The 143,787-nt window shown below is 42.5% G+C and overlaps 2 protein-coding genes and 1 pseudogene across 5 annotated transcripts; 1 reads left to right on the forward strand and 2 right to left on the reverse strand.

The window, feature by feature from the left end:
- Positions 1 to 16,016: 16,016 nt before the first annotated feature.
- Positions 16,017 to 16,782, reverse strand: LOC147612331 (uncharacterized; annotated as a pseudogene).
- A 4,077-nt stretch (positions 16,783 to 20,859) lies between these two features.
- Positions 20,860 to 51,944, forward strand: LOC147612332 (SH3/FCH domain protein). 2 transcript variants are annotated; one of them, XM_086782943.1, is made up of 4 exons: positions 21,070 to 21,186; positions 21,270 to 21,349; positions 51,231 to 51,321; positions 51,505 to 51,944. In XM_086782943.1, exons 1-4 carry the CDS (start codon positions 21,158 to 21,160, stop codon positions 51,533 to 51,535), a joined length of 231 nt encoding a protein of 76 aa, XP_086639069.1. In that variant the 5' UTR covers positions 21,070 to 21,157; the 3' UTR covers positions 51,536 to 51,944. The 2 variants fall into 2 exon arrangements, with proteins under 2 accessions (XP_086639070.1, XP_086639069.1); XM_086782944.1 differs by lacking the exon at positions 51,231 to 51,321 and having other exon boundaries at positions 20,860 to 21,186; positions 51,453 to 51,944.
- A 17,637-nt stretch (positions 51,945 to 69,581) lies between these two features.
- On the reverse strand, positions 69,582 to 112,125 carry LOC147612333 (exocyst complex component EXO70A1-like). Of its 3 annotated transcripts, XM_086782939.1 has the most exons (13): positions 111,939 to 112,125; positions 110,655 to 110,741; positions 108,260 to 108,355; positions 98,348 to 98,553; positions 97,884 to 98,171; positions 79,894 to 80,032; positions 79,552 to 79,764; positions 75,488 to 75,696; positions 75,171 to 75,371; positions 74,906 to 75,005; positions 70,413 to 70,501; positions 70,145 to 70,291; positions 69,582 to 69,946 (listed from the first exon to the last, which is right to left on the reverse strand). In XM_086782939.1, the coding sequence occupies exons 1-13, from the start codon at positions 112,086 to 112,088 to the stop codon at positions 69,841 to 69,843; spliced, it is 2,031 nt and encodes a 676-aa protein (XP_086639065.1). In that variant the 5' UTR covers positions 112,089 to 112,125; the 3' UTR covers positions 69,582 to 69,840. The 3 variants fall into 3 exon arrangements, with proteins under 3 accessions (XP_086639065.1, XP_086639066.1, XP_086639067.1); XM_086782940.1 differs by lacking the exon at positions 108,260 to 108,355; XM_086782941.1 differs by lacking the exon at positions 97,884 to 98,171.
- Between the last annotated feature and the right edge of the window lie 31,662 nt (positions 112,126 to 143,787).

Raw genomic sequence — 143,787 nt, forward strand, 5'->3', positions numbered from 1 at the left:
GAGAGGTAAAGAAGATAATTATCACTTGTGATGTAGTGTTTGAGCTCCACTGAAGGATTAGGAGTAGGACCAGGAACCTCAAGGTTCACTCCCACAAGAAGCAATCAAACCATATGCAGTAAAACCATGTCAGACGCCACAATGTTTCAAATATTTGGTACCGATCCTAAGCTGGGTTTATCCCAAGTCGACCATGACTGCATGTTAATATACACTTAATTCTTGCCTCTTAGCATGCATCTCACATCTATGTTTGGTGCACATTTGTGAAGGCCCCCCATTATGAGGAGAAGCCATTGGTGCACGTGTCTTTGGTGGGAAAACTGGCTTAGACATCAGTGGGGTCATTATTGTGACCATTGATGGTTAGTGCATGGTCAGGATGGATCCCCAGATAGGGACTCCCAAGGGGGCTAGAAGTGCCTTTACCCCACGAAACCAAGTTCCAATTCTTCTCCATTTGGATGAGGAACAAGGGACACATGGAAGGGTAAACATAGGGAGGGGTGAGGAGCCAATGTCTTGGACTACCTTATCACAAAGGGATCCACAAGGGAAATTACACCTATAGCGTCAAGGCGAGGCTAGTGGAGGACAAGTGCCATTAGAAATCATGCGGCCCAATCCCATAAGGCAAGAGATCCTACACCTAAACCAAAGGGTCTGGCACAACCGCCTCCTTATGTTCCACTGCCATGTGAATACGTAGAAGACATGCTAAGGATGGCATTCGAAATGAGAAGGGGGATTGCAACTAACATAGCACCTAGAAACTCAGAGTTGGGAAATAATAAGCCAATCCACACCTCAAGGATGATGACCAAGTTTGATGGAGCTAGAGATCCTATTCACTAGAGAAGTTAGATCAAAGTTGTGAGGTCATGGAACAGATTGATGATTCGATTAAATTTGTGAGGCCATGGAACGAATTGATGATCCCACCAAGATTTGTTCATTTGGACTTTGCCTTAGGGCAAAAGAGGCAAGTGGTTTAGGTTGCTAAACCTACTTGAAAAGGCCAGCTATATGAGGTCTTGAGACACAAATTCATTGTGGTATTCTCACCTAGTGGTGCTAGATGGAGACCTATCGGATAGATCTATAACCTTAAGAAGGAGAAAGGTGAAATAATGTGAGGCTACATTGGTAGAACCAAGTATCTCCATATGAGATGCAACACCCACGAAAGACTGGATGACTTATCACTCATCGAACGATTAATGATTAGTCTTAAGAGTAAGAGATTGAACGACCATCTTTACAGGTCTAGGCACTACATCTTTGTTGATGAGTGTTATCACACGAGCCAATAAACCTAGTAGATACTCTCCAAGGTAAGGATTTTGAAGTCATCCACCCGAACCAAGAGATAGGGGATGCATCATCCAAAGCCTCATCATTTGCCAAGGGTGCCCATCCAGCACTAGCTAGAGTCCTAATTAAGGACATGAGTTAGAAGTAGTCCACTCGAACCAAGAGATAAGGGATGCATCATCCAAAGTCTCATCATTGGCCAAGGGTGCCCATCCAACACTAAAGATAGAGCCTTAATTAAGGGCATGGCCATGGACGAGTTGACAAAAAATCTACTAAACCATTTAGGCCAGCAATGGCCATGGCCACCTTAACCCCCGCTAGCACCTCAAGCAGGATACCCATATCTATTCCCACAAAGAGAGATGGTTTGGTGTCCAATTTTCCACAATAATCATACAAGTACAGAGTGTCCATGCCGAGGCCTACTAGACAACAACAATATGTGCGATTCGAACATGCTTTCAAGGATTGTTACAATAGAGTGATAATTACCCCAATGGTAGCAAAAGCATCAAACGAGCCTTAACTCACTCCCATAGTTGTTGATTAGGAGCACAAGCCACTTAAAAAAATGCCGCCCACTCTTTATTATATATGTGCATAAGGCAAGGCTTTATTTTTAAAAATTACTCCCATCGTTGTTGACTAGGAGAAGGTTAATCATGTATACAGGATTAAGGGAGAGTGGCCCTCCTTCCACGTGGACAAAGGAGGGGGGCCTATTTCAAAATGGCCACTCCTCCTTCAAGCGTGAAGAGGAGCCAAATCTCACATCTTCCAATGCTGCAAGAGTAATACCATCTTATTTTTTGGTTCCTCTATAAAGGCATACATTTTGATTAAAGTGGCAATGGGACTAGCCTAGGGTTTTACCCTAGGAAAGTGTTATAGACCATAGGAAGACCCTTTCTCCTAGGAGTTGATAACCCCAACAAAGTACTTGATGCAAAAGGCAATAAGACCATGTAAAAATATATGTTGAATCTCATCTTTGAAACAAACATGCTTTGTTGATGTTGATTTTATGCCATAAGCCGCACCCTTTGAGGGGGGCCATGTAATACAATGGAAATAATCTACAGCCATACATTTTTACTTCCAATACCCACAAGGAATGTAGGGGACCTCCCCTTGGTGCTTGGGAGGCCTCAAGCTAAACCATGCACAAAAGTAATGGCTAGAGCCCCCCCAGCCAAGATGGCATGACCATGGGTATTTCAGTAGCTATCGAAATACCCATGGTTGCACCGTGTTGGTTAGGGGGGCTTCGGCCATTATTTTGGTGCATAGTTTTTCCGAGGTCTTCCAGGCATCAAAGGGGAGACCCCCCCTTGCATGCCTAGTGGGAATTAGATGTAAAAAAGAGGCCCCCCACCCTTGCATGCATGGTGAGCATTAGATGTAACTCCCCTCCCCCTCCCCCCCAAATTAGATCTAAGTTGGGATGGGGGGGCTTTTTTATATGTAATGCCCACCATGCATGTAAGTGTGGGGACCTTTTTTTCCCCTAATGCCCACTAGGCATGCAGGGGGACTCCCTCAATGCTTGAGAGGCCTTGGGCCAAACCATGCACCAAAAAATAGTTGAAGCACCCTCCCTCCATCACCCCCGAGGCTAACATGACATTAGGGGCATTCTGGCACAACAAATTTATGGATATAAGGGTGAACTTTAGAAAATAAACCTTGCCCCCCCATTGTTTGAAATTAGGTCTTGCCTATGTGTTTATTTGTGTGTGAACATACAAAGGAGTAAACACCCACTTATGTTTGTGTGTATATGTCTGGCTACCATTTGGAGGCTTGGAACTAAGTGTTCTATTGGCATAACTATATCGAGAACACCCAGCCATTTGAAAATACAACCGATCGTGAGTTGTAGTTTTGAGAGACCAAAAAATCCTTTAAAAACAATCCAAATCTAGCACCAAAATTATCTTTGACGTGCCCAATAAAGTAGAACTTTAAAAAGAGACTTTTTTGCTTAACTTAAAACATACTTGCAAGTGATTCATTCGCTAAATTAAAAATTTACCAAATTTTCCACAAGCCTATCAACTACAAAATCTTAGAATATTTCAAACAAAAAAACATGACACAAAAGTTGCATTTGAGACTCACAACAAAATGATTAAATTAATCTTCATTGATTAAAAAAACAAGTCTAATTATGAGACAATTCCTATAAATGCTTCAATAGTGACCAATTTTTGAACCAATCTCAAAATGCAAGCTCCTCAAAAAGATTTGTGATGCTAGTTTTAAATACAAACAAGCGTTCTTCAAAACACTCTCCTCAAAACCTAGGAATCCTTGAACACCCCCAATGAGGATTTAAATACCAAAAATTGTTTGAAACTACAAGTGTCTAAATCTATTCTAGCACAAGAAATTCCTCCTCTTCATGACTAACTTCTTCATCAGTTTGCTCACGTCCTACAATGAGTGGTGTTGACTCCGTAAGAGGAATATCAATATCCACAGTATGTGGATCTTCATAAGGCTCAAGATCTGTAAACTACATTTCATCATCAGGTCAAAAGGGAGGCTGAGGTTCTCAAGAAGCATCCACCGCTCTTGGGTTTGCTACCATGTTTTTCATTCCAACCTCTTGAAACTCGTCCGGCAATTCTTTCATTGTAGTGACTCGTTGTTGAATAAAACGAACTTGAACTGGATCTAGCTCAACAGCAACAACATTCCTTCCTTTTTTAAGAGCACTAATAGTGGTTGTTCCTAAGAAAAAAAGAATCAACATGGTAAAGATCACTTAAATGAGCAATATAAAATATGTAATAAGTTAAGTTGCATGATTACCTGTGCCCGCAAAAAGATCCATGATCCACTCTCCTTTTAAAGATAGAAGCTCAATTAAATCCATCATCAAAAGTTATGGTTTTTGATAAGGATTCATGATCTCATTTGAATCACCAGAAAGATTCCTAAGCTTTTGACACACGCCTGGTCTATCAAAAATATTTGTTCGGTTAGGTTTCGAAGCAAAATTAAAATTTCCTTTACTGTTCAGACCTGCAGGAGACCAGCAACCAATGGTTGCAAACTCAGCAGTAAAAGAAAGTCTATCAAGCTTATAACATTTGATGTTAGGCTTTGTGCTATAAAAGAAAAAGTTAGCCTTTGATGTTAGGCTTTGTCCTACAAAAGAAAAAGTTAGGCTTTAACTTAAGCTTTTATAACTTGCAAAAGAATCCTTGAAATTCAACATACCATATGCATAGCTGATGGACCATTTGATTGTCAACGAATGCTTTCTCTACAGCAGAGATTTGATCATGAGCATGAAAAACTACCAGTGCCCATGATTCAGCCATTGTGACCTTCGATGACTCTCTTATATGCACTTACACCATACTTTACTTCATCGTGTATTGAGTGTGGTGCCTTAAATCCATACGGAGCATCAGCAATGGCTAAAGTAAAATGTTGTGCAATCACAAACGATTCCATGTTCTCTACTTTGCCTTCATGAACAAAATATTGAACTGGTTCTGTAGACACATCATCAAAAATGAAAATATTTGCCTCTTGAATGGTCTCCAAAGTTTGTGCCTCTTCTAATCTCTTCTGCTCTACCCTTGCGCGACTCAAATGTTGCTCAAACTCTTGAGGAATGCTCTTTATGGGAGCACGAGGTGCTCAAGGCTTGTTAAAATGAAAATAAGTAAACATTAAATGTATTCTAGAATACACATTAACTGGATTACAAAAATCAAAATCAAAATTTTAAAATATTTGATCTAAATTTTTACAAAACCTTCAAAAACACTCAAATAAAAAAATCTATTCAAATATGTAGTTTACTTACTACATTTTTGAAAAGATAAATGAAACGCTCTAAGAAGCTTGGTTGACTAGTGATGGGATGAAACATTTGAACCTCGTTCCAATCCTTGCAATTAAGTCATGATTCTTTGCATGAACAAGAAAGTCTTTTGTCTATATAAAAAAAACACAAAATGAAAAAACAACTTTACATGAAATAAAATAAGTAGATTTAAAAAGAAGAATTAGCAATGTACTGTTCTAATTCCTTTGTCATTTCATCGAGTGTCAAAGAACCTCCTTTCACTCGTGCCAAGATGGGTATGATAATATTTTTCTCGCGTATTCCTTGCATTGCTCGCCAATTCGTGATACGCATTTCTTCAGGAATTGGCTTCAAAGTGTCCTCATTCCCTATTCCTTTGACCTTTTGACTTCCAGGTGGGAGCTTTACTTTTTTTCCTTTGATTTTACCTTCCTCCCAAAGCTTGAAAATGTCTTCTTGTAGATCCCATCTCTCTCCATCTCACGAAAGGCCAACTGAAAGAAATTATCATGACTTTGAACATTTGTTTTTCCAGAGCGTCCAGCTTTGCTTGACTTCTTTGTGACAAGGCCAACTTGCTCACAAAGCTTGATTTTGAAAGCTTCATCAACTTTATGACCTTGCTGAATATGATTGATCCACTCGTTGTAAAAAAATCTTATCTTTTGTAAGAAAGACATGGATAGTCGCATCTCGAAATCAATGTTGTGATCAAGGGCAAGTAGCTTTGCATCATCATCACTTAACCCAGCATAGACCCATGCTAGGACTGTCTTATAGCTCTATACATGAGGATACTCAGCACATAACTCTTTTTTAGCAATGAGAGAGTAAGTTCCCCCCAAGACAAAGTATTTGTATTGATTGATTTTTGATCTCTCAAAACTCTCTTTGTTAACACAAGAATACATCCACAAGAACAAGAAGGGGTAAAACATTTGTTGCATCGTTACTTTAAGATTACTCAGGTGTCCAGGGACAATGGTTCGAACTTCTAGTGGTCTCTTATTTGAAACAGGATCCAATGGAGGACGTTCTATGTTAGACACTAGTAAAATTAAGGGTCTCTCATCAACCATATGAAACTTTTTGGCTTTATTTCTTATGGTATTAAAACCAGAAGATTCTGAAGGATCAGACTTTGGAGCTCCAGGTCTAGAAAGCAAAGTATCACTCACATCTTGAGACTTTGACCCAGAAGTCTCTTCAAGAACTTCAACATCTTCTTCTGAGTCATCTATGTCTGTACCTTCATTCTCTTCATATCAGAATCATCAGTGTAGTGGTTGGAATTGTACAAATTATCATGATGCTCTTGAAATGCTTCAGAAAAAGACTACATAAAAAAAAAGAAAAAATCATTCTAAGTAGAAGAGGATTTGAAGACTTGATAGAGTGAACTTAAAAGTAAGAACCAAAGAGTAACTTATGCAAAAGTAAGAACACTATAACCATCTCTTTGTATACTAGAATATATGGTAAACTCATTAAACTAGACATAAAAAGTAAGCCAAACTTCTTTCTTGCTAAAATTCATTCAAACTAAACAAGACAAACTTCTTGTATACTAGAATGCATTCTAGCATATGCTAGAGCAGACAAACTTCTTGTATACTAGAATACATGCAAACTAGACTTGACTAGACCTCTAAGTGTTTCAAGATATGAGCTAGAAAGATAAGAATTAAATAAACTAAAAAACAAAGAATAGTTCTCAATGTATTCTAGAATACACAAAGATAAGAAGTTTTATGAACTACGCATACACTAGAATACATACAAACTAGACTAGACAAACTTCATGTATATTAGAATACATGCAAACTAGAGTTGACTAGACCTCTACGTATTCCAATATATGAGCTGGAAAGACATGACTCAAACAAACTTGAAAAAGAATAACAGTTCTCTATATATTCCAGAATACACAAAGATAAGAAATTTTTTTAACACTAATGAAAAAAATGTCAAGAGAAAGACATCCATACCCATTTACGAGTAATCATTGCATCTTTAAACTCTTGCTGGGTAGAAACAGGATTCATCTCTTCAAGCCAAAAATCTATAAAAAGAAAACTCTAACTGCAAGACACTTCCCTTTATTGTTGTCTACCAGATGATGAATGATCCCACGAGATTTACTTTCTTTGACTTCAACAATGCGACCATAAGTTAAATACTTTGTATTTTCAGAGTCTCCTTTTTCTTCCACAATAGAAAGGAAAGGTGTGTTTGGCTCAACGATTATCTTGTGCTTACCTACTACCATGCCAAATTGAATTGTCTAAGCAAATCCTTCTCGTGCTTTACCTCTTGCACTACTCCAAAGAGTTGTAGCTTCCATGCTTGAAGACTTTTTCTGCTGATGTTGAGTTAAAGGCGTGCTTCCTTGAGATTCCTTGAGATGATGGAGGAAGTCCATGAGTAGCTAAAACCATTCTACTTGATGGTGGTTGATCTTGTAACTCTAGAAACTGGTGAGCGACTAAAAGTTGTCTTCTTGGCTCACTTGGATGCCTATCAGGGTTTGGAAGAGTCAGAGTCACTCGAGGTGCCTGAAAGTGAGGACTAATTGGAGCAGGTTGAGATCGGGAAGGTGTCAAGGCTCCTGAACGTCCTGAGACACCCACAGGGACAGATGCAGTTGCTTGATTACTTTTCTTTTGCTTCTTAGAAGTTCAAGCATCACATATTGGTGAGGCCATCTTAATCCTAAAAAAGATAATAAAAAATCATTATCTCATTGCTAAGATAAACAAATAGAGACAAAATCATATTTCTCATGAAAAAATATGATTTGTTAAATGAAACAACATTTAAGATTAGCAAACGTGTATGTAGGACAAACAAACGAGAAAGAAAAAGTGAAAGAGAACAAATAGACATAGAGAGAAAGAGAGAGAGAGAGAGAGTGTTAACCTCCATGCGATGCGAACTCGAGAGCTTTTACTTTCTTTGCATGTCTTCTAAAATTAGATAAAAAGCAAATCTTTTTTGTATGAAGGTCTATTCTAATGGTTTACATTGAGTTTGGGTTATTGTAGAACACAGCTTGTCGAAGCCGTGTATTCAGGAATACAACTCAAGTGTAGAGAGAAGTTGTATTCCAGAATACAACTTGATGAAGCTGTGTATTCTGAAATACAACTCAAGTGTAAAAAGAAGTTGTATTCCAGAATATAGCTTATTAAAGCTCTGTATTCTAGAATACAACTCAAGTGTAGAGAGAAGTTGTATTCCAGTATACAGCTTGCTGAAGCTGTGTATTCTAGAATACAACTCAAGTGTAGAGAGAAGTTGTATTCTAGTATACAGCTTGCTGAAGCTGTGTATTCTAGAATACAACTCAAGTGCAGAGAGAAGTTGTATTCTAGAATAAAGGTTGTTGAAACTGTGTATTCTGGAATACAATCTCAAGTATAGAGAAAAAATATTTTTTTTTAATACAGCTTGTAAAAGCTTCATATTCTAGAATACAACTCAAGTGTTGAGAGTAGTTGTATTACAAAATACAACTTGTATAAGCAATGGATAAAGGAATATAAACTCAAAGTGCATAAGTGTTAAATTTTTAAAAATGTGACTTCAAGCTTTGTATTCTAGAATACAAACTACTTAATACACAAAAAACATGGCAACTTATCGATTTTTGTGTTGTATTCCAGAATACAACACAAGAATTAGGTTTTTAAAAAATGAAGTCATTATAGTTTTTAAAAATTATTGATTAAATCTTTATTTTATAAAATATTATTTTTTAATCACTTTTCTTCTTAATTTACGTATAAAATCTTCTTTTTGGTATTTTTGTGTATTTAAAAGACAAACAATTCTTTCAAAAAAATATCTTTAAAAAAAAGTCTATTTTTGAAATCACTTACCTCCTTAGATAATGTTTTTGTTTTTCTTCCTAGCCATAATTTCCTCGTAGCAAACTTTGAACCAAATGATAATGAAAGAAAAATTCAAAATTGTAACAAATAACAAAGTAATCAAGAAAATGCATACCTTATAGAATTAAACTAAAAAAAATGCTCCAAATTAAAAAAAACGCTCTTGTGGCTCTCTTAGCGGCAGACCCTTGGAATGTGTGTCTAAAAAGGACTTCCTCTCATCTTTTAAGTCCCATTTTTTACAATAATTGATAATTTTTAATATTTAAATTAATATTATTATTTTTTAATCTAACCATTAAAAGCAAGTTACTTGGATTTGAGATTACACTCCACTTTGTAGCGTAGACCATTGTTTTTTAGAGAAACTTAAAGGTTTGAAGTTCCTAGTCATGGCAGGGCAATAAAATTCTCTCTCAAGCTCGTTTTGCTCTTTTCAAGTGCTTGTATCGGTACTCACTCCTAAAAGTCAAAGCCAATCTATCAGTGATGATGATGATGTTTCAAGCCCACTATTTGCTAATTTATCAAATTCTGATACCGATGTTCCAATTTCTCCATCATTAGTTCAGCCTATTCGTGTGGAGACAACCGCTCCCTTGAGAAGAAAAGATAAGTTTTTGCATCGCAATGCATTGAGAGAGGCATGTAGGGTGTATTGTTGTAAAAAAAACTGCTTGAGGACACTTGGATTCAGAAAAATTAAGCAAGAACGTGAAAACTTCTTTGCTTTAAAACGGGCTCACAACAGAATACAGCATTACATGGTTTTTTATTAAGGTCTGGAGAGAAGATAAAATATACAATTTCCGGCACAATTGTGTGTCGAAAGTGTTTTCTTCAAGTGTTTTGTTTAAGCAATCAGCGGCGGATGCAAAAGATCTTAAAGTGATTGCAACGGGTGGAAGAAGATTCACGGTACTCATTTAGTACATGTGACACTCCTCAGCTGTGTTTTCTCAAGAGCTGGATGGAACGATTTGTCACTTACAATGGTGAGCATATGCCAAATTCAAAATTCACCCATTTGCCTGATAATTTTACAAAGGGAGAAGTTTACAACCTCTACGTGGAAACGTTGAAAGGAAGGAACATGTCATTTCTTTCATTAACTTCATTTCTTAGAGTTTGGAGACAATATTTTGCTGATGTGAAAATTCCCAAGAAAACTAGAATGGAAGCAATTCAAGATCACTGATAAATCTGGAGCCCTTTCTTTGGAGGGTACAAGAACTTGAAGACCGTGATGATAATATTCAAATGCCAAATCAATAAACAAAATTGCTTGAAGAATTGCAAACATTGGTGCATGGGGAGACTCATGAAGCATATGTTGGTGCTAGAAGGACTAGTCAACGACGGCTACAAGAGAAGGAAATGTGGGAAGGAAATATTGAGGAGCTCACTATAGGTGCAATGATTGCAGTGTTAGCAACAGATGATGAAAGCGGATGTCCTTTTTGGTTGGCAAAGGTACTTAAAGTCCTTGAGGAAAATGGAATAGTAAGCTTAATTGAGGTCCACTAGTACAAGGTCAATGGAGATGATACATTATCAGGAAAATATTATCCAGAGATGATTCGAGTAAATAAAAAGGGAAAGAAAGCAAATCGTAGTCAATGTCACGTGGATAGCCTAAGCATGGAGGATGTGGAAGTTCTTGTTTATGGTTTTACCTTGAAAAAGTCAGGTCATCTACGAGAACAAACCAAAAAAATTCTTCTGGAGAAAGTCAAAGATTTAACACGAGGCATAAGACCTCTCATTGTAACCAATTTTGTGGACATTATTATTTTATTGCAAATTGAGTAATTTTTTTATCAAAAAATGTGTGATTTTATGAGCAACTCTATTATCTTTCAAAGTATTGAAGTGTAAAACTTGCACTTTTTAAGAGTTTTTTTTTAGCTTTTTAGGAGCTCGTGCTCTTTTTTGGTTTAAAAAAGAGTGTTTTTTGAGATATTTTAGCATTTTAAAAAATGGGTTATATTTTTGATGGTTTAGTTGTACTTTTAAATGGCTGGATATTCGAGCCTGAATGCAAGATAGGAAGGCATGCTATTGACAGTGACCTTGTATGTCGTGCAGTAGGCCCATAGAGAAAAGTGCAACTTGATTGCTCCTGGGTGGATGCTTTTAGCATCTTGGTGAGAATAGTGCACAACGTCTTGAGAGTTTGTGCTCTCAGCCTAGCCGTTTGCTTGTGGGTAGTAAGGTGTCAACTTTCTCTGCACCACAAGGAACTCCTTGAGTAAGAACTCAAACACTCGATTAATAAAATGTGTATCAAGATTGCTCACTATTTCTAGTGGGCAACCAAAAAGGGTAATCACATTCTCATAGAGGAACTTGGCACTAGCTCTCATGTTCACTTTTTGGGTGGCTTTAGCCTCAGCCATTTCGTGAAATAGTCTCTGGCAAATGATGAAACGCACTTGTGTTCCCTTAGCGGGCTAGGCTAATGGGCGATAAATTCTAAATGCGCTTGGTTTCCCTTAGTGGTTAAGCTAATGGGACCCACAAATTCTAAACCCCAATTTTTAAACGGTTGTTTGGAAACCATTGGGGTTAGGGGTGTTTGGTCTTTCTCATGAACTATGAAGAACCTTTGGCATTCATCATAGTGCTAACAAACTTAGCTACGTTTCCAAAGAGTATAGGCCACCAAGTCCATCCTAGAGAACCTTTCGGCGGCAGGTAGTTATGTCCCCGACAAAGTGTCCTCCACCTATGTCAGAATGGGCTTGCTCAAGAACAGAGATAAAGTTATCTTTATGAATGCACTTCCTTATAATGTCGTCTTGACCCTTCTTATTAAACATATGTGCTATCAATTGTCAGGGGGCCTCCTTCCTAAATGAGGTATCTAGATCTATCCTTCTTGATAGGACAGTCAATGGGAAATCCATTAGGCGATATCTTCACCTACTGCATTCTAGTACCTGGTCAATGTGGAATAGTGGAGCATTAGCAAGATATTTTACTCTCTTAGAGAGGTTTCTCCATTTGGAATATTGGAAACGTGGCCATCATGGACATGCATAGAACCCTTATGCATGTTGATGGTGAAATTGAACTCTAATAGATTGTCGTGATGCACTCTATAGTGTAGGTCTTATTCACCAAATACAACATTGCTTGTTGGGGTCAATAAAGAATAAAAATTTGGTGGGATAAGTAGGTGAGATTAATGAAGTTTGTGTCTCTTCACGACCCTCTCGGATGGGTGATTTGGCTTGTTAGTCTTCATAAATTCCTGGAGTTCTATTATATCCTCGGGAGTTATATCAAGATATTCAATATGTTGTTTATCAAAATTATAGACTACAGTGGTGGTAAGCATAGATTCCAAATGTTTATAGATATTTTGATAAAGCTTAATAATACCAAAAGAATTATATAAAGTAGATTCGAAAAGATTCAAATGTTGATGTGTATTATATACTGTTATCCAAGTTTATCAACACTGTTATCCAAGATGTCTAATTGTTGTAGCACATGGCACCAACTACGAAGGTTGAGCACTATGGGATGTAAGGGATAGAAAAACATGTTAGCAAGGTTAGTTAGTACTACATCCCCCTGAAGAATTCCCATGATAATGGTGGGGTTATCATCTCTTTTTGTATTTTGACGGATGAGTGTAAGATCTCCTAGGCTGAGGTCTTCAGTTAGGTTAATCTCATATTGAAGGAGAGAGAGTGTTAGTGTAGATAAAAACAATGTTAGTGTTTGAGGAGGGGCCCGAGGAGTTACCTGCAAATGAACCTATTTTTGAGGCTTGTTCGATGAGGAACTGTAATTCATCAGGAGCTTCTATCCCTGGAGTCCTTTGTTGCATGGCTAACTGGCACTCCAGTTCTTGGATCCCTTGAGTCTTTTGTGGAAAGGAGGTTGGAGATGGCAACTTCTCAGACTTCTCTAGCAATGGCTAGCTTATTGTATCTTTTTGTGGCTTCTTCTTGGTCCCTTCTCGCCATTGTGATCTCTAGCTGAGCATCTTCAATCTGTTTCAGCCTTTATGCTGCTAAATTTTGGCTGTTGCTTAGCTGCTAATTTACGTGTTCCAGCACTTTTTGGTGGCTAGTTAGCATATGATCAATTTCCTCCTCCTCTTCTTACTTGGGCTTATAGGTTCGTCTACTCGCTTTCTCTTGTTAGTATCATGACCTTCTCCAGTGGTAGTTGGTTCTGCTGATGTAGCTTCTTCATATCTCGTATCCACATCCGTCTTCTCTGGGACACTTGTTGTTATGGGGCTTGTTCTGCACCTATCTCTGTCGAAGGTGGCTGATCAGAAAGGAAAGGATCCCTGAGTGGTGAGAGGTTCGGGAATACCATTGGAACAGGGCTTGAGGGAGGTGGGTGAAGAGGCATTGCAGGAGCTGCGCTTGTTGTCATCCCTTCAGTGCCTTGTGTTTATTTTTATTCCAACACTTGCTTCAATGATGCTATCTCTTCTGACACTTCTGCATCCAAGCATTGGGATTCTGCCTCAACTTGATATAGAGAATACCCCTCATCTTTTTATCTTTTTTGTTCCTCTTTTGTTTCTTTCAAGACTGCTTGTCCTTGTTGTTGCAGCTCGACATGAATCTTTGTAGATGGTTCCAAGGGTGCTGCAACTTGGGGTACTTGTACTTCCTGTGTGCCTTTTAGAACTAGAAGGTTAGCGGCATGGCTAAGCACTCTTGTAAGGAGGTAAGGGTTACACACCTTGTACTGGTGTGACTTCAGATAATTCTCCATCTCTCAATGAATATACCATGCCTAGTCTTCTTCTTTTTCTTCATGAACCTTGGCAAGTCGGTTTAGGGGGACCATGTTGTACTTGTCCACGGGTTTAACCTGCATGACAATGGACATGGCTCTACAAGACTTTTTGTCCACCTCATCCTTTGATGTTATCTTATTCCATCCCATTGGAGTTATAAGAAACTCGCTTCACCATGTCTTCCATGGGGATTTGCTCCAAGCTATGTACATGTTTAAGAATTGGTGGTGGAAACTGCAGAGTATTGCGTAGCAATTGTGATGAGTACCTACTCAGTTGTACCATCTACCTTTGTTACTGTACCCCTCTTGGTGGATTTATCATAAGTCTTCAAGTACTCTACACATAAGCTTGTGTTGATGGTGTGGGGGAGGATCTCCGCCATTTCCACCTTTTCCAGCTTGTCCTTGACTTCACCATCCTGCAATATCTATAAACATTCTAGGTTGTGGTACTAAAGCAAAATATTTCCATGAGTTGTGTGTATATCTATGCTGATTATAGAGCCCTGAAATTGTTGCGCATACGGCCCAAGATAGGTGAGTTTAATGCCACGGGGTGCTCTCTTCCTTTTGTCCACTAGTGACCTTGTTGTACTGGCTTGAGTTATTGTCAGATTTTCTTCTGCCTTAGGGTCTGATGTAGTCGAAAAAGTGTCAGTCGTAAAATGACTAGTAGGAGCTCGTAGTCCTTCTTTTCTTTTCTTTTTTTTTTTCCCCCTTTTTTTGGTGGAGAAGTGGGGTGTGTGTGTGTGTGTGTGTGTTGGATGATGTTGATGTAAAGAGAGTTAGAGGAGTGAGCAATAACAGATGTGTGTGGGTATGAGCCTTAATATGTGAAAGTGCAAGTCGTGAAGTGCTTAGTTTATGAAAGTCTTAGCACGTGAAAAGCTTAGCACGTGAAGTGCTTAAGTCATGAAATAGCAAACTATTAATTTGTGAGGGGCTTAACACGTGAAGTGCTTAAGTCGTGAGAGCTATTAACAAGTGAAAGTCTTAGCACGTGAAGTGTTTAAGCCATGAAATAGCAGATATTAATTCGTGAGGTGCTTCACACATGAAGTGCCTAAGCTATGAGCTGATAACACGTGAAAGGCTTAGCACATGAAGTAGCAAACTGTTAATTCGTGAGAGTGCAGGGTTTGGTGTGTCATGATTGTTAGCAGAGAAGAAGGGTTAGTGATGTATGTGGTATGCACAACTAATTGTTAGGTGTAGTATTTCCTCCCGAGGGTTTAGTGTGAACCTCGTGAAATAGCAAACTGCTATTTCACGAGTTTAGAAGCTGCTTGATTTGGGAAGAGATGAAAAAATATACATGCAATGCATTGTGAAAAACATCAACAAAAGAAAGGGAAGGTCACATAAGCAATCAATTGAGAAGATATAAAGCAAACAAAAGAGAGGGGAGGTCACATAAGCAATCAATTGAGAAGATATAAAGCAAACAAAAGAGAGGGGAGGTAACATATGCAATCGATTGATGTCATCTATATCCACAATGATTTTATTCATACAAATGAAATAAACAAGGGTGGATAACGGGCTCCTACCTGAGAGGGACAGTCTCACAAACAAGGAAGAATGGATGCACACCAACTCGGACGTAATTCAGCAGCAGCAGAGCAGCAGGTGGTGAATGAAGATCGTGCAGTGGTTATCCCTTTGCTTTTATCATCCAGAAGTTTTTGGGCTTCTACTTCTAGTAGTTGTCCAGTTGTCTCGCCTATTTCAATGCCAATCTTTGTAAGTGTCTCCTTTATGGAGTCCTGTAGAACATTGGTAATGTTGCAATTCTTTTGGTCAGTTGGAGAGTTATTAGGTAAGGGGAGGGAAAATTTTGTGTTTATGTACATAGTGGCTCACATGTTGCTACCTTCAAGTTTTTTTACTTGTCACTTAGTTGTTTGCTACAGTTGTTCATGTATGAGCATAGCTTGATGTAGTTCAAAAATCCGTTGATATATGTTATTGGTTGATCTTCAGTCAAGTTTGCCAGTCGCATTTGGTTTGTTGTTAGGTAGCATGATAGGCTTGACTTTAGTTCAGGTTATCGAGTGGTTGTTGCATTTTTCTTGAATAAGTTAAATAGCTACGGTGACTATCATTTTTCAAGTATAAATTTTTGAGCATTACATTGTTCTATTGGCGAACGTCTTCCTTGTGAGTGCAAATGATAGTGGTCTAGTTGTCGATACACTATTCTATATGTCTGCTTGTACTATGCACTCGAAAAGAGTTCTTTGAATCTCTAACTCTATTAGTTGTCTATGGTGTATTGCTTTTAGGAATTTAAGGAAGGGGATATCATTGGCATGGCACACAGAGAACGTCATGTTATGCATTGTTGCATGTGCAATGTGGGCTGATTGGGTAATCTGGCATGCTGTGCATAGGTCAAGTGAATGCTTGCATATTGGTGGGAGCTGTGCTAAATCCCCAAAGAGGAGAAGCAACTTGTCCTTGAAAGGGCTCAGAAGTATACCATCTGTGATGTTAACAATTTAATAGACAACTTGTCCTTGAAAGGGCTCAGAAGTATACCATCTGTGATGTTAACAATTTAACAGACAACCATGTCAAATGTCATTTTAGTTAGCATTGACATCTCGTCGATGATGATTACGTCGGCTTCTATGATCGCTATGAACCTTTCATATGTTTGGTGTATAGACAGCGGGTATTACTGATATCTTATTGGGATTTTAAATTTGTAATGGACGGTTGTAGCAATACTTCTCTAAGACGTGTAGCTGTAGCTCCAATAGATACTGTAAATATGACACTTTTGTTCTCTTTTATAAGTTTACATGTCAAATATTTTATAAGGAAACCCTTTCCACTCCCCAGTGTTCCTATGATGATGTGTAGCCCATTGCGTGCGGTCGCTAGTTGCCTGTAGATTGTTGCTTGCTTTGATGTGAGTGCTACATTTTGGACTTTGAGGAACTCATGGAGCATGAGCAACATTTTGCTCCGATTGTGTTCCTTATTATTTGTAGACTCATCATTTGCTGTTGTTGGAGAGTTTTCACAATTCAAATCGAATTGAGCATATGGCCCATTTGGTCAGAAAGTAGCATGTTCTGGTACGTGTACTCTGTTACGTACATTTCAAGATCTTCCTCTAATAATACAAGATGACGTAGTTGACATTCCACAAAGTATGATGATGGATGTGTTTTTTGGCGCCAATAGCACTGATTCATTCCTAAAAGCCATTGTTTGGAGTAGGATGCTGAAGAAAAAACCTTCTGTTTAGTGGCTTGGATGATATTCTATGAATCTAACAAACCTTTTGCATTCTCTTACAACATTCTTATATGTATCATGCAACTGGTCTTCTGTTGAAACGAACCTTTAACGTAGCTTCACTGGTGACGAGTCTATGTACTGCACACTGTCGTTCTTTGTGATTATTGGTATTTGAAGGAAATTCAAGGCTACTTTTGTAGTTGATGTTGGTCTCAACATGATTGCAGCCGCAATGAGCTTCAACTTAACTTTGTCAAGGCCTTGTAGACCAAGCCTTGTAGCATCCTCTACTAAAATATTCAATGTTCCTAATGGCCAATTTTTCATTGCGTACTTCAACAAATAGTGGGAGACATAAGAGTTTGTCACTCTTTGTATATTCATGTGTGCACCCCATAGCAACAATGTAGTTGGGTGATATGGCACCCAACTAGTGGGAGACATAAGAGTTTGTCACTCTTTGTATATTCATGTGTGCACCCCATAGCAACAATGTAGTTGGGTGATATGGCACCCCATTATGGTGTTCATGGCTTGGGTAAAAATATAACACTTCAAAGTTTGTGGGTGTGATGTAGGCTCTGTTTGTAAATGTGTTTCATATGGGAAACCATATTTGCATGAAGAAGTGTGACCTTTTGCCGCCCTGCAAGATTCCCTGCAAAATGTGTATTTGTTTGGAGATAACGAGTTGGCACGAAGACATTGTGAAGGTGTTGGATGCACCGTCTCTTTGTGCAAGAATATATGCGGCTCTCTCATTTGAGTCTCGTTGCACATCGTTTTTATGAACCCAAAGAATGATATGTGCATGTAGAGAACCCTTGTTTTATATCTCGTACCTAATCAAGTGATGTTCTACACAGCCAAAAAGTTTATTACCTTCAAGTATGCTTGCATTAAAGAAGTTGTGAAGGCGTGTGTGAAATAACAAAGTGCACTTTATTGGGAAATCTTTTCGAGTGAAAACTAGGTTGAATTCATGAACTATGTTCTCGATTGATGTTATCTCTTGCCACTTTGTTTTAGTCACCTCATATGTTGTAAACATCACAAACAAGTATGGGATACCCCACATGTCCACCATGGTAATCAAGTCTTTTAAGTTTTTCTGGTGCCAATATGGTGTGCCTAAAAAAGACATTAGTAAGTTGTAGTGCACAATGTTCCTCTCATAGCATCGTGATCACTTGCTGTCTTATTCAATCTCTTGTATGTATCGATGTCATGATGTAACATCATGTTGTTTAAACTATTTGCATTTAATATTGCTTGCTTCAGGTGGTACATCATTAGCAGGTACGGCTTGTATAATGTGAAGACCGAGAATAGTGTTACAATCCTCATTCTAATATAGTCATTGAAATGGACATCTCCTCAGTAGTTCCCATGTTCAAAGGGGAAAAGAAAAGGAAAAACATTTCAACTGTGATATCAGCAAATTCAAATTGGTTGTAAGGTTAGGCCATTATATTTAAATGTTGTAGTGCACTTTACTAGTGTTGCAGCAGCATCACATAATTGTATCGAAGCAAACTCGTGTTTGTGAGATGTACAGAATGCTCTCCGTTTTGAAGGCTCCACTAAATTTTACAGTAGTGATAGTTCACTATGTGTCTCCTCTTCTGTCATTAGATAAAATGGGTCATCTTGTACGTGGTTCTTGATAATGTTGGTTACAACGTCTAGCAAAAGTATACACAGGCCTAACCTTGTGTGAGGACGTTCTGCGAGTGTCTTGTACTTCTTTGTAATTGGATTATTCACTATATTATATGTAAGTATGCTTGCAACTTATCTGGAGGCTAGGTCTTTTAATATATGAGCCTTGTCAAAATCAATCAACGAATAGATTAGGGGGTTGTCTAGTATAGATCTTCTCTCTAGAATGCCTCTTTCAATGGCATTTGCTATGAAAGTGATGCTCATTGACACATCTATGATGCTAAGAAGTTGGTTATGTAGCTGGTTGCCTATTAGCCAACGAATGTAATATGGAAGTAGGGACACTATACTTTCTTGCCTAGTCGTATTCTTTTTGTTGTTGTAGCAAGCACACCAGTGTGCTTCAACACTGTATTTGTTTATTACATCCAGTAACAATGCACTTACTAGCTTCACATTAGTTGTGCATCTTTCACTTTCAGTATGATGTTGTTGGCTTATCAAAAATGAACACATGTCACATCCAAGTCATAGTGCAATGTTGTCGGCACGACAATATCACACTCAAAACGCCATTGCTCATATAACATCTCCATGTTATACCAGGTGGAAGCATTTGGCATTAGTAGTTGTTTTCTTTTCATTGAAGTCCTAATTTCTGCAACACGTCTTCATTGTAGGCATGTCTTTCCCAACTTTTGGTTTGCCATGTTACCTATAGTAATTTTTTTTGTGGTTTTGATTGACATATCTTGAAGGCATAGTTCAAAATTAAGAAACATACAACCGTGCAGTTTTACTTAAAAATATCTTGAAGTGATCGAACGAACATGAATCTGTAAACATACTTGGAAAGGGTGCTAAAGGCACATCCCCTATGCTTATGGAAATGCTGCGTTATGAATACAACGTCGACATCAACCAACTCTTGGATGTTGACAAAAAAATCGCAAGCCAGATATTGTAGATGATGAAAGAATACGACCACATGACCGACAATACCCAACCGTCAATAAATGATGAGAAAATAACTTGACACTTTGATAGAAAACTCTTCAACCAACAGTTCGGCCAAAAAATAGATCCATACAAGAAGATTGAGAATAAATCTTGAATAGATCATGTAACTAAATAACCAATGTCATAAAATGTAATACGAAAAAATGCATAAACAAGAAGATTGAGAATAAATCTTGAATAGATCATGTAACTAAATAACCAATGTCATAAAATGTAACTAAATAACCAATGTCATAAAATGTAATACGAAAAAATGCATATAAAATATAGTAATAAAAAAATAGTTTTAGTGCAGGTAAAATGTAATACGAAAAATACATATAAAGTATACTAATAAAAAAAACAATTCCAGTGTAGGTAATCCAGATCGAGCAGACGGAGACACGGGACGAGCAACTAACAAAAAAATATCAACAGAAAAAGAGGATGAATACGTAGTCTACTCCATCACGTGCTCTAGAAATGAGAGAAAATACATTGGAGTTACAAAAGACTACAAAAAAGGAAAAGCAATGCATGCTAGAAAATCACCGAGTAAAATGAAGAAAGATGTTGAAGCCTACAAACTCTTCCACTAGAATTTCACATTCTCCATTTTGCATTTAACTACAAGCATAGTTATAGCTAGAACATTAGAGAAACAACAGATAGCATTAGAAGAAACAACAACTAACAAAGGGTATAACAACTTGAAAGAACGTCAGACACATTGTACCGAATACTATTATTTGAAGCATCATAGAAAAATATAGAATTTAAATTTCTGTATGTAATCAGATCTTTCTTGAACACTTAATGGGTAAGTTTGTCTTTGCAACATGATTAATTAACAACAAATGAAAAGTTTGTTTTCATTTTCTATTTTACATGATATCTTGACATCTCAGAAATTGAGAAAAGATTTTCTGATTTTGAACAACGCTTTGAATGTTTTGTGTTAGTATGAATTCAACTTCATGTTTGTTCGAGCACACTTGCGCACTTGTACAAGCAGATAAGGCTACCCAAGCATTCTAGTTCTCTCTCTTAGACGAGCTCTGTAGAAGCCAAGAAGCATGCACACAATCTCTCTCTCTCTCTCTCTCTCTCTCTCTCTCTCTCTCTCTCTCATTTAGCTTTGGGGGAGGGAAGACGAGGGGGCGTCTATCTCCTCTATTGTCTCTCTCTTCTGATGTAGTAAGTGACCCTTCTCTTTAGAGTGCCCTCTCGCTTCAGGTGCAATAGGGGAAGGAGTTGTAGATGAAGGTTTGAACCTTAGGTAATATTCACCCAAGCCTAACTAGATAGCATCAAATTAGGTGAATATATATATATATAGATATAACCAGCAATACTTTGCACATGTATCTTACTAAAAGATTGATAAAGCGTGTTTGTTGCTTTTAGTGTGCTAAGCGTGCCAGCGATGGCTTCTCCTGCAGCGAGTTCTGCAGAGTACGTTCCGCATGCAAGAAATGCACTTTCCATCGTTTTCTTCGCATACAATCACCCTGTACTTAAATTTAAAATTTTATCAGGGAGAGCTACAGGAGAGACCCGAAGAAGCCCCCTTTCAAGTTCTTGGTCCCCCTGGTGTATGCTCCCGTGCTACCACTCAGTAAGACTTCTCCCGCCCTAATGATCCGATTGTGAAGTTCTCTTCTCATTTGACATGATTTTTCTCATGTATGTGTAGAAGAAAAGTTTCTTTTCTCTCATGATTTCTTTTGTGTGTGTAGAAATAAAGAAAGAAATAACGTTTACTGAAGACTCCAAGAGCCTGTGAGACCATGAGTAATACAATGGTACCATAGATATACCGAGCCATGGAAGACTGAAAAGGAAATGAAAAAACACCAGATGATCCTACGATCCCTCCTCAGCTAGTACCAATCTCAGACAGAAAGAGAGTGATGTCATGTCATGTCATGTAGGCGGACAACCTCCCGAATCTGTCTCTGTGTGGTGGAGGGTCCTAACGCTCTGGGTCGGGGACGTTTGGCTTGTGGAATGGATCGAGCTCTCTTGCTAAGAACTCCTCTGAGGCGTGTAGCCAGAGCGCTTTGAAGTAGAGGCACTGATATGGGTGGTCCATTAAGTACATGCCCAAAAGACTCCAAGGTTCTATGAGACCAAAGAAAATATTACATTGGTACCATAAGGTTACATGGTCATGAAATATAAAAAAATATAGATAACTTAGCAAGAACCAAGAAGCAAGTTGAGGAGATATTCATGTTTTTTTGCTTGCGGGAAGACCTCAACTTCGTCCTAGTGGAGCCTTTTATTGCTGCTTTCTGAGAGATAGGAGCATTCGGTGAAACCGGCCGTAAAAGCGGAAGGGCTATCGGCAAGGTGGATCATCCCATAAGCCGGACCACCAATGTCAAGGTGAGCTCACATTGGTCCAGTTCCCGTTGGTGCGGGGCTTTTAGGTGCTTCTCATTGATCAGTTGAGAAAGGCACACTCTTGCATCGACTATGCAACACTCTTGTGCCTAAAGGTGTCTCTATGCGGGGGTTCTTTCCAACACATGAGAGATGTCTAAATAAGGGTTGAAATTTCCTTTATGTAGGGTTCATAGTTGGCTGATTTCTGGTCGTTTTTCAGGTCAACCAGCACTTACAGGTCCAAAAACATCATCATAAACTTCACTAAACATGTTCATATCATGCCCCAGATTTGTCACATCCATGGGTGCATGTCTTGGGCACATCTAGTCTCCATTTGGGTTGCCATTATTGATCCAATCCACCCATATCCGGCTGCCTATCTTGCCAAGATACAGCTTATCCATTAATGTTCCAATCCACCCATATTCGGCTGCTTAACTTGCCAAGATACTAGTGCTGATGTTGACATCCATGTCCATGCGGCACTCAGAGATGTGATGGAAAAAGGCTCCTAAATCCTAGCTAAAATAGAGGGTTAAGTATTTCCACATCTTTACATGTGACACTCCGTTGGGCACTAGGCATAGTTTGTAACCATTTAAGTGCGTGATGATCAATGTCAAGTGAATAAGACTGAACGCCTTAGGGCTGGAGGTATGTTACATCCTCTAAAGATCCCAAGAGGTAATTTCGCAAAATCACTAGCATTCATCTCGACCACAAACGGTCTTCTAGGATCTGGCAAGGCCAACATAGGTGCTTTTCTCACCTTAAGCTTGAGAGCTTGAAAAGCTGCATCAAGCTTCTCGTTTCAAGAGATCGGGTTATTGGACTTAATGTCCTCGATCCTTGAGGAGGTCCATGAAAGATACATTTAACTGCGAACAAACTCTCACCGATTTCTTAAGAAACACCGTGAATCCCAAAAACGCTTGAAGTTGCCTGACAGTTTGAGGAACTGGCCAACCTTCTATATCCACTCAAGATCTATGTTCATCCCATTTCGAGAAATCCGATGTCCTAGATATATGAGCTCTCTTTTGAAGAACTCACACTCATATACTTGGCATACAACTTAGGACTAAAAACTTTCTTATTAAAGCTACAACCCTTGCAAGAACTCTGATCGGAAACTATAGAAAGTAATTTTGCCTTTAGCCTCGGTCGCATGGGCTCCCTTTGACTTTGACTTGCCCTGCACCTGCGGGAAATTTGTCCTCATGTGCCCTTGCTAACCACAAGTGAAGCATCAACCCTCTTTGATGAACTGAAGAGAGTGCTCCACTTTCTTCGATTTCTTCGAATTGGGGTCATCTATAGTATGGGACTAACTTTGGGTCTTTGCAGGAGAAGTCTTCCCATGTTAAACTTTCATTTACGTTGGGATCGTCCTTGGTTTGTTAGTGAGGGTTGTTGGGGTTTCTTTGATTGTTTCTTCGCCATGGTCTCATAAAAAATCTTTGCATATTGGATAGCATCATCCGATGTTTTGCTGCGGGAATTTATGACCTGGAGTTGATATCCATCAGGCAATCCATCCACAAAGAATCCCAAAATAGTGATAGGATCCATTTGAGTTGCCCGTGCCTGCAACTTTCGAAACTTGTGCAAATACGTATCAAAAGGCATATTCTTCACTTCCAAGTTTTAAAACTTGGAGACAATGTCGTGCTTATCCTCGGCCTGCAAGAACTCTTCCCGGAAAACTTGCTCAAAATCTACCCACGTTATGGGCTTCACTTGCAACCAGGTAAGGGCTTTTCTTGTCAGGAATCCCTGTACCATATGTATTTTTTTGTCCTCAGGGAAAGGATGGAACTCAAAGTGCGTACCCTATCGGTGAAGCTAGGAGTCAACTACCTCCTGAATCTTCTGTTTCTGCTCCCCCACATAGGGCACTTGAGTTAAGGAGGGTGCAACTAAAGTTGTCCTAACACCCCCCCCCCGCCCCCCCTAGTCAACCTTAGTGACTAGGTCACCGACCGCCACATCGTCATCCTGATGTGGCCATCTCACGGTCGTTCTACACTTCATCAGCCATGACAAACTCAAGATAATTTGCTGCTGCTCAAGGAAAACTCGCGTGTTGCCATATCCTGCTCGTCCACGATCACAAGTACAAACCCCGCTCTTGGAAGCTGGCCGTGTACTTTCAGCACTCTTAATCAAGGAGATTGTGTTTCGAATGTGGAGAACTCTTAAGCAAACCGTTCCTTTTATACTAAAAAGTGAAGAGGTTAACTTGCTTTCTGTGAGATTTTTCCAAAAAAACAAAGTGCTTTTCAATTTTAATGTACATGTGCTTTTATTGACTTAAGCTTTCCCCACTTTTTTTCAGCAAAAAAGCCATTGCCTATTTTAAATGAAAAAAACCCATCTACTTTTTCCAAAAATGATGTTCTTTTTTCTAAAAAAAGAAGAAGCAAAAACTGTCGACCTATTATTTTTCATGCGGGCCATTTTTTTGAGAGCCTAGTCCGGTACGAGTCAGCCAGGGTTCCACTCCATTCGTCCGAGGTCAGGTGTGCATTGTCCTGCACATGAAATAGTGCTAGTCTGTCGAAATACGCAGCGGAAATGATAACCAAACTTGGGTCCACAAGAGTAAGTAGAGTGCAGAAAATAGACAGCACAAGAAACACTGAGAGATAGGCATGTAAACTCTTCTCTATACACAAGATCTCGTACAAAACTGAATGAGAAAATGGTGAGGAACATGGGGCCTATTTATACGCCCCATGGATGTAGTCGGCCAGCGCTTGAGGGCTCTCCACGATTGCATAAAGCAAGTCGGCCAGCGCTTGAGGGCTCCCCACGATTGCATAAAGCAAGTCGGCTAGTAGAAAATATCTCCACGATTGCACAAAACAGGTCGGCCAGCATCAAAACCTCCACGACTGCATCATAGCCAGTTGGCTAGCCACCAGGAGCACATGAGGTGCAGTCGGCCAGCACCAGGGGCTCCTGTCAACATGTGGCATCCATCCGCACCATGGAAAAATGGGGAAAAAATATGGGGAGTGAGGAAAAATGGTAAAACTTCTATACAGGGCGGGCACACCCACAACAGAAGCCCTGGTGTATAAAAATAGACAGGAGATGACTTCTAACACCCCCTCTCAACTCCTGGTTGTGAAACCTACCACAGGGAGCTAGGGTGCCGCCTGAACAGATCGTGAGATAGTGACTTCGTGAAGACGTCCACCGTACTGTCCTCCGTCCCGAACAGAACTCTAGCAAGATGTCATCAGCAACGATCTGTTCACGAACAAAGTGCCTTTGGATGACCATGGGTTCCTTGAGCTACCCCCTCTGAATCCGGAACCACAAAGCTTGGAGTATGCACCTCCTTCTGCAAGTAATCAACTGCCACCTGCTGCCTGGCTTTCCGAAAGGTCCCCGTGGAAAGAACATCCTCAGGAGTTTCTTTGTCCCGAATACTACGAGACATCAGAGCATAAGTTACCTGTTCAGTTTCCTCTGACTAACGAATACAAGAACTACCAACATTAGTACTGGAGAGTTCCTGCCAACTGCTGCCATCTACTGGCAAGCTATCCACCAGCTGGTCCCGGAAAGCCTGCACACCTGGAGCGTATCCACACTTAAGTGGCCATTACCAGGCTGCCACTCATCACAAACTTGAGGACTTGGGAGAGAGAGTGTTGAAAGCTTGTAAACTCCATTCTCCACTCCGCCTTCCCAAACCACCTGGCCTGTTGCTTTGTCCCGAAGAGCAACAAAATGCTCATCAAACTCCACCCGTACGCCAGTCTTGCAAACCTGATGCATTGACAACAGATGAAAACCAAGTGACGGAACATACAACACCTGGGAGGAATGCTTCCCCCCTCTGCCATCGGGAACTATCTCCATCCTGCCCTCATTGTGAACTGGGATAGTGGACGTATCCCCAGTAAGAATGTGACCAGAATACTTGCAGAGATCCTGTAAATCCGAACGGGAAGGAGTCATGTGCCTGGAAGCACCACTGTCCCCAAGGGGCCCTTGGCCCTTGCCCACCAGCCCAAGGAGGGGCTGGGCAGGCTGTCGGCTAGCCCAAGAGGGCTTGGCCAGGTAGCTGACTATTTTTCAGCATTTAATGCTACTTGAGCAGGTCGTGGGGCTACTTTCAGCAAACCGACCTGGTTTAACCAGCTGACCAGAATCTAGTAGGGGTATAAATACCCAGCGCATAAATCAGTCCTGTCTATCTCATATTTCACCTAGTGCCGAAGCCACTCAAGGGGCCAGGATAGCCAAGGAGAAGCTAACGCAAGGGTGGATTCTGTAGGTCAAGGGCAGAGGATGATCCTCAGCCAAGAAGGTTCAGGTTCAGTCTTTTATTTCAGATTTATGCATCATTTTAATAATAGCAAATACACCATTCGTGGTGGGGGCCCCATAGAGGGTATTCGGGACCCAATACTGCGTCCTCTTCTCCCTTTCTCTCTCTCTATTTTCTGCACATCTATATTCAGTTTTGTGCGTTATTCTCGTCGTGAAAAGTGTGCTGATTTCTGAGCATTGAAGTTACTAATCTCCCCTGAAGCTTCTACATGTTACGGTGGTATCAGAGCCTACTTCAAGTGTAAAGATTCAGCAAGAAACCAATTTTTTTTTCTTGCTCGTGTGGTTGGTGTTCAGACTCCGGTGGACCACCCCTTTCGGAGTGACTCCTGTCCCTCGAAGGACGGTTGGTTTTTAGCCTCCGGAAGCCTCCGGAAGCCTCCCACACATAGTGGATGGTTAGATTGCGCTCTGGAAAGGAGGTGCATTTTCCTGCTATGGCGAGCTTCGACGACGAGAGAGACCAAGAACCTTGGGACCAAAGTGCACCAGGCAGTCTAGCTAGGGCATCAGGCATGAGTGTAAGAGAGATGTTCCAACAGATGATGTCAAAACGGCCTTCAGAAACTTTACGGGCGGTGAGCACACTTAATCAGACTTAAAACTCTTTATGACCTGGAATAATAAACTTGGAAGAAGAAGAAAAAGAATGAGTGGAGCTAGAGTGCTCCTGCACAAAACACCAATCGGCCCCAAAGCGTGGCGTCCCGTAGGTATTTATTTAACACTCGAAGTCGGCGTAGCCCTTGTACAATTCCCAAGAAGATGCCTCCTTGCTTCACGTGGAGGAGATCTCCTCGAAACTTTCACCTAGTTTGTGTTGTTGGATACAAGAGCCTTGGCCCCCTTTTTATACAAGTTTGGAGTGAAAAGCATAGCTTTTTCCCCTAAGAAAAAAAACTACTACAAGTGCTTTTCAACAAAAAGACTCTTCGAATAGATTTCCTCTTTCTTCTTAAAAAAAACAAAAAAAAAACACATGGCGAATAGCGCTTTCGAAAATCCACGCTGCTTTCTCTCTTGCGTTTTTGGCTACCCGTCGCCTCTCACGCGTTCTGATTGGCGCTTTTCCTTGTGCTGAGTGCGCCTGCTCATCTCTCTTGCGCTGAGTCCTACTGGACTGCTAGCCAGGCCTGCCCCTGACACGTGGCAGCGCTTGTGCCATGTCATCACCAGCCAGCCACGTCAGCGCCTGTGCCTGCAGCCAGCCACGTCAGCTGTCTGTGCCATGAGTACCACGTAAGCTGCCTAGATCAGTCACCAGTGCCACGTGGGAGTGCCACATCAGCTGCTGCGTTGGCTGCTGACTGGTTGTGCTTGCAAGGCTGACCCACAGATCGCCTTGAGAAGGAAACTGCTACACCTGCAACAAGGTAAGAGGACCCAAAAATACATGCACATGAACAAACATATGAGCATGCACACACATGTACACACACACCCCAAACATGTATCTACATCCACACACGTGTACAATCTTACACATGCACATACCGAAAGAAACATGATCAGTGAATGCTAAACATGTTTAAACATAATCACAGTGCTTAAGAAAAGAGGTAAAATACTCAGTCCTGTAGCATACCCCCCTCTTAAAACAAAGCAATCGTCCTCGATTGTTCATTCAAAGGATCTACCAAACTGAAATAGAACCTAAGAGACCTGTAATATGCAGAAGCTTCGGAGAAGAATCGGTAACTTCAATACTCAGAATTCAGCACTCTTTTCGCGACGGAAATTAACACACAAACTGAAAGGAGAAGTGCAGAAAATAGAGAGAGAGAGGGAGAGGTGGAGAGGACACAGTATTGGGTCCCAATTACCCTCTGTAGGGCCCCCACCACGGATGGTGTATTTGCTTTATTAGAATGATGAGAAATCTAAAAGAAAATACAGCAATCTTGGACCTTTTCTTGGCTGGGAATACCCTGCCCTTGACTTGAATCCTTCACCCCTTTGCTTAGCACCCTCTTGGCTTTGTCTAGCCTCTTATGCTTGAGCTCTTGGTGGAGAATGAGATGATTGAATGGGATTGTGGGCAATGCTATTTATACTACCCAATCATGAGCAGTTGGCCAGTACTATAGCAGTTGGCCAGCATTAAATGCTCCCACGACCAGAAAATACAGCAATAAATACTATTAAATGCTGCGCATCACTTTGTTGCTTGGCTGGGCACTTGCGCACATGGGAAATAGGGCTGGGCACTTAGGCGCCTGCTGCCTAGGAGGCTGGGCACTGAATGCCCCCTGTTTTGGAGGCTGGGCAGCCTGTATGGGCTGCCCCATACTTGCCTTAAACATTCCAAGAGCTGGATAAGCAGTCGGTTACCCCTGGCCTGCCCCTGGGGCTGTCCTATAGCCCTCCCATGGCCTACCCATGGCTGGTGGGTACAGCGAGGGCCTTCCTGGCCCTCATGGGGGTGGTTTCACACCATCCCCATGCCCACACTACGACTTGGGGTAGCCCTATGGGCTGGCCCCTTGTCCTAAACACTAACTACTCAGTGATCTGGCATCCGGTACCATACCAGATACGTAGAGTCACTGACATCATTAGGGGAATGGTATACCCTCTTCACCAGCATCAATTACATGTTCTCGACCTTTATGCATGAAGGTGATCCTGTTGGTTTTGTAAGCCTTGCACGGATCAATACGTGTATGCCAAGGCTTTCCAAGCAATACATCATAGCCATTCAAAGGCGCCACAAGAAAATCCTCATGATCCACATAGCCTTGAATGTGTATGCGCAACTTGCCAAAAATAGTCATGACCTGCACTTCTCTACCAACAAAGACAGCCCCTGCTTCAATTTGAGGACCCATGTCCTCCACTTCAATACCCAAAGCAGTTGCCATCTGTGTGGATATGTAATTTTCAGATGCACAATCATCAAACATGAACAAAGTGGGCTGATCTTTGAGCTGTCCCCAAGCTTTACATACAACCCTATCTTTGCTATCATGTGAAGTGTTACCTTGCACATCCGGAACCATATGCACATTAGGCTTTGATGTGCTTGCATTATCACGCTTCTTCTTGTTTGGGCATGCCTTTGCAATATGCTCGGTGCTACCACAAGTAAAGTGTTTCCCCTCACATATATTGCTTTTTCAGTTCCGGAGTGAGACCATAGTCTCTCAGTTTGAAGGGACGCTTCTTGGTAGTGTTATTTTGAGCCTTTGGACCATTTTTATCTTGGTTTTGGTCCTTTTTAGGTGGCTGTCCATCATTTTGCAGGTTTTGGACAGCCCTCTCTTTGCCTTGAAATGAGGGTTTAGCCTTACTCGATCGACTCAATTTGAGTTCCAATTGTTCGGTGGCGGTGGCGGCTGCGATTAATTGGTGTAAGGTATGACCAGGATACATTTGTAGTCCCGCTTTGTACACGGGTTGCAATCCCGATTGAAACCTTCTCTTCCTTTCCACCTCGATGACATGCATAAATGGAGACACCTCCAAGAGCACTTTCCAGAACTTTTGTACATATGCATTTACCAATTCCCCCTCATTTTGCTTTACCCAATCCCACTTCATTGTTATCTCATTCAATGCATTGGGAGGCAAGAATTGAGCATAGAACCTCTCCTTGAACTCTTCCCATGATCTAATAGGATTCGGTGAGAGCTTCTCCGTGAGCCACCAATGGGCAGTAGTGCCTTTCATGAACATGCTTACATGCTGGATCATGGATTTCTGAGTGAAATCCTCATCACTGAAAGCAATATCAAACTTGGCAATAAAAGCAAGTGCCTTTGATGCATCATATTCCCCATGATATGTGTCAAACTTCACAGATTTGTCTCCGGCTTTGAAGTCACGAGACTTTGATGCATGTGTGTGCATCTCAATATGTTTTCCCCCATGTTTGTGCATTGGGACAGCTCCTGTGACTCGCATCATTTTTGGACCAAAAGGTGATGTATAAGGCATAGATACATGTGTCCTGTAAGCATGAGGCATGGCTGGCCCCTCAACATGAATTGATACATTTTCAGCCATAACTTCTCCCTCACGAGCACACTCGAAGGCATGAGTGGCATGAGAGATACGCGGAATACCTGCACCAACAGAAAATTGCAGCCCATGTTGCATGTGTTGTGCATGCACATTTTCAGCCGGCAATGGCATTTGACATACATTTTGACCACTGCCATAAACATTGTATCCTTTACGGGCTACATTAGGTCTTCCTGCATGGCGTGAAGTCACTGATTGTTCCTCTCCCATAGCATGGAGATTCATCCTCTTAGACATAAGTTCTTGCTCGGGCACTTGTGGGGATTCCAAGACATGTGGGATGGTTGCCTTTTCTGCATAGGCATCCTCGGTACGAGCCAAGTATGCACGTGCTGCATCCCTCAGTTGCATGTGTAACTCTCGAGCAATCATTGCCATTGCATGATTTATATAAGATTCAGCTTTCTTGGCCTTCAAACGGTCATGTACCAATGGATCCTCGTGGCGGTAGAGATTCAATTCTTCTTGTTGTGCATGGAGAAGAGCCTGCATACGAGTAAGTTCAGCCCTCAAGACTATGGACTCTTCTTCCTGCATCTTCTCTTTGCCACAGGATGGCTGTCCCACATATTCATGTTCCCTATTGTGCACCACATGAGTTTGCTCATCTTGTAAAGCATTGGAGGTATGCATTTCATTGTCCCTGCCTCTTGTATCAGCATCTCCAATATTCATTGTATGGCTGTCCATAATGTTCTACATGTAGAGATAGCTAGTGTTCACGGTGATCCTCTCTCACGATAGTAGTTAAAGAGAACCGTATGCTTTGATACCAATGTAACTTGGTTGAACACAATGCTAATCGATACACTTAAATACACTAAGATTTGTTGGACACTTGCTCAAATACAAGAAGTAAATTGCTGAATTGACAAGAGACACACAATGAGCCGGAACGGCCGACCCCTCCCTCAAATAAAGTATATTGATCTTGGGAGAATCAAGTACATAGTGTCATGGGCATTTCTGACTAGATTTCCATACCAATGCATATGAATACAGTATTGCAAACAAGTGGTTGTCGATGTAGACTTGCAACCCACACTACCCTCTCAAGTGCCCATGTTCCCTACCATCTGCTCTCTATTGTTCCACCAACACATGGTAGCAACAATCTGCAAGAGAGCACGTAGGACAAGAGAACACTACACAGGGTATGTGATCTTGTAATCCGGTTTCTCCCTCCTGCTACTTGCTCCCATATTTAAGCATAAAAGCTTACCAATAGCCAGTAGAGTCGATGATAGTGGAAGTCTTCGCGATGGAAGTCCTTGGAGTGTTGAGATCTTACTTGAAAAAGGAAGGCTGAAATTAGGGTTTTCAGCAAAAAGACCAGAAATTACAGCAAAAATGAGAGCTGTTTTGCTGAATTTCAGTCATTGGGAGTGAGTAGTAGAGTGATTAGCACTTGGAAACACTCTTGGAAGCTTGGAAAATACCCTAGCAAGTTGGGTATGGCTATGGAGAGCTTGGAAATAGAGAGAAATGGTGGAAAAACAGAGTTTTCAGCCTCCAAAAATCTTCTTGAAGAGAAAACATGAATTTTCTCTTAATAAGTAAGTGAATTGGGGTCCAATCACGTGAAGGGACATGGGGAGATGCCCATTTATGAGTAAAAGGGGAGAATCAGGTCGTCCTGGACATTGAGTCTTGTCCGCCTTGGGACTTCAGTGAGTGTGAACTTGGAAGCGGTCATAATTTATAAGTGACTTTTGGGCGCCCAAACTTCAATAAAGTGGGAACGCACTCACTTATAAATATTGGCTAAGTCCTAAGGGCTATTTGAGCCTAGATTGGGTAATACTTACCACCTGTTCACATGCCACACAACCATGTCAGCAGACAGTTTCACACGCACGGTTCACGGGCGGGCGTCTCCCTAGCCCGGAACTACACATAGGTCATGCAGGCATGAAAACAGCATGTAATTTCAATTGCAAGCAAGCACATAAAGATGCTATGCAATGCAGCACTGGTATGGCGTTCACGAGACTATACCAAAATAGACGTGCTCTAGGCAAGTACACAAGGTACCAGACCCAATGGAACACGAATCCACCAAGCATTTCCGGGCATGTACACGGAGGCACAAGTCCCAACGGAAAGCCAAGTCTAGAGTATCACATGAGTGGCATCAATCCCCGGCATAAACAACTGCCATGGACACCAGTCCAATGTACATACATGATAAGAAAGCACGGGTGGACCAATTGGGTGGCCAAATGGTGACACCTAGTACAAAGATAAGTGAGAGTGTCCTAAAGTACAAAAGTCACGTCACACACACACACTCCCAAAAGTGAGAGAGTGGTCACACACCACTATCCATGACATCGATGTCTACAACAACGAAACATTTGTTGGAGTCTCGTCATATGTGATAGCGCCATCCTGGAGCTTCTCTTGCCTTGGAAGCTCTTCCTCACTTGGCTCAAAGCTCTCAGTCTTGGGCTGTTTCACAACCCTAGGCGACTCCACTTTGGTACTTGCCATTGCAAGTACTTGCTTCATCATGCTTTTTGTCACCATCTTGGTGATTTGGGGTCTCCTTTGCTCTTCTTTCTTGCGCTCAACTCTTGTCAATGCGGTGCTTCTTCCTCTCATCGCTAAAGTTATGGTCTACCTGCTTTCATTTGGTCTCCAAGTTCTTCTGTCTGTACTTGGCTTCAACCTCTTCAACTCTTTGCTGAGATTGCCTTTTGTGCTCGGCTTCAATCTCTTCACCTCTTTGTCGATGGCGAGTGTCTCTCTCTTCGCATTTCCATCTGTACCACATCAAAGCTTCATTCCCCTCTGATGGGGTGTGGTTCTTTGAAAGAAGCCATTTCTTACCTAGGTTAGACCTAGGCTACGGCTTTGGTTGGTCCTAGGCTATGGAGGATCAAAAGTAATTAGGCCCATGATTAAGACATGATTAGAAGAGAGCTTAATGCTAATCAAAGAGAGGCTAAACAAACATAATGTGGACTTATCAAAGAGAATCGTGTGTTTCTTCATTAGGAGTGGCCTCTTATATAGGCAAAGAGTACAAGATGTAGTTGACATCATCAATGATGTAAGACAGGCATAAGATGCCATCTCCCCCCCATGTGGGCTTCTCATAAATGAGCTAGATGCCCTCCTAGGCCATTTGAAATAGGCGCCCATTTGAAGATGCTTCTTGAGTAAAGTTGTCAAGGTAATACAGCCTCTTTTAACCTTTGAATGGATTTGGGTGATATTTCCAACAAACCCTCCTTCAACCAAATCCATGACAATGCTACCTTTATGATGGCAATTCTAGGCTCTAGTTACAACTTACAAAAACTAGTTATGATGACCATGCTGGTGCCCGTAGGTCTTATTCCAGTTAGGTTTACAATGCTAGCAATGATGGATGATGCTAGAATACCATAGTAAAGCTTACAATGAGATAGTTATGTTTAGGATGGAGAGGTTTTAAACATGGTACGGGCAATCCCTTGATTTTACTCAAAAGGCCCATTCATCTTGGATAAAATTGGCCTCTTCAGAGGCCTCTTCTTGAAGCTCTTCTTTGTCTTGACTTGCGAGGAATGCCTTTTGTGCCTTTTGTTTGAAGAAACAATTTTCTTCAATGTGATTGTCCTTGCCGCAGAATCCACAAGCCTTCTTCTTTCCTTTTGTGTCGATGAAGTTCTTCTTGAAGTGTGACTTGTTGGAGAAGTATGCCCCTTCAATTATCCCTATCTTCTCTTGCTTCTTCTTGTACTCCTCAAGGAGTGCAGCTTCAATGGCTTCTAAAGTAGGGTCCGGAAGATTCATGAGAGTTGACACTAAATGTCCATACTCATCATAAGGCATGCTTTTCAACAAAACTGCAATGGCATCTTCCTCATCTATTGGTGCTCCTATTGTTGCAAGTTGTGACATTAGGCTTTTCATATAATTAAGATGATATTTCCAACAAACCCTCCTTCAACCAAATCCATGACAATGCTACCTTTATGATGACAATTCTAGGCTCTAGTTACAACTTACAAAAACTAGTTATGATGACCATGTTGGTGCCCATAGGTCTTATTCCAGTTAGGTTTACAATGCTAGCAATGATGGATGATGCTAGAATACCATAGTAAAGCTTACAATGAGATAGTTATGTTTAGGATGGAGAGGTTTTAAACATGGTACGGGCAATCCCTTGATTTTACTCAAAAGGCCCATTCATCTTGGATAAAATTGGCCTGTTCGGAGGCCTCTTCTTGAAGCTCTTCTTTGTCTTGACTTGCGAGGAATGCCTTTTGTGCCTTTTGTTTGAAGAAACAATTTTCTTCAATGTGATTGTCCTTGCCGCAGAATCCACCAGCCTTCTTCTTTCCTTTTGTGTCGATGAAGTTCTTCTTCTTGAAGTGTGACTTGTTGTTGGAGAAGTATGCCCCTTCAATTATCCCTATCTTCTCTTGCTTCTTCTTGTACTCCTCAAGGAGTGCAGCTTCAATGGCTTCTAAAGTAGGGTCCGGAAGATTCATGAGAGTTGACACTAAATGTCCATACTCATCATAAGGCATGCTTTTCAACAAAACTGCAATGGCATCTTCCTCATCTATTGGTGCTCCTATTGTTGCAAGTTGTGACATTAGGCTTTTCATATAATTAAGATGAGAAGGTAAAGACTCAGAAGCTTTCATTTCAAGTTTAAAAAATTGGATTTTCAGCCCTATCTTGGAATGCTTCTCTTTTGCCCCAAATAATTTCTCTAGGATTTTTCATGCTTCAGCGGAGTTATTTGCATTAGAGATATGATGTATGTGGTTGTCACTTAGACCTAATGCAATTATGGCAAAAGCCTTCTCATCCCTAGGTACCCATCCTTGCTCACCATCTCTAGTGGTAGGTTTTTTCTACTTTCCACTAGCAACCCCCCAAAGACCTTTCTTCATGAGAATAAATCTTACTCTAACTTGCCAGGTATGAAAGCCTACCCCATTAAACTTATCAACATGAAATGAGAATGTAGACATGATGATAAAGCAAGGTCTTACCACTTGAGTATCACTCAAGGGCAGTGTCTAATGCTTTTACAAGATTAGATACCTTCACCAAATAGATGAAGATTATTTATGAAAAATTCAGACTAGTCATACCCTCTTGAAACATTGTTTGCTCTTGGGTTGTAGACATTGTTTCTTACCCGTCTCCTCGGCTTTCTGCTTTTCTTCTTAGGCTTCAAATGTTGAATATTTGATGATTCAGCATCAGATGGTTCAGCCATTGTGATTAAACAATGATGTAAATTATAACATCATCAACATAAAGTAATATCACCACATACATGATGCTCCAACAATTTCTGAAAATTGTCACTAGGGCTCTTGAATGAAGTAGAAGCCTTGGTCTAAACACCAAATGCCTTAAGCACCTTCAATAGCAGTGACTTGAGGCCAGATTAAGCACAAAATATCAATGATTAAGTGGGCTAATCATTCATGCTTTTACTGTTATCAAATGAACTTGCAGTAAACCACTGAACCACTGAACCATTCAAAAAATTGACTGCACAGGCGTGTTTGCAGCTTGTGAAAACCCCCAAAGCCGAGAGGAATTAGTAAATCTTGCACAGATGGCGTCGCGGCAGACTGATTTCCCCCAAAATAAGTAGCGCCGTTTTCTTTTGCAATGCCGGCGTCTGCGAGCGTTCTCTGCCTAATTCCGCCGAGCTGCCGCGTCGTTAGTGTGTTGAGAATCTGCAGATTGAAGCTCGTACGATTTCGTGGAGACAATGGTGAGCTGTGGATGCTCCAAGGCCAGCCTATATTTCAGGCTATGAAAGTGGAGGGGATAATATTAGGATTAAGCTAATTAAATAGTAATAGTGGGACTAATGATGGCTTAATGATGGGGAATTAGGCTGTATTAACCTGGCTCTGATACCAATTGATGGTTTTGAAGAGATTGAACAAGGCTATGGAGGATCAAAAGTAATTAGGTCCATGATTAAGACATGATTAGAAGAGAGCTTAATGCTAATCAAAGAGAGACTAAACAAACATAATGTGGACTAATCAAAGAGAATTGTGTGTTTCTTCATTAGGAGTGGCCTCTTATATAGGCAAAGAGTACAAGATGTAGTTGACATCATCAATGATGTAAGACAGGCATAAGATGCCATCTCCCCCCCATGTGGGCTTCTCATAAATGAGCTAGATGCCCTTTGTTGGAAATATCACCCAAATCCATTCAAAGGTTAAAAGGGGTTGTATTACCTTGACAACTTTACTCAAGAAGCATCTTCAAATGGGCGCCTATTTCAAATGGCCTAGGAGGGCATCTAGCTCATTTATGAGAAGCCCACATGGGGGGGAGATGGCATCTTATGCCTGTCTTACATCATTGATGATGTCAACTACATCTTGTACTCTTTGCCTATATAAGAGGTCACTCCTAATGAAGAAACACACAATTCTCTTTGATTAGTCCACATTATGTTTGTTTAGCCTCTCTTTGATTAGCATTAAGCTCTCTTTTAATCATGTCTTAATCATGGGCCTAATTACTTTTGATCCTCCATAGCCTTGTTCAATCTCTTCAAAACCATCAATTGGTATCAGAGCCAGGTTAATACAACCTAATTCCCCATCATTAAGCCATCATTAGTCCCACTATTAATATTTAATTAGCTTAATCCTCATATTATCCCCTCCACTTTCATAGCCTGAAATATAGGCTGGCCTTGGAGCATCCACAGCTCACCATTGTCTCCACGAAATCGTACGAGCTTCAATCTGCAAATTCTCAACACACTGACGACGCGGCAGCTCGGCGGAATTAGGCAGAGAACGCTCGCAGACGCCGGCATTGCAGAAGAAAACGGCGCTACTTATTTTGGGGGAAATCAGTCTGCCGATGCCATCTGTGCAAGATTTACTAATTCCTCTCGGCTTTGGGGGGTTTTCACAAGCTGCAAACACGCCTATGCAGTCAATTTTTTGAATGGTTCAGTGGTTCAGTGGTTTACTGCAAGTTCATTTGATAACAGTAAAAGCATGAATGATTAGCCCACTTAATCATTGATATTTTGTGCTTAATCTGGTCTCAAGTCACTGTTATTGAAGGTGCTTAAGGCATTTGGTGTTTAGACCAAGGCTTCTACTTCATTCAAGGACACCTAGTCACAATTTTCAGAAATTGTTGGAGCATCATGTATGTGGTGATATTACTTTATGTTGATGATGTTATAATTTACATCATTGTTTAATCACAATGGCTGAACCATCTGATGCTGAATCATCAAATATTCGACATTTGAAGCCTAAGAAGAAAAGCAGAAAGCCGAGGAGACGGGTAAGAAACAATGTCTACAACCCAAGAGCAAACAATGTTTCAAGAGGGTATGACTGGTTTGAATTTTTCATAAATAATCTTCATCTATTTGGTGAAGGTATCTAATCTTGTAAAAGCATTAGACACTGCTCTTGAGTGATACTCAAGTGGTAAGACCTTGCGTTATCATCATGTCTACATCCTCATTTCATGTTGATAAGTTTAATGGGGTAGGCTTTCATACCTGGCAAGTTAGAGTAAGATTTATTCTCATGAAGAAAGGTCTTTGGGAGGTTGCTAGTGGAAAGGAGAAAAAACCTACCACTAGAGATGGTGAGCAAGGATGGGTACCTAGGGATGAGAAGGCTTTTGCCATAATTGCATTAGGTCTAAGTGACAACTACATACATCATATCTCTAATGCAAATAACTCCGCTGAAGCATGGGAAATCCTAGAGAAATTATTTGGGGCAAAAGGGAAGCATTCCAAGATAGGGCTGAAAATCCAATTTTTTAAACTTGAAATGAAAGCTTCTGAGTCTTTACCTTCTCATCTTAATTATATGAAAAGCCTAATGTCACAACTTGCAACAATAGGAGCACCAATAGATGAGGAAGATGCCATTGCAGTTTTGTTGAAAAGCATGCCTTATGATGAGTATGGACATTTAGTGTCAACTCTCATGAATCTTCCGGACCCTACTTTAGAAGCCATTGAAGCTGCACTCCTTGAGGAGTACAAGAAGAAGCAAGAGAAGATAGGGATAATTGAAGGGGCATACTTCTCCAACAACAAGTCACACTTCAAGAAGAAGAACTTCATCGACACAAAAGGAAAGAAGAAGGCTTGTGGATTCTGCGGCAAGGACAATCACATTGAAGAAAATTGTTTCTTCAAACAAAAGGCACAAAAGGCATTCCTCGCAAGTCAAGACAAAGAAGAGCTTCAAGAAGAGGCCTCCGAACAGGCCAATTTTATCCAAGATGAATGGGCCTTTTGAGTAAAATCAAGGGATTGCCCGTACCATGTTTAAAACCTCTCCATCCTAAACATAACTATCTCATTGTAAGCTTTACTATGGTATTCTAGCATCATCCATCATTGCTAGCATTGTAAACCTAACTGGAATAAGACCTACGGGCACCAGCATGGTCATCATAACTAGTTTTTGTAAGTTGTAACTAGAGCCTAGAATTGCCATCATAAAGGTAGCATTGTCATGGATTTGGTTGAAGGAGGGTTTGTTGAAAATATCACCCAAATCCATTCAAAGGTTAAAAGAGGCTGTATTACCTTGACAACTTTACTCAAGAAGCATCTTCAAATGGGCGCCTATTTCAAATGGCCTAGGAGGGCATCTAGCTCATTTATGAGAAGCCCACATGGGGGGGAGATGGCATCTTATGCCTGTCTTACATCATTGATGATGTCAACTACATCTTGTACTCTTTGCCTATATAAGAGGCCACTCCTAATGAAGAAACACACGATTCTCTTTGATTAGTCCACATTATGTTTGTTTAGCCTCTCTTTGATTAGCATTAAGCTCTCTTCTAATCATGTCTTAATCATGGGCCTAATTACTTTTGATCCTCCATAGCCTTGTTCGAGATCAGAGCTCAGTTTCACAGAGAGGGTGCGGAGCAACTGGCTCGCTTCAGAGCACACCCAGGCATGTTCTTCAGGGAGCTGTGGACACCCCCTTCACTGATGTATACCATTTTATACCCCCAGTATGGTACAGGATGGAGCTAGCTAGGTTGCATATCATGATTGTATACTCCATGCATATAGCTTTGCATTCTCTTAGTAATAGAGCTTCATCCCCTGCACACCCAGATTCAGCTTTTTTATTCAGTACTTTTTCATTTTGTTGGGATGACAGAGGATACCCCATACAGGTACTCCGATTTGTCTCATAGGCCAAGTTCGGTCTTTTGGAAGACATTAATAAAATCTTTCTTTCTTTCTTTCTTTCTCTCTCTACCCCACATCGACGTCACACACTACCATCTACTTCACACATGACATGGCAGACATATACACTGGCAGAGTAGAGGATGGGCTCCTACTCATCATGGATCCCTTGGCACCTATGGATACCATTACAGCCCAACTGGCATCACTCCTACACACGACTGCATTACAGAGCTTCCCACATCGTGTCCACTCAGGAGAGCTTGCGAGATCTGGGACTATGCCCTAGAACATATGGTATGATGACGAGTGCAGAGCCCTATACTCATGGCTCCGCATACAGAGAGCCTTGGGAGCCATTACAGAACAAGAGTCGAGGAGAGAGATGAGGAGACTTACTCGCCGCAAAAGGCAGGCCTTCGCAGAGCTACAAGAGCTAGAGATCTTCCATTTCTTCATGAGTAGAGATAGCCCTATCTCATGGCGGCACTTCAGAGAGCCTCGGACACCGACACCCATTGTAGACCCACAGACATGGCACACATATGCAGAGGGCCTATACCACGCCCCACATCAGCCACCTATACCTCAGCCCCACAGGAGCCTCGACCTACCACAACTAGCTTCTTTACCCACTCGATGGTAAAGGAAGCTATCCGCCGCCTACAGCATGGATGGGCCGCCGACCATATGGACCTACAGGGTGAGCATCTCATATATGCAGTAGATTCTTTGGCTCCTTTTCTTACACACCTGTTTAACAGGGCACTAGCAGAGGGTTTGCCTACGGAGTGGACGATGCACACCATTGTGCCGATTCACAAAACAGGGGATATGCTCGATCCGAGCAACTACAGGACGGTTATGGTTGGCCACGTGCTGGCCAAACTCTATGGTGCAGTGCTGGAGCAAGAGCTTAGCTTATATGCTGAGCGAGCAGGTTTACGCTCATCAGGGCAGGCAGGCTTCAGGAGAGCTTTCTCTACCACTGACCATGTATTCACTTTGAGATGTATGATTGATCAAGCCAGAGTGAGGAAGAGAAAGCTCTATTGCTGCTTTGTGGATTTCCGCAAGGCATCTGACACAGTACCACGAGAGAGGCTCTTTCAGCGCCTGCAGTCTCTTGGCATACCAGCAGATATGACATGGGGCATCTATGCAGTATATGAGCAGGTTTTTGGGCGAGTCAGATGCCCAGGAGGTATGTCCGAGACTATTGCTAGCACCATTGGTGTGAAGCAAGGATGCCCACTTTCCCCCACGCTATTTGGGTTATACATTGATGAGGTGGCTGACTTCATTACACGGGGAGGCGGAGATGGAGTTGATCTAGCAGGTACCTTAGTACATATTATGCTTTATGCTGATGATATTGTATTAGTGTCTGAGTCTCCAGGAGGTCTACAGCAGCATCTACATGCACTCGATGATTTCTGCACACAGAGGGGTCTTACTGTGAACCTTGGGAAAACCAAGGTTATGGTCTTTCATACATCGAGACAGGGCAGGAGTCAGCTGACATTCACTCTCGTAGGACGCCAAGTGGAGGTGGTGACATCATACGTGTACCTAGGGGTTACCTTCTTTGCAACAGCCACGCACTTCACCATGGGTTCAGCAGCCAGAGCTAGATTGACATGGGGATATGCAGCATTGGCTATGTTAGAGAGACAGTGCCACCAAGTGCATTTTCAGGAGTCCCGGACGAAGGGGTGGCTATTTGATACATTAGTCACACCGGCACTGATGTATGGAGCAACGGTATGGGCACCAGGCCTTGCTACCCATTGGTGGACATAGATAGAGAGACCACAGGCCCTCATGATGGCATGCATGATACGCAGCGAACCGTCAGTACCTCATGACATTATCCGAGCAGAGTTTGCTACGCCTCCTATGATGGTAGAGGCCATATTCCAGACTATATGCCTGCTAGACAGATTCAGAGAGATGCCACAAGACAGATTGTCATACAGAGCTTTTGAGGCATCTAGACAGCTGGCTGAGGCAGGAGACAGAGGATCATGGTATGCACAGGTCACACATTGGTTCTCACAGCATGGCCTAGACATGGATCATCTACCACCATTCCAGTATGATAGGGATGCACCACATATCCGTCTCTCTAGTAAGAGGAACAGAGTATTGAGACAGGACCTATGGCAGCTCTATACACGAGAGACATGGATATCGCCTACACAGCCTCTTCCACCGAAGATGCTGTACTACAGAGATCACTTCATGAGTATCACTGATGAGGCCTAGATACATGGAGGGCTTTTTACCACACGGCTCCCGAGTAGCTATTGGTCAGCTTAGAGTCTCATCACATCGATTGGAGATCGAGATTGGTAGAGCAGCACGGATCCCCCGAGAGGAGAGGGTATGCAGATTGTGCAGAGAGGAGGTGGAGAGTGAGGAGCATTATGTATGCAGATGTAGAGCATATACAGCCATCAGAGAGAGATATCCTGTTTTATTCAGAGAGCCACATTCCCTACGCCAGCTCTTTGAGGCAACAGACCAGCGCATACTGGGGAGATTCATTCTAGACATACAGCGTCACAGAGAGACATCATTACAGACTGAGACAGGTCCAGAGGGGGGACGACAGACACAGATTACTACATTTTTTCAGAGATCCACCCCACTCCCAGCCCCTACACAGTAGGGAATTACTCTCCAGAGAGCAGAGACACTCAGAGCCCGTAGGAGACAGAGGACACCTGGCTTTCGGACACCACGCCTCTACTAGAGAGAGATGACAGAGATCAGAACTCAGTTTCACAGAGAGGGTGCGGAGCGACCGGCTTGCTTCAGAGCAGACCCAGGCATGTTCTTCAGGGAGCTGTGGACACCCCCTTCATTGATGTATACCATTTTATACCCCCAGTATGGTACAGGATGGAGCTAGCTAGGTTGCATATCATGATTGTATACTCCATGCATATAGCTTTGCATTCTCCTAGTAGTAGAGCTCCATCCCCTCCCCCACTCATTGCACTTATTGCACACCCAGATTCAGCTTTTTAGTTCAGTACTTTTTCATTTTGTTGGGATGACAGAGAATACCCCACACGGGTACACTAATTTGTCTCATAGGCTGAGTTTAGTCTTTTGGAAGACGTTAATAAAATCTTTCTTTCTTTCTTTCTTTCTCTCCCTCTCGCAGCTAGCGTTCCTGGCACCATGTCTACCTACATGGTATCGGAGCTAGATTAGGTTAGCTCAGAGCTGACATCCCCACTGCTCCCGCCACTTGCATGGCGAGCTCCATTTTAGGCGCAGAGTTCTCACCAACAGCACTGCTGCCTCTGCAAAAAATTGGGGTTTTCTGACATTTGGTGAAAATCACCAAATTAAAGCCTCTCCAATTGTAGAATTTTGGTGCTTCATCAAAATTCATCATTGTGCATCAAATTAGAGTGCCTGCAACATCAGAAAATTTGGGCCTCCTGCATCAAATTGAAGCCACTCAGTAACCGTCGGTTGAAGTCACTCAGTACCCGTCAGCTGCAAGCAGTTGCCTCAGGCTGCCTTTGTGTGGGGGTTTTCCATCACCTGAGAGATGCCTAAATGAGGGTTGAAACCCACTTTATATAGGGTTCATGGCTGATTGCTGGTCGTTTTCATGTCGGTTAGCACTTTACAGGTCCAAAGACATCATCATAACATGTTCATGCTATGCGCAAAGCTGGGTACCATTTTGGCTGCCAAAACTGATCTAAGAAAAAATATCCAGCCTCTTATCTTGCCAAGATACCAGCCAATACTGATATCCATGCCCATGTGGCACTCATAGATGTGATACACATGACATGCACAATCATGATATCAATATCTCTAGATACATGATCGGAAGCACTAGGGGCGCAATGCATGTGGGGTGTGTGTAGATGGAGGGAGGGGGTGTTACGTCCCAAGTCTAATCAGGATTAAGACTTTCAGGTTAGGTTAACCATAATCTAAGGATTAGCATCAGGCATCTAAAGTGGGGTTTAGTAGCTTTTATGAGACATGTGCTATATTTGGCTCTTCGTTTATAGGAGGCCTTATAAGTGACTTTATGAGTTAGTTTGAGGAAGAGCAGCTTTACGTTCCTATTAGAGACAGACCTGCGGCTATTAAGCTGGGAACACTTGGAAAGGAGAGGAATGTGTGGGCTGAATCCTATGTGCTTTTGGTTATGTGTGGGAGTTTTTAATTTTGGGACTTCAGTGGATGCTTTTTCTGTGCATGGCTGCGAACAGTAGTACCTCAGCCTGAAAGAAATGACTGGAGGAAGGGTAACCCTAGCGCATGGAGAGGGGTGTCCCTTGGGAGAAGGGCGTGTGGAGAGGGTGAGATGAAGGGTAGTGGACTCTAGCGTGCTGGACATACTCTTTACTTGCTGTCAGCACTGTTATACACAAGCGATGGGCAGTTGTTTGTGTAACAGGCTGCACATTTGGCCGTACAAAATCAGACACCCATGTGTGTAAAAGGTGGGCAACAGGATTGATGTGTGGCTGAGAGCATGGGTGCATGGGTGCACTGCAGGGGCACATGGCCTTTCATAAAAAACATGTGCATGGGGTCATTTTAGGCATATATGGTTCTTTATGCCAAAAAAGGGGAAAAGCTGGCCGCTAGTAATTTGGGGATAAGCTTGCTTTTTTGGGATACTTACTTATAAAAGCATGTATGCTTGATGTGTGGGCTGAAAGTTGACCTTTGTCAGTCTTGCTTTTACAAAAATCTGAAGCTTATGCTATTGACCCACTATTAGCAGCTCCTTAATTCCCTATACGTTTGCTGATTTCCTGCATTCTCCATTCCATGGCGGAACAACAATGTGGATGCTTTTGGTGGCCAGCCCACGACCATGTCATCTCTGTATGAGCTTGTGAGTGATACTACCATGTAGTCTGCAGAGGTACCTCTTGACACTCGAGTACACCTGACTTCCATACCTCAGGTACCATCTCAATATATGGGACAGCCCATTCATGGAGCAGTATCGGGTAATGATCCTATCTTTGCTTTTACTAAGCGCAACCTCCTCTACTTTCTGGACAGCCTTCATTTGCTCCTTAACCTCTTGCATCTCTTTTTGTGGATTCTGTATACTCCACTGCTCTTGATTTGCAGAGACAGTTGGCGGAGCTACGCCCCCAAGCTCCCCAAGCTGCAACTAGTAATCCTCCTCCTCTCGGAAGTCTCTTTTCATCTGGAACCTTTTTCGAGTGAGAGAGAGTGTGAGGAACTTTACTTGGATAAGTGGCTTGGGAAGTGGACCGCATTTTTTGATCTGTATAAATACACTGATGCTCATCGTATTAGTCAGATTCAAATTATGCTGGAGTATAAGTCATTCGCTTGGTGGAAGGACCTCCGTGTGAAGGCAACAACGTGGATTGGTTTTCATCTTGTGTTTAAGACACAGTTCGTCTTCATTAACAAGATAGACTTTAAATTGGAGATGGGAAAGAAGAGCCTAGGCAACTATTCCTAGGAGTTCAAAGACCTGGTAAACCGTTGTAAGGCCCTTAAGGAGCCTCATGTGTTGGCTTATATGCTATATTTGTTTGGCCTTCCGTTTGATGATTTGAATGAGGTTCTCCAGAACCACATACACTCACTAAATGCGTTTCGAACATGCTATGGCCACTATGAGTTTTTGGTCTTGCCATATGGGTTGACAAATGCTCGTGCTACTTGCCAACAGATGATGAACGATTTATTTCGTCCATATTTGGGAAAGTGGATTGTTGTCTTCTTGGATGACATATTGATTTATAGTAGATCATTGGAAGAACACATACAGCTTCTTAGAGTCATCTTGGAGATCTCAAATGAGTTGTTGTTGTATGCAAAGGAGACAAAGTGTGACTTCTTCAAGTAGAAACTCTTGTATATGGGTCATGCCATCTTTGTTGATGGTGTGAGGATCGATCTAGATAAGGTTCATAAGGTCGTGGAATGGCCCATTCTTAGTTGATTGTGTGAGGATTGATTGGGATAAGCTTCGTAAGATCCTAGAATGGCCCATTCCACGGATGCTTAGGCAGGTGAAATCATTTCTTGGTTTCACTTGCTTTTCATTGAGGCTTATGCCAAGATTCTTGTTCCCTTGGTTGAGCTTTTAAAGGAGGTGAGAAGCAAGAAAGGCAAGTTAAGTCCCTCGTTGGTTTGGAATGACAAGTTGTTGTAGTGTTAGTCACCTCAACGTCTATGTTGTAGATCATGGATCTAGTGATTATGCAATAGGTGTCGTCCTGTTCTAGGATGGGAGACCACAAGCCTTTGAATGCCAGAAGCTTCAGAGACACATATGAGGTATCCTACCAAGGGAAGGGAGCTTGTGAATATTATCCTTGCGATGAGAGAATTTGGAGACATTATTTGTACAGGTCTCGATTTGTCGTCTGGACAGATCACCACTTGTTGAAGTATATTTGTGATCAGCTTGATCTGGGCGGTCGAAAGGCCAGATGGGTTGACTCATGCAGGAGTCTGACTTTGAGATTGGTTACTTCAAGGGAGAAACCAATTGGGTTGCTAATGCCGTTAGTATAGGATCCCTGAGGTCAATGCTATCTCTTTTGCTGAGATAATGACCGAGTTCTATCTATCTCTCAAAGGGCGTTGCCAACATAATTCCCATTTTGGTCGAATCCTGCAATTGGTCTAGGCACGTTGCAGCCCATGAGACCCGAGTGATTCGGACACTCCGATGAGTTATGTTGAGAGAAAGGTATTGGAAAATTATTCCATTAGAGGTGGATTATTATTCAAGAATGGCAAGGCTTGTGTGGCTGAGTGATTTGGACTGATAAGCTTTGATATTGCACGAGTGCCATGACACACGTAGTGCGGGGCACCTAGGTATAGAACCTTGGCCTTGGTTGGTTGGCATTAATATTGGCTGTGCATAAAAGCCTTTGTTGAATGTGCGGAAGTGTACCTAGTGCTAGCTTAATAAAGCTGAAAGGCTTTGATCTGGAGGGTTGTTGCATCCTTTGCAAATTTCTGAGAACAAATGGTGAAGTGTCTCGATGGATTTCGTAGTTGGATTATCTCGGACTAGTAGAGACCACGACTGAATCTGGGTCGTAGTAGACCGATTCAGAAAGATGGCTAGATTTATCCCTGGTAAGTTGACGGTAAGGAGTCATGAGTTGGCTTAGCTCTTTGTGGAGCACTTGTATGGATGAAGCAAACCATGGAGGAGATGTTGAGGTCGTATGTCTCCAACAGACAGTCTGAGAGTGGGAAAGGTATTTTCCATAGATTGAGTTTGCTTATAATGGTAGTAAGTATGCGGCTACTGGTTTTAGCCCGTTTATGCTTATGTACAGTCATGCGTCGAAGTCACCATTGTCATAGCAGCCAGGTACGGGACAGGACTTATAGTATGGCAAAGTATAATACGTCGTTTTTATCAAGCCAAAATAAAAAATGCCATTTTTTAATAATAAAAAACGTGTGTATATATATATATATATATATATATATATATATATATATATATATATATATATATATATATAATGTATGTACACACACACACACACACACACACACACACATATATATATATACACACACACACATACATACATACATACATACATACATACATACATACATACATATATATATATATATATATATATATATATATATATATATATATATATATGTACGCGCGTGTGTGTGTACATACATATATGTACACACACACACACACACATGTATATATATACACATGTGCATATACAAATATATGTACATATAGACATAGGAGTTAACATGCATACATACATGAAAAACATCAAAAAAGGTTATATATATATATATATATATACACGTGTATATACTCATATATGTACATATACATATAGGTGTTAACATGCATATATACATGAAAAGCATTAAAAAAGGTTTTTATTAATGTATGTATTAGAAAAAGAAACATTCAGCAAGTTTTTTTATTAATGATAAAAAACTCACGTTTTTTATTATAAAAAACGTTTTTTATTATAAAAAACGTTTTTTTACGTTTTAAAATTTTTTTTTTCACGTTTTTTTATTAATTGGACGTTTTTTATTATAAAAAACGTCTCGTCGCGTCCAATATATTAAAAACGCGTTTTATAGCTGCTATGACCATTGTCGTAGGACTGCAGGGATCAAGTTGCAATCAGTAGTGGATTTCTTGCAAGATATGTAGGATATGTTGAATGTTGCAAGGGAAAGTGTAAAAAGTCTCAGGATCATGCTTAGTATTATGCTAATCAAGAATGGACCTCGAGAGTTTTACGAGAGGGCATGTGGGTGTATCTTAAAATCCCAAAGGACTTTAAGACGATTAGGAGTGGTAGGTCCTTACGAGATCACAAAGAAGATTAGTAATGTGGCTTACCGATTAGCACTCTCTTGGAATTCACCCTCTATTTCACATTAGCTGTTTGAAAGAACGTCTAGGTGAAGGTGATGAGATTGTGCTAGTGGAGGAGATTTCTAACCTCGAGGACATGACTAGGTATATTCCTATGGAACCCGAGATGGTTGTGGATCACTGTCCTAGAGGATCTCGGCATACCATGTATAATGAGTACTTGATCAAATGGAAGGGACAGTCTGAGGTCGAGGCTACATGGGAGTCAGTGCGCAGTGTGAAAAGTCGCTTCCCTTATTCAATGTTGAGGACAACAATGGTTCTTATGGGGGGGGGGGGGGGGGGGGGGAGTATGTTGCGTCCCAAAGCTAACCATCAGGGTTAACACCTTCATGTTAGGTTAACCATAGCCTATGGATTAGGCATTTTATGTTACATCCCAAGGCTAATCACTAGGGTCAAGACCTTTAGGTTAGGTTAACCATAGCCTATGGATTAGGCATCTTTAAGTAGGGGGTTAGTAGCTTTTATGAGACATGCGCTATATTTGCCTCCTGGATTATAGTGACTTTATGAGTCAGTTTGAGGAAGAGCTCCTCGGACCTGGACTCCAAGCCTTGAGACTACTCTGTGTTGGGTGTGTACTGGTGGTATGGGATGCCAAGGACTTTGCACCAGAGCCATGTCTCGGCCCTTGTGCTCGAGAGTCGAGGGTGAGCTTAAACGGCTCTGTGGTTGGGTGGTGAGCTAGATGCCAGTGTCTGTGTGTGTTTCCTTTTTATTTATGCTTAATTGCAAGGTCTGTTAACCTGGGGGCTTTACAAGGGGCATCTAAATTGTACTAGAAAGGTGGTAGGTGGTCCATCTAGAGTCCATGTGCAAGGAACAACCGAGAGACTTTGGCTTATCATACCTGTTCATGACACTGATTAGCTAGCTGTCAAGAAGACGGCAAGTCTTGGTAAACTGTGACTATCCAAGGTCTTGGGGAGGTGGTGGATGTATGTGGCTATTGGAAAGAGTGCATCTATTATCATAAGAGCTGCCTAGAACTTTGCCAATTCCATCAGGTTATCACCACACACACAATAGGGCCCGAACGAGTCGAACCCCCCTTAGGATTTGTATTATCCAGAAGAGCGTTAGTGCCTTATGGACACTAGATGCCCTGTAAGGGCTGGTCACCATGCTTAGGGCTTCTTATGGGCCAATGTCAAGGCCCATGGGTTATGCTAGGAGGCCAAGTGTTGGGCACAACCAGACACTTTTGCAAATCCTACATGCTCTTCTTAGGCGCCTGGCATTTGGCTACAAGCCAAATACCCAGAATACTTGTCATCATTCTAGAGAGTGACTCACAGTACGGATTGGGACTGTTCCATGTGTGGGACTTGCACACCTAACCAAGACCATGTACGGGACTTGTACACCTGACCTTGGACGCTTAGAGTAGAGTGGAACCCTGGCTGACTTGTCCCGGACTGGGGCTCACGAGGGACTAGTTTCCACTTGAGGTCCTGCACCTGCTTGTACATATATGTCCACTTGGCATCCAAGTGCGAGATGCACGTGACACCTTTTGTGCAAAGTGATGACCAACTTTACTCTTCCCTTTTTCCAAGCATGTAGCAATCTTCTCCTCTAGATATGTGACATGGTTTCAACTAAATTAGGATTTTTTCAAATTAGGACTTCTGCAGAATTGAGGTTGTTGAAAATTAGGGCTTTTGTAGGATTAGAGTTTCAACTTTTGAAAAAGTTATCGGCAAGAGAATTTCTCAAAACCTTGCCATCATGTAGAAATCCATGAGAGAGAAACAAATTAGGTCAATCCACGTCTAGAAAGCTGTAAATAGACCATGTATAAGCTCCACCATGAAAGAGAACCACCAAGGAGCAAGCATGAGAGAGTATGGACTGATTTTAACAGGAAAAACTCCAATAATGCGTCTTTTGAAGTAGGCGCCTATTTCATGAGGGAGGAGGGAGAGAGGGATAAGCTTTCCATCCAAAGAGAAGGTGGCAATTGGCCACCTCAACAAAGGCCATAAGTGGGGAGGGTGCTTGGTGAACAGCCTGGCCTACCGGAAGAGATAAATGACCCAAATTATGCCTGCCCACTCTTTAACGATGTGTGAATGCCCAACTCACTTATAAGTTGTCCGGCCACACTTTAATAAGGTGTGGACCTACAAAAGAGAAAAATGAGCTATAACTTGTAAATGAATAACAAAGAGTTTAAAGACGGATTGGGGAGTGAGGTGCTTCACGACGACTGTAGCTTTGGGTTCAACCTTCTCTACGACACAACATGTTTGAAATTGTTTCATATGCATGAATGTCTTCGGAAATTTGGGAAGCATTGCCCATGAAGCTTGTATGTAGAGTTCCTTGATAATACAATCAAATTACAATGGGGGTTGGTCGTTTTTGGTCCTATTGCAGTGTCGTTTTGATTTTCAGCATTATTATTGTGTTTTGTGCTGTGCCAATTCACTTCGTTTACGAGCATTAATAGTTCAAGTGTGTGTCACGATTGTGCTCAACCTTGACCGGGGGAATTACAACACCCATGTTAAGTTTGCTTGTTGAAGAGGCCACTTTGTGAAGAGGGCATATTTGACTCTACTTTTTTATTGAATGTTTGGTGTCTTAAAAGATGATTGTCTCTCAGTCATGTATGCTTTGTAAGTTTAGGTTTTCTCTTCTTAATTTATGTTTTGTAAGTCTTGAAAGGTAAGCTAAACTAGTAGAAGAATGGGTCTCAACCATACACCCTTGCCACCTCAACGTACCCAGATCTCCAAATACACCCCTATATTTCCCCACTACACTTGCTTTCATTACCACAAACATACAATTTTCATGGCCTTAGAAGTTAGGACTGACTATGGTCTCTCTTTTACCTTCTCTATGCTATACATGGCCTCAATAGTCATGGCACGTGCCATGCATGAAGCACATGCAACAATTAGTGAACCAAAATGAAAGATGAGACAAAGGGGCATCATGCTCTGAGCGTTACTCCCATGCTGATGATTACAAAAGGTTACACATAAAAGACCCCTTGCTTGGTGGCAAATACAAGCTAGGTTCAGTACCGTGTCTAACATTTTTGGGCTGATGTTTTTTCTTCGCTTGTCATGACAGTCAGAATTGGGTTGAGACACAAACCAGTCCTTAGGGACCGCGTCTTCACAGTTGTGTTGGGTGCAGCTTTGGCTCATGGAATCTACTTGGTGTATCCGCTTCCTTTAGCTGTTATTTTGACTTCTTCCAAGCTTGTTGGTTTGAATGGAATCGTTTATTTTGGTCTTCTTTTAATATAAAATTGGGGAAACAAGGAAACATGACACGGGTTTAGAAATGCAGGTGAAAGCTGGTTTATTCATATAACAATTTTCCTTGACAAGCTGTTCCACAGAACTGATCTTTATGATGCAGAGAGCAAGTAGGCATGCCTCCGTTTTATAGAGTACTAAGGAAGCATGCAAACATATTTCCAGTTAATAGAATTTGGGCAATTTTTTGGAAAGTCAAGAGTTTGCCTTAAGCATACATATATCATGGTCATTTGACTATAGGGTTTGATGTCAAATTTATGCCTAAATTTACAGTTGGATAAGGCGCCTTTGAAGGTTTAGGCAACAATATGCACTTTACTAGTATAACCACAAATATGGAAAGCAGTTACATGGACATCGGCAATCTGTTTGTAACCATCTTGTGTCCTTGCTATGCATACATGCGATCATCATTGGGTGATAAACAAAATAACTTCTTGTACCCTGTTGTCTTTGCTTTATGTGAAGCATTGAATTGTGCGTCACTATTTGGAATGTGCAAAACGAATTTTATGGCTGCTTATTCTTGTGTTTTCATGACATCAATGATGCTTTTGTGACTTCCGTCTTTGTCGTGTTTAGTTCTCTGTATACTGTAACTCGTTGGCAAGCTTCAATAAACCACTTACATAGTATAAATCGAGGGCAAAACAATGACAAGATTATTTGGCCCTCTTTAGTAGATATAATTCACAAAGATTACACTTTTTACTCTTTACTCTGAGTTGTGCGATTACCCTCCAGTCTACAATGCACTCTGGGGTCTTTATTGTTCATTGCTCTTTCCAACAGGGCTTGTACTGCCAAATACACCTGTCCCCCAGTCTATGAAATGCCATTTGAGCAGCATCCAGACATCACACGCTGCATCAGATGCTTTCAATACTCCTGGGTCAGTAGGGTACACCACTGAATCTCATGCATTCAAATTTAAGTGTCCGTGCACAACTATGGCACAAAAGCTTGTGCTTGGGAGCCCAGGGTAAAAATGGATCAGATGAATGACAAGTTCAAGCGGTGGAAGAGGGAAAGCCAAATTTGATTTTTCAGCTTGGAAGGGGCCTCCAGGTAAATGTTGGTGTCGTGGCTAGATTTGAAGTTGGTTCTCTTGCATTGCAGATTCTGAAATGCAATATGCATCTTGTGCATTGTAGATTGTCTACTCCATTGAAATTTTGGGATTATCTAAGCTGTTGTTTGGATGAATTGATTGGATGTAACGATGGTGATATGTTATGTGCAATGGGGTAGGGTCCCTTGACTAGGCACTTGTGAAAGGAAAAGCTTTAAACATGGTGAAGAACTTGTGGTGAGCTTGTAGGTGGATTTACGATACATCTTTACATGATTATCACGTGTGGAGATAGAAATCACTTATCTTGAGAGGGTGGTGCAGTCCACTACTATTCCACTACTATTTGTTCCTTGGATTTCAAGCGTGTATGTTTGCAAATGTTATCTTGCATGCATGAACGCACATCATCATTGACATCAAGAATGATTGACAAGATTATAAAATCAATCAAGATCAAGAGACCACAATTTTACACGCCATACAACCAAAGGGCACACAAGCTTCATAGATATAGTGGATCATTAACTAGTATCGCAAAAGCGTTTCTCTATTCAAGTCTAAGGCACTCTAAAGCCGTGGTAGGCCTCGGCTCTAAAAACAAATACTAACTAGTATTGAATGATTCGTATAGGCAAATGAAGGAATTGCACCAATGTCGATGTAAAACCAACAAGATGACTACACCACAACCACAATTTTGATTGACTACATGATTCAGAGAGTCTCAATATAGTCATGACAAAGGCATATTGGTTGATAAAGAGGTATCTTTCACAAAGAGCACAAATAACACTATAGAACTTCAACAATTTTGAATGCATCACCACCCCAAATAATTGATCTTCAAAACAATAATGCCACACGTACTTGTTACAATTTTACATTCGATTTGAAAACCAAGGAACTCATTGATTCGAAGACCTTATGTGAAGATGATGCTTGTAATTGCAAAAGAATAAACTCCTTATCCATCCACAAGCGCACTATAAACAACATGCTTGGTCTTCAAAAACATTTATATTCATCCAAAGTATAAAAAGTGATGGAAGAGTTCGGCCACAATCTCCAAATTGTTATCAAAATGGTAAAGGATTAGAATCGGGCTCATGCAACATCTTCCAACATGTAGTGGTTTTGGAGAAGCAATTCCCTTGAAGCTTATGAACACCAATTTCCAACAGAATCATCTTGAAGCTCACCTTGTGGTACACTTCTCTTCTATTTGCATAAAGGCACCTCCTTTACCATATCATGTAATGATTGCCACCAGTGTGTGGTGTCATTGTGGGGAATTCTTAGCCGTTTTGGTCAATTCAAGCCTTGCTTTGCATAACTTCTAGGAGGGACACAACATGTGACAATGACATCTTGATGCAAATCTAATTTCTTGTGATTAATGAAGCCATACCTTTGACATGGGTCTCATATAGACCCATTGGGTCTTTTGAAGACGTTTAATATAACTTTTTATTTTTCTCTTCAACCCTAGGGAAAATCCAATTATGGCAAGTCGGAGGAAAACTCTTTAGTATTTGGTGTGTCCTCAAGAGGAAGGAGCTCACCTACTCTTAAAGTAAAGATTTTGCCTTATCAATTGTCATGGTCATAGTTGGCGTAACGGTACCACCTTCATTGAGGGGTTGCCCATGGTTTTTACAAGAATTTTGAAGTTTTCAAGTCAATTCTGCATGGTGGTAATTGTTATGACCCTGTGTTTTTCCCTCTGGACGACGAGCAGGTGGGCACGGACACGGGACACAGTGTGTGGACAAGCATCCAGTTTGGGTATGAAAAGGAAAACCAATATGTGGCCAGCCCAAGTGTGAAAGGGGACAAAAAAAGGATTTTTCAAGGTTTTTAAAACCTTTGAGGATAAAATAATATTTGAAAAGCATGCGTTTTTAATACTTTGCTTTTTGGCGTTTTTATGAAAAACGCATCTTTCTTTATATAAGGGAAGGTGGTGGAGATTCGAAGGGTGGCGAGTTGAAGGGTGTGGCCATGTGGAAGGTGGCTGGATGATTCATTCATGGGCACGTTTGTGCATGGGGCCGCCACTGCTGCCGCTGCTACTGTTGGGTGTTGCCACCACTGCTGCTACTGCCGCCTCCACGAGCCGCAGTCGGGTACCGTGCTACCGCCGCCACTGCCGCCATGTACTACCACCGTCGGGTGCCGCCGTCGTCGCTAGGTACCACAACCGCTGCCGCCAGGTACAACCGCCGCTCCTACCATCATGTACAGTGCCGCGCCGTCACTGTAGGGTACAACCGCCGTCGCTGCCGCAGGGTACCGCCGCCGCTACCGGATACGGCCGCGCCGCCGCCGCGCCGGGTACTGCCGCTGCCGCTGCCGCCGCCGTCGCTGAGTGCTGCTACTTGTTATCACTGCTATGCATGGATTACAGCCGGGCAGCAATGGGCAGTATAGGGCAGCCAAACAAGCAACCAGATGGGCGGCAGCTAGGCAGACGTCGGCAAGAGTTTCTCTGCAGACAATATGGCAGTCAGACGAGGGTCACATGGGAGGCTCTCTACGCCAGGTGGCTGCATGTGTGGAAGCAGTCAGTGTGGATCTCTCTCTCTCTATCTCTCTTGAAAGAAGGTGAGCTGAAGGAGGCACCGAGGGGCTAACAGCCAAGGAGTCTCTCTCTCTTTCTTCGCAAGCAGGTTTTGTTTACAAGATTGGGATACAGAGGATCAAGCTGCATATGCACAGGATGATGTTCTTGGAAGAGATGTGTTGTTGCTCTTCGACTTGGACTTATGTGTATTCCAGGATGGCTTGACACGTCCTCTATCTTTCTCTCTCTAGGTTTTTGGCACCGTGATTGGATGGTGTATCTGTGGGTTTCTTATGGAAACAGGACATGGATCCTTCGAGAGGAGACACGACTTTGGTATCGGGGATACAAGCCTATGGTTTATGGATACATGTCTATGGTCTTTGGTTTCGTGAGGAAAGCATGTCTCTCGATTCATGTGAACAGGTTCTCGTTTTTGTTAGAAATCTAGCATGGTATCATACTAAACAAACTAAAACATGAGGAAGACTGCAAAGGAATGAAGCAAAACTGATAGATATTTCCATTGATGTGACCCCTGAATAAATAGGGCCAAGTACAAGACATTGACAAGAGTGCTTATGGGATAAATGTAGAGGTGCCACATGGCACACACTCAAGACTCAAGACAAAAACTGAGACTAGACAAATGTCGACTAGAGAAATAGTACACCTAGTGTGCGCTTATTTCCAACACCCTCCTTAAGTGGACACTAGGAGGAAGACAGAAAGACAAGACTAGAAGACAGACATAAAGACCGATAGACTGAGAGACAAGACAGAAGACATGACAGACAAAGATCCTGAGACACCCCTCCTCAAGTGATATCCTCATATGGGTCCACAAGGGTAGGGACAAGAGTGGATCATAGACAGACAGAGAGGGAGGCAATCAGCCAGTAGAGTGGTCCCACAGAGATAGAGACTGTCAGATAGACATGAGACAGTCTGACAAATAGAAGATAAATGGGGACATTGACAGAAAATGCCAAGAGAATGTGGGTAGCTAATCCATAAAAGAGAGGCATATAGACTGATAGACAGAGTGTCAGAGACATATGACTGTAAGATCACACAAGATAGACACATAGACAGAGAGACTGACTGATTGGAGATAGACAGAGAGATGGACCTTGACTGATAATCCCTCCTCAAGGGCAATCCTCCTGCTAGAGTGAGTAATGCAGGGGTGCCTCTTGGATAGGGACAAAGATAAGTCCATGTAGACAAATAGTCATGACATTACCCCATGATCTACATCATTGGTGATCAATGGTGGTAGATAGCATGAAAGCATAGACAATTATGAGAGAGATGGGAAGGTCTTACCATATTTGGCAGTGTCTAATCCCGTACAAGATAGAGAAGTAAATGAAATTCAGAACTGAGATTTTTGATTTTTCAATAAATAGAGAGTAGACTGAAAATACTTCTTAGATGGAGAGTGCCTTGAGCTGCTGCTGTAGAGGTTGCTGGAGTAGAAGATGGAGACATGGAAGTTGGAGTGGAGGCCGGAGGAGAAGATGAGGCACAAACTGACTGAACAACAGCACCCGGCCTGGTATAGACAGCAGCTCCACGAACACGCAGCAACGAGAGAATGGCGGGGCAGACACGAGCGGCCAGAGGCTGAGGAGACAAGTGAGCAGTTCCAGGAGGAGATGGCGGGGCAGACAGGCTGGAGCTGAATCGTGGTGACAGAAATATGGCAAGGCAGAGATTGCGCAGGAGCAGGAGCAGCACGAACTGCAGCTGAAGAGGTGCGGCCAGATGAAGAGGCCAACAGGAGCAGCCGGTGGGCAGAAACAGGAAATGGCGCGCAGATTTTTGGGGCAGATGTCGGAGAAGGATAGCGGGGCAGAGGTAGAGGATATCTGGGAGAGGTAAACTGAAAGGAGAAGATGGAGATGACACAGCTATGGTTGCAGCAGACTGAGGGGAGAGAAGAGGGATCTTCATGGCTCTGATACCATGTTAGAAATCTAGCATGGTATCATACTAAACTAAAACATGAGGAAGACTGCAAAGGAATGAAGCAAAAACTGAGAGATATTTCCATTGATGTGACCCCTGAATAAATAGGGCCAAGTACAAGACATTGAGCAAGAGTGCTTATGGGATAAATGTAGAGGTGCCACATGGCACACACTCAAGACTCGAGACAAAAATTGAGACTAGACAAATGTAGACTAGAGAAATAGTACACCTAGTGTGCACTTATTTCCAACAGTTTTCTCAAGGTTACACGTAGGAAGGACATATGGTTTGGTACAGCCCTACTGCTGTTTGGGAAAGGGTTGTGAGATCCACGATTGAGATGGAGAAGACCTTTTCAAGCAGGGAGGTGTTAAACAGGTGTGCCTTCTCTATGGAATGCTTTGCTGTAATAGCGAGAGATCTTATTGGGAAAGGTCCTGGGTGAAAAGCAAAAAGGGATCCTATTGGTAAAGGATTCGACAAGTCGTACTTTGTATTCTTATTTGATCAAGTAAAGAAATACCGCAAGGGGCGCCACTGCGTTTTGGGGCCAATCGGTGTACTTGTACTATTTGCAGGAGCATTCTAGCTCCCTTGTTTGTTTTACTTTTCCAGGTTCTCATGGGTGATCAAGTCTTTTGTGTGCGAGTTTTGTTTCACCACCCGTCAAATTTATGAAGGCCGGTTTCATGGTTCCATTGCCGGGATATCGTCGACTTTCTCAACAAGGAGGCGAGCTCGTGGTTGTCACATCAAAAGCTTCAACATGGGAAAGTGAAAAGGAAGTGCAAGAGGCTGAAACCGGCCTCTGATAGAAACCAGAGTGCGGTAGACTAGCAGTCACCCGTCCACTTGTAGTCTAGATGTGAAAACAAAACAGATTGGAGCTAGAGTACCCAAATCTGAAAACAAAGCGACACCTGTTGGCCCCAAAGCTTGGCGCCCCTTGTGGTATTTCTTTATTCAATTCCAAAAATATGAATGGCTGAGTACAACAAAAATCAGCCAAGAGATTACACCTGTATGTCCAATCTGACGGCCCACGATTCCCTCTTAGCATAGAGGATCTATGCACACAGATCTGTGTTTCACAATAACACACTGTGCCTCCCTCTGATCAGCCAAGACCACTAAGCAGGGCAGCCATGAGCATACATCTGGCATAACTCAAGTACATGATTCAACATCTCAGCTCATACATACATGTACTGTCCAAACTCTGTCTCAACCCTTGTCAATCTGCCATACCCCTCCTCTCACAAGGGGCCAGATAGCTCATATCTACAACAGACATCAAGCAGTAGAAAGAGAGATAAATGAACAGAAGCGGAGCTTACCAAATTCAGCTCGTGAATCAGCACTCGAGGAAACAACGGTACCAATCTGTACTTGCAGGCACTTGTTTCCACAAACCTGCTTCACACCTGAGTATGTCATTGTTTGTACCCTCCTCCTTGTGTTCACTATATGCTGTACTTGACTGTACAGATCTGAAAAACAGCACTGTACTTGTATGTACTTGACTGTACTTGCTTGTACTTGACTGTACGGGCTGTTTCTGCAGAAAACCAGAAGTAGCCGCTGCTGTTTTGATGCTGGTCACCTGTGCTGCCTTCAAAAGATGACGCCTAGCCCCTGTACTTGCTGTTGTACAGCAGGCACCACCTGTACCTGACTGTACGGCCACCTGGCAGCAGTCGTACAGATGTCTGTACCTGCTGTACAGCCCCTGTCACAGCCCACAGCCTCTGTACCCTCTCTGGCTGTCTGCGCCGTCTCTGTCCACAGCAGTACCTGCTGTCGTACAGCACTGTACGGCTGCTGTACGGCCTGCTCCAGCACACAGATTTCAGCAACAGCACCCCTCAGCAGTCGACCAGAGTTTTCTCCTCAGCTTTTCCACGCATGAGAGCCAACAAGGTTGCCCCACGACTCTTTTCCCCAAAAGCTAGAGAGGGGGAGGAGAGAGAAGCACACACTCCAAAAGTGGAGTGGCCTCCTCCCCATAAAAATCCTAGGGCCCCAAACTTTAAAAGTCCCTAGGGGCCACTAAGGCCTAGGGGCAACTTTAATAAACATTAAAAGTTTAATGTTCTAGTTCCCCCCTTCACACCTAGGGATGTCCACACATCTTTAACTCTGTTCAGGCACCCCCCATGTGAATCATTCAATATTCTGACTCTACAACCACCATGCCCACACTTGTGCTGTTCCATTTTCACAGGGCCATGACATACCCCCCTCTTGAAAAATGGCAAGCGTCCTCGATTGCATTCTGGTGATAGAGCAAAATATCCAAAGTGAAATATACAATATGGCAAGATCAGCGTCCCAATCTCTCTAAGCCATGCACATGTATCAACATTCACTGCAAACCAATGGCATAGTAATAGTCCAAGTTGTATACCACTGTGAACCATACATATCCACAAAATCTCATGTGACTAGTACACATATATCATAGAAGTCCCATAAACAGATGTACTGTCAGCCTCAGTACCTTCGGGTGAGATAAAAACTGCACCAAGTGACCTCTAGATGTCATCTGAGCCTGTCTGTATCAAGGGAGTGCCTCCCTCTTGAGCATCAGGTAATGCTCCAGACCCATGCTCTGCTGAACCTGAATGAGCCACAACAAGAGTCGGCTCTAACTCAAAGGCATTGAGATAAAGCTGCAAAACCTGAGGTGAATCTGTTAAGTCACCTTCCTCCATCCACTTCGCATCCATCGGTGAATAGTTCTTGAACTTCACAAGATAGCGACGGGAAACTTTACCTCGTACCTTCCTTTCTTTATGTGCCAGTATCTGCTCTGGAATTAGAACCTCGTCAAGTTCCTCAACTTCCGGCTGAGCCTCATCTGATACATCCTCAGGCACATCCCCACGGAAAGGTCTAAGGAGACTCACGTGAAAAGCATTGTGAATCCTCCAGTGATTTGGTAACTTCAAACGATAGGTTACCTCACCAATCTTTTCCAAAACCTGAAAAGGCCCATAATATCGCATGCTCAACTTAGGGAATAAGCGCTCTTTACCCTTCATCTTCTTGAGTCGAGCCTTTTCAAAGCGCAAAAGAACCCAATCACCCAATGCAAACTGTAAATCACGTCTGTGACGGTCTGCGGCTTTCTTTTGCTTCTGCTGAGTTTTCTGGAGTGCCAACTTAACCCTCCAATAAGCTTCATCCAAACTCTCCACATACTGATCAGCCTCAAAGATCTTATCCTTTGTATGCAAAATGGGTGGTACCTTCTTCCCTCCTTCCACAATCTCAAAAGGCGCCTTGCCTGTCGAGATATGTACAGTGTTGTTATATGCAAACTCCACCAAAGGAAGATACTTTTCCCATTGTTGCTTGTGCTCTAACACATAACACTTGAGAAGATCCAATACTGTAGAGTTAGCCTCTTTTGACTGACCATCTGTCTGTGGATGAAATGACGATGAAAACTTGAGAGTTGTACCCATGTTGTCAAACAACCCTCTCCATAACAAACTCGTCATCCGTGGATCACGGTCACTAATGATAGACGTAGGCAATCCATGATACTTGAAGATGTTTGCCATGAACAACTTCACCATATGATCCACTTTGATCGTCTTACGCACGGGAATGAAATGAGCCTGCTTACTGAACCTACATATGATAGTCTAGATGCCATCATTTCCCGTTTGTGTCCGTGGAAGATCAAATACAAAATCCATGGCAATGCTCTCCCAAGGTCTATCTGGAATAGGTAAAGGCTGTAATAACCCTGGTGTCTTCTGACGGTCAAACTTTACCTTCTGACATACGATGCATTGCCTCACAAAGGCATCAACATCTCTTCTCAAGGTTGGCCAATAAAAGAAAGTCTCCACTGCTTTGACCGTGGCGTCAATACCTCTATGACCTGCATACGGTGGAGCATGACTTTCAATCATAACCTTGAGTCGCAATGGCCTGGTAACACACAGTCTGCCATGCATCAATAAAAACCCATCTCTGAGAGTATAGTGCTCATGCCGCTGACCCTCAGACATCTGATCATACAACCTTTCAAAGTCCTCATCATGGGCATACTGCTCTTTCATTTCATCAAGCTCATGATGATAAGCAAGTGAAACTGCAGAGACCTGTGGCTTGCGTGACAAAGCATCTGCCACTACATTCTTTTTCCACATGCACAATCTGGAAGTGAAACATTGACAAAAAGTTTGCCCAACGCATATGCTTCTCTGAAAGCTTAGTCTGCGTGAGGAAATAACGCAAGGTTTGATGATCTGTCTCTACAGTAAAATCAGCCCCAAGCAAGTAGTGTTTCCATGTAGAAAGAGCGTGAATTACAACCAACATCTCTTTCTCATAAACCTGTAAATGCTTCTCAGCATCTTGCAAAACTCTACTCTCATAGGCTATGACATGTCCCTCTTGCATGAGAACTGCACCAATGCTACTTCCACATGCATCACACTGGACAACAAAAGCCTTTCGGAGGTCCGGTAACACCAATACTGGGTCCGAAGTAAGCTTTTCTTTGAGCTTTTTGAATGCTGTAATTTTCCGTCAGCCCATCTAAACGGAGTTGCCTTCTTCGTCAAAGCATGAAGAGGCGAAGCAATTTCAGCAAAGTGCCGTATGTAACGCCGATAATAGGAACACAATCCTAGAAAGCTGCGTACATCATGCACGGTCCTCAAAGCTGGCCAATTAAGTATTGCTTCCACCTTCGCTGGATCCATACGGACTCCATGACCAGACACAATATGCCCCAAGAAATGTATCTCCTGCAAAAAGAACTCACTCTTCTTTCCATTAACAACCAACCTATGGTTTCTGAGTTCTGCAAACACAATGGCCAAATGCCTTCGATGCTCTTCCTCAGTTTGTGAATGCACAATCATATCATCAAAGAATGTGCCCACAAACTCTCTATGAGGCCTAAAAATCCTGTCCATCATTCTGTTAAATGTGGCAGGCGCATTTGTTAAACCAAAGGGCATAACCAAAAACTCATACAACCCAAACGTGGTTCAGAATGCTGTCTTATGCACATCCTCGGGTCTAATGCGTATCTGATGATACCCGCTTTTCAAGTCAATACGACTAAACACTGTGGAGCCCTGTAAGCGGTCCAAGATGTCATCGATCCTCGGTATGGGGAATCGATTCTTGATGGTATTCTTGTTCAGCGCCCTGTAATCAATACACATGCGCCAAGAACCATCCTTCTTCTGCACTAAGAGCACAGGTGAGCAAAAGGGTGATGAGCTAGGCTGTATCAACCCTTTATTCAAAAGCTCCTGCACCTGACTCATAATCTCTTCCTGTTGGGCTGCACTAATACGGCACGGCGGTCTATTCGGTGGAGTACTACCAGGAATCAGATCAATGGCATGATCTTCTGGCCTCTCAAGAGGAAGTTCTCATGGCAATGACTCGGAAAAACAATCTTGAAACCCACATAAGAAATCAGTCCTATCCTTATCTAACATAGACAAATTAGATTTAGACTCATCATCTTGTGCATCCTTTACATAAATCAAGTACGCGGAAAGATGCTTTTTCATTACTGATGAAATCGCCGAAGCGGATACAATAGGAACAGATTCCCCTTTGAGTTTTACATCCAATACATATTCTTTCCCTCTATGAGTCAGAGTGATTTTCCTATTGTAAGTATCCACCACCGCATGTACCCTATGGCACCATGGCATCCCCAACAAAACATCACAGCCATCCAAAGGCATGATGAAGAACTCTTCGCTGTCCACATAACCCTGCAAATGAAGCCGAAGCTTCCCAATAATAGGAGTAACGGGTTCTGCATACCCTGGACAAGCCATATTAGTCTCATGTAACAGCCCCATCTCCTCTGCGCGAATCCCCAATCGGCCAGCCAAATCTGGTGAAATGAAGTTGGCTCTAGCACCTGTGTCAAAGAAAATCAAAGCATTCTGATCTCTCACTTTGCCCCATGCCCTGCACAACTCTGTAGCTTCACCACCTGGCTGTTCCCCCACAAGATCAGGAACTAAGCCTGCAGAAGGCTTTTGTTTCTTTGGCTTGGGCTCTCCTTTATTGTCAGAGTCCTTTTGGGACTTCCTCTTGGGACAATTGAATGACATATGCCCATCTTCAGTAGAGTAAAAACACTTATGAGCATCTCTCAAAACCTGTCTTTCCTCAGAAGTCCTCTTGGGCATTGGCAACTTCTTATACTTTGTCTCTGAAGACCCTTTAGCATCACGAGAAGCATGCCCAAATTTTTCAGCTTTCTTGCTAAATTTCTTACTGCCTTTAAACCCAGATGAACCACTAGTGAGTAACGCATTAGCTGTCATAGCATTTTCAATCATCTGTGACATGTTTGTTACTCGTCTTTATACAATAATCTCGTACCTCTTTGGGCAGCCCACAACAATACTTCTCTACCTGCTCAGATAATGGCACCGCACGATAAGAAGTCATTGGGAGTAAAGCTTCCCAAAACTTCTTGTTATAATCCTCCAAACTATCACACTTTGAAGCATCCAATTTGTGCCATGCGGTCATAACATCCACCTCAAATGTAGATGTGAGCCATACGGAAGAGAAAACCTGTTTAAATTGGACCCATGTAGTGGGTGCTATGCCCTGCAAAAGAAGAGTAGACCACCACTGCAAAGCATTGCCCTTGAGAAAAGTGGCAACTTTCCTCACCTTAGAGGACTCTGTGTAATTCCCACCAAAAAAAGCAGCATCAAACTGCTGTAAAAAGGTAAGTCCTTTAAGTTTATCCTTGGCCCCACTGAATGTATCAAACTTCACTGCAGCTCCCCCTTCCTTGTAATCCTTCGCCTTTCCCATAGGCGTTAGATTATCATATGGAAGTGGTTTCGCAAGATTGCTGCCCCCAACATTCATGCCCATCATTGGGTCAACATTTTCCATTCCCACACCAGGCATACCATACATTCCAGCCATGTTTGCAAACATTCCATTGTGCATACCTGGCTGCATACCACCAAACATATTGCCTTGCATCCCAGATTGCATGCCTCCAAACATATTTCCTTGCATACCGGACTGCATACCACCATACATATTTCCCTGCATACCAGGCTGAAAATTAGCTCCAAAAGGCCCGTGCATACCCATGCCTCCCTGAGGGTAACCCCCAGTCATAGATTGGAACACCGAGCCACCACCAAAATAACCTGGATGCATATTCTGCTGAGGAATAGGTGGCTGTCCATAGAAGGAACTCTGAGAGTTTGCACCATAAGCATGCTGCATATTCGGAAACTGGCCAAAAGATGGTTCCTGTGGGATGGCACCACTATGACCCTGCGGAAGATTCTTTGAACGAACCTTTTTCTTCTTTTTCTCGGGCTCTGTGTGGGGCTCTGTGCGGGATCTCATAAATTCAGCAAATCTCTCACTCTGTGTGAGCTGCATAAAAGTATCCATAACACTAGCCAAACGATCTTTGAACCGAGCATCATCATCCTCTTTACCATGCACATCTTCTGGCTGTGTTACATCCTCATAAGGCTCAACATCTGCAGCCTGTTCTCCTGCAAAAATATCCTCAGATACATCTATCTCAGGAGAAGTCTCTTTCTCTTCCTCTTCATGATAGAAGTACTCATCCTCTGTATTAGACATGTTTGCTGAATTTTCAGCGATGGCTTTCTTCAAAGCAACCACGAGCTCACCCCCTTCAGAAAGTTGATGATTGTTCCCGGCAACGGAACCTTGAAACCGGCCTCTGATAGAAACCAGAGTGCGGTAGACTAGCAGTCACCCATCCACTTGTAGTCTAGATGTGAAAACAAAACAGATTGGAGCTAGAGTGCCCAAATCTGAAAACAAAGCGACACCTGTTGGTCCCAAAGCTTGGCGCCCCTTGCGGTATTTCTTTATTCAATTCCAAAAATATGAATGGCTGAGTACAGCAAAAATCAGCCAAGAGATTATACCTGTATGTCCAATCTGACGGCCCACAATTCCCTCTTAGCACAGAGGATCTATGCACACAGATCTGTGTTTCACAATAACACACTGTGCCTCCCTCTGATCAGCCAAGACCACTAAGCAGGGCAGCCATGAGCATACATCTGGCATAACTCAAGTACATGATTCAACATCTCAGCTCATACATACATGTACTGTCCAAACTCTGTCTCAACCCTTGTCAATCTGCCATACCCCTCCTCTCACAAGGGGCCAGATAGCTCATATATGCAAAAACAGACATCAAGCAGTAGAAAGAGAGATAAATGAACAGAAGCGGAGCTTACCAAATTCAGCTCGTGAATCAGCACTCGAGGAAACAACGGTACCAATCTGTACTTGCAGGCACTTGTTTCCACAAACCTGCTTCACACCTGAGTACGTACTTGTCTGTACCCTCCTCCTTGTGTTCACTATATGTTGTACTTGACTGTACAGATCTGAAAAACAGCACTGTACTTGTATGTACTTGACTGTACTTGCTTGTACTTGACTGTACGGGCTGTTTCTGCAGAAAACCAGAAGTAGCCGCTGCTGTTTTGATGCTGGTCGCCTGTGCTGCCTTCAAAAGATGACGCCTAGCCCCTGTACTTGCTGTTGTACAGCAGGCACCACCTGTACCTGACTGTACGGCCACCTGGCAGCAATCGTACAGATGTCTGTACCTGCTGTACAGCCCCTGTCACAGCCCACAGCCTCTGTACCCTCTCTGGCTGTCTGCGCCGTCTCTGTCCACAGCAGTACCTGCTGTCGTACAGCACTGTACGGCTGCTGTACCGCCTGCTCCAGCACACAGATTTCAGCAACAGCACCCCTCAGCAGTCGACCAGAGTTTTCTCCTCAGCTTTTCCACGCATGAGAGCCAACAAGGTTGCCCCACGACTCTTTTCCCCAAAAGCTAGAGAGAGGGGGAGGAGAGAGAAGCACACACTCCAAAAGTGGAGTGGCCTCCTCCCCATAAAAATCCTAGGGCCCCAAACTTTAAAAGTCCCTAGGGGCCACTAAGGCCTAGGGGCAACTTTAATAAACATTAAAAGTTTAATGTTCTAGTTCCCCCCTTCACACCTAGGGATGTCCACACATCTTTAACTCTGTCCGGGCACCCCCCATGTGAATCATTCAATATTCTGACTCTGCAACCACCATGCCCACACTTGTGCTATTCCATTTTCACAAGGCCATGACAGAGGCAGTACAGGATTGTGTGTCTTTGCCTATATGAGGTGAAGAGCAAAAGCTGAGGATGAAGCTCAAGAGAAAAGACACCAAGGACAAGAAGTAGTCAGCTAGGAACAAGAAGCAATTGAAGTGTTATGATGCAAAGATGGGTTGAAGACTATGGCTTTTTATACTTTGTCACCAGTGGTATCTTCACGGAGGTTTCATGGGGTTCGGAAGGTATTCTTTCTATGTTTAGCACTGGTGATCTACTATGCTTCATTAGGGACTTGTGCTTACCACTTGGGTGGAGTGCAAGCAGGTTTTGGGTGCCTGTGGATGTATCAGATGAGGCTCAGATGGAAGAGGAGGAACTTGATGAGGTTCTTATTCCCGAGCAGATACTGGCACACAAGGAAAGAAAGGTACAAGGTAAAGTTTCCTGTCGCTATCTTGTGAAGTTCAACGATGGATGCGAAGTGGATGGAGGAGGGTGACTTAGCAGATTCACCTCAGGTATTGCAGCTTTATCTTGATGCCTTTGAGTTGGAGCCGACTTGCTACGGCTCATTCACGTTCAGCAGAGCATAGGTTTGGAGCATTGCCTGATGCTCAAGAGGGGGGTAGCACCTCCGCTCCCTTGTTATAGACAGGCTCAGTTTTTCATCTAGAAGTCGCTTGGTGACATCTTTGTATTCACCCGAGGTACTGAGGCTGACAGTACATCTGCTTATGGGACTTCTATGATATTGTGTACTAGTCACATGAGATGGTAAAGTTGGGTATGGTTCACAGTCGGCCGCACCATGAACTATAACTGCAACTATGGATGGTTTTTGCCTTTGGAACTAAGGTATGACTGAGAAAGATTGGGATGTTGATCTTTGTCATATGGTTCTGGCTGTTCTTGACCAGAGGATCGGTCAATTGGATATTGAGTGATGCTATTTGTGGAGTTGGTCTCCTTTGGAATGGCATGGTTTGGTTGAGCTCAAAGTCCGCAGCAACCTGAGCTAACACTTCGAGACTCTATGAAGGGCATAAGTCTTGCGAGCAGTCCTAGAGTTGGTTTGGTTCATATATGGATTGAACTCTATTTGTGCATGTAGTTATACACTTTCCGAGGTATTATGGTATTATGGTGCCATTGGATTCTGGTACCCTTGGGGATACATAGGTATTACTTTGGATGTGTCAGGATGAGATTCATGTATGTTGATATAATACATCAGGTACTTTACCATGTTCATGGTGTATCACTGAATGTGGCTCTTGCGGGATGGCCATGTGTAGAGTGTGTAAAGCATCAAGAGGGACATATGTGAGAAGTACTTCCTGGGTGTATAGTTTAGATGAATTGAGTGCTTTCATATGCTCATGTTGTACCATCAGTCGTGGGTCCTACAGGATATTCATGGGTGTAAGGCTTGCGAGCAACCCTTAGACTGTTATTGTGGAGTGGGTAGAGCATCTTGAGGAGCATATTGTTTGCGAATGCATATATGTGTCATGCATATGTTTGTCATATGTAGAATGATGCATGGTTTTGTTTTTGGTTAACACAGGTTACATGTTTCCATTTGGTTTTACGACCCTGTGTTTTTCCCTCTGGACAACGAGCAGGTGGGCATGAGCACGGGCACGGGACACAGTGTGGACAAGCATCCAGTTTGGGTATGAAAAGGAAAACCAATATGTGGCCAGCCCAAGTTTGAAAGGGGACAAAAAAAGGATTTTTCAAGTCATAAGGTTTTTAAAACCTTTGAGGATAAAAATAATGTTTGAAAAGCATGCGTTTTTAATACTTTGCTTTTTGGCATTTTTTATGAAAAACGCATCTTTCTTTATATAAGGGAAGGTGGTGGAGATTCAAAGGGTGGCGAGTTGAAGGGTGTGGCCGTGTGTTGGTTGTCGTGTGGAAGGTGGCCGGATGATTCATGCATGGGCACGTTTGCACATGGGGCCGCCACTGCTGTTGCCGTTGGGCGCTGCCACCACTGCTGCTACTGCCGTCTCCAAGAGCCGCAATCGGGTACCGTGCTACTGCCGAGTACCGCCGCCATGTAGTACCACCACCGGGTGCCGCCGCCACCGGCGCTAGGTACCACAGCCCACTGCCGCCGCTCCCGTCGGGTACAGGCACTGCCGCCGCTCCCGCCATGTACAGTGCCATACCGCCGCTGTAGGGTACGGCCGTCGTTGCCGCCGCCGCTGAGTGCTGCTGCTTGTTATCACTGCTATGTATGGATTACAGCAGGGCAGCAATGGGCAATATAGGGCAGCCAAACAGGCAACCAGATGGGCAGCAGCTAGGCAGGTGTCAGGCAAGAGTTTCCTTGCAGACAATATGGTAGTCAGACGAGGGTCACATGGGAGGCTCTCTGCGCCAGGTGGCTGCATGTGTGGAAGCAGTCAGTGTGGATCTCTCTCTCTCTCTCTCTCTCTCTCTCTCTCTCTTGAAAGAAGGTGAGCTGAAGGAGGCACCGAGGGGCTAACAGGCCAAGGAGTCTCTCTCTCTTTCTTCGCGAGCAGGTTTTGTTTACAAGATTGGGATACAGAGGATCAAGCTGCATATGCACAGGATGATGTTCTTGGAAGAGATGTGTTGTTGCTCTTCGACTTGGACTTCTGTGTATTAACAGGGATGGCTTGACACATCCTCTATCTTTCTCTCTCTAGGTTTTTGGCACCGTGATTGGATGGTGTATCTGTGGGTTTCTTATGGAAACAGGACATGGATCCTTCGAGAGGAGACAGGACTTTGGTATCGGGGATACAAGCCTATGGTTTATGGATACATGTCTATGGTTTATCAGATATAGGTCTTTGGTTTCGTGAGGAAAGCATGTCTCTGGATTCATGTGAACAGGTTCTCGTTTTCTCAAGGTTACACGCAGGCTGTGACTATAGGAAGGACATATGGTTTGGTACAGCCCTACTGTTGTTTGGGAAAGGGTTGTGAGATCCATGGTTGAGATGGAGAAGACCTTTTCAAGCAGGGAGGTTTTATACAGGTGTGCCTTCTCTATGGAATGCTTTGCTGTAATAGCGAGAGATCTTATTGGGAAAAGTCCTGGGTGAAAAGCAAAAAGGGATCCTATTGGTAAAGGATTCGACAAGTTGTACTTTGTATTCTTATTTGATCAAGTAAAGAAACACCGCAAGGGGCGCCACTGCATTTTGGGGCCAATCGGTGTACTTGTACTATTTGCAGGAGCATTCTAGCTCCCTTGTTTGTTTTACTTTTCCAGGTTCTCATGGGTGATGAAGTGTTTTGTGTGCGAGTTTTGTTCCACCGCCCGTCAAATTTCTGAAGGCCGGTTTTAGTAATGTTGGTTCTAGGTTTGGTTGCCGAAATCGCCAAGGTTGGAGCTTTCATTAAAGCACCAATGATCGGTATTTGTGCTGCTCTCTTCTTGTAGTACATAACATCTTGCAGTTCAGGAATGTGTGGCAGAAAGGTAATTGATAGGACTGGCATGTTGTCATGCCAGACTATGCAGATTAGCACTGGTCACGTATAAATGGGGAGTATTCTTTCATGAGTCTGTACCATGACCCCACACAATTAAACCCATCCGAAACCAAAAAATTTAGATGCAAAGTGGTGCATTGTTTGTTGATTAATGATCGGAAATTTCTCTTAGAAAAGTTAAAAGGTCATCATTTAACCATTTTGCCCTCAAAAAAGTCTGCTAAAAGGTGCTCCAGCTCTTCGACTGTGTACTTGATGTACTTTTTGGGATTCTTGCCACCCTCCATGCTTCCACTGAATTGTCAGTTGAAATGGGAAAAGTAAGCTAGAGCTCTAGTGTCTCCCAATTCTTTCATCAAGTAAAACATATCTCAGCATAAATAATTAAGCAGAGAATATTAATCATGCATAATAATGTATAGAATATTAATCATGCATAATAACGTGTAAAGAATGGGAGTGATGTGAAAAGAGGGACCAAATGCATCAAACCTGAATCGTTTTAAGAAGAAGCCATAGGCTGGCACAACACTCTCAACCAATGCCTTCTGCAGAGCCTTCTTTAACTGAAAATCAGGCACTGTCCATTGTGCTTGATGATGATGTAGCTCCTCAACTGTTTGATTGAACAATTTAAATCTGTGCATGAAAATTGAAAGGTAGAACCTTTGAAATCTAATTTCTATCAGCTTACCCTTTTGATTTATAAGAACGTTAAAATGACATGCTTTGAAGTTACAGCTTGGAGGTGATAATGCACCTTTCTTTTAAGAGACCCCTGGGTACTCCATTTCCTGTACTTTCACGACCATTGTTCACTAAACCTTGCATGCTCAAACATTGAAGGACCTGCTTTTTTTCAACAGTCGGGAGGGGTAATCAGCAAACTAGACCTTAACGTCTGATTTTAGAAGCTGTGGCAAAAAGGTTGATGGGTCAACAGAACAGATTTTTGGTCTCGGAGCTTGGTTCCACGTGCGCCCCCTGAAACACTCCCAACAACCCTCCCCCAATGCCCCCCCCCCCCCCCCCCCCCTCCCCCCCGTGCCGGTCCCCTTGTGCAGCTCCCCTCCTGCTCCTCCCTCCTCCTGATCTTACCCCTTTGGAGGACTCCATGCCAGCCGCTCCACCTTCACCTTCTAGGTCTGTCCTCCCTTGCCAGCTATCTCAAGAGGATGTCCAGCTCTTGTCAACCAACATTGCCTCTTGCTAGTCTCTTCACTGGTCTACAAGCACGTTGGGAGCTGACTGAGCAGGGGCTAGATTCAGGACCTCCTACAAGCTGCTTTGATCAGCAAGCAGGGACGGATCTTTGATATCCAGTTCCTGGGGAACAACTAAATCCAGGTGGAGTTTGACTCTGCTGCCTTGGTGGACCGGTGGGTCCTGTTGCAGAGCCCCATTGCACTTGTGTGATCCTTCACTCTTGCCCCACGCCCTCGGATGTGGAGCCATGGTCTTCTCCTTCCCATTGAGCGCGGACTGCAACTAGGTTTCTCATCCATCCAGGATTAGTCCATTGACTTCTCTCACCATTTCGGTGACCTTCGCCTGACTGACATCATTATCCAGTGCTGGCTGCTGGACAGAATGGAGCTCAACAGCTCTGACCACAGGCAGATCCATTGATGCCTAAGGGATAGAGGCACATCTCTTCGTCTTCCTCCATGTCAACTTCTCCATGACCTAGGATTACAGGTACCTACCTACACTATGAGGAGGTTTGCCACCAGTCTGCTCTTAGCTGCACTGAAGCTGAGTGGGCCTATCTGGATGGGTGGATTCACGCTCATTTGGAGTGCCTCCATACTCAAATGGACTGTGCTTACTTTCCCGCTAAATGATTTTTGAAAGCCCTGAGAGTCGAGCGGGACTCAAGTAGATTCCACAACCTCTCCTCTTAGACATGCGGAAAGCATCATGGAACGTTCATGGCCTTGGGGGTGCCCAATGCCGCAGAAAATGAGAGGAGCTTCAGCACGCTTTGGTTGGTGGATCGACATCCCATTCTTATAGGAGCACCATCTCACAGCGGTCTGCATTTGCCATTGCGAGAAGATTCTCCTGGGGTGCAGCTACACTTCTTGGTCTCCTGCTATACAGGTCTCCGTGGGAACCAGGGCGGAGTTTGTATTTCTATCAGCAGCTAGCTTCTGGCCCAGTGGTGGAATTTGGCATTGTTACTCTTGGTCGAGCACAATGGTGGGTGATTTTATCTCCTGGCGAGAACCGTGTTGGTCTCCTCAACATCTGTGCCCCCAATGAGGCTACAGACCGTGCTACTTTTTAGACTCGGGCTCGGACGCCTGGTGCATGGGAGGGGATTTTAACATGATGATGAGTCCACAGAGGACCGGAGTGATGGCAGCCAGGACACAGTGACAGGTGCTGAAGGTGTGTCCTGAAAGAGGAGCTGATCTTTTCCATTCATGGCTACGATGTCTGGCACCTTCTGAGTTCTTCTGTACCACCGATAGTATTATCTTTTCCAGATCCAATCATTCGGACCCTAGGACTAACTTGGCCAGGTTGGACGAGTTTACGTTGATGAGTGGGCCTGCGGGCTGTGGTGGCACAGTTGGCATTATAGCATGCACCTTCTCTAATCGTGCCCTTATCATCCGCCACCTGGGCAATCCTGAAGTCAGGACTGTCACTCGCATCTTGGATTACCTCATCCAGAGATCTGTCAGAACATTGAGGCGGCATGGGGGGCTCATGCTTTTAGCCATGGTGTCGCTACCCTTGACTTGGACAGGGCTTTACAAGAGGTTAGCCAGATTCTGCAGGAGGCCGCAAGGATAGACTTCAGGCCTTCTGCGAGCAGGAGAGAGGCCTTCGCTGCAGCCTAGTCTCTCTTTAGGGCCTTGAGGAGCAGACCCTCAACAGCCCCTGCATTGGAGCACAGATGGTGGCTGCCCGCATGCCACTTAGTGCACTGGAGGATAGGAAATTGGAGTACAGATATCATGTCAGAGCCTCCTTTTGAACCCAGGCAGGGGACAGTTTTAGGTGATTTCTTCTCGACCATAGGACCACACCACAGGCGGGATGATGTGTGCAGCCTCAAGGGACGTGATGGGATGGTGGAGTCGACCCACCTCAGGTTTGGGCCATCGCCTCGGACTTTTACAACTCGCTCCTTACCGCAGATCTTGATTCACCCTAGCATACAGAGCGCGCCAGAGCATTTGGGGCACAGGAGAGTGGTTGTTCTGGCAGCTGTGAGTATTCTCCCTTCTCTATCAGTGGGGGAAGCACTGCAGGCACTCCCTCGGGGGAAGTGTCCACGCAAGGATGGTGTTCTCTTCCTGCGCCACTGGGATCTCATGAAGGCTGGCTTGGAGAGTGCCTTCAATGAGATCATGGCGGCTGGAGTCATGCTTGAGTGGCTTTCTGAGGGGTTGATCCATCTCATCCCCAAGGATGAAAGGACCGACTGGAGGTGCACCCATCACTCTCTTGGGTACTGCCTACCAAATCCTAGCCAAAGCCATTACCAGACTCCAGCCTTACCTCCCAAACTTCATCCATGGTATACAGACCAGTTTCATCCAGAATAGGAGCATTCTGGACATCTTCACCCTTCTGGGAAGTGTCAGCGTTAGCCAGGATCCACCGGAAGGACTTGACAGGGCTTCTACTGGAATTCAAGAAAGCCTGGTCTCGGCCCTTCACTCCTCGGCCAGGTACTTATTCAGGGTGCCAGGGGAGAGCGCTTTCCCATCTCTAGATCAGTGTGCTGGGGCTGTCCCCTTGCCGCCTTTCTCTCTTTGTTCGTGGCGGAGGCCATGAGAAACTTTCTTGGAGCACAGGATACTGGTCTCCAGGGCCTTTGGTTGCCTATTAGGACCTTGGAGGAGCTCTTGAATTCAGAGTTTGCTGATGACATGGCGGATTTCCTCTCTGGCGATGAGGGGAACTGGTGGTGGTTTGCAGTGGTGATCGAGGTATCCTTCCTTGCTTTAGGATCAACTGGTACAAGTCACATGGCTTTTGAATGGGTCCCTTCTCCACTCCGGCATGGTGTCCAGTTGGGGGTTTTCAGAGGATCCCATGCGGTATCTTGGGTGTCAGGAGGGCATAGACATATCCTGAGAGTAGCAGATTGCCCCCCTTCTTCTGCATATTCGGAGGAAGCTTTTGCACTGGAGCTCCGTGCAGCTCTCTCTGGATGGGTGAATGATTGTGGCCAACCAGGTTCTCTTAGCCACCATGTGGTACACACTCCTTGCATAGGCCAGGTCCAATGGCTTATCAATACCTTTGGAGCACCCAAATTTTCCTTTCCTTGAGTACTCACTAAGACTTGAGAGTCGGATTCAGTTCATTGGGATCGAGGGCACACCAACTGCGGCACAACATTGGAGTTCTCATGGCATTTCACATCCCATTCCTCTCCAACTTTTGGAAGTGGACGTGGGACAATTTTCGACCTGGGAAGGTCATTCTCTCCTTTGGCAGCTTTCTCACAGGAGTAGGCACTTGGCTGGCTATCGGCGGATGGCTGGCCTCTTGCTCCAGGAAATCTACGAGTCTCAACATCTGTTACTTGGGGGGCCATCGCGTGGACCCTGGAGGCAGCTCCAACCCTCCTTTATGAGGAGGATGGTGATGGCATTGCACTTCACCTTACACATTTCAGGACAACTGCCATCACAACGTCGATGGCCCTGGTGTCTCCTTGGACCCCGACACCCACACTGACGAGAGGTGGGAGATAATTAGCAGCATCGCAGCCTGGCATATTTGACTTGCATGCTGCAGCAAGGCTATCAAGGGTAGTCTCACCCCTCCAGCAGAGTCCATTAGCTGCATTTGGATGGACATTATCCACACCCTACAAGGACATAGGGATCAATTGGCAGGAGACTCTAACTACATGCCGCAATGCCGCATGACCTTCCTGAGTGCTTGGAGCAGTGCCCCTTCCTCACCAGCAAGGATGGTGATATCACTTGGCATTACAGGCCCCAATGTGGCTTTCCCCCTAGCGGCCAGCCATGGAGGGGGCAGCCCCTTCTTTCTTTGAGCATTTTACCACTACAGAGGGTTGTACATCTATGGAGGGTCGTAGTCCCCTGCGGGTGGACCTTTGTTTTTAACTAATAGAAGGGAAAAACACGTCTGATTTTATTTTATTTTATTTCATTTCAAAGGAATTTTATTTTCATTAGTGAAACATCAGTAAACTAGCAAAATTAGTTTTCATATGGTAGAGACTAAATTTCTCAACCAATGCATCAGAGAGACCTTGTCCCAAGCAGCATGCTGATAGCCTGTGGCATGGAGCTGAACCATGGATTGGTGTCTTTGCAACCAGTCTTCTTCCAGTAAAAACTTTGCATCACATCTGCAGCATTTGTCAGGTCATCATGAATTCCAATTGTGTTAATAACTTTTGAAAGAACACTGTATTTGAGTCTTACAAACTGTATGTATGTATGTACATATGTACACATGCATGAACCTTGATGTGTGTATGCACGTGTATCTGAAAAAGTCTAAAATTGGCTACCTCTGAACAGTACGAATAATGTACTGGACATTGTTCATAAGAAAAAGTTGTGCTAATGCAGAGTCTTTATATTGTTTGGATTTTGCAACCAGATTGCTCAGTAATGTTGTTAGAATTTGAGCACTTGTGTTTGCCAATATTATTGAGCCCTTATGTTCATCCTCTTCTTTGCTTAAGAGATGCTGCAATATGCTTCGATAACTGCAATTAAAATCTGAATTCAATATGGCCAGCTTAAGAGCTCTGAAACTCTTTTAGAGAAAGGGTAAAGTTACACATAATAATATTGTTTTGAATGAAGCATAGTGTCGCCTTACTCAGTGAGAAGTTTCACATGATTAGTCACATGACTGGTGAGAGGATGAACCGTGCCATCTTGCATGATGGCCTTAGAGGAGCCATCCTTATGAATAGTCTGCTCAAAATCGTGGAAAGTTCCACGAGCTGTTTGAGCGAGCCTGTGGAACGTGTCTTCAAATCTTTGGCGCACTATTGCACCTTCATTTGCTTGGAACATTTCATTGACCTACAGTTCACAATTGAAGGTAATTTACATAAAATTTAAGTGATGTGAGCATGGTCTTGGCTTGTGCTAGGCATATCTTTAGAATTTATAATTTGCATATGTAATCCAAGAAGACCCTTGCATGCAGTCTTCGTGTTGGCAAACTTCAGCTCCTACTCCCACACCTGGTCCAATCTTTCTAGAATCCATCACTCCACGTCAACCTGCAGGATGGCCTCCTCATTGAGCAAGGGAGTATTACTGACGTTCAATTTTTTGGCCAAGGCTACTTCCAGCATGGACCTTTGACTCTGTAGAGAACTTTCAGCATCCTGCAACGCAACATCTTGCTCACAAGATTCTGCAGCATGCTTGGCGGCTTGTCTTCCCAGCCAACTTTGTCATGCAACTCTATGGGGTCAGCTTCATAATCTCAGTTGGCTTCCCTGGCCTGCTGAGGGAGTTCTTCTTTGCACACAGTTATCAAAATTTCCCAATGGAATGAAAAAGGGGACCCTCCGAACACTTTAAATATGGCAAAAAATGAAAACGCAAATGGTCCCCAATGCCATGTTGTGAGGAGAAAAATAAGCCCCTCCTAAGCATGGTGTATAGATATGGGAAATGTGTATATGATGGTATGTGATGTGGGTCATAAGTGACAAAAGACGTGTGGCAGCCAAGGGAAGAAGCACAGATGTGCGAAATTGAAATAGCAAGTGCGTTGGCAGTCGAAAGAGCTTGGCAACGCGGGTTCCAGAAGGATGCAAGGGCGGCAACGCGGTTTCAAGAGGCCCGATTGAGTTTGTTTGAAGGGACTCTCCTAGCAGAAGTGGTTCGTGCTACCACAAGAAAGAGTGGAGAGCGCAGACTGCAATAGAGTGGTCTCTTGCAAGTCTGATGGTAGTTGCAGGCTGGAATACCTGCAATATTGTTCAAGTGTACAAAAGAGGACAACGCAGTGAAAGGGATTGATTGTGTCAGAGCAGAGGGTGGGCTGGAGACTAGAGAATCGGCTAGGTGGTGAGTCCACTGGATTCTCTGAGAAACACCTCTGTTAGAGACTTGACCCGGTGCAGATTCTCCTTGACTGTAGCTGTTGAAGATGAAGCTGTGAAGAGTTCTTGTTGAGGTCTACTTGTAGAGGACCCCTGTGAGTTTTTGTATTTTCTTCTTTCTTGAAGCCCCATGTCTCAGGGATGTTGAGACGATGTTGTTTATTTGAAGCAGACAGAGGATTTGGGTGTTATCTTTGATTTTGATGTTTTTGTGGTGGTGTATGTGCGGTTTTGATTGAGATTGTGAAGGTTGAATGCTTGTGTTCGCCACGCTGACAACTAGGGAACTGATTCTGAGTCAGAATCAATTAAGAAGGCATACAGTTAGTTCTAAGTCAGTTGATCATCAGTATCATCAGCTGAAGGTATAGGGACCCTGCTTTGGCTTGATTGAATTTGGGAGAAGTGATCCTGCATCCCAGCTAACTGTTTGAAGTCTATTAAAGGTCAACTGTCAGCAGTCAGAGGGTTCATGGTTTGATGGAGTTTCGGTGGCAGCTGTGAGACAACTGTAGTCAGCCAGGTGTCCAAAGGGTTAGATCCATGCCTGGTTTGAGTGTCTTGAGGGTATAGAAGTGCCAGCTGATGCAGAGGAGCGGAACCTGCATCAGCTGTGTCAAATTAGTTGGTTTGGTCAAGTAAAGTTAGATCTGAAGCAGCTGTGGGCCTGCAACTGTCAACAGAGGGTTTTAGTGTAATATCCTTGCAAGTTTAGAGGTGCCTGAGGACCTATGGATGTCAGAGGACACCTGAGGGAAGGCCCTGTTTTTGTTGAAGGTTTCTGAGGCAGCTGGTTCGGTGTCAAATTTCTGAGGCAGAATTTAGTTTGCTGCAATGAGTAGGTGGTCAGAGGAGGGTCAGCGAAGGGACCAAAGAGCTTCTGGAGTTGTGGCTTGAGGTCAGCCGACGTTTGAGGAAAGTAGAGGATCCTGGAGGATAGATTTTTGACTAGGAACTAGAGGAGGACTTTGGAGGCAGAATTCAGCCCTTTATGTGTCAGCTTGGAGTGAATTTGGTTAGCTGTAAGTCAGTTGTGGTCTGGAGAGGCTAATATGTGTATGTTCAATGCTTTTGGAAGTCAGTGCTTACCTAGAGGAGGCAGCTAGGCCAGACAGGGACGTTGGGAGGGTGTTGAAGTGTCCAACAGAGTCAGATGGACGGCTGGGGACAGGAGCCAGGTTGGTTGGAGCCCTTGGAGCTGGAATCCTAGTGTCCCCCAAATCTGATCCCACCGTGTCTTCTTCTTGTGTGCCTGCTGGTGTAGTAGAGGCCATCACCCAACCACCGCACATTGTTTTGGTGCCCCCACTAAGGATTAGAAGGCTTTTGTAAATGGCTGTGGTCAGCAGGTTGGAACTCATTTGTTGATCAACTCAGGACCAATGGCTTGCTTTGGGTATGATGTGTTCAGAGGTGAGAAGGATGAAGATGTCTCCTAGTTTCTGAGGAGGATTGAATTGGTGGCTTTGAGCAATGGCAGAGATGATGATGCCTATAAGCTAAAGAATGACACACTTGTTAGAAGATGAAGCTAGGAAGTGGTTTGAATATGAAGCCACAGATGTGAGAGAGGAAGCTGGAATGGTTTAAAGGAAGCCTTGAGAGGAAGGTATGGGAAGCCAGAAAGACCTGAAGATCTATGGAGGAAGCGTAGCAATTTAAACCATAGAGAGGATGAGGATACATTGACCTTTGCGGACAGGTTCGAAGCAGCTCAGGGAAGGATGCTGAAGACCTTAGGAGAGAATCACACTCCTCCTGAGTTTTTGAAGAAGGACAAATTTATTGAACTGTTGACTGAGAGGATCAGAGAAAAGGTGGAGCTGAAGGACCCACTTACGTTTGCTGAAGCTGTGAAGACCGCTGTGTATTAGGAAAGAAAGATGAGGCGGAGGGCTGGTATATCTATGCCACCCACTAGGTCAAGTGGAGTTGGAATGTTTGATTTGTTTGGTGTGAGCCATGTTAGAAGCCATATACAGGTTATGGAGCCATGTTAGAAGCCATATACAGGTTATGGAGCCCTATGTGAGTGTTCTGTCAGACGATGCGAGGGCAATGGAGCAGCGTGTTTGTAAAGCTGTAGAGGGTGCAGGTTACATGTCTGTGGATCACTGGTCTCGCCCTACAGATCACACATTTTTGGATCCCTGCCATTTCTGCTTCCTTGATACATATCTTTAGGGGTCCCTGGAGGCCGGTGTGAGCCAGAGATGGGAGCTTATCAGCACCATTTCCGCCTGGCATATCTGGCGGCCGAGATGTAGCAAGACCATTGATGGTTCCGTCACCCAGCCAGAGACAATCCTGTTTATTTGGACGGACAACATTCACACCCTTTGAGGGAGATGGGAGCGCCTTAGAGGTGACTAGGAGGGATTCAGTAGTGCGCATAGGGCCCTTCTTTACTGGGGCGGGTCAGGCTCTTGGGGGGGGGGGGGGGGGGGGGGCACGCAGGGAGGGAGGGGTTTTGGAGCAGATTGATCTGGCATTAGAAGCCTCTAGTGTGACTTTTCCCAACCCCTCCACCATCGTAACCTTCCTCGGAGAGTGACTAGCCAGAGGGAGGTCCCCCTTTCTTCATGTTTTTTTGGCTATATAGGGGCCTCTCACAAGGGTCTTTTTGTATTGTGTCAACCTTTGCGGAGAATTTTAGTCTGCATTATGCAGACATTTACTTTTGACTAATAGAAGGATCTTTTCTTGGGAAAAGAAGGAGAAAAAGATATTCATCAATAAAGTGAGATATTATACCATTATGACTATTTTTGCAGTGTAAATTGATTGATTCAACATTTGAAATCTGGGAAAGGTTCACCTCAGGAAGAATGTCATGCATAGCCTTGTACATGTCAAGAATTGGAAAAAGCTTCTCAGAATGTTTCTTGCTTTTGATAACAGCATCTGCAAAGTTGAGAAGTTCACTCATGATGTTCTCAACAACATTGACAAAGCACCGATCCCTATGTGGGTCAAGATGGTAAAAAATCTGGTCACATAGTTTTCGCTCCCCTGCAAAGAGCAATTGGATCTAAAATCCAGTTGTTATAATTGGGTCAAGATGGCATTTCCTAAAGTAGAAAGAGCTTGAAATTTTTGACTAGTACCCAATTACTACACTGGCATAGTAAAAGGATGTGAAAAAATATCTTGAACTTACAGATATTTGCAAATGCTTAGGCCAGTCTGTGACCTTCAATTCCATGGCTTCGTATGAAAGCTTTTGTAGATCATCTCTGCCCATGTTTTCAACACCAAGCTTCCGAAGCATGTGCTCTAGAATTGAAGACCTTATCTCCCTGTCAAAACACTTGACTTTTGAGAAAACCCATGAGAGATACTACATTGAAACTTGACAATGAAATAAGGTGAGTGTAAAAAGAACTGCACATGTACAAAAAATAAGAATCTATCCTTTGAAGATGAGATAATTTAACCATCAACTAGATCGAAACCCCGATCAGAGAAGATGATTTAGGCTGGAACACAACTTTCCCCACCCATTCGAGGAGCAGGGAGTTGCAAGATTGCCCGTTCACCCCTAACGAGAAACCTGGATAATCCCCAGCTGACAGGTAGGGGTGGTTATGTAGCCAGCCTGATTACTACTGAAGAGCTAACAACTTGCATACATGGCATTGTCTTGCATCAAGCTTGGAATGTTCACCTAGACATGTATGTGCCACTGTCACCACCGTCATCACTGATTCAATGATGACCTTGGTTCAGCATACTACCCACTTTCTGAAGCATGGCAAGTCCTTAAGAATTAGTATGAGAAGAGGAATCAGACAAGGATACAAAACCTTGAGAATCAGCTTGCAATATAAAAGCATTCTGAAGGAGAAGCAACAAAGCAACTCACATTGCAATTAAAGAACCTGCAAGATCAGATAGCGGTGGTGGGATCACCAAGAATAGTGACCAATCGGCATGTAGGTGCATCAGAGTTTTGCCCCCGCAATTTTTGAGGCAATCCAAGAAATCTGTGCAAAGGCAGAACATTCCTGAGCACCCAATGGTTCATGGATCATCAACAATGGAGCATCCCGAAATATGACCAGTCAAAAGGGCTGGTATAGCTCTTTGAAGCGAGTCCATTCTGGTAGCGGTCGGGAACGATGCCAAATGACCAGCCATGGGAACATGTACCATTTCTTTTGTTTCTAGCAATGGTGATACTAAGAAGTTGTCTGATGTCCTTTATGTGCCAGACATCAAGAGGAGTTTGCTGTCAGTTGCACCCATAGTTGACTGTGACTTGAAAGTTCTCTTCGATAAGGCTGGTGCAGTCATCACACATGCCATCGGCAATGTCATAGGGAGAGGAACCCGACACAACAACTTGCATGAGCTGTCAGCTTTTACATCCCAAGCTCATATCGGGGATATTGTAGCCACTAAGGGTGCCCACATGGTGGACCATCCACCACAATGGACCGCGTCCACTTTAACGAACCATCCACGCAACGTGATGTGGCAGTGACTGTGGCAATGAGTCAACGAAGGCCCCAACATTGGATCATCAAGTGGAGATGCAACACCACAATGGACACAAGGAGGTGCATCGAAGGCTCCAACGGCACTGACTAACAGTCCACCGCATCTCCACCGACTAACACTCACCGCATCTCCAGAGTTAGGAGATTCCACCAAAGGCTACGCTGCCACCCAAGGCATCCACCAAGGATAGGAGATGCCATAGACTCAACCTCAGGCATATATGGCCCTCATCCCACCTTAGAGGACATCCTGATCCTACAGCCTTATCTCACTTGGAGGACATCCTTATGCTCATCTTTTATACCAATTGTACCCCTTGTTCTATCATCAGCTTGTGCTGTGTCGTCCTCTTCACTGTGACCTCTGCTGAGTGTGCACGGTCCAGTGAAGGACATGCATCATTGTTCTCTGAGTAGTGCAAGTGTTTCTGTTCCTTCCACAGTCTGGTCTCTTCTTGTGGTGTGTTCCACTGCTAGTGTCTTCTGTGTTGTGCTGTGAGCCTCGGGGACTCCGGACATACTGTCCAGAGAAGAGCCACCACGTAGTGTGCCGGGCAACCAGCCCTGCTACAGGCACACTAAAATTTGGCACGCCCGGTGGAACTCTCAAACTGGGGGTCCTAATAGCTCACCTTTTCTTTTGTGTTGCTCTCCTTTTGTTGCGTCCTCTTTTTGTGTCATATTGTGTCCTCTTTCCATATTGCGCCCTCTCTGCATGCCCAATACACGCTCCCGTGGTAGTCTAGTGAGCCCATCCAAAAGTCCCCTCTTAATACGCTGCTACAGTCAGAAGAGGTTCAACTACTTGCCACCTAGGGAACCTCCTCCACCCCTTCCTATGGCGGCTAACCTTGGAAACCCCACCTTTGGCAACGCGGGAGGCCAAGCCAACCCTCCTGGTCCAGCCAATCCTCTTGGCACACAGAACCCCTTTCCACGGTGCTGGGCCGAATCAATGTCAAGCTTCCGAGCTTCGAAGGATCATCCACTAAGGACCATCCGACGGTTATCTCCATTTGTAAGAGCTGAGGTCTTGAGCGGAAGGATGCTTCTTGGTGCTCTTCCCATCCACTCTCCAAGGTTCTGCAGACAAGTGGTTCAGTCAGTTTTTTTGATCAACCACTTTTTACAGACTTGACCACTTTGAAGGACACATTCCTCCGGACGTTCCATCCCGGTAACTATGAGGACCACATTCTCCAAGAGCTAGGGAAGCTTCAACTACTACTAGGGGAGAGAGTGTCGGAACTCATGACACGGACCACAATGCTAGTGGCCCACTTACCAACTTACCCTTGGCGACTTCATGGTGCGTCAGTGGGTGACACAAGCCTTACCCAGATCCACCTAGTAGAAGATTCAGGAAAGTCGGCCCACACCAACAACATCGTTGGAATTCCAAGAGCTAGCCTTCCAACTTGAAAATGCATGACTCATGTTTGAGCATGATGTCAGCTCTGCACCTCCAACAGTGACACAATCGGATGACCCGATGGCTCAGCTGAAGCGGGAGCTGGAGGCACTCAAAGTGAGCTAGAAACCTCCTAGTGAGGAAAGTACCTTGCTCCAGCTCAAAAGGGAGATTGAAGACCCAATACGAAGCCAAGAAAGGGCTGTGGTGTATTTTATGCCAGTCACTTGGACACACCGTCCAAGAATGCCCAAAAAGGAAGTACTGCTCCTTTTGTGAAAAAGGAGAACATGAAGATAAAGATTGCTACTACCTCAAGGGGTTCCGTGAACTCCCTTAGCTATTCTATCTCAACAAAATCAATCAAAATAACTCAAACCAAGCTCCATATCACAAATTCTCATCAATCACAACACATATTCAAGCTTTGAGCTCAGCTCTCTTCAACAAAAACAAAGATAGACTTTGTCTCAACACTCCTGAGACATGGGTTCAAATATATGAGAAGAACACACGAAAAGCTTGAGGATCCTTCACAGGCAGACCCCAACGACTACTCTCCCAAAGCATCAACTTCACCCACGAATTCAAACTGCAACGAATCTACAACCACAAACTGTAGATCTTCCCAAACAGACGCAAATCAGCACTCAACTGACTGACAACAGCTACAATTGAACAAAAATTGGACTAAGTCATGTCTCTAATAGAGTTGCCACACAAAAATCATAGGGAAACCGCCTTGCCATCTTTTGGAATGTTACATCGCCCAATTCCCTTGTTCTCCCATATTCTTTCCTTTTTGGTATTTCACACCTACACTTATCCACTTTGGTTGCCACGCTGTCTCTGTGTTAACCTATGACGGACATTGAGACGTACTATGTTTTACGTCATTAATTTAAATATTCTGAGTCATGGGCCGGGCTTGTCGGCACCATATGTTAAGGATAAAGGGATTGGGTGATCGCCGATGAGAGGCGCACCTTGAATATCAGCAGGGTAAGGGTTAGGATCGGCCGGCCATGTATGGACGCCCATGTGTGAACGGCCAAGTCACCTATAAGAGTCAAATGTAACCCTAAAACTCTTATTCTCATGTGTTGAATGCTCTTGCCTTATCTCCTTGGTTTCCTTCTCCTGCGTGTGTGTGAGAGAGAGAGAGAGAGTGAGAGGGCGATCGAGCACTGTATAGCGGCACGGCGGCGGCGAGGCGGTAGAGCGGCGACGGCGGCTCCTCCTTCACTGCTGCGACTCGGGAATCCTTCACGGCGGCGGTTAGAGCGGTGAGTGACACACCTTTGCATTCTGTTTGAGTTTGCTTTCCTGGTTGTATGCTTGCAGCCATTCGTGGCTCGCATACGGTGTCCGGCAAGTCCCCAGCTACGACTCGTGCGGCAAAAGCGCACATTTTTGGCGCCGCTGCCGGGGAACTGCCCTGCACCAAGCTCCAGTTTGCAGCTCGGGCTGCTGCGTGAAGTGAAATTTACACTGTAGGAAAGGCGACTGTGTGTTTGTTGTTGAGGTGTTTCTGTGTTCTGCAATCTGTTTTTGCAATTTGTCTTCTGCATTTCTGTTTCTTTTGTTATTTTTCCGCTCCGTGTGTGGGTGTGCGTTCTGTTCTCTGGTTTTCTGCGTGTGAGGGGGGATTCCTGAATCCCCAGGCCCGCGCTGTGTGCGAACTACGCCGCAACAAAGTCTGAACCCTAGAAAGAAACCCCAGAAAACTTATCCCAAAATAATAATAATAATAATAATTTTAAAAAATAAATAAATAAATAAATTTTTTCTAAGAAATAAACCAAACATGTGGAGAGGAAAGATTTTTTATTTGGAGAAAAAAATTTTAAAAAGAAAAACCTCCAATTGACCCCGACCCCGACCCCGGCCTCGGTCTCGGTCTCGGTCTCGGTCTTTTGATATATATATATATAGGAGAGTGAGCCTCCATATCTTTCTTTAAAGTGAAAGCTTATGGGAAGTTGAGCCCTATATGTAGCCCACTCCCCAAGGAGTGAAGTGAGCATGTGGGATAAAGCCTTCACCCTTTCCTCCACAAGCAAATAGGCCTTCACCCTTTCCCCCACAAGGAAACGGACTGTTTTGAGGACCACAGGAGCTCTGGATAGGTGAACACGGTGCTGTAAAGCACGCTAGGACCCTTCAAACGATACGCTCGTTTCGAGCTATCACACACCCTAGTTCAGGTTCGACCATAAGTAAGGGGGTTAGAAACAGGTTAAAAACAATACAAAAACAAGTAAAAACGGGGTGTGAAACACCTAAGAAACCACTTGTGTGGACTTCAAGTGTAGTTACCAACGCCCGTAGGGTACCCACGTCACATGCATCTACGCTCTGGTCGGGTGCTAGAGTCTGAGCCACTAGAAAGCGTTTCAGTTTACGCAGGCTCACACCATCCCTCCACGTTAGTATCTTGGCCTTCCGCTAGAACCCAAGAAAGTGCAACCCAAGATCCACGAATAGCGGCTAGTGACTCGTCCTCTGACTCAGAAGCCATGGAAGGGCACCCTACCAAGAACCCTGAGGAGACAAGCCAAAACATGCCAGTTTGGGCCCACAACCCGGATCTAGCATGTTTAGTCGTCTAATAGAGACCTTTAGTAGAGCTACACGCTCTGAACATGCGACAAGCGAAGTAAATGAAGAAGGAGGGGTAGTGGATTCGCCATTCACATCTCATGTAGACCCTACCCTCCCAAAGAGTGTCCATGTGGATATTCTATCCACTTCGTTTAATAAGGGCCCTACTGAGCTACCACCTTCCGATGCTCTTTCTAAAGTAGAGGTCCCTAGAAGCCAATCCATAAGAAGTGACATTGCGTCCACTTCAAGAGAACCGTTTGGCACACCAAGTCTAGATGGGATATTTCTCAATGAAAATTGGGAATATGATCTACACATAGAGACTCTAACTGACCTATACACGGGTTACACATACCATGTAGATTGGTTAGAAGTCCTACGATCTACATCTAGCGCCACTAATCTAGAGGAGCAACAACAAATGATATGTGAGGTTATTCATAGAATTATCCAAATTGAGAGGCAAAAAAGGGAAGTGAACTTAGTTTCCACTGGCCCTATGAGATTTTTGGATACGGGCAAGGCCAAACAACCAACCCTATCACAATTGGAGACTCCCTCGGTGAGTCCCATAGACCCTTCGCATGTTGTTTCGCCTGGAGTCTCAATGCAGGTTGAGTCCACGAGCAGTAACTTTAGCTTTCCAACCTTGGCTCAACTTTCCATTAAGGAATCCACAATGCCTACCCCAATGATGAGCATAACGGAAAGTGCACCTGTTACCGCTGTAGTTAGTACGACGCCGCTACCTAGTGGAACAGTACATACAACAGTGCATGCCAGTGCCTATCGACCATATGTACCTATCGCTACTCATGCTCATGTAGCTCCTACGCCTCTTAGTATGCCAATGGCGTATGCTCCACGACAGCCTTATCACAACCCTTATCCAAGAGGAGCTAGGCCTAGTCACATATCATATCCTACGTCAGCTACCTACATACCCAGACCAACGCCAACTCCTATCAACCAGGCTATCCCAGAAGTGCCTCCACCAGCTATACCTGCTCACCTAGGTGATCTCGCAGCGTTTGCTCAGACGATCGAACGATCTATTGCGGAAAACATGCGGGGCATGCCTGAGAGAGAACCTAGAAGCAAGGCAGTACAAGTGGCTAAGCTCACTCAAAACTTCAGTGGTAACGAGGATGTTAGGAAGCACATTGAAGTCTTTGAACACGTGTGTGATTCCTTGGAAGAGCACAATGAGCTGCATAAGTGTAAAGCCTTAGGCTTAACCTTGAGTGGGAAGGCCAGAGATTGGTATCGAACCGTAAGGGTTGAAGAGCGCACTCACTACCCCACTCTCAAGAGATTGTTCTTGAAAGAATCCATACGTGAGGGTGTGCTTTGGGAAGTAGCATCTCAACTCCAAAAAGCTGAACGCGAGGAAGGGGAGTCAGTGAGAGACTTTATAAGTCGATTGAAGTATCTAAATTCTCGTTGCACTCCCGATGAGTGCTTCATTAATAACCAACTGCTCGATAGATTCATCCGAGGATTGCACCACGAGGACATATACAATGGCCTAGTCATTAGAGGTCTTACAACGTGGGAAGCAGTCACTGCCAATGCAATCCAGTTAGAAGACAACTTGATGATTGCAGGTAAAAAGGTATCTTCAGAGACAAAATCCGTTAGTTCGTAAGTATCTGGGCACGAGCCAATGACGGTAAAACCTATTGCCAAGGAGCCCAAGATATCCGAAATGTCTGTGACCGAGGCTCTCCAAGAATACTTTAGGGGTAATCGAGCTCCTCAAAATAGCCATATGTACCCAAGAAGAGAGCAACAATGGTGTTCGGTTTGCTTAGGACCACATAGCACGAGTGAATGTCCCACATTTAGAGTCAAATTCAATGGGAATTGCAATGCATGTGGTAAGTATGGCCATCAATCTAAAGATTGCCTAGTACTTAAGCGAATGTTGGCAAATCAGGCACCACTAGCCTGGTCAAACACACCTCAAGTACCCGCGCTAATGCCTGCACAACCTGTCAAGCAACCGTCACAGCACATAGTTCCAAGGAGTCCGAATGTAGTCCAGTCTGTGCCGTTACCACCGCCAGTAGTAGGACCACAACCTCCACATCCAAGGATTACCCCAATAAACCAGATGGGTTGTGAGTCACATAGTGCGTGTGGGGATTATGAAGAGGAGATAGACCCCACTGCTCCATACGGGATTGATACGTTTGAAATGACTCCCCAGTACTACATGGAGGATCATTTCGGGCAAGTCAAGCCTGTATATCAAGCGGCTGCTCTCGCCACCATAAGAGGGCAAAACCTTAATACCTTGGCGAGGAGACCACCTCTTCAATGCTACGAGTGTGGTGGACCGCATCGTGTAGCGGAGTGCCCTAATAGGCTACAGAAGATCGCTACTCAGATGCAACCAAATCAAGGGAGCACATCGGGAATGCCGGTACTTACATGTAATCGTTGTGGCATAGATCATTTGATTGCTCAATGTCCACATAATCTAATGCACCCAAGATTACGCCATTGAATTTGGTTGAGGTCACCAACCAGGCACGAGGAACCATACCTGTCGTACCCGCGAATGTAGTTACACGGTCAATGCTTCAAAATCAAAACTACATTCTCGAAGAGAGGGATACTGCATCAATTACTCGAGCAAAGAAAAAGAAAACGCGGTGGAAGAGATCGCTTAATGCCAGGAGCTCCAAGCCCTAGTTCAAAGACTAACATAGGGACAGGACACGACCCCATGTATATGAATGATCGTGAAGATGATTCCGATTCAATAGAAACCATGGGGACCAAAGCCACTACCTTAAGGGAGGAACCCACTCGGGAGCTCAATGAAGGAGAATCAAGTGAGTACATAAATAAGAAAAACAGAAGGAAACTTCCTCGGCCCCACAACCAAGTCAGTTAATGCCCTCTCGACCACCCAAACTGACTGAGACTCCCAAAGACAAGCCACGTGGGCCAAAAACCCTCAAAAAAAAGATTGGAACTTACCCAAACCCAGTTGAGGAGATTGAACAAGTGCAACACTTAAGGGGTTTGGTGGAAGAAACACAAAGAGAACTGGAGCCAAACCCGAGAAAAATCAAAATTCCAGATACAGTGTTTCCTACACAAGTTCAGCCTCACAGGAACCATAAACCGTTAGCTATACCTAGTATCATTCGGGAAGAAAGTGAGGATAAGACATCAGGAAGTGGGCAAACACCCTTTTTGCTTGAAAGAATGTTTATAGTGAGAGAATGCCTGACCCCATCAAAGAGGAAGTGATTCCATCTTCACCAGTCCCTAGTCAAGGGGCGATGTCTCGAAAAGTACCGTTGAATGTGTCTAAGCTAATGGATTTCATGTCCTCTGAAATCAGAACCACGATCATATCCAAATTATACGGAGATCCTGAGCTATTCTTAGCTCTTCGGGCATTTCTCAATGGAGAACTAAAGGCGGGGCTACCACAATTTGCAAATATGAATAGACCCAACACGCTTCAAGATGAAGGGGAACATTGGGATCTACAACCCAACCTAGATGAAGATTCGGTCGTTGAAATACTTGTGAACAAATTGGGATAGTACTTTGAAGGTGACGAATCTAATGCCACCCTCCCCATTACTACCAAGGGATTAACTCTAAAGGGAATCCTTGATGGTGGTGCTGTTGAGCCTGATGGGGGGGATGAATCAAACATTCACCCAAATGTGGAAGCAAGGTGCTCAAGGCCTAGAACAGTGTCCTCCTACAGTTCATCCGAAAGCGAGGGGGACACAAGTGAAGATCGACCAAGTGAGTTTAAATCTGATAGAAACAAAAATCAAAAACTTGGTAAGAAGAAAACGAGACATAAGCGCCAACGCTATCGAGCTAATGTGCGAACCACAATAAACAAGGAGAGATCCACTGCAGAATGGCTTAGTTATGTAGGAGCTATTGACGCTCATCGGAAGTTAGCGGATAATTGGAGACAATACCTCCAAAGTGTCATGTGGTGTATTCCGCAACCTTATGACGTCGCCCAATTAGAGATCGAAGAGAAGCCGAAACTAAGTCGTACTGCAAGAAGGCGGCAAAACCAAGAGTTAGCTCAGCAACAAAAGGAGACGGAATTGAAAGAAAAAAGCCTGGCACAACAAGAACCAGTAGACTTACACCCCGCACCCGAGCATTTCAAATCATTCACCACAGGGCAACGTAAGGTGGTCTACACAAAAGCCCAACGAACGTCTACCAATGGGAGTGGCGGTGTCTACGATGGCCCTGCGGTAGTTAAAGAGATAGACTTAGTAGATCCGGGTGAGGAGTCTAAACCAGTTTTTATTGCTCAAGACCTCACCCAGTCAAAGGAAGCTCCACTTAAGAAGCTTCTTAAAAAATTCAAGGACATATTTGCTTGGACATATCATGATATGAAGGGTGTTCCACCCTCGGTGGTGCAACACACGATTCCAATGATTAGCACTGCTAAACCAGTCCAGCAACGTCCCTACCCAATGAATCCTAAGTCCAAAGATTGTACAAGAGGAAATTGAAAAGCTTGTAAAATGTGGATTCATATACCCTATTGCGCACTCAGAATGGGTTTCTCCGATAGTCATCGTACCGAAGAAGAATGGGAAACTCAGAGTGTGCGTTGATCTCAAAAAGGTTAATGCAGCCACCAGAAGGGATCATTACCCCTTGCCATATTCTGAACATGTGCTTGAAAGAGTGGCAGGCAAGGAGGCATATAGCTTTTTAGATGGGTACTCGGGTTACAATCAGATCACAATTGCAGTCGAGGACCAAGCTAAAACAGCATTTATCACGGAGTTTGGAGTGTTTGCCTTTCGCATCATGGCTTTTGGCTTGACCAATGCACCTGCAACATTCCAAACACGGCCTTTAAGGAATATATCTAAGGGACTTCTGTGAAGCTTTCTTAGATGATCTTTGTGTTCATTTCTCTTGGGACGAGCACTTGATGTGTTTACGAAAAATATTTGAAAGGTGTAGATTATATCGCATCTCATTGAATCCTTTCAAATGCCAATTCTGGGTTAAACACGGAGTTATCTTAGGGCATATAGTGTCCAAAAATGGGATTTCCACTGACGAGAGTAAAATCAAGGTCATTCTGGAATTACCCCCACCCACCAACTATAAGGGAGTCCAACGCTTTATGGGCCACGTTGGTTATTATCGAAGATTTATTCTATTCTTCGCAGAGATAGCTCGACCATTGTATAAGCTTCTCATCGAGTTTATTTGGACCGAAGAATGTGACCGTGCCTATGAGCTATTAAAGAAGGCCTTGGCGAGTGCTCCAATCTTGAGAATGCCTAACTGGGATTTACTCTTCCATGTGCATATTGATGCATCAAACTTTGCTATTGGGTGTGTGTTAACTCAACCTGGAGAACACAAGCTAGACTACCCCATTAGCTTTGCCAGTCGCCAGTTGAACGATGCTGAGATGAACTACACCACTACGGAGCGAGAAGGGTTGGCAATGATATATGCAGTAAGGAAATTTCGTTATTACCTCCTTGCCACCAAGTTTGTTTTCTATGTGGATCATCAAGCATTGTTGTATCTGGTAAACAAACCATGCTCCACAGGAAGAATCACACGATGGCTATTGATTCTTCTTGAGTTTGATTTCACTGTTGTTGTGAGACCTGGCAAAAAACATGTTATGGCTGATCATTTGTCTCGCATACCTAATGGTGAGGCTCCTACGGGGGTTGATGATGACTTACCTGACACTTCCCTGTTCATGGTGGAGACAATGCCTGAATGGAGTGAGAAGATTGTTAACTTTTTGGTTAATGGCTTTCCACCCAAGGAGCTTCGTAAAGATCTAGCTCGAAAGCTGATCAAAGAATGCGAACCCTATTGCCTGATAGCCGAGACTCTTTATAAAAGAGGAAAGGATGACGTTCTTAGGCGTTGTGCCCGAGAGGATGAGTATCTATACATTTTGCAAGAGGCACATATGGGTGTAGCCTGTGGTCACTTCTCAGGAGACTTAACCGCGCGAAAGATCTTACAATCGGGGTATTGGTGGCCCACTATGTTCCAAGATGCATCACTCTTTGTGAAGGGTTGCGATGAATGCCAACGATACAAGAAACCCCAGAGGAAAGATCAGATGCTCCTACATCCAATCAAAGTAAACCAACCATTTGAAAAGTGGGGTTTAGACTTTGTAGGTCCAATTAGCCCAGCGGCCCGAAACACACAATCTCGCTATATTATTGTGGCCACTGACTATATGACCAAATGGGCTGAAGCGAAGGCGACACGTAAGGCAGATGCAAGGACAACAGCCAAGTCCCTCTTTGAAAATATAATCACACGCTTCGGTTGTCCTTTTGAACTTGTGAGCGACAATGGTACGTATTTTATAAATGAAGTGATTAAGGAGCTCACAATAAATTTCATGATATCCCATCATAAATCTACTCCTTACTATCCGCAAGCGAATGGCCAAGCCGAGAGTACCAACAAGACCTTAATCTTTGTTTTGACAAAGACAGTTGAAGCTCATCGCACGGATTGGGATCTAAAGCTTACAACAGCTTTATGGGCCTATCGTACTGCGTACAAAGTGGCTATTGATTGCACACCATTCAACATGGTATATGGCCAAGAAGCGGTCATGCCGTGGGAATTTGTCATTCCTAGTCTTCGTGTTGCTACTCAAGAGAGTTGGGATGGTAATCCCTTAGTAGAGCGTCTATATATCCTTGAGCGGCTAAACGAAGAAAGACAATTGGCTGTATACAATGCCCTTGTGGAGAAGGATAGAAGAAAAAAATGGTTTCATCACCACCTGAAGGACAAGGACATCAAGGTTGGGGATAAAGTCCTGATGTATGGAGTGCGTAACGAAAAGAAGAAGCTCAAATATACTGGTAAGGGACCGTATAGAGTATGTGAAATTACCCCGCAAGGTACCATCCGAGTGGAGACTCTCGACGGAGTTGAAACCATTGGATTCCTTAATGGGAGTAAATTCAAAAGGTACTATGACCCCCTGAGCCAAGAGGAGTTACATGCAATCCATCAAAAGAAGGCAGCTAAAGAACAAGCTGAGCTTAAAAAGATACAAGTAAGAATTGAAGCCAAAGAACTTCCACAGCGTGCTAGGCACCAACGAGAAGCCAACTTGGGGATTACACAAGCATTTTTCGAGGAGGCAGACGAGGATTCACTGGAATCTGACCCACCTCTAAGATACCCAATTGAGTTACAGAGTCCTTACGGGGAGGTGCTGTATAATGCATTATTGGATACAGGAGCTCAACACAATTTGTTATCATATGGCGTGTGGTGTCAACTTGGAAAACCACCTTTATCCAAGAGTGCTATCCAAGTTCAAGGAATCAACAAGAAGAAAACCCCTGTCTCAGGAATTCTGCACACTCCGGTTGCCTATGACAAGGGGACCGTAATTCAAAGTTTTTTGGTTATGTCTGCGGGTACCATGGAAGGCACTGTAAACTTAGGGCGCAAATGGATGATGGCTACCAAGTGCAATATCGATTGGGCAACCAGACGAGTCACAGCGCAAGAACCAACACTAGGTCTGACCGCTCAAAATCCCGCATCTAAGTCATCCACTCAAATGTTAGATAATGAAAAATCACAAAGTCCAGTGGCAAAACCATCTTTGATTGTTTGCCACCCCTCTAACGCTTCAACGCCAAGAGTGGAAACATGCAGGGTGGTCTCTAAAGCTCCGCTTACTATGCCAAAAAAAACATACAAATGGGTCCCAAAAGCTTCGTTAACAGCTACTTCCTCTACTCAATCTCGCTCAGACAAGAAGCCTCGTAGAAAGAAAACAGCTACCCACCCGAGAAAGGGTAATGTAACATCACGATGGATCCCTAAAAAATTATTAGTAGCCCAAGGGTACTACGAGGGGAATGACCAGATTTGGGTCCCTAAACATAAGCTGAATCCCTCTACATCACCTGTAAAACCTTGCAAACCAATTGTTGCCACCCCAACGACAATTCAAGACCGTGGTAAGGAAAAGGTAACAGAGTGCTCCGCACCACTTCTTCCAGAGTTAGTTTGGATTCCCAAACGATATCGATTATTACCACCTAGCTCAGGAAGGGGGGAGCCACATGAAGCTTCTAGCTCCTCATGCCAGGCACACGCTGATATAGAAGTTTCTACATGCTCTACACCTACTCTTGTCAACACCCAACAAAAGACCGATGAGTCTACGTCTCTCCTTGTAATAGTATCGTCGGAAACCATTTCCTCCATTCGTCAATGGGAGTGTATACTAACATCTCTGCAATTGGATGTGGCCACAAGGATCATAAAAAGCTATCTGTCCACATCACAACCTATGACCCGCTCGACAAATTGGTTCCAAGAGGCTGCAACATCATTGCAAAAAATATGATCTACCCAAGGAAAGGGGGAGCATGTACTCACGCTCGACATTCTAATGCTTCCTTCTTAACCTTCTCCCCTGACCATGTAATTGCCAAATTCAAGGGGATGTATATATATAGCTTCATACACAGAAAAGAAAAGAAAAGAAAAGCAAAAAATAGTAAAAAAAGCAAGAGCACGTTAAGAGCAGAAATATCCGTATATACAATCAAGAACTAGATTGACCTGTCATAAACCTACTGATGCTATATCTGTGTTTGCAGATATGGCAGATGCACGATCATCATACACTTCATCCACTCCCATCTTTGGTGAGAGGTATCATCTGTACCTTTCTCAGATATTTCACATGTGCTATCCTGTAACTGAAACTGAATGGAATCATATAGATATACTAGCCAGAGAGGAAAATGTTGAGGAATTAGAATAGCTAATTCGCCTATTGACCATGATTGACCCCTACTCCGTAGAGTACATATCCCCGATAGCCCAATGCTTTCCTTTTACACAAGATGACTATCCTCGCATGGTTACATTCTTGATGAGTTTATGTGGATGGGAAAATGAAAAGAAAATATCTGACAATGATGAATGGACGGATGAAACTCATGACACTACTGAGGTTGACTTTATTTATTTGGATGATGCGGATAGAGGCTTAGCCTTAGGGCTAGAGCCAGGACTCTACAACATTCTCTTACCGTATCCTCAGGTAGGTTAGTGTTTTCAAGTTTTTTCTAGTTTGGATTCCTTAAACGAGTCTTTAATTTTTCACACTGATGTGCCTCTTGAGGTATAGCGCTTGTTAGTTGGTTGTACAGGTGGAAAAGTTTGAGGTGGGTTCGCTTTCAAGTCCTGAGATAGCCGCAACGCTCATACATAAATATCTCATCAAATTGCAGGCATTTTTCTCATCGAATCAAGGAGATCTCCAAAATACAGGTGTAATTCTTCCATACCCACTCTCTTTCGTTTTTACTGTTCAATTAATTGCATGAACTATAATGCATGACCACATGAAAATTGTCAATGTACTACTTAGTTTTTAAAGTTGCTTGACGTGCTAGTGTAAATCATTAATGAGCTTAACTTTATTGGATATATTCCTAGGTAGCATGACGTCTTTAGTTAACCTTGGAATACGATTGTCTTAGGTCTAGGGTCAAACCATCTTAATGTTTGACACCTGGCCATGTGTGTGTTGACCTCTAGGACATAGCTTTTACCCCTTTGTCGAAAGGATGCAAGACAAATTATAGTTCAAGAGCGAAGATCAAAAGAAATAATTTTTTTTTTTTAAAGCCTACAATAAATGGCAATACAAGTCTATGATGTGCTTTAATGTTGGCCTATCGCCTTATTGATACTTGGTAGGCGAGGAGTATTCTACTCCAGACCGATGCCTTGGTTGGTAGGGGGTAGCCTTGCCTAAGATGAACTAATAGATTCCTGGATAATGCCTTGTGTTAAACATGGTACCAGGATCGATGTTAGTTTTGCCTTAGGAAGGTCACCATTGTGTGTAAAAATTGTCACGTGCATAAAAAAATAAAGGCAAAAGGCTCCTGTAACTCTGATGTTTCTTGTGTCCCTAGGCTCGCGATATTAACTTGTTCTTAGAGTAGACACAGTGTGGTCATCTGTTTATTTATTAAGCTTGGTTATTTTCCTTGACTTACGCCAGTTATAAACCTTGATTAACCTTTGACACCTTGCTAACTCTTGATTTACTTTCAATAATTTTAAACTCATGTTAATTTGCTACACTAGCTCATTCATGTGACTCCTTAAACTAAGTCTCATAGCAACATCCATTGTGGTCTAACATGCTTGAATTTATACACTTTATATCTTTTGAATTCCAGCATACTTTCACTCTACTTTCCTGTTTTGCAGACGGTCTACCCACAACAACCCTATCGAGCTTACCATACCATAGCTTCCGAGGACGGAATCTACATCGGGAAGGAGGGCATGTTACGACAGACATTGAGACGTACTATGTTTTACGTTATTAATTTAAATATTCTGAGTCATGGGCCGGGCTTGTCGGCACCATATGTTAAGGATAAAGGGATTGGGTGATCGCCGATGAGAGGCGCACCTTGAATATCAGCAGGATAAGGGTTAGGATCGACCGGCCATGTATGGACGCCCATGTGTGAACGGCCAAGTCATCTATTAGCTTCATATGTAACCCTAAAACTCTTATTCTCATGTGTTGAATACAAGAGTGCTCTTGCCTTATCTCCTTGGTTTCCTTCTCCTGCGTGTGTGTGTGAGAGAGAGAGAGAGAGAGAGAGAGGGCGATCGAGCACTGTATAGCGGCACGGCGGCGGCAAGGCGGTAGAGCGGCGACGGCGGCTCCTCCTTCACTGCTGCGACGCGGGAATCCTTCACGGCGGCGGTTAGAGCGGTGAGTGACACACCTTTGCATTCTGTTTGAGTTTGCTTTCCTGGTTGTATGCTTGCAGCCATTCGTGGCTCGCATACGGTGTCTGGCAAGTCCCCAGCTACGACTCGTGCGGCAAAAGCGCACACTCTGCCACCACACCATTCTACATACATTACATGTTCCCATACACCATGTTTGATTTCAGTTCTAGACTCCTCTCACAACGTTGTGCAATTTAGCTTGGGTATCGTGTTCATTGAGTATTTTTTCATTTGAATGCTCTTTTGTCCATTCAAAGTTGGAGAGTGTATTTCAAAAAGTGGCGCTTGCCTGGGTGGCTGCAGGGGTTGTGGAGGAGGCGCCAATGAGATGGGATTCTATAATGCATATATAGCAAAGAACTCATCAAGTCAAGACAAAATTAATTAAATTGGGTGTGGCAGAGGAGCTCAATCTTGACAAATGGTTTAGACAGCACAGCCATGCAAAGATCTAGAGGAATCACCAGCAATTGACACAAACAAGAATGTGTAGCTCTAAAGGCCAAATTAGACTGTCAATATTTCTGAAGTTGCCTTTCACCATGCTTTTTGTGTGGTTGATTTTTCCAATAAGGAGGTGTTTTGGTGTCAAAGGTGATTTGGAAGAAGATAGGAACTATGGCATTTGTCTTCATGAGGTCTCCTTTGATGAAAGGCAAAAGTGCACCAAAAGGCCACGTGTCATGTGTCAATGGGACTACTTCCAAAGGGCAAGCACTTTCAATTCACGCACGGCTCGTGGGATTGGTGACAAGGGAGAGCACACATGTAAAAGGATGCGAAAGCCATGAGGTGGCACTACTTGCACTAGACAATTAGAGATGGTATTGTAGGGTAAGGGGTAAGGCCAAGTAATGACAAGGAAGTAGTCCTTACAATAAGAGGGTTAGTATAAGACTAAGCTCAACAAGCAAACTAGGAGTTATGGTGAAGTAAACAAGGTTGACTTGCCCAGCCTAATTGAGTCATGTTGAACTTTTATCCTAGAAGAATCTTAACATAGTTCTCACACAAGTTCTTTTATTGTAAACAAGGAGTGTTGAGCAATGCACAACATACCATCATGAAGGGAATAGAAGGGTGATGTCAACCCAGCAAGGTGGCTAGAGAAGCAAGGTTGATGAAGTGGCAGAGTGGTACCACATTAGTCAAGCTTGGTTGGCATGACCTGATGGAGGTCAAGGCGGCATGGTTAGATTGGTTGAAGGTCACAATGATTCTCTTGAAGGGGTTGTGGTGGAGCCATTAATTTATACTAGGCCCAGATGCAGAGGGATGGTTGACGACTAAAAGTCAATTGTGCTTTGTACTTGTTTTAAATTTACTATCACCAAGTTCAACAGCCTTTTCATTATCAAAATAATGCAAATTGGTAACAAAATAATGTAATGCGATAGAGAATGTTGAGGTTGTTCATTCCCCCTGGAAAAACAAGTTTAATTGGAAAAGTTATTATTCCAATGTTAATAAAATAGAACTGTACTGAAAAGCCAATGAGGTGATAGCTCAAGTGGTGAAGGTGTTTGTGTCTGCCTAGGACCAAGAGGTCCTAGGTTCAAAACCCCCCTTGGTGCTTCCTCAGCAGCATCACCTACGGGCGGATAATTAAGCGCCTACGGGCGGTGAAAAACCGGTAACTATGGGAGGATTCTTGGGCCTAAGGCCAGTTGGGCCGCCGGGAGGGGGGGGTTGTTGTGGGGGAAAGAACTGTATTGAAAAAACAATGCTATTTTATTCAAGAATATTTGTGTTTATTCAAATGTTTGGTTAAAGCTCTGTATGACTTGGAAGAGCAAGTACCTATATGCGCTGAGGCACGCCTGAGCATAACCAGCGGAAATCATACGCCTTGCAACTTCATGCAGACTGGAGAGACATCCAGGTGAAAGAAGATTTGGAAGAATGGGGATTGCAGCTTTACATTTTTCTTCTTCTGGCCTTCTAGCAACAATTGGTTGAGAATCTACTCCTAAAAGAGTTTTATCTGCAGACTTACAGGAACCATCAGAATTGCCTGCTAGCAGATGATATGACTGGCTTGATATGCTAGGCAAAAGTTTCATGAGATGTGCTGGATTGATGATGTTGCTGCAGTAAGAATTTTAAAGAATATAACCTTTCAGAAAACCATTGCAAGAGACTGCCAGCAGAGAGACTCACAACATTGCTTCTAACAATCGGTACTTCTATGAAAACTTGAGATTTTTGGACTATTAAAGGAAAAACCTAAACTAAATGAGGTGGACTTAGAGTCAGCGAAAAACCTGTTTTCTGTGAGTGTATGTTTGAACAATTCTTCTAGTTTTATCATAGCTTTAGATAGCAAAGTCTCAGCATGGTGCAGAGTTCCATCACTGTCCTTCAACCAATGATGGCTGGTGAAAAACGTGATAGCTCCTTGCAATTGGTCAACCGTTTTCATGTAGCTGTCAACATCTGTGGTTGGATTATCTGCTATCTTAGACTCCACCTGCAGTTATAAGCACAGTCGAATGAAATGATCTTTGAGATATGTGTGCTCTTGAGATGCTCCTAAGAGAGGAGCTTAGATGGTGAACTCAAAGGCATGATGGAGGCTGGATACTGTTGCAACTCCTTAATGGATAAATGAGGTAATACAGGGTTTTATATATGAGCCTCAGTGTGTGATAGTCTGTATGTCACCACATTGGCAGAAGCCTAATTGGCCTAAATGACCATCACGACCGGACAATATTCTCATAAAACACCTATGGCATATGTCGGCCTTCAAAGAAAACCTCTAGAGTAAAATACACCTTCTCCAAGGTTTAACACTAGAAACAAGCATGTATTTTACACTATCTAATGGAAAACCTCCCTTATTTTTCAAATTTGATGAATGGTTTTCCTTCTAGAAAATTTGAGAAAGATGTTCAACAAAAAGAGCTATACCTCAACAAGTATGGAATTACGTCAACAAGGAGAAGAGCCCACTGATGTGTATGTGACATGTTGTATTAATCTATATTGACAACCTATAAATGACATGATGACATGTTGTATTAATCTATATACAACATGACAACATGTTGTAGCAATCTAAATTAACAACATATTCAATCACTTCTAGAGTGGAAAATATAGATTGCTATAACATGTTGTATTACTCTATATTGACAACCTATAAATGATATGACTGTGGCCGTGCCACCTCCAAGTCTGTCCTCTGCTACCTCTATCATATTGAAGTCACCGCCCATGGACCAAAAATCAGCCTAGTGCAGGGCCTATTGGACAGTGCTCCAAAAGATAGCTAAATGTTGAGGAAGCCAACGCTATCCTCACCAATCAGAATGGTAATCCACTGAGCAAATCCTGAAACTATGACTCCTGATCCTGAAGGATGGAGACCAAAAAGTATGACTCCTTCCCGGTAAAATCTTCCTGCAGCGGTGGCTGTGCCCCTCAGTAAGGTGATGCTCTTGAAGGAAAAGAATGTTGATAGGTCCCCCCACCATAGCTCGCTGAAGCTCTCATCTAAGGACGCCTCGTTCTCTGAAAGCACTGAGGCCCCCCTAAACCCTGAATGTTCCATGAGGCAATCCCCATATCAATCTCTGTGTGAGGCAGAACTATCGGAACTGGAACTGCCCTCCACTCGAAGAGTCTTGGGCGCGGGTTTAGACAGGGAATAGTCACAATCCGTTCTAGTGCGAAGTCGCGCCAAGTGGGCGTGGATCCTGCCCTCCATGTACTGCCACTTTGTCCGAGCGCGAGAGTATGCATGCTCCGTGCTCCATTGATCACAATGAAGATACCTGTAAGAAGGGGGGAGAGGTACTGTGATAGAGGTATGCATGAACACAAAAGGCAGCACCTCCAGGCTGGAGGTCACCATCTCCCCTTCTTGGTCTCTGTGGGCTGATCTACCAAGCTCCATCCTGGTTAGAGGCCATAGATGAGTAAGAATGTCGGTGATGCAGAGATCATGAAGATGATGTGATAGCTCAACTGCCTGCCCTTGAATGGTAGTGACCACCGACTCTAGATCCCACTCTGTCCCCGGGGCTGCGCTCAAGGGGAAAGAGAAGAGCATCACGCCATTCTCTGACGTAGAGGGTCTAGAGTGGTGGACAACCACACATATCCGAATAGGGGCTACAGTCTCCTCAAACCTGTCTAGCCCTTCCGTCGGAAGACACCAAAAGAAACTATAATCCATAGGCTTCCCCAAGATCATGGGGAGCCCACCTGGAGACTCGGGTGGGAGAGCCCTCACCGGTGAGGCCCCAATGGTCATCTCTACCGACTCTGAGAAACGATGAATTAGGCGACGAACGGAACTCGCCGCATGTCTCCTCTTCGGATCAGGGGCTGCAGGGGGCCAACGGGAGTGCTCTGGAGAGGCGGAGGTGGGGGATGGTGGGCCCGGAAGAAGAGGAAGGGGCAGATGGAGCGACTGCGGGTAGAGTTAGAGGTGAGGGTGGGGAGGGGGAGGTGGCGAGGGGGAGCGGGTAGGCGGAGAGGCGGTGAGGCAGGAGAGGGATGCTACTGAGAGGCATCCATCAGAGAGGAAAGCTGCTAGGGAAGGCTCGACGGAGAGGGGGTGGGGTCAACCAGCCCCACTGGGCACTGAGGACCAGAAGAGGAGTCGCAACAATGAGGAATCGGTCGCCAAATGTGGGGGGGGGCTCTCAGTGACTGGAGGGGGCCCACTGTCTACGGGTGGGTGCTGAGATAAGTTCTAGTAATGGTTCTCTGACAGAACCGAATCCTCATGCATGCTGCCAGCTTGGCGTGCACGGCGACGCTCAGCTTTGATGCTCGACTGGTGACCTGGGTGGGGACCAACCGTCCGCCACTCTCTGGCTCGTGGGTCATCCATGGTTGGTACCTGGTGCTTCGTTGCCTAGGAACATGCTCCTCCCTCAGCCCCCTGGTGCAGATCTGAGCGGGAAGAAAGGGGGGAACCACCGGGGGCGGTCTCCTAGACTGACGCTGAGGGCAAGCTCTGACCCATCTATCTGCAAATGAAGCATTGGCTTGGAAGGCCGAAATACTCCACTCTCTGCATAATGGGGTCGGCCTGAATGCTGGGATTAGATATCATGTGAGGCATAGAATTTGGCAAGGCAACACAGATACAGAGAGATGGAATCCCAACTGTTTGTGCGAGGGTCGTGGCAGCAGTGGGGGGGATTCCATCACTCTCCCGATGGCACCACCAATCACCGGGAGAAGAGGAAGGTATTCCTTCTTGAGGCTAGGAAAGCAGACTGTCACGGGAAAGCCTGAAACTCCAGCTAGAGGGTTAGATGCCAGGTCGAAGCCGTGCTACCACTGTGCAAAGAAGGCCTGGGCTGTACACAATGCAACAAGGCTCAGCTGCATGACAAGATCAGACGCCGCTGGTGAATCGAACTCAAACCTGGTAGTAGCCATGCCCCAATGGATGAATATCTGCGATCTGTGAGAGCAAAAGAACGAAAGGACCATATGTACGAGCAAAACAACACAGCATGAAATATGTGAGTGAGTCTATATATAATGGTGAGTGCAAATATGTACAAAAGCCCTTAGATGTGAGGTGACTCTGAGTAGAAAGACCAGTGCAGAAGTAGAGATGATGTCGGAGCTGAAGCCCGCTCGATGACGACGGCTCGCGTCAATATGCGAGGCAAAGCACTCCGAGAGGTAGTCGGTGTCAAAGGCTCGCGTCGGTGGAAGCAGAGGCACTCCGAGGTGGTAGTGGTAGCGGAAGATGAGGTGATGCAGGCTTTGATGACAAGGGTGCTCCTGTACCTGAGGTGGTAGATGAAGAGCAGAGAGGGCTGCCATCCCGAGTGGTGGTGGTGGTGCAAGCTTAATGACAAGGGTGCTTGCAAGACCTGAAGGGTGCAGGCTCGATGACAAGGGTGCTGCGTACTAGTGGTGACAAGGGTGCTGTGTACCTGAAGGGTGGTGAGGAGCAAAGAGGGCTACCGTCCCAAGTGGTGCAAGCTCTGGTGACACGGGTGCTGCATACCTGAAGTGATGTCAATGGTGAAGCTAGGGCTGCCGTCCCGATGGTATGATGTAGCAGAGAGTGGGCTGCTGTCCCGATGGTGAGAGCTGAGGCAAAAACACTGATATGCTCTATGTATAGCAGAGGGGGCTGCTGTCCCATGGACTGTGGTAAAACGCAGATGATATGCTGATGTAAGCATTGATGTGAGACCTGATGTAAGTGCTGATGTAAGGCTGAAGATAAACGCTGATGTCAGCGCAAATGTAAGCGCTGATGACAGGCTGAAGATAAATGCTGATGTCAGCCCAGATGTAAGCGATGATGACAGGCTGATGTAAACACTGATGTGAGCCTGATGTACGCCTCATGTAAGGCTGATGTAAAATGCTGAAGAATGCTGAAGTAAAACGCTGATGTAAAGGATGTAGCAGAGAGGGCTGCTGTCCCACGGTGTGGCCTATAGCAAAGGGTGGGCTGCTGTCCCGATGTGCGGCCAGACCAGAAACGCTGATGTGCTGAATGTCAAGCGAGGAGGATGAAGCTATGTTGTGTAGAGCGCGGCAGAAGCAGCAGCAACAGCAACATATGGTACCAGATATGTGCAATGAAGTGGTACACCGTAGTGAATGATGAGGCAAGGCTATATATACTGAGGGGGGGGTGCTGGTCAGTCAGCCTAAAGGCTGTAGGCCAGCAGCCAAGACAAAAAACCCCAAATAAATCCAAAAATACCCAGAAAATTCCACTTTTTAGGGCTTTGAAAAATACTGCTTTCACACACCCCCCTCTCAGGCCAAAAAGGGGACCATGAGAGAAGATGATGCATGCCAGGGTCCCACACTGACACAATGGCAGAAGAAATGTATCCCCCTCTGGAAACAAAATCTGAGAAAGTCAGAGAGGGCGATCGTGATGGCAAAGGTGGTGTAGATGAGTGGATGTACATGGGTTGATCGTCTCCCAAAGTAAGATCTTGAACATGACTCTCCACTGAGTAAGAAGTCACATTCCCTCTGTGGTCCAGATCAGAGTTTGGAGAATCAACTTCTAGTGAGAGAAATTGGTCCTACAGGAGTGCGGATAGACAATCCATGCTATGTGCTCTCGAGGTCTTTAATCCTTTTGCTCACGATAGCTCTGATACCATGTGAGGGCAAAAGGATGAAAGGACCAGATGTACAAGAGATCAGAGCAAAACAACACAGCATGAAATATGTGAGTGAGTCTATATATAATGGTAAGTGCAAATATGTACAAGAGCCCCCCGATGTGAGGTGACTCTGAGTAGAAGGACCAATGCAAAAGTAGAGATGATTTCGGAGCTGAAGCATGGTCGATGATGAAGGCTCGCCTCAATGTGAGGCAAAGCACTCCGAGAGGTGGTCGGTGTCGAAGGCTCGCATCGGTGGAAGCAAAGGCACTCCAAGGTGGTAGTGGCAGCGGAAGATAAAGTTGTTGCACGCTCTGATGACAAGGGTGTTGCTATACTTGAGGTGGTAGATGAAGAGTAGAGAGGGCTGCCGTCCCGAGTGGTGGTGGTGGTGCAAGCTCTGATGACAAGGGTGTTGCAAGACCTAAAGGGTGCAAGCTTTGATGACAAGGGTGTGTTGCGTACCTGAGGGGTGCAAGCTCTGGTGACAAGGGTGCTGCGTACCTGAAGGGTGGTGAGGAGCAGAGAGGGTTGCCGTCCCAAGTGGTGCAAGCTCTGGTGACACGGGTGCTGCGTACCTAAAGTGATGTCGATGGTGAAGCTAAGCAGAGAGTGGGCTGCCGTCCCGGTGGTATGATGTAGCAGAGAGTGCGCTGCTGTCCCGATAAAACGCTGATATGCTCTATGTATAGCAGAGGGGGCTGCTGTCCCATGGGCCATGGTAAAAAGCAGATGATATGCTGACGTAAGCACTGATGTGAGCCCTGATGTAAGGCTGAAGATAAATGCTGATGTCAGCCTAGATGTAAGCGATGATGACAGGCTGATGTAAACGCTGATGTAAACCTGATGTGAGCCTGATGTACGCCTCATGTAAGGCTGATGTAAAACACTGAAGAATGCTGAAGTAAAACGCTGATGTAAAGGATGTAGCAGAGAGGGCTGTTGTCCCACTGTGGCCTGTAGGAGAGGGTGGGCTGCTGTCCCGATGTGTGGCCAGACCAGAAACGCTGATGTGCTGAATGTTAGGCGAGGAGAATGAAGCTGTGTTGTGTAGAGCCTGGCAGAAGTAGCAGCAACAACATATGGTACCGGATATGTGCAATGAAGGGGTACACCGTAGTGAATGATGGCTATATATACTGAGGGGAGGGGCGGGGGGGGTGCTGGTCGGTCGGCCTAAAGGCTGTAGGCCAGCAGCCAAGACAAAAAACACCAAATAAATCCAAAAATACCCAAAAAAATCCCATTTTTAGGGTAGGGAAAAATACTGTTTTCACACACAATCTTTGCAGGCACACCTAGGAGGCTAGCCTGAAGGAGATCTCTGAGTTGGCCACACGCGAGGCGGCTAGCGACAATCTTGCATACCAGAGTGGAGGCCTCTAGGGATGCTACAGCCGTAGCGAGAAGCTACAAGTCCGCTTCAAAAAACGAGAGGCAGGTAACGGTTGAGGGAGACAGAGCGGCTGCCATGGAGTCCTCCTGGGGGCGAAGACCAGAAGAGGCCGAAACTTGCTGAAAATAGAGAAACAGCCCACAAGCTGGGGGTGCTGCCGACGACGATGGAAGAAGGGGAGGCGACAAGACAAGAGGCACGAGCGAGAGGGGGGGGGGGGGTGCGCGGTGCAAGCTGCGCTGGCAGGCAGGACAGGGGGGGCAAACGGTGCTGGCGGGCAGGAGCAAGGGGGGGGCGGGGCGAAGGCGGGGGCAGGGGCAGGGGCAGGGGCAGGGGGAGAGAAGGGGCACAGAGGCGCAGCAGGGCAGGAGCGCAAGCGGGAGCAGGAGGGGGCGAAGGCGAGAGAGCAGGGGGAGAGAAGGGAGGGGCATGCGGCGCAAGTGGGCTGGACAGCGCGAGGCAAAGGGAGGGGCTGTAGGCGCGAGCAGGGTGGCAAAGGGGGGAAGAGGGGGGGGGCGCAGGCAGCAACGACGAGTAGGCGGGGGGAGCGCAGCTTCACGCTCGATGAACAGAGATCAACATGACAACATGTTGTAGCAATCTATATTAACAGCCTATTCAATCACTTCTAGAGTGGATCTTCTCCTTGTGTATAATCCTGTTCATGTGTATGATGACATGGCATATTAATCTGTATTGAATTTTAGAAATGCTGCAGTCATATATTTGAATATGATCCATATTGAATACGTATTGCCATTTTGATAACTATGCCCCAAACAGATCCTGCAACCTGAAGAAAATGTGTCTCAAGAAATGCTGATTGAGTGTATGCCAACTATATGACAAACCTTCACAAAGCCATCATGAGCCATATGGTCTTAATAGACCTTGTTCAGGTGTCCAAACTAGGATGCTGAGCATTTGGGCTACTAGCCTTAGACACATGAGCAATCCATAGTGCCTTCAGCCATGGCTCTATGGTCATTTTATACTATAGTGTTCAACAATGCAAGATTTCTAGAAAGGTGGTATGTTTGTGTTTCTATTGATGATAAAAGGACGATCTTTTTGTTATTGTTGCTCGCCAGTTTATTCGTGGATCACATGTATCACTTTTCGAACTCATAGACCTTTGGATCTTTTCTAGATGTTAACATAATCTTTCTTTCTTTCTCAGTCCTGTGTTGAGACGGAAGGACAAGCTTGATGCTGTCCCTGCTCTCCTTCTAACATGTATCACTTTTGGGTCGAGTCTTTTGTAGACACCAACTTCACTTGCCTATTGCTATGATATGGGGGACATAAGTTTAAGGGAGGGAGAGAAGAGGTTTTTTTTTTTTTTTGGGGGGGGGGGGGGTGGGTTTTGGTCAATGGTAGCATGTGAGGATGTCACGTGCACACCCGTGCCATGGCTAATCTTCAGCATTAACAGCATAATCCCTGATTAGGACAGTAGTTAGAGAATCATCAGCAGTAGCATCCTTATCATCAGTGTCAACATCAACATCATCATCATCAGCATAAGAGGGCATGGGAACCTAGTCGGCAGCCACCGGGGGCGTTCAGGCAGCAGTCAGCAGCCCGTAGGGGACTCAGGCAGCAGTCGGCAGCATCAGTGTGAAGGCCAGCACAGTGTGGGCAGGCATTGAATGAAGCGTAGCAATTTATATGAATATTTTGCATCATCATATTCAGCATTCAGCATATTCAGAAGTAGCATTCAGCATCTAGCATATAGTAAGGGGCCCAAAGGTCACCCCTTTGGGAGTAGACCAAGGGCCTAAACCATGTACAGACATACAGTCACCTTTTTGTACCATATAAATAGAGAAAACCTTGACACCAACTCTCTCTCTCTTCTTCACTCTCCTTTGTCTTAATCATGTTTATTCACCATCTTGTTCTTAATCAGGCTCTCGATCAATACAGCAAGGCTTCCACACATGCAAATTGGCCACTAAGCGAAGTCCCAAGGAGGTGCACAAATCCATCGGAAGAATGCAGTCAAGGTAGCAGATGGAGTGGTCTGCAACAAGCAAAGCTGGAGGAAAACATTCCTTGAGAGTATGTATGTACTCAAAACCAGTCCATCATTAAGCTCTCAGATCAGTTCCGAAGGCCTAGCAACAAGCATGATCAGTTCCGGCAGGTTACCCACTGTGTTAAGGGAAAGGGATAGTAGGCATGGGGACAGCACTGGAGCAAATGCTCAGTTCTTCAGCAAGACTTGGAAGTGGAGATCAGAAGTGGAAGGTGTTCAGACAAAGTGTCAAAGTCAGAAGTAGAAGGTCAAAGTCAGCAATCAGAAGTCCAGGAAGGAAGGACGACAAAGTGTCCACTCCATCATCAAGTTTAGCAGGAGGGGATGTCACGTGCACACCCGTGCCACGGCAAATCTTAAGCATGAACAGCATAATCCTTGATTAGGATAGCAATTAGGATAGTAATTAGAGCATCATCAACAATAGCATCATTACCATCAGTGTCAGCATCAGCAGTATCAATATCATCATCATCATCATCAGCAGCATAAGAGGGCATGGGAACCCAGTTGCCAGCCATCAGGGGCATTCAAGCAGTAGTCAACAGCACATAGGGAACTCAGGCAGTAGTCGGCAGCATTAGCGTGAAGGCCAGCACAGTGTGGGCAGGCATTGAATGAAGCGCAGTAATTTATCAGAATATTTTATGAATATTTGTCCAAGCAGAAGGCCGACGGTAGCAGTTGCTGGCCGACCAGCACGTCAAGCATATATATATAAGCATAACCCATCATTTACATCATCATATTCAGCATTCAGCATCTAGCATGTAGAAGGGGCCAGAGGTCACCCCTTTGGGGGTAGACCAAGGGCCTAAACCATGTACATACATTCAGTCACCTTTTTGTACCATATGAATAAAGAAAACCTTGACACCAACTCCTAGTACCGTACTTTTCCTCACAGTTGTTTCAGTTTCAGTTAGTTGTTTAGTTGTTTTTAGCTTTCCTTACACAGACATTGTATCAGATCCACCAATTGTTGTAACCTTTTTGGTCTCATAGGTCATTTTGGCCTTCTGAAGACGTTAATATATCATTTCATTTCTCTCTCTCTCTCTTATGGCACTGGATGGAGTTAGATAGAGATCTGTATAGCATGCTTGTACTACCCCTTCACCATATAGAGATGCATCTTACCTTAGCACTCCATCCACATCCCCACCCCCCTTTTTCTTTCTTTTTCTTTTCTTCCGATGAGACCGGAAGAACACAGTTGTATTATTTTTTGTCTCATAGGCCGACTTTGGCCTCTCGTAGACGTTAATATATCTTTCTTTCTTTCTTTTCCTCTCTCTCTCTCTCTCTCTCTCTCTCTCTCTCTCTCATCTTGTCTCCTCATTCTTAATCATGTTTAATCAGCATCTTGTTCTTAATCAAGCTTAGGGCTGTGGATCAGTATAGCAAGGCTTCCACACAAGCAACAAAGGAGCCATCTGAGGCCATGCTTGGAGGACGCAATTGAAGAACTATATGTCTTTTATACAAGCCTTTGAATTGCTCCAAGAGACGAACAATCAAGACAATCACTAGATGTAATGCCAACTCCTAGCACATATTAGCATAAAACACCACTAGTGACCTTAGACAAAATTTCAAGCAGCGAATTTTTTACCTGACGACACACATCAAAGTGCCCTAAAATAGCTTCCACAGCTTTCAAAGTGTTGTCAATGTTCTCATGGGCTTTTCTAATGTTGTGTGTGTGAACCTGTATTATAAGCAAAGTGAAATGCAACTTTATAATTCAAAAATAAAAATTGAAAAGCTATTTGCTATTTATAAATGACCGTACAATTTAATGGATCAAGTTTGACTTGGGGGTTCCATGTGAGCTCATTTGGGGTATTATGGCACTTTATGAGATAGTAGTTGGGCAGGTGCGGACTTCAGAGGGTCTCTCCCAGCCAGTATACTCCACTATAGGGGTGAAACAGGGCTGCCCGCTCTCTCCGACTCTATTTGGACTATACATTGATGAGATCTCTGATTATATTGGGACACGAGGGGACAGAGGATCCCAGTTGGCTGGCACTTGGATACCTCTGCTCTTATATGCTGATGATATTGTGCTTATAGCAGACTCACCAGAGAGTATGCAGAGGCACTTGGATACTTTACATGCTTATGCACAGGACAGTGGGCTCTCAGTTAACCTTGGTAAGACCAAGGTTATGGTGTTTAACACTACAGCTCAGTGGGTTTGGAGATCAACGCCTATTTTCACATATGGGCAGGAGATAGTGGAGTATGTTGACTCATACACATATCTTGGAGTGGTGTTCACTGGGCCCACATTTTCCATGAGGGGGGCAGCAGAGGCCAGATTGACTAGAGGATATGCAGCACTAGGAGGTCTAGAGAGGATGTGCTCACAGGTACAATTTCAAGAGCCACGCACTAAGTTGTGACTTTTTGACATGCTGGTCACATCGGCTATGCTATATGGAGTACAGATTTGGGGGCCTAGCCTAGATCGTCACAGTCGATCAGGACGCACATATGATGGATGGAGATCGATGGAGAGAGACCACTTGTGTCCATGATCGCCAGGATGATTCGGGCTAAGGCCTCGGTACCCCATGAGATTATTCGAGCCGAGATGGGAGCACCACCGATCGTAGTCAAGGCTCTTGCCAGATCAGTGTCCTTCATTCATAGCACCTAGGAGCTTCCCCGACACTGGTATGCACGACTTGCTTTAGAGTCCTCTCATCAGCTAGCCATGGAGGGAGACACTTCATGTTGGTATGCGCAGATAGCATCCTGGTTTGAGCTCCACGGGTTCAGCTTAGACAGACTTCCACCCTTCCAGTACTCTCTAGAGGCACCCTCTCTCACCTTGACACATTCTGAGATTAGTAGAGTCATCAAACGGGACCTCATTCAATTGGACACTAGGAGGACATGGCTAGAGCCCTCACAAGAGTTAGGGACGAAGATGGCTTTCTATAGAGACCATCTTCTCCGCACCACTGAGGATGGCTTTATACTTAGACCGAGCTACATGGATACCCATTTGTCTCATGGATTGAGGTGCACCATTGGGCAGATCCGCACCTCTTCACATCAGTTAGAGATAGAGACAGGCAAATTTAGAGGCATACCTCCAAGGGACAGGATATGTCAGATTTGTTGGATAGAGCCAGAGACGGAGGAGCACTACATCTGTCTCGCTACACAGCATATTATGAGATTCGAGGGCGCTACCATTGCCTTTTCAGAGAGAGATTGGGACCACTGGCTAGAGTCATGGACTATTGTGATCAGCGATGCTTGGGTTTTTATCTCCTGGAGATCCGCAGGCTCAGAGAGTCCATTATGAGGAGCAGACGCCCGACTGGCAGGGAGTCCACACAAAGACAGATTACTGACTTCTTCAGAGGGACTACCCGGGAGGACACACAGCCGACAGCCCAACAGTGGGCACCCCGTGGGACTCTAGTTGAGAGAGCTATCCAGTTGGGCAGATCCAAACGCCCGAGGGGTTCGCGGATCCTTACATCAGAGACGGTGCCTACACCTGAGGATTCAGAGCATCATTGCGAGGCATCGGGCTTGTCCGATCAGGCATCTCACTATGGCAGATATCCAGGCCATCCGGCAGAGACCCATGCTAGAGCTGCTAGGATGATTACCACTCCAGCCATATACTGTTGTACTCACTGTCACTTTTGTACTCCCCCATATTCATGTATTCATGTATCCATGAACTCATGTACCCCATTTTGACTAGTAGCATTAGCTTCCCACTCTCCCTAGTTGCTGCTTCCGGATGCTCCCTACTGACGTATTGTAGGGCTAGATACTTACCTTCAGTCCTTTCTTTTCTTTTCCAGATAGTGTATCAGATGTCACATGGTTGTAACTTTGGTCTTATAGGTCACTTTGGCCTTTTGAAGACATTAATATAACATTTCATTTCATTTCATTTCTTTCGAAGTTGATTAATGCAAAGATCAGTAATAACAAGCTTGATTTCAAATCAAAGACATTGAACACATTATTACCAGAAGCTTGTCATTGTCCACAGTTTTTGTAACACTATAAAAAGAGCTCTCTCCAGGTAAATTGCTTGCCCTGCCATTTTCTTCTCCCTGCTGCAAACAATGTGATTTCATTACCTTTTTCTTGAAAACTTTGAAAAGAGCATAATAATTGTGTGTGCGTGTGTGCATCCGTGCACACACACGTGCATCAACAACTTTGGTTGTGAATCTGGATTTTTTATTAAACTCGTAAGATATTATAAGGGAGTTTCAGTGGACACTAATGGACTGTGTTTGAGCTCATGATATGGATTTGGTTCGGTTTAAGTGAGACATTGTTGAACCTGTGTGCCCGTGTACAAATACAACATTGTGGAAATACGAGCTTGGAAGATGGGAATTTAGGTCATAATTATGATGCATTATGCATTAAGCTTGTTTGTTTGGCATATGACATGCACATGTAAACTTCCTTTCTAGTGTGGAAATTGCCTCAATTGAACGCCTCTGAATGTCTTTGAGGCCAACGATGCCGGGTGACCCTATGGGCATGGTGTGCATGATCCTGTTTGAGGCCTAACAAGTGTTTGGTACGGGTTTTGTAGTTGGAAAGTATTTTTTCGGAGAAAAAGATCCTTCTATTAGTTACTGAAAAAACAGCCACGAAGGACTAAATACAACCTCGAAGGGCTAGATACAACCACCACCCAAGGAGGCCTTTGTGGGGAGTTTGTGCATACAAATCAGCACGACCAGGTGATTGCAGCCGGCAATGCTACACAAACCGAGATGCAGGTAGGTTTTTTGTGTACAGGACGGGTAGTATGAAACGTGTTTCATTACAGCTATGACTGTGGGGGAGACTTTTTCAAATTAATGCTGGTGCACCCCTCTCACCATTTCAGAAATGCCTCCATGAATCTCCATGGAATGCAAACCCTGCCTGGACATGTCCGCAATAGGGCAAACTCAACAGATGTTATGGGGTTTTTATGCCGAGAGTGGGCCAAAGTTGACATCCCTTCCCTCTAGGTCACGCTGTGGGGAGACCGTTCAACTCTACAGAGAAGGGCAAGCTAAAATCTACTATCCCCGTCAAGGTCAAGGGTCACCCGAAATTTTTTTGTAATTTTGTTGTTTTCTTTTTTGGTGCGTCTGCGCGCGCTCGCGCACTTGAAGGAAAGGGCGGGGGAAGGAGAGTGTGTGTGTTGTGTAGTGGGGAGGGGGGAGGCGTGGGGAGGCGTGCCTGGGGGGGGAGAGTGTGTGTGTTGTGTAGTAGTAGTAGTGGGGAGGGGAGAAGCGTGCCTGTGTGGAGGCGTCGAGCGAGGCGGAGAGACGGCGGTCGAAGGAGGCAAGGATGGCGAGCATGGTGTCGGTCAGCTGCTCGCTGCGCTGCAGGCCCTCTCTCAAGCTGCGGGCACGCTCCTGCATGGCAGAGATGATGTCCGCGATCATCGGCGGGCGCACCACAATGACTGTTATTAGTTAGTTAAGCGAGCATCTTGCCTTTCATATTGAGAGGTAAAGTGATGCTTGCTTTAGGCATACTAGTATTGCACCCGCGCGTTGCTGCGGCCGACCAAGGTTCCAGAAAAGAACTATTCCCTCTCTACAACCATCTCTCTCTCTCTCTCTCTCACACACACACACACACATGCCCTCTCCCTCTCTCTGTCACGTACACACACTCTCAAATGTTGAAACTCTCTCTCTCTCTCTCTCACATGCACACACATATACACACCTGCTCTCTCTCTCTCTCTCTCTCACAAACACACACACACACATGCAGACACTCCCTCTCTCTTCTTACACTCTCCCACACATAGAAGCGCTCTCTCTCTCTCTTTCTCACGCACACATACACATATGTAAATATATAGTATATACAATATTATGTTTGAGATACATAAACCTATACATAGACACATATACTTATACATATATACATGTATTTAAAAATATAAATACAAACATCGACATAATTTAATTAATTTTGATTAAATTTTAATGTGCGGAGATGGGTGATAAGTTGTGCTCTCTCTCTCTCTCTCACACACACACACACACACACATGCACATGCACATGACCCTCTCCCTCTCTCTGCCACGTACACACACTCTCAAATGTTGAAACTCTCTCTCTCTCTCTTCTCACATGCACACACATATACACACCTACTCTCTCTCTCTCTCTCTCTCTCTCTCACACACACACACACACACACACACACACATGCACACACTCCCTCTCTCTTCTTACACTCTCCCACACATAGAAGCGCTCTCTCTCTCTCTCTCTCACGCACACATACACATATGTAAATATATAGTATATACAATATTATGTTTTAGATACATAAGCCTATACATAGACACATATACTTATACATATATACATGTATTTAAAAATATAAATACAAACATCAACATAATTTTGATTAAATTTTAATGTGCGGAGATGGGTGATACTTTTAAATATATAGATAGATATATCATACACACATCTAAACACACACACACACACACACACACAAACATAAATATCTATATATATATACATACATATGTATGTATGTATATATAAATGTAAATAAAAACACACACACATGTATACACACACATATGTATACACACATATACATATATGTTTTCTATTTAATTTATATTTTATTAAAAGATACTTTTTATTCTCTTTCTCTCTCTTTTCACCCTCCCTCATTACATCTCTCTCTCTCTCTCTCTCTCTCACCAGGTCTGGCCCATCTCTCTCTCTCTCTCTCTCAAGCACATTTTACACAGATGCAGATGTACGCACATGCATGCATATACGCTCTCTCTCTCTCTCTCTCTCTCTCTCTCTCTCTCACACACACACACACACACATGTACACACCGCACATACACTAATCTAAACGCACACTCTCTCCTCCCACTCTCTCTCTCTCTCTCTCTCTCACACACACACACACACATGTACACACTGCACACACACACACATGTACACACTGCACATACACTAATCTAAACGCACACTCTCCCCTCCCACACAAACTATCTCCTACATATCTGTCGCCTCTCTCTCTCTCTCTCTCTCTCTCTCACATACACACACACACACACACACACACACACACACATGTACACATACACACACACACACATGTACACACCGCACATACACTAATGAAAACACACACTATCTCCTCCCACACACACTCTCTCCTACATAGAAATTCTCAGCCTCTATCTCTCTCTCTCATGCACACACACACACACTCTCTCTCTCTCTTCACGCACACTCTCTCACATAGAAACCCTCTCTCTCTCTCTCTCTCTCTCTCTCTCACACACACACACACACACACACTTAAATAGATTTACACACACATATATAATTTTAATTAATTAAATTTTAGATTAAATTTTAATGGTAGGGATGAGTGGTGAGGTGTGCTCACTCTCAAATAAATGCATCTTTCATGTAATCTCTCTCTCTCTCTCTCTCTCTCTCACACACACACCACACACACACACTCAATTCATACATCCACCTATAATCGTAATAGACCACCTATAATCGTAATAGACCATACAATTATCTTGTCAACTCAACTCATACATCCACCTATAATCGTAATAGACCATAAAGTTATCTATACTCCACCATTGTGGAGTAGCAAACCATTCAACGGCTAGTGCAACCTTTTTTATTTTGTGCTCTTACAAAATGACTACCAAAACGACTCACATCTATGGTCCTCACAAACGACTACCATCAAAGACTTTACTTTAACATTTGTACACTTGGACATTGTCTCTCGTAAATGGTGTGCACCAAGGATGATCCTTCTTAGCCCCATGATGCCATCCATCAAACAACTATTTTTTATCCCTTGTGATTAGGTTAGGGTGGGTGACTAACTACAACCATAAACATATGACTCAATGTCCATTTTGTTAATTATCTCATGTAAATAGTTGATGTTATGAGATTTTTATCGTTAGACAACTCTTTTTAATAAGTCTTTTTACATGCATAACCATATAGGTAAAGACATAAATCAAAAAGTCATATGGCCAATACTTATAGGTGAAAATGTATAAAACATATAGGTGTAGAAATAAATAAAAATTCATTTAGCTAATCATTATATTAGGGTTTTCATACCAAATGTCCATGGTTAAGATATAAAAACCTAATGGCCTAATGCTTGCCTATAAATTTGAACACTCAAAAACCCTAATGGCTACTACTGCCTATATGCACATGCACATGCACATGCACATGCACACTATTTATATATACATGTTTTTTCTTTAAATGCCTTAAAAAAAAGAGAGTCTTTCGTCGTAATTAACTATTTTCGATCCTATTGAGGCATAATTGTTAAAAGAAAAACAACGTTTCATTTTCTAGGAAAATTTTTAAATGATCAAATATTTTGTTTTTTTCTCAAAAGCACGCGCATTTTATCTCTAAAAATACTATTTTTCCCTACAATATTATGTTTTAGATACATAAACCTATATATAGACACATATACTTATACATATATACATGTATTTAAAAATATAAATACAAACATCGATATAATTTAATTAATTTTGAATAAATTTTAATGTGCGGAGATGGGTGATAAGTTGTGGTCACTTTTAAATATATAGATAGATATAGATATATCATACACACATCTAAACACACACACACACACACACAAACATATATATGTATATATATATATACATATGTATGTATGTATATATAAATGTAAATAAAAACACACACACATACACACATATACATATATGTTTTCTATTTAATTTATATTTTATTAAAAGATACTTTTTATTCTCTTTCTCTCTCTTTTCACCCTCCCTCATTACATCTCTCTCTCTCTCTAGGTCTGTCCCATCTCACTCTCTCTCTCAAGCACATTCTACACATAGATGCATATGTACACACATGCATGCATATACTCTCTCTCTCTCTCTCTCTCACACACACACACACACACATGTACACACCGCACATACACTAATTTAAATGCACACTCTTCCTCCCACACAAACTATCTCCTACGTAGAAATTATCTGTCGTCTCTCTCTCTCTCTCTCTCTCTCTCTCTCTCTCTCTCTCACACACACACACATGTACACACCGCACATACACTAATGAAAACATACACTATCTTCTCCCACACAAACTATCTCTTACATAGAAATTCTCAGCCTCTCTCTCTCTCTCTCTCTCTCTCACACACACACACTCTCTCTCTCTTCACGTACACTCTCTCACATAGAAACTCTCATGCACACACACACACACTCTCTCTCTCTCTTCACGCACTCTCTCTCTCTCATACACACACACACATACACTCTCTCTCTTCACGCACACTCTCTCACATAGAAACTCTCTCTCTCTCTCTCTCTCTCTCTCTCTCTCACACACACACACACACACACACACTTAAATAGATTTACACATATATATAATTTTAATTAATTAAATTTTAGATTAAATTTTAATGGTAGGGATGAGTGGTGAGGTGTACTCACTCTCAAATAAATGCATCTTTCATGTAATCTCTTTCTCTCTCTCTCTCTCTCACACACACACACACACACACATGTACACTATTTATATATACATGCTTACATACCTATAGATACACATACATACATAATATATATAAGTGAGTGTACCTATAGGTATGTAAGCATGTATACAAAGATTTCATTGAAAGATGTGAGATGAGATCTTCTTAGATTCAAATTCAAAAATGACCTTGTTTGCATTCTTTGTAGCCACATCATCAAGTTTCAAGATAAAGCATTACACTTCATGAATCGCTCTATACTATTTGGCATCATCTTTACATGGATTATAATGACCACCAAGGGAGGAAGAAGCTCCATCTAGTGTGCAAGGGAAGCATCTCTTCAAAATGTATTACTGCTTCATCCTCCTCGTCCACTAAATTCATCAATCTCAATCGTTCCCGGCATACATATACCATAGAAAATAAAATGACATATGATAGGAAATTTCATCAATAACCATATGAAGAAGTATTACAGATGACCTAAATTTATTACCAATCTCTCATAATCGGCCTTAACAAGGCTTTCAAGGAGGAGGTTGATTGATCCTTGGCTTTCGTCATGCTTTGAAGGTGGTTGGTAGGTGGCTAGGGCTCCATGCCAAATGGATCTCCCTCTTGTATGTCTTTCATCAAGCCCTTGGCATATGGTAGCAAGGCCTTCTATTCCTTTGGTGGTGCTTGTACATTTTACATCTTAAGGCAACTAGCTTCAAGGATATCAGCCACTACACTTAGAGCTTCAAGGATATCAACCACTACACTTAGAGCTTCATCCTCCCTTAAGCCAAAAACAATTCTTCAATGTTGAAGAGGAAAACATAGTTCCATCCATCAACAACAACTAAATGGAGGGATTGTGCTTACACTTGAGTGTCCTCCTCCTCCTCTTCCTCTTCCTGTTCCATAACATGTGCCTCTACTTACCTCTACCCATGTCCTTGCCTCTTCCTCTTGAGCTTGTTTCTCAAGGTCTTCTTGAATACTTATTAGTGCTAAAGCTCCATGTCTCGCCTCCTCTTCTGCACACTATGTTTTGAATACATCCATTGGCTCGAATGCGAGTAATGGTAATGCTTTAGCACTTGATGTTACTATGCTATGTGTATCATCCTCAACTTCTACCTCTTATAGAAATAGGATGAAGGTTGCTTCCCACGAGAGAAACTTAACCCCTAGATCCTTAATCCATTTGGCCTCAAAGAATTGGCTTTCCATCTCATAGTAGCTGCCTAAGTCAAAATTCTTGATAAAATACCTCAAACACTTTCCAAAGGCAGCATCATTACCATAAAGATGAACTAGGAAGTCAAATGGAGCCCATCCTTTCCCAGAATCATCAAAATGCACAACTTATGGGCTAACATATGTGTGTGCATGTATTCAATTAGGTCAGCTAAGACATCCTATTCCTATCAGCAGTCGGTGTTAAGTACATCAATATTTTGGGCAAAGATCTAGAATAGTTCATCAAATATGTTGCTATAATTGGTCCTAGCGTGTGTGGTGTGCATCCCTAGTGGGTGGTAGCTTTGAAGGATGTGAAGATATGAGGATTGTGAAGCTAGGAAGAGGGCTCATTGAGTAGGTGAAATGAGAGGTTGGGCTTTTTATATTTAAATTTTTTTTCTATTTTAGGAAAAAATACTATTTATATTAAAAAAACAAATATAACAATAAGTTCACATATTATTCAACATGAAGTAGAACACAATTGTTTGGCAATATATATATATATAGGATTCAAATGTCAAAGTTACAGGGGGAAGACATTTCATATAAATGATGTGGCTTTCTAACCTCCTTCCTGAAATAATTCCATTAATTATAAATTTAAAGTTATTTATTGTGCCATCTAGAAATGATTATATGCTCATGGACATCCTCCGACCTCTATTTGGGGTTGACCAAGAGAACCCTAGAGATTTCAAAACCCAATTAAATACTGAGTTCATATTGAATCAAACTCTTCTCTAAATATAAGGTGGCATCCTCTAGCATTCTTCCATCACCTATGCTCCATACCCATACATAGGGTTTGTTAAGAGATGTGGTATGACATTACCACTCAGTCACTATCACTCAGTCACTATGCAAGAATTGTGTTTTAGGATGTCACCTTTATACATGCTTTCTTTCACCCTCCATGCATAGGGTTTGTTAAGAGATGTGGTATGACATTACCACTCAGTCACTATGCAAGAATTGTGTTTTAGGATGTCACCTTTATACATGCTTTCTTTCACCCTCCATGCTATTCCAAGAACACTATCCAAATCATTCTTAAACATATTCTTGCATAACCATATTGTCTTTGTTGTGTGCATATTGGCACCTATAAAACATGCTACAAAGAGACATGGAGTGGGATAAACCATGATAGCTTGAACCCTCTTAGAAATCTTTTTGGCCTTCATGGATTTTTGAGTATCTAATACTATCTTGGATTTTAATGAGGCTAACATCTACCAAGAGAGGCAAGATTGAGAATAGGTAAAGTTTCAAGTGTAAACTGTGAGTCATTTCAAACTACAACAAAATCACCAAATTTACACCCCACCTCAAGTTCTACCTTAAAAATCCAAGATATGCATTTTTAATGAAAATAGCTAATATCGACAAAAATGTATCACAATACTTCTAATTTATAATTTTTTAAACAACCCACATCACAATAAGGCATGTTTTCAATATAAAAAAAACTTACATATTACAGTGACAAAAGTGAACAATTTGGCATCCCATATCCCTTAAGATAAATCATTTATTTTTTTGATTGAGAATTTCTCAGTTTTTTGACGTAGACTACCATATGTTTTCAAAGTGAACCCACAAACAAGGATTTTAGCATCTTGGAGGTTCAGCTTATCTATTTAACATTGATTCCCACATGATTTCTTCTCCTTTCTCCCTCTAACCATCTCCAAATCATACCTCTTATTAATGCATCAAAACTTGTTTTTCTATACTAATGAATTTATATTACATGTACATGTCTATTCTACTCATACACACTATAGTGCTTTTTGTCACCAAAATATTTCATTTTTGGCTCTTCAATGAGTTTTCCTTGTTCTATAAAAAAGCCTTGCCATCACTCCTATGATTTTTGTCATTTGAAATAAATCATTTTTTGGCTCTTTAATGAGTTTTTCTTGTTTCATAAATCCTTGTCATCACTCTAATGAGCTTTCTAGAAAATACACATATGTAACATGTATTGTCTTGTTAATCATTGCTAAACATCAAAGATAGTCAATTGTGCAGTTTTCTTTTTGTATAGTTTTAAAATTATGACTTCTGAAAAAGGATCTCAAAAATATATTTTGATGCTCTCTTTTCTATCCAAAGAATCTTTTTCATTCTTTCATGATTTTGAAATACCCCAACTTTCTCAAACAAGTTTTGGCATAGCAATAACTTTGATATATTAGTTTAATTGCTATTATTGACATGAACCTTTGTTTTGTGAAATTTGTAATATTTCTACCTCTTGGGATTCAAAATCACATTCATTTGAACACTCCAAGATTTTTACTTCAAAAAAGAACTTGTCGCATTATCTTCACTTTGAGAGAACCATTTGTTAGAGACATTAAAGAAGATGGAGCCTAAAATGTGTTGAGAAGGCTAGAAATAGAGAAGCTTAAACTCTTCATTTCTCTACAAAAGCTTTACAAAAAAATTGAGAAATGAAAATAATAAAGACATGCTTAAAATAGAGTTAGTGTTAACTTAGGTGACTATAAAAACATTTAAAAAAATGATAAGATTATAGTTAAGTGAAAGAATATTAAAGTAAATTAATTTTCCCAATTAGAAGGAGGTGGAGAATCTATTTTCTCCTCACTCTTTAGTGGAGTAGAGACCATAAGAGCTCTCAAGTTTCCTCTTTACAATTTTGAGCTTTTGTGAGTAGTTTTACTGGCCCACATACACCTTTTTTTTAAGTTTCTTGTTGAAATATTGAGAACATACTTTTTTTGCTCTCAATGTTGTAAAAAAAAAGTCTTTTATTTTTTTAAAATAAGAAATATCTTAGTAGAGGCTTTTACAGTCCACACCAACCGAAAGAAGAAAAGAAGTTATTTTTGTGACTTTTTTGCAGTCAAACTTTTATTTCATGAATTTTTTAATTTAAATATGAGTTTTAACAAAAAAACGTTAGGTTGTTAGTTGTTTAGTAATCCACATATGAAATTTTAATACTTGAGCATTTTAAATCTCTCACACACACACACACACACACACACACACACACACACACACACACACACAAATGTAAGATGTTAAGGTGGATTCTAAAATCTAACCTTATGAGTGAACATGGTTCAATTACAAAATTAAAGTTTGGGCTTTGAGTCGCACAAAAATGTTTATGTAGATCAAGATAATGTTATTTGATTTCTAAGATCCACACATAATCTGTTTTTCTTAAGATCACTCTATAAAACACAAATAACGCATCAAATTTGAAAGGTTTTTGAGTAAGGTTTTATCATTTATACTCTTATTCCTTGAAAAATAAGAAAATCTTTTTAGACTAGTTAGTATATTGGAGTTTGGTAAGGCAATTTGTTGGTATTATAAATTCTAATAAAGAGTCTTCTTAGCATGTTGAATATAACATCATTGTATTCTAGAATACTCCTCTATGCTCAAAACAAAAAGCTTTTATATAATAATATCCTTGTTTTTGTAGATTTTAAAAAAATTATAACATTTAGTCATGTTTCTTCACTTTATGCTGTGTTTTTGTAAGATTCCTCCCTCCAGCTTTTGAGGTGTAAAGGATTAAGAACCTCCCTTCTGTTCTTGAAATTACTCCCCTCTTTGGAATAAAAGAAAGATCTTGTTTTACCCTATTTTGACCTAGAGAGAGAAAATGTCTAGAGAGAGATAATCCAAAATTGAGATATTTTTTGATATAAAAATCCTCCTAGTGTCTAAAATGGTTTCCCCTGAAGAAACAGAATTTCAAAAAGAACTTTCCAATGTGCATTTGGAATTAACTGAAAATGTGTATAAAGGATCTTAGCCTAAGGGTCAAGATTTTCAGAAATTTTTGAATTATGGTCCAAGTAAGGTTCCTATGGACCAATTAGATTAATCCAAGTGTGGGGATGAGATAAATCCAAAGAATAAAAGAAAATACCCAAAAATTAGTAAATTCTCACATAAGATGAAGAGTTGACTAAGTACAAGGTTTATTAGTTAAAAACTATGAGATATTACTAAAAAAATGAGATATTTTGGTATAATGATACATTTTTGACACCTTGGTAAGGAGGGGGGGGAGACTTTAAGGAGGCACCTATTTCACACATGTGGATGGGTTTTAAATTCATAAAAATTGTGATATTTTTATCTCTCCTCTCTCTTGGATCAAACCAAATAAAAAAGGGAACTGAACTGATCCAAATCTTGTCCAATTCAACCAAACTAAAGCTAGAAAATTCTAGAACTTAGTTGGACTCAATTAGTGGCCTCCCTTACCTATAAATAGACCCTCATTCTTTTGTATTCTCATCTGTGAACTATACCATACCAGTATTACATTAAAATAATGATATTTTCTATTATCCTTTAAAAATCCTCTACATTTTGGAGAGATTGGAGCTTCTCTCTCTCTCCAACCTTCCTTGGAGCTTTCCTCTCAACACACTAACCAATTGATTGGTTGGGGGCTTCTTCTAAGATAGAGAAGCAAGCAAAAACAAGAGGTAAAGTGTAATTTTATGGTTTTTCTCTACTATTCTCAATGTTTTCACTTCTCAACCCCTCTCAAGCTTGAGAAGTTTCTAAATTAAGTGTTTATAATGCAAATCAAGCTTTTCTTAAGAGTTGTAATGAATAATTAAGAAAAGTTTACATTTATACTTAAATTAGGATGTTTTTTATGTTTATCTCTCTCTCCCCAAAAGAATGGTCATTCCTATGACCAATTCACTATTCAAATGATGCTTCTCATTGATAAATTATCAATTCACAAATCAAACTCTAGGCTTGTGAAGCTAGAGGTTAAAAAAGTGGCTTTTTATACTTTTATGCTTCTAAAATTATAATAATCTTATGATTTAAATCCATGAATTGGATTTAAGTTTAGAAGATAGTTATACTATCATAATTATATTACTAAGTTTATTCTTTTCAAAAATATTAAAAATTATCAGTAATAACACCGGAGCTATGGTAGAATTTTCAAGAAATTAATACATAATTCATTCTTATACATAATGTGAAAAGAGGACTTCCTACCATATTCTAGGATTGGTCATCCTATGCTAAAAGAATGATTTTCATCACATTCAATGAAAAACTAATTTTTAAGGTTTATAAATAATTAAATAATTGAGTAAAGAGAAAATTATGATAATTTTATTTAAATGATAAAAGAGAAATTTCCATGACATTTGAAATTCAATCATTTAAATGGAAAAAGTGAAATTCTTAGAATATTGAATTAATGGATATTTTTAGAGAAATTTTAGATAAATTTATTTTATGCATGAGAAATATTTAAATGAAAAAAGAGGAATTCCCATGACATTTGGAATTCAATCATTTAAATAGTAAAAGTGGAATTCTTGGCATATTAAATTAATGGATATTTTTATTAAAGAAAAGAGGAATTTTAGATAAATTTATATGATGATAAAAGAGGAATTCCCATGACATTTAGAATTCAATCAATTAACTGTAAAAAGAGGAATTCCAATGATATTTGAGATCCAAGAAATTAAATGAAAAAAATAGAAATTTTTAGTATAATTCAATTTATGAATATTTATCAAAACTGGAATTTTGAGCATTATTGGGAAATATGGGTAGAATTGATTTTTGTAAATCCCATGAATTCTTTTATTCACCCATCGTCGGTATTGAAGTAGAAAAAGCTACTAATGGGAATGAGATGTGATAGGATGTGAATGGATGTGAATGGGATGTGATAGGATAATGTGGTGTGATGTAAATGAATATGGATGAGATGTGAAATAAATGGATGTGGATGTGAATAATGAGATGAGAATGAGATGTGAGCTTATTTAAAAGGATGAGATGTAAAGTAAATGGATATGGATGTGTATGTGAAAGAATGTGATGTAAATGAAGGTGGATGTGAATGATGAGATGAGAATGAGATGTGAGGTTATGTGAAAGGATGAGATGAGATGAGAATGAGATGTGAGGTTATGTGAAAGAATGAGATGTAAATTAAATGGATATGGATGTGTATGTGAAAGAATGTGATGTAAATGAATGTGGATGTGAATGATGAGATGAGAATGAGATGTGAGGTTATGTGAAAGGATGTGATGTGATGTAAATGGATGTGGATGTGGATGTGATACTGATAACTCTTAATTTTTCTTATAAGTGTAAAAGCTTGTAATGAAAATATGATAGTAGTTTCTCTTTTATGCTTAAAATCAAAATATGAATTTAAATCATAATTTTAATCATAATCATAAACTTAATTATGATTATCCTACTAGATTAAGCTCATTCCATTATTTCTCTTTTCCCAAATTAATAGGATAATCTATTTCTCATTTTAGAATCAATCAAAGTAGTTTATAACTACTTATAAATAATCTAAAAGAAATAACCATTATTTTGTTAACACAAAATCATAAAAATACCATTTTCTTAATGTCTAGCTTATCAAGCCTAGAGTTTAGCTTTGAATTAAGAGACTATCGTTGAGAAGCATCCTTTTTCAAGGGATTTAGTCATAAAGATGGCTATTCTTTGAGAGAGAGATTTACTTAAAAAAAGCATTACAAATACGCATAAAGATTAACTTTCTCTTAATTAAGCATTAAGACTTTAAGGGAAAGCTTGATTTGAATTAGAAAAATTATTTAGAAAGCTTCTCAAGCTTGAGAGGGGTTGAGAAGAAGAAAGTCATTGAGATAAATTGCAAAAAACCATAAAATTTTGATTTTACCTCAAAGTTTGGCTTGATTCTCTATTAGTAGTGAAGTCCCCGACCAATCAATTAGTCCACCAAGAGGAGAAGAGCAACTCCACGAGTTTTTGTAGAGAGAGAGAGAGCTCCAAGCTCCCAAGAGAGAAAAATTTAAGGGATAATAGAAAATATGATTACTTTAATATAATACTAGCATAGTATAGCTCCCATATTTTTTTACAAATGACTGAGAGTCTATTTATAGGTGAGGGAGGCCACTAACCAAGTCCAATTCTAGAATTTTCCAGGTTCAGTTTGACTCAATTTAGACAAGATTTGGACCAGTTTGGCTCCCTTTTTGACTTGGTTTGATCCAGGAGAGAAGAGAGATAAAAATATCACAATTTTTTTTGAATTAAAAACCCTTACACACATGTGAAATAGGAGCCTACCTCAAGATTCCCCCTCTTCTTACCAAGGTGTCAAAAATGCATCATTATTCTAAAATATCTCATTTTTTAGTAATATCTCATAATTTTTAACTAATAAACCTTGTACTCAGTCAACTCTTCATCTTATGTGAGTATTTACTCATTTTTGGGTATTTTCTTTTATTCTCTTGGATTTATCTCATTCCAACCCTTGGATTAATCCAATTGACCCATTGGAACCTTAATTGGACCATAATCCAAAAATTTCTGAAAATGTAGACCCTTAGGCTAAGTTCCCTTATACACATTTTCAATTAATTCCAAATGCACATTGGAAAGTTCATTTTGAACTTCTGTTTCAGGGGAATCCATTTTAGACACTAGGAGGATTTATATCCAAAGATATCTCAATTTCGGATTATCTCTCTCTAGATATTTTCTCTCTCTAGGCCAAAATAGGATAAAGCAATATCTTTCTCCTATTTCAGAGAGGGGAATAATTTCAAGAACAGAAGGGGAGGTTCTTATACCTTTACTCCTCAAAAGCTGGAGGGAGGAATCTTACATCCTACCCTACAAAGATGATAAACTCTTTCATCTTAAGATCCAACTAATTCTGGGTTTCCTTATAGTCTGGTCAATCCACGGATAATCCTGGGATAAAGATCCCTTCTACAAGAAGAACATACAAAACTCATTATCAAAGAACAATTCATTCAGAACATATCATTCATATCCTTAACACAATAATGGTCCATCAAACCAAAAATTCTATCTGAACATTCCCCATGGAAATTTCAGTTATGCAAGTTCTCAATTTGTCATCCCTTAATTAGATCCATTAGATCAAAGGTCAAACAACAACAATCTGTCAGCACAATCCACTAACCTCATAGTGATCTGCTCAAAGTTATAATCATCTTTGAGTTACTAACATCATCACTGGGATTCGTCCCATTCATCCTCATTGTGGCTTTGTTCAACTTATCTTCTTTCAACCCGAATTGAGAAATCATCAATCAGAATCCAAATCAATTCATCAATTCTCAACCAAAATTCAAAAATCATATCAACCAGCATTCAAATTCATCCTCTGTGTATAGCATTTTTGCTTATAACTTCAAGGTCTTAGATTTACTCGTATATATTGTCAGTAAAGAGCTGCAGGGCAGATATACCCATCGTGTATACGGGTAGTCGACGGTTCTTGGAGCTATAAGGTAAATACCATCATATCTAGACCTCAAGCAAGTCAGGGATTCCATAAAATTGTGGTACTTCCATCTGAAGACCCAATTTTCAATTTATGAATCTTCATTTTGAATATCAGTTTGTATGAATTTCATCACACAATTACAATCTTTTACTGGTACTTCATAAATTTTTGACATTTCGCTCTGATACCAGCTGAAAGATTCATGTCCCCTCCACGCAACGAATACAGGGGTGCTTGCAGTGAAAGTAGCATTTCTTGTGCCGTAGGGCAGAGCCTCTCACTCGGGGCCTCCCCACAGATATCCGAACAAGAGACTAGTCCCTCGGTTCTTCCAAAACCGAACCCGAAAAAACTTTTCTCACCAAGCAGACACGCGATTCCTTGAGGATAATTTTATTCTAACGTAGTCAAGGTCATCAATAACCAAACTGATCTGACTGAATCCGTAAGTCTCATGGTCAGATCAAGGAAAAGACTTACACTTGGATCATAGAGTCCAATGCTTTTTTCTTCATCAAGAGGCACAGCCGTTGATTCTTTTCCATAGAACAAGGGTTATCCAGGATTTACTTCAACTATCGTAATTCAACAGAATTGAGTCTCATTTTAGGGATCCATCAGGCCAGCCTAACCCCATCCAACAATCCCATGGGTTAACTAACCCCATCCAACAATCCCATGGGTTAACTAACCGCCCAACCACTGTAGTGATAGGATCCATTTAGAATTTTGGTTATGTTTTGCCACAGGTACCAGGGAAAAGAGTTCCCAGGCCCCCTAGCCAGCGCTTCAAGCAAACTTCAAGATAATCACACCACTTACACACCCAATATGAAATTGCTCGTTTCACAGATTCAGCTGTCTTTAAAACAATCTTTTAATGAAACCATAGTATCACTGATCAAAATCCTCCAAAATATCCGCTTGAATTCTAATTTCCAATCATTTCTTCATCGGTACCTATGGCATCATTGGCAACCAGAACGCTCACCATCTGTTCACTCAGGGGCCTTTTCAATAGTTCCTAGCTCATAGTACCCGAAAATATATTCACTTAAGAAAAATCCAGATGGACTCTCCGTTGAAGATCAGCAAGATCAACCAACAGATCCATATAAAAGAGCCATAAAAGAGCCATGGACTCATCCATTTTGAAGACCAGCAAGGACAATCAACCAGATCTATGCCCAAGTTCAGAAAACAACTTTAACTCCTTGTTCCATTTTCTTCCTCGACGCACGTGTGGGTATCTTTGGCGACCCAGAGCCCAAGCAACCGTATGGTCAGCACCCTCTAGGCTTCTTCGCAGGTCACCTAGCGCTTCACTCATAGGCCGCTTCCTTGGTCCCTCATCCACCGTACCAGAAGCTCACCATTTAAATCGAACCGAGGCTAGTCAAGACCTCGGTCGACCGTGCTACACGAGACGTCCTCCATTGACTTTGTGTCACCTGTTGCAACTTTATCACTTAGGTCTCCACACGGCCTCATTCACAAGATGGTCAAAATGCTTCCCCAGCATTCTTGACATAAAACAATCATTTAAAAACAGGTCATAAATAGAGTTTTTAACAAACTCTCATCTTTTCATATTATTCCACATCATTTCTCGTTATTCCACATTCTTCTACATCAATTCACATTGCTTATTCCACATCCAATCATATGTATTCCTATCGTCTTCATCCATTCTTATCCAATCACATCATATTACATCTTATCACATCTATCCTCATCACATCTCATCCATTCACATCTACCCATATCCATATCACATCACATCACATCTCATCCATTCACATCACATCTCATCCATTCATATCACATCAAATCCTTTCACATCACATCTCATCCATTCACATCTACCCCGATCTAGATCACATCACATCACATCCATTCACATCACATCTCATCCATTCACATCTACCTAGATCCACATCACATCACATTCACCCACCTTACATCTCATCCATCCATTCACATTACCTCACATTCATTTATATTCATTCAGATCCACATCTCATCATATCACATCCATCCACATCACATCTCATCCATTCACGTCTCATCACATCATATTCACATCCAGTTACATTACATCTCATCATATCACATCCAGTTACATTACATCTCATCATATCACATCCATCCACATCACATCTCATCCATTCACGCCTCATCACATCATATTCACATCCAGTTACATTTTATCATATCATATTCACATCACATCACATCCATTCAGATATCATCACATCACATTCACATCCATTCACATCTCATCACATCCATTTAGATATCATCACATCACATTCACATCCATTCACATCTCATCACATCCATTCAGATATCATCACATCACCCATCATCCATATAAAAGAGCCATGGACTCAGCTGTTGAGGACCAGTAAGGACAATCAACCAAATCCATGCCCGATTTCAGAAAACAACTTTAACTCCTTGTTCTATTTTCTTCCTCGACGCACGCGTGGGTACCTAGAGCCCGAGCACCATATAGTCAGCACCCTCTAGGCTCCTTCGCAGGTCACCTACTAGCGCTTCACTCATAGGCCGCTTCCTTGGTCCCTCATCCACCGTACCGGAAGCTCACCATTTAAATCGAGACTGGTCAAGACCTCGACCAACCATGCTACACGAGACATCCTTCGTTGACTCTCCGTCAGCTGCTGTAGCAACTTTATCACTTAGGTCTCCATACGACCTCATTCACAAGATGGTCAAAATGCTTCCCCAGCATTCTTGACATAAAACAATCATTTAAAAATAGGTCATAAATATAGTTTCTTAAACGAACTCTCATCTTTCCATATTATTCCACATCATTTCTCGTTATTCCACATTCTTCTACATCAATTCGCATTGCTTATTCCACATCTAGTCATATGTATTCCCATCGTCTTCATCCATTCTCATCCAATCACATCATATTACATCTCATCACATTTCATCCATTCACATCTACCCATATCCATATCACATCATATCACATCCATTTACATCACATTTCATCCATTCACATCTACCCATATCCATATCACATCATATCACATCCATTTACATCACATCTCATCCATTCATATCTACCCCAATCCACATCACATCCATTCACATCACATCTCATCCATTCACATCTACCTAGATCCACATCACATCACATTCATCCACCTTACATCTCATCCATCCATTCACATTACATCACATTCATTTATATTCATTCAGATCCACATCTAATCACATCACATCCACCCACATCACATCTCATCCATTCACGTCTCATCACATCATATTCACATCCATTTACATCTCATCGTATCCATTCAGATATCATCACATCACATTCACATCCATACACATCTCATCGCATCCATTCAGATATCATCGCATCACATTCACATCCATTCACATCTCATCGTATCCATTCAGATATCATCGCATCACATTCACATCCATTCACATCTCATCGTATCCACTCACATATCATCACATCCATTCATATCTCATCACACCCATTCATATCTCATCACACCCATTCACATCCATCACACCCATTTATATCCATCACATTCATTGCATCCATCACACCCATTCACATCCATCACACCCATTCACATCCATCACATTCATTGTATCCACATCACATCACATCACATCACATACATTCCATCCACATCTATCCTTATTACATCACATTCATCCCATCCATATCACATCACATTCATTCCATCCACATTACATCACATCCACATCTATCCATATCTCATCACATCCATTTACATCTCATCACATTCATCCACATCCATGCATTCATTCACATTCACATCTATCCACATCCATCCATTCATTCACATTCACATCTATCCACATCTATCCATTCATTCACATGCATGTCTATCACATCACATCTCATTCTCATCCATTTACATCTTATCACATCCTTTCACATATTATCACATCTCATTCTCATCCATTTACATCTTATCACATCCTTTCACATATTATCACATCTCATTCTCATCCATTTACATCTCATCACATCCTTCCACATATTATCACATCTCATTCTCATCCATTTATATCTCATCACATCCTTTCACATATCATCACATCTTATTCTCATCCATTTACATCACATCACGTGACATCCTTTCACATCTCATCACATTCACATCCACATCTATTCACATCTCATCACATTCACATCCACATCCATTTACATCACATCACATCTCATCACATCCACTCACATCTTATCACATCGCATTCACATCTTATCGCATCTTATCACATTACATTCACATTTAGTACCATTTTTTACTTTTGATACTGATGGGACTTTTCTAAGTTTTTGCCAATTGCTTGGCCTAGTTAAAGGTACTTTTTCTCGATGGATATTTTCATATTCTTTCTCAAATTTTTCAAGTAAAATATATTCAATATTTTTCTTTTTTAGTAAAAGATTCATGAGATCTACAAAAATCAATTCTACCCATATTTTCTAATAAAATTAATAATGCTCAAAATTTCACTTTTGATAAATACTCATAATTTGAATTATGCCAAAAATTTCTCTTTTACCATTTAATTACTTGGATCTCAAATATCATGGAAACTTCTCTTTTTATATTAAAATAAATTTATCAAAATTTACTCTTTTCTCATAATCAATTAATTGTGCATAATTACCAAAAAAAATTCTCATGAATATGATGAAAATCATTCTTTTAGCATAGCATGTCCAATCCTAGAATATGGTAGGAAGTCCTCTTTTAGTATTATGCATAAAAAGAAGATATGTATTATTTTCTAAAAAATTTACCATAGCTTCGCTACTATTTTACTAATAATTCTCAATTTTTCTTATAAGTGTAAAAGCTTGTAATGAAAATATGATAGTAGTTCCTCTTTTATGCTTAAAATCAAACTATGAATTTAAATCATAATTTTTACCATAATCATAAACTTAATTATGATTATTCCACTAGATTAAGCTCATTCCATTATTTCTCTTTTCCCAAATTGATAGGATAATCTATTTCTCATTTAGAATCAATCAAAGTAGTTTTTAACTACTTATAAATAATCTAAAAGAAATAACCATTATTTTGTTAACACAAAATCATAAAAATACCATTTTCTTAATCTCTAGCTTATTAAGCCTAGAGTTTAGCTTTGAATTAAGAGACTATCATTGAGAAGCATCCTTTTTCAAGGGATTTAGCCATAAAGATGGATATTCTTTTAAAGAGAGAGATTTACTTAAAGAAAATATTATAAATAAGCATAAAGATTAACTTTCTCTTAATTAAGCATTAAGGCTTTAAGGGAAAGCTTGATTTGAATTAGAACAATTATTTAGAAAGCTTCTCAAGCTTAAGAGGGGTTGAGAAGAAGAAAGTCATTGAGATAAATTGAAAAAAACCATAAAATTTTAATTTTACCTCAAAGTTTGGCTTGATTCTCTATTAGTAGTGAAGCCCCCGACCAATCAATTGGTCCACCAAGAGGAGAAGAGCAACTCCAAGAGGAGTTGTAGAGAGAGAGAGCTCCAAGCTCCCAAGAGAGAGAAAAATTTAAGGACTAATAAAAAATATAATTATTTTAATATAATACTGGCATAGTATAGCTCTCATATTTTTTTACAAATGACTGAGGGTCTATTTATAGGTGAGGGAGGCCACTAACCAAGTCCAACTGGGTTCTAGAATTGTTCAGGTTCAATTTGACTCAATTTGGACCAGTTTGGCTCTCTTTTTTATTTGGTTTAATCCAGGAGAGAGAAGAGATAAAAATATCACAATTTTTTTGAATTAAAAACCCTTCACACATGTGAAATATGCGCCTACTTCAAGAGACTCCCTCTTACCAAGGTGTCAAAAATGCATCATTATTCTAAAATATCTCTTTTTTTAGTAATATCTCATAATTTTTAACTATAAACCTTGTACTCAGTCAACTCTTCATCTTATGTGAGTATTTACTCATTTTTGGGTATTTTCTTTTATTCTCTTGGATTTATCTCACCCCGATTCTTGGATTAATCCCATTGACCCATTGCAACCTTAATTGGACCCCATAATCCAAAAATTTCTGAAAATGTAGACCCTTAGGCTAAGGTCCCTTATACACATTTTCAATTAATTCTTAATGCACATTGGAAAGTTCATTTTGAACTTTTGTTTTAGGGGAATCCATTTTAGACATTAGGAGGATTTTTATATCAAAGATATCTCAATTTTGGATTCTCTCTCTCTAGGCCAAAACAGGGTAAAACAAGATCTTTCTCCTATTTCAGAGAGGGGAATAATTTCAAGAACAGAAGGGGAGGTTCTTATACTTTTACTCCTCAAAAGTTGGAGGGAGGAATCTTACATCAACTAAGATCTCCCCTCACCTTGGGAGGAGGAGAAAATAGCACTCAAGAGAGATCTCCACTCACTTTGGGGGGGGGAACGGGAGGGGGATGTGATCCATGAGTAGCCTAGCCAAGACTACATGCACGTCATGCGTGCACATGAGCATCGGTAGACTTAGTGGTCGGAGAAATATGGGTGTCAGTGGACTTAGAGGGCATAATAGAGTGTGGTAGAGATGGTTCTAGATCATGCAAGATAACATCATGACCTAAAGCCTTGCAATCCTCCTCACTAAATCCCCTAGAAAGGGACCCCATATATCAACATTGAAGTCACTAAGGTGTCGAAGAGCCATTCTTTAGTGCTTGGTTTCTGAAAGTGTCTCTGAAAGCACTATCTCTTAAGGAGGGCTAGAGTTTCATATCCTCTTGTCAATCTGGCATCAAATGTTGGAGCCCATAGTGAAAATTAGACTAAAGGTGGCTCGAGAAAATACATACTGATGTGACAATACCCACATCATCTCCCATGTAGGAAAATTGATGTCTAGATACTACCAAGTGAGAAGTATTAAAGATCATGACCTTGGTCTTCCCATGGTTAACCATGAGGTCTTGCTACTCTTAAAAGTGTAATGCATCCAAGTGCCTTTGCAATCTCTTAGTTGAATCCCAAATGAGGACCATACATATAAAAGTAGAGGGATCAAGGTGCGTACTAGAGAAAAACTTGTGCTAACTATACATATAATAGGAGAGTTACCATAGCCTGAACTTGTGCTACTTATTATATCGATGAAGTGAGAGATCTCATCAATGTAGAGCCCGATACGAAAAGTGAGAAGCTTTTTGTTTCACTGTAGTTGTGATAGAGATATCTTGATTCTATGCACAAGTGTGCCACGTGAGAGGGTCAATGATGAGTGTGTGTGGTTAGTGTTCTAAGAGCTTGCACTAGGCCTCCTTACTATCCAGTCTCAAAAAGAGTTGGTATACTCATATCCAACTATATGTAGTAACTATCTCTCTATATAGATATGTCTCTTAGTGGAAGTCTTTGCAAAGCCTCCAAGTTCTAACCAAGCATGCCATCGCAATTCTAGGTGGTCATCTACAATCCTATAATGGTCTCATCACCCCGCTATTTCAAATTCTAGGTAGCCATCTATAATTTTAGGTAGTGATTTGCAATTCTATGATGGTCTCATCAATCCTGCCATTGCAATTCTGAATATAGCCATCTACAGTCATGTGATGATCTCATGGACCCCACCCCATCATGCAAGATATCTTTCTGTTATGATGACCCAACCATCAAGGTAGATAACCCATTTTCTTGTTGTGTGCACCTCATGAACCTAACATTCCAACCTTCTTTTGCTCCACCAACAAAGAAATGAGAGAATGTTCTATGTAGATCTTGGTGCCTTTCAAAGCAACCCATTTTTCCATAAAGTACTCGAGCAAGAGCATCCCTATGTTTGAGTAAGGCCTCTCTCTAGTTTTGTCTATTATGGCCTACTGCACCTCCCAAGAGAACTCCACACATTCACAATTGGAAGAAGCAATAGACAACAACCGTCGTGGGCTACTTACCAATGCTTTGAGCTCACGTCCCTTGAGGCTCTCCAAGCTCACTTTTGGAAGCTCCAATCCTCCAATCTCCACCTCCCTTCTGTCACTATAAAGTCACTCACACAATGCAAGCAAATCGTCCTCTCACTCTCCTACACACAAGCATGAAAGAGGCACATGCACTAGAGTACTCTCTCTCTCTCTCTCTCTCTCTCTCTCTCTCTCTCTCTCTCTCTCTCTCTCTCTCTCTCTCTCTCATACATAAGACAAGAAAAGAGCTCTCATAGCACAAAAGGGGGATTGTTTCTTCCATTATGAGAAATTGCCTTATATATAACTGGCCCTTATTCACACTTGGGTGCTAAAAACTTACTAACTAAAGCCTTGGCTAGCCAGTATCTCATAACGTATAACCTTTATAGTGCCTTTACATAACACTTATTAATGTCCTTAAATGGAGGAGCATCTTTGTTAATCCAAAATGGGATTAACATCCCCCCCTGTTGCCTGATGTAGGTTATGTCCTCAGAAACTTTACCTATAGGTCAATCGCCGAGCTCATGCATATAGAAGTTTCAGCATGATTGAAGTTTTTTGAGGGTTCTTCTGAATGCTAAGTGTGATGTCCAAAACTCAGTGTCTACCGTCTTTGAATGTGACATGAATGTATCTTGGTAGGAAGATTATAATAAAGCATCATTCCTCATTCATCCGGGCCTCTATTCATGTCAAAGCAGCACAACTGCTCTACATCATTCCTCATTCATCCGGGCCTCTATTCATGTTAAAGCATAGCTGCTCTACATATCCATCATATCTTTCCTTTGGTTAATTGATGAGAACTATGATTAACTTATGGGAGAAGCCACTATGTCGGGATGATCTGGTATTATGCGCCATGCTTGTATTATCCAACATTTAATTTCTTTGAGTGGTTATATCCTGGAATGTTGATGGTGAGAACCGAGAAAAATTATAGCGTACGTGGGAATCCCGTTGCGTTGCTTTGTGGAACTATAAAGAAGTGAGCCTTTGCATAATCGACATGTATAGAGGGTCCACTCTCAGTGTTGGCAGGGAGCACTTGTACACACTGAAAAACTATATTCTAGCAATGTGAGATACTCATGCTGTATTCTAAAGTCCACCAGGCAGAGGTTGGTATCATCTATTACTATTGCAGTATATCCACCCCGTGCATGCACTTATGGAAACAATAACAAATCGTAAATGTGACAATGCGGATTACAAGCACATCGATTAAGTGTAGGTTTGCCAGTTTGGTGTGCTGTGACACATTTTCCTACAAATTTCCTTCACCTCCCATTGGTAACAGCTCTTCTACGTTTGGCATTGGGGCTCGGAGAGGATATGGCACATATGGTTGCTGCCTCAACTCCATGGTAGGGTAGGCTTCTAGCAAGATTCTCCGTGTTGGTTCAAAGGGCGTAATCTGCATCAGCACCTTGAATATCAATTTGGGATTTAAGAGGGGATTCCCCACTCGTATGAGGCCCTCATATTGTGCAGCTGATAAAGACTCCATGACATTTTCATCAGTAAAATCTTGGTAATCATCATGAGGGAGTAGATTACGTTCCTCATCGAGCTTCCTTGGTGGAGATAGAGTAGTTGCCTGCATAGCAACTCCTCGGGGGGCGAGAGGATTAGTGGGAAATTCAACAGGGGTAAAAGAGTAACGAGAGAATATACAGTCTGCCTCAGTTTGGTTAGTACGAGATACACTAGGATAGGGATTTAGTAGTTTACTTGAAAGGGAAGTAAACATGGGGTAAGTTACAGAGGTGGATGATCCTGGATTATCCTCTTGTTCTTCCCTTGAACTGGGTGGAGGCTGGGGGGGTTTCACAATTTTCATAAACTCATGGAGATCTTTGATCTCTTCTTGGGCTATATTGGGATATTCAATATCAAAATCATAAATAACGTTAGTGAGAATTGCCTCTAGATGTTTATCTTTTTATATAGTTTTATAATACCCAAGGGATGATATAGGGTTGTTTTAGATAGATTTAGATATTGGTGTGTATCATAAACCTTAACCCACCCATGGCTAATGATCCACTGGTAGTTGCCTCATAGTTGGCTGGTGTGGATAACATGTCATCTGGCATGAACACGTCAAGTTTGTCGACATTGTCATCCAGATTGACAGAATGTTGTAACACTCGACACCAACTACAAAGGTTGAGCACTATGGGGTGTAATTGGAAAAAGAAGATGTCAGTTGGGTTAGTAAGAATTACATCACCTCTTAGTATTTCCATTACTAGTGTAGGGTCACCGTCTCTCTCTGTATTCTGATGTATAAGGGTTAGATCTCCTAAACTAAGGTCTTATGTTAGATTAATTTCATATTGAAGAAGAGAGAGTGTTAGAGTAGATAAAAACAAAGTGAGAGTTTGAGGAGGGGCCCCCATGGAGCCGCTAATGCCAAGAAAAATGAAAGAATCCACAGAACAGACGTCCTCCTCAAACCAGCATCACCACTCAAGAGGACCACAACAAAAGCTCTATATGTATCTAGTATGACAACAATGGGTTCCCAAGCCCAAGGATACTATGATTATGACAAAACCTTATGGGTGTCAAGACAAAGAGCCAAGAGAATCAAACCAGGGAGAGAAAGTAGTAATCCAAGCATGCCTGAACACCACTTGTTCAAAAGAGGTGGGTAAGGAAAGACTTACTAGCAGCGCAGGGCTACCATCAAGGAAAGACTTACTAGCAGCGCAGGGCTACCATCAAGGAATAGTAAAAGTATGGGTACCAAAGCAAGTTCCAGTGAAACATTTAACTCCAAAAGAACATAAGAAATCCATAGGCACAAGCAGAATCAAAGCCCAAGTATTTCAAGTGTCAAGACAGTACCAAAATTAGTCTAGACGAAGAAAGCTAGCCACCCAAGTAAACAAGGGAGTGCAACACCCACAACGTCACCCCCCAAAAAAGATAAAGCAGAATCAAACCCTTGAAAATGAAGTGAACCCACATGCATAGGTAACACAATAGGTTCATGAAAATTCAATAGATGTACTTCTCCATTGGGTGGAAGGGAAACTAAGGAGTTCTTACTCAAAACTAAAGCGTCTATACCAACACATATCCACAAGCTCCAAAGTACCAACTTGGTTCCCATGGCAATAAGAAACAGGGAGGGTGACCAAAAGTACCTAGATATCAGGTCAAGCACTTTAATTTTTAATGGGTATAAGGTAAATGGTTAAGCATTCACGTTGATGCCTACCCACCCTATTTCACACCGTGAAACAAGTTCATATGTTTCACATGCTCGGTTCTACTCCTCTCAATGCATATTCCTTGCTTTGGAATGTTTGAGCATATAGGACTCCCCTAGGGTATAAACATTTGCACGAGAAAATGTAGACTGTTTCACGTCGTGAAATGCTTGAGGCCTATTTCACGTCGTGAAATGCTTAGGCATGGTTCACGTCGTGAAATGCTTAGGCCTGTTTCATGTCGTGAAACGCTTCAATGCATTTCACGTTGTGAAACGGTCAAAAATATCCAATGAATCGTGTCTAGCCACGTGGCATGCCCAATTAAGGCGACCGATGGCTAGAGCATAAATACGTTGCCTTTCCTCTTTCATGCACTTCTGCTCATCGTGCTCTTGTTCGACGATCTTCTTCTCCACATTGTGATTGTGATCATCATCTATGCTCCGCCATCCTATCACTTTGCCACATTCCTTTCTAAGGTATGAGATCTACGATGTCCTTATGTGTGCTTCAATTCGGTTCTCATTTGAAAAAGCTCGATACTGCTTGCACACTATGTTTTTCAATGCTACCATGCTTGTATTGGATTCCTTTCTTTTTTATCTCTCCACTTGCTAGTCAAACATGATACTACCTTCACACTTGATTAATGCATAAAAATTGCATGACGTGAAACAACAGTCTGCTGTTTCGCGATGTCAAATCACCCACCAACACTTTCACGAACCATCTTTCCATGCAATTGCCTAATGACTATAAGTCACCTACTGATTAAAAAATCACTAACTAGAAACCATCACAAACTTTCACGCCGTGAACAGCATTCTACTGTTTCACGGAATAACTCTTTCACGCAATAACAATTTCATGGACTAACACCTTCATGGATTCACACCATGTAAAAAACCCTCATGACATGAACTGCATTCTGCTAGTTCACAAAATAATTATTTCATGACGTGAACTGCATTCTAGTAGTTCACGAACAAATTACTAATTCATGTATATCTTCTAATTTACAACAACACAACACTATCTATGTTGCTCACCCTACTAACAGTCTTTCCATCATGCACCAAGAGCTCCTACGAGAGTTAACAGGACTGATGATCTCTTGCTAATATTATAGATGGCTACAACCGAAGACTCTGATCCAGAGTTCGAAGAAGGGACCTTGGCCGTGACTCAAGCTAGGGCCATAGGATCATCGGCCGTGAAAAAGAAGAGAGAAAAATAGGGCAACAAACTCACATATCTGGGCCCTTATGCCAAAGATCTAAACGTTAACATGCTACAGGAGGACGTCCAAATAGATCAAGGCAAGATTCTCTTCCAATACCACAGCCCAAAGAGCTTGAAGATCTTGGAAGACATAGATGTCCAGTATAAGCTAGAAAAGGTGGGGCTGGGCAAGATGGTAGAGATACTCCCCCGCACATTCAATCAATCACTGTGTGGAATTTCTCAAATCTTACGACAAGAATACCAAAAGCGAGACGCTCACAAAGCCAGATGGATCCACAGAACATGTACACATCTTTAAAACCATGATACAAGAGGCACTTCAACTACCACCTTCCATTCCATCACATCGATCAGATGCCAATGGAAGATATGTTAAAGAAAGTTGCATACAATTCCAATGGTGCTGAATATGATAACATCAGGGAAGAGGTAGATGAAAGAGCCTTCCAAGCCATGTCAATGATCATGTAGGTAAAATTGGTGGACAGGTACAACTGAATACCTCTTCACATAATAGCAAAGGTGCATGAGAAGAAGGCAAAGGATTGGGCTTGGTTCATCCATAAAGAAATGGAGCACTACCTCAAGTCCCACCAGTCAAAGGTGTGCAACCCTTACCTCCTAACCAAGATACTTAGCCATGCCGGCAACATCCCAATACCCCAAAGCCCTCAAGAACATGATATATCACATGCCCAGATGCGATAGAAGGTCATGGAGGATCCTGTACAGCTAATAACATACCTGCAACAAGGACAAGCTGTCCTTAAAGATACCAAAGAGCTTCTAAAGGAAATAACCAAAGGAGTCAATGAAGGTAAGAGGCCATAAAAACCAAAAAAGATAAGAGGTAGTGTACAACAAGTGGAAGTGGAAATGAAGCGCCTAGAAGAGGAGGTCACCAAGGATATTGCATCATATCAGGCAGTGCTGTGGTGGTAGAACAAGCACCATTGAAGGTAACCACCACCCTTGACCCGAAATTGGGAATTGAGAGCATAAGCTTCACAGAAAAGTTATCCTAGGAAATAGAAGTTCCAGAATCAGTCCTCCCAACACCCCCTCCCAGCTCACATCCACTTTGGTTTTCAAAAACCTATCACCTCTACATTATCTAGTACTCTTAGATCTTCCACCTTAGCTGAAATAGGTGCGCCCCAAGAATAGGAGGAGCAACAATTGCTACAAGCGGATGTAGCAAAGGAGTACAAAGAAGCCTCATTAACACATCCAGAAGCTGCTTGTTGGGAGGAACAAGAACAAGAACCTGACAAGCACAAAAGGAACGTAGAAGATCCTTGCCCCAATAAGAGAAGAAGAATAGACTCTGAAAACATCCACGGCACAAGGTCCTTCTAGACTATGTAGATATGCCCACGGATGTTGGTAAATTCCTCGAAGAGAGTATGGAAGGTCCTGACAAGCTGCTACAGTTCCAGTTCCATGAAGCAAACAGCTCAGCCTCTACCAGCTCGTCTATATGGTCACAACAACAAAGAGTGTGGCGCTATCACCTCCTTACCACTCATTTATTGCATGACAGACACGCAAAATTATGGAAGCAGCTCCAAGACAAAATAGACCAAGTGCAAGGTCTCAAAGACCAATTAGCTGCAGCCAACGCCATACACAAGGCCATCATTATTAAAAGTTTAAAGCCTGTCGAAGAACATGAAGAAATACCGATAAACCATGGAAGGGCACAATTGGCTATTCAGCAAGACCATACTCAGAACAACCAAGGAGAATGAGGAGCTAAAATCTCAATTAGATCAAGCCAAGGAAGAGCTTTAAAAGGAGGTGGTGCACACCAAAGAGAAAGAGGTGTAGCACACACAATAGCTGAGCTTTAAAAGGAGGTGGTGCACACCAAAGAGAAAGAGGTGTAGCACACACAATAGCTGAGGGACACACATGGCACATTCCAAGTCAAAGAAGAGGGCTACACCGGCCAAATCAACGAGCTCAAGGAAGAAATTGCTGCCTTTGAACAATAGAAGGTGACTAGCCTCCAAATAGAACGAGAACAACTGAACAAAGCACATGCAAAAAAACTAAGAGACCTCAATGAGGCTATAAGTTCCAAGACAAAGGAAATGGATCAGATGTTGGTAAGCCGCCAACAGTTTCTCGAGCATGTAAACCAACTCCACAACAGCCAAACCTTGGCACAGGAGCGCCTACAACAAGTAGAGGAGACTCAAGCTCAAGCCTGTTTCGTTTGTGCACGTGTCATGACATTTACTGGTGCGATATTTCTAGGCTGCATACTTATGGTCTTGATGATGGCATGGTTAGATGTAGAAGCGTTGACATTGGCGCGATATGGGAAGTCCTTGATCAGATGATCAACACCACACTTAACACATGAAAGAGTGGGCATGGCATTGGCATGCGCTGCTATCAGTTGAGTTTGACCATTATTAGCCACATTTTGAAGAGAACACTCTGCTACTCGGATGAGGTCCACCATTACAATGATAAGACTGCATGGGTCCCCTTCTCTCATGGTGGTCAAGTTTATGTCATTTCCCTTCCAGTGTACCGTGGTTTGAAACACTAGTACTAGCGTACTATTTTGTAAGACAAAAAACTCCGATGTAATCTCAATTGGCTCCTCATAGTAGTCGTTATTCACTTCCACTTCGCGCATAACTTCCCCCCCTTTTCCAAGGGTTCTTCAATCAACACCTAGTTGATCTTGGCATGTGCTGGCTGTGGTAGTAGAACACGTGGTGGTAATGGCAACATGTCCTGCATCCTGAACATTCCTCTTGGAAAGTAGGACGTATTCGGCTGCCCTACAGCCATAATGGATTGCAATGGTGGTGCTGGTAAAGCCAGAGGCACCTGGGTGCTGACAATTGTGCTAAAGGTTGGATCCTCGGGTATCTACACATGGGAGTATCATGGTTTCCCAGTCTTTGATAGTGAGCACAATAAAGGAACTGTCTCAATGTTAGGTGAGCACATTCAGTGCTCATATGATTTTGTCTACAGCACCAAATCAAGTCTCTTCGGGGATAGAGATGAGCATTTCGTGATGCTTCTATCCCATCCCCCTGACTTTTAACTTTTCCAAAATGATAGTGCTGAGTTCTTCAACTGTCATGTTCCCAACTTGCTTGTTCTTGGATCCCACATCCTGATGACTAGAGACTCGTGATGCTGCTACCACTGAAGTTGCCTTGCCATCTTCTGGACAACTCAAGCATGTTATCTTCATATTCAACAGCCAACTTACAAGACGTATCCAGCGTAATCGTTCGGGCTAATACCAGATAATCATGCATCTTAGGATCTTAGACTCCTCTCCAGAAGCAGAGCAATAACTGATCAGTTAGCTTTTCCCTCACTTTGCATCTTGAGTTTAGGTGCTTGAGTCGAGAAACATAATCCCGCATGGTTTCATTTTCTTTTTGCTTTATGTTATGGAGTTGAGCCACATGACTCCACCTATCACCACTTCGAGCAAAGCTCAGTATGAACACATTCTTTTTAAGCCGTGTGAATTTGACTTTATCTTCAAGCTTTAAGGTTTGATACCATTGGTGAGCTTTTCCTTCTAAAGTTAGAGAAAAGGCATGTATCATGATCACATCATTCACCGGCCCACATGTTGACTCAAAGATCTCTATGTGTTGGATCGGATCCCCATCTCCTAAGAATTTATGCACGAGCTTTGAAATAATGTGTGGCTTCATCTAAGATGGTATGGATTCAAGGGTTGTAACTAGTTCCCTTACCATGCCTCTACCCATTTATGCGGCCATATTATTCAATAAATCCGCCCTTGTGGTTGTATTTAAATCTGTGTGGAGATCTATTATTGGCCTCCAAGAAGCTACCCCCTCCCTACCTCGATCTCGTCCTCTATCTACGTAGTTCCATTTTTCCAATCCAATTCTATAACTGGGTCCGAGCAATTCCTCATCACCTGGCTCATCATTAGCGACCTCAGCCCGCCTTTGTTGAATTAAGAGTTCCATGCTCTACAAGAAAGTGGGATTATTGATCATTTTATTTATCTCCTCTCTTATGTAGAGCCGATTCTTTCCTTCGATAGATTGTCCACTTCTTCTTGCAATTCAAGGTCTTTCTCAGCCTTGGACTCCTCATTTATGGATTCTAGGATTGGTATTCCTCCTTCTGTTATTCCCATCTCCATGTTATCCGTGGCTTCTCTAGATGTTTCTATTTCCTTGTTGTTGCCATGTGGCCGTAACAAATTCAAATTACTAATTTTTCTCTGTTTTGCATTATCCTTCACGCGCATCGATCTCTTGTCTTTTTATAAGCTCAAAAAGTCGCAATTGAGGCTTTGTTTTTGCCATCTTTATGTCAACTTCTAATTCCTCAGATGTGGGGAAGAAGATTTGACCCGTCTTGGCAACATTTTCCTTGTCCCGCCTAACCCTAGAAGTCATTCCACTAGGTCTCAAAGGGTTAGTGTTCCTGGGTCCAAATGTTAGGGATGTATGTGTTGGTAAGTCCAGTTTTGGACCGTGTCCCGCACTTATTGACAAGCCCGTACTCGCAAATTGTGCTTCATCTTCTGTGCCGTGTTGGAGACCAAAAAATCCCTTGACCATATCAAAGATTCCACTCGACTTCGCAAGAGAAGCTGATTTCCCTTTCTCTCCAAATTTGGAGAACCTTAATCCTTCTTCCATGGATTCTTCGCTACTAGTTTCTGTAGTGATCAGATTTCTCCAAGTTACAACACTCAATTGAATGATCACCGAGAGACCTGAACCAACACTTCTTTGGTAGAAAGAACCTGGGTGATTAGATGCACTGTCATCTCGAGGGTAAGGTCTTCTTCAATAAGTTTCCCTAACCTCAAGTGCATAAGAATAGGATTCAACAAGCTAACTCACTACTACAAATGATATGCTGAAATTTCTTTCGGAATGATGTTTCACGTCATGAAATAGCAGGCTACATTTCATGTCGTGAAATGGCAAACTGTGTTTCACATTATGAAATGTATTTCGCATCGTAAACAACTTTGTTTTACACTTCGAATTTTTGATTTAGAATTGCATTAATCCGAGTCGGAAAGACTTCTATAATGCACTTATGACCCTCTCTTACCTCTGGTCAAACAATCCTTTACTCCGTAAATAACTCTTTAGATCTCCGTGAAATAGCAAACTACTTTTCACGTCAATTGTGTTTCACCCAGTCATATCAAGATAAGACACACTAACTTTAGTAAGACAATCCCAAAATTTTTGACGCTAATGACAAACAGTGTTTCACGTCGTGAAATGCAATGTGTTTCATGACGTGAAACGTTTTCTTGCACTTTCAACATAATTAATTTTTTTATTGATTTAGAGTATGATTTCCATACTCATAAGATCCAGAATGGTTGTGCCTAACAAAAGGGATGTAATGCAAGTCACCCACACAACCAATCGCTTCTTGTTTTTGTGATTTTTTTTTAAATAAACTTTAAAAAGAGTGTAACCAATTGCTATCTCACAATAACGAAATCAACAAAATCAAAAAAAAATCCCAAGTATAG

The sequence above is a fragment of the Cibotium barometz genome, chromosome 45, assembly GCF_041138505.1.
Source record: "Cibotium barometz isolate CiBa-2024 chromosome 45, ASM4113850v1, whole genome shotgun sequence".
Classification (NCBI taxonomy): domain Eukaryota; kingdom Viridiplantae; phylum Streptophyta; class Polypodiopsida; order Cyatheales; family Cibotiaceae; genus Cibotium; species Cibotium barometz.

What these genes read in the sequence shown, in the direction of transcription:
- LOC147612332 (XM_086782943.1), top strand. Translation starts at nt 21,158, where the DNA reads ATGGCTTCTCCTGCAGCGAGTTCTGCAGA. An exon ending in TGCTCCCGTGCTACCACTCA is followed by an intron (nt 21,350 to 51,230) that starts GTAAGACTTCTC and finishes TTGTCATGACAG; the next exon opens with TCAGAATTGGGTTGAGACAC. An exon ending in GCTCATGGAATCTACTTGGT is followed by an intron (nt 51,322 to 51,504) that starts GTATCCGCTTCC and finishes GCTGTTCCACAG; the next exon opens with AACTGATCTTTATGATGCAG.
- LOC147612333 (XM_086782939.1), bottom strand. Translation starts at nt 112,088, where the DNA reads ATGATCGCGGACATCATCTCTGCCATGCAGGAGCGTGCCCGCAGCTTG. An exon ending in CATGTGAAACTTCTCACTGA is followed by an intron (nt 75,372 to 75,487) that starts GTAAGGCGACAC and finishes TTTTAATTGCAG; the next exon opens with TTATCGAAGCATATTGCAGC. An exon ending in AGGGGTCTCTTAAAAGAAAG is followed by an intron (nt 70,292 to 70,412) that starts GTGCATTATCAC and finishes TTTCATGCACAG; the next exon opens with ATTTAAATTGTTCAATCAAA.